Source organism: Melitaea cinxia, chromosome 29, assembly GCF_905220565.1.
Source record: "Melitaea cinxia chromosome 29, ilMelCinx1.1, whole genome shotgun sequence".
Classification (NCBI taxonomy): Eukaryota; Metazoa; Arthropoda; class Insecta; order Lepidoptera; family Nymphalidae; genus Melitaea; species Melitaea cinxia.
In genome coordinates this window covers 4,091,246-4,225,023 of record NC_059422.1, presented here as the reverse complement: position 1 = coordinate 4,225,023, position 133,778 = coordinate 4,091,246, and the positions used below count along the sequence as shown (strand labels likewise).

Sequence of the window (133,778 nt, the reverse complement as noted above, 5' to 3'; positions counted from 1 at the left end):
TTGAATCGCTATGCCGATTCTCTGGGCAAAAAATGCACCAGCCCTCTTGTTACCAGTGGAGGCAATAAGGCGAGAAGTTAACTCATTTAAAAAAATTTTAGCACTGCTACTCCAAAGTCCAAGTGTTTCATAAATTGTAGTTCAAGTGAAGCTACCGCCGATCCGGAATGTAGATTCTGAAGAGTGGAGTCAGACAGAAACTATTTTTTTTTTAATATTGACACGCTTCAGCTTACGTTATGGGTAACAACCAAATGCTATAGCTACATATTTATTCATATTTTCGATGAATAAACATGTAAATAAATATATGTAGGAAGAAAATAAATTAGCCGAATCGCTCGAGCCATTCTCGAGTTATGCGCTTAGCAACATTGATTTTTATTTATATATAAGAAATTTATTTATGTAGAGTCACTCGCTCAACTGGGCATAGGCCTCATTCCCCATCTAGCAGAATAATCAGAGCTTAATCCACCAAGCTGTTCCAATGTGAGTTGGCGGATGTATTTCCCACTATAAGTAACGATCGCTGTCAGGTGTACATGATAACAACCGGGACTGACGGCTTAACGCGCTCTCCAAGGCTAAGGAAAAATGACAAGGCTAGGAGAAATATTGACCAATTGAAATTATTTTTTAAGTAGTTGACAATATACCGACATAGCTTACTTAGTTTGTAAGAAAAATTAAATTCTTTCCTACACTTGATAGAAGTTTTAAAAAAAAAATTTTAAACGTTTAAATTTGGAAACAACTATGAATTAATAAATACATGATATACTCAAATAATGAACGAATTAATTAAATAAATTCATTAAAAAAATATGTTCAACTGAGGTAGGGCACGGCAGGAAATTTTCTGATCAAAATATGGTGGAGCCCAACTGGGGTAGTACCACGACCTTACAGAAGATCACAGCTAATAACACTGTTTTTAAGCAGTGCTGTGTTTCTGTTGGTGAGTAAGGTGACAAGAGCTCCTAGGGGGAACTGGGGATGGAGTCGGCAACGCGATTGCGATGCTTCTGATGTTGCAGACGTCTATAAGCTACAGTAATCGCTTACCATCAGGTGAGCCGTTCGCTTGTTTGCCGATCTAGTTATATTTAAAAAATGTTCATTTATACCAAGGATTGTAAATAAAAAAAAAAGTTACAAAAAATAAAAGGACAATGAATACAATCGGCGACCTGATCGCTAGTAGAAATTTTTCTATTTGCAATATAATTATAGAGAGTAGCGTAAAAAAATCTCACTTCCAGGCTACCTGCTTAGGCAAAGAGAAATATAACAATTACGAAAGCTGGTAAAGGTGTACGTATAATTATTATAACAAGTACGTCAGTGATCGAAATTTGACCATAATTAAAATTTAAATTATAAGTTTGAACATTATTAAGATTTGTTGTTAAAAATTATACTTCTATAATAATAAACAAAAGGGTATGCGCATAGGCGTGTGTGTCAAATATATGATAGTGTGTGTAATGTTTTTTTATATAACTAGCGGACCCGGCAGACGTTGTCCTGCCCGGAAAACAGCTACCAAAAATTGATAGCTTACATACCGATAGCAGTGCCACCTAACGGGTCCAATTGTAATAGAAACTACCATATCTTCCAAGTCAGACAAAATTACAGATGCTTACAAAATTTTATAAAAATTGGTTCAGTACTTTCGGAGTTACATACTGATAGCAGCGCCACCTACCAGGTCCGATTGAGACAAAAACTACCCTATCTCCTAAGTTGGACAAAATTATAGATGCGTACAAAATATGATAAAAATTGGTTCAGTAGTTTCGAAGAAACATACTAATAGCAGCGCCAACTATCGGGTCCAATTAAGATAAAAACTACCCTATCTCACAAGTTTTTGTATGGGAAAAAGAAAAGGGCTGTTTTTAGGGTTCTCACGGAACTTATTCGAATTTTTCTCGCCGTAAAAACCATCCTTATACTTCAACGAACATATTTAAAAAAAAAGAATTGGTAAAATTGGTCCAGGCGTTGTTGAGTTATACGCTTACAAACACGTTTTACGATTCATTTTTATATATAAGATTTAAAAAATATATATCATCCTGCATTCCTTATTATATTAAATACTAGCTGTGCCTGCGACTGCATCTGCGTGGAATTTAACAAAACAGTTATTGTTCAGTTCGCAGAGTCTTAAAATAAATTTCTAGCATAAAAGTAGCTTAAGTTATTCCTTATTACATCAGTTGCATACCAGTGAAAGTCCTATTAAAATTGGTTCGGCCATTTCAGAGTTTAACGGGATCAAACAGACAGACAGACTGATAAAAATTGCATTAAAAAAACTGCATACAATCCATATGCATTTAGTAAAACACTCCAATTTTATTTATTTGTCTAAATTAATTAATAAAATAGAACGGAATACAACAGAACAGAATAAAGAGTAGAGTAGAGTCTAGTAAAGTAGATTCAAGTAGATTCAAGCAGAATCGAAAAGAATAGAATAGAATTGAATAGAAGACGAATAGAAAATCGAATAGAAAATCGAATTGAATCGAATAGAATAGAACGGAATAGTGAAGTTATAAAATAAATAAATTTCTAATATAATAGTAGCTTAAGTTACTCCTTATTACATCAGATATTACATAATATTTTTGCCCCCATCCTACACTTCTTATTTAGTCCTCGGCCCAAAGGCTGCCTGGAAGAAATCGCTGTATTAACGATAAGGCTGCCTGTTGCAGCTGATGCAAATTCTATTTTTATTTATTATTTGTAATGCTGTTAAAACCTTGTATTGGTGTGCGAAAGTGTAAATAATAATATTTACTTGTGAAAGTCCTATCAAAATCGGTCCAGTCGTTTCAGAAATTAGCTGGAACAAACAAACATACAGATGAAAATTGTAAAAATGTTATTCTAGTATATACAATACCGTGTATAAATATGCATTTAGTAAAAGCGGTTATTTTAATATTACAAACAGATAATCAAATTGTATTCGTTTTTATAGATAAACAAAGATCTCTAGAATTATTTGAATTAATATGGTAATTACTATTGTATTCCATTGTCCGGTTTAAGTAATATTCTTTCAAATGTGATTATTTTTGGGTTAGCTTCAAAATAAAGTCCTTGAATCAGCCACATTTACGTTTGAGGCACGACGCATGTAAGTTACACTTAAGTTTATCTTCTTATACTAATAAATGTATAGTCGGTTTTTTTTCGGTTATACTGCAAAAACTACTAAACCGATCGGAATAAAACTTATACTTATATATTACAAAAGGGAAATTATTAATCCTTGAGCATAGTCTCAAGATGGCCATTCACCATAGAGATGCTGCCGTCATTGAGAATGTGCTCAAAATGTTGGAAAATGTAGAGGTGTGAAGACATCATTGTATTGTAAGTATAAATTGTGCGTAGATAAAGGTGTAAAGTAAGTAATATAAATAATAAAATTGAATGTAATAGTATAGGAATAGGATAATGTAATTGTAATGATAAGGCTTTATATATTTACTTAATAAGATAGGATTAGTCATATAATATATAAATAAACATTTAAAAAAAAAGAAATTTAAATGGATAAAACGATTCCTAACCACAAAAAAGAGTATCTAACTACTAACAATAACATAGGTTAAGTGTACATTGTAAGTAGCAAATAAGTGTACATATATTGTAGTTAGCAAATAAGTGTAAATATAATAAAAATAATTAGTATATAAGAATATAAAAAAGCAATATGTAGAATAGTCTTGGTCAGTGGACTCGCGTCGACTTTTAGAAATTTGAAATTTAAGACTAGTTATTAAGGCTTCTAGATTCTAAGTTGCGGTGAAGTACCGATGCATGTTAAAAAATAATAATAATAATATATGGAACAACAAAGGCACGAGCATAATAAGCCTGTGGATATATCACATAATTAAAAAAAAGGAAAATTAACACATTTATCTATATATTGTTGTGTAGAAATTTTAATATAATCATGTATACCGAAGACAGTCATTGATATAAAACAAAAAAGAGAAGTTTTACGCGGCGTCCTGACGTTGGCAGCACTGTCGCGTGATTCGGGTGATCGCACGGCTAAGAAGAAATTTTTTAAAAACGTTATAGCAAAGATTATGGCATTTATTATATAGTTTCTTTGCTCGATCATCCCGCTACTCGCCCAAATGATAACCGACGATAGTAAGAATAACACTGCCTTCGATATGTAAATAAAATTATTTAGACTTTTATTCATAACTAGCTGTGTCCGCGACTCCGTCCGAGTGAAATTTAACAAAAAGGTAATTGTTCAGTTCGTAGAGTAATAAAATAAATAAATTTCTAAAATAAATGTAGCCTAAGTTACTCCTTACTATATTAGCTATCTGCCAGCCGTTTCAGAGATTAGCTGGAACATACAGACAGACAGACAGACAAAAATTGTAAAAAATATTATTTTGAAAAAATATGCATTTAGTAAATCGTGGTCATTTTAATATTACAAAAAAAAACACTCCAAATTTATTTTTTTTGTATAGATTTAATTAAATAAAATGTTTAATTAATAGGAGACGGAAAAGTTATCTAAAAATCAATGTTTGTCTGTATGTAATTTATAGAATCATAAACTATGCATTTGATCAGCAAAGTGTTGTGCATGAGCCCACAAAGGTTTCTGAGTTGGTACGACCAAAACAAAAAGCAAAACAACGCGTGCAGGGTTCAGGTAGTGTAATTATAACGAAACAAAACAAAAAGTGAATCAAAATATTTTAATTTCAAAAATGCTTCATCAATATTTTATCTACAAATTGTTTTTGTGACTTTTATTGGTCCTTAAAATAACTTGGTATATTAATGTATTTTTTTATTATTTACAGCTCTTCAACTGTTAATTTGAAAACATCTAAAAGTATCATTACTTAACAATGGGGTACGTATAAAAATATTGCAACTATATCATATAAACACGCACACACACACACACACACACACACAAACATACACTATAAACAATCAATTACCAACAGGTGACTGGCTCTTGTTTGCCGACAGAATTCTATTAAAAAAAGATTAATTGTAAATTTTATATTAAAAACTGGCTGCGCCGGCGAAATTTGTACTGACACTTTTTTTTCTGTAAATATAGCTTATTTTACTATACAAACCTTATCTCATCTTATCTTAAAATAACAAAGATTATAAAAAACAGCAGTCCAATTGGTGTAGTCTTTCGAAGTATGCGAAATTCAAAACTTATAAAGGAAAATTATTTAAATTACCTATAATTTTGATTTCGTGAAATTGCGATCTAATTGCATCACAGAGTCAATTTTTTGTTCGATTCTATTACATATTTCTATGAAGTAAATTAAATTGATATAACATTAATATTTTAAAGATATTTAGCTGTTCTTAGAAGATGGAAAGCAAAAAATGACAATATATGAACAATAGTAAGGAAGTGAACTAAAACTTATCTTTTTGTATATAAATTAAATAAAAAGCAAAAACTTAACCCACTAATCAATTGTTTAGTTTTTATTAAATATAATTAATTCCGGTTGCTAATTCAACAATGGATGATAAAAAACTTAATTACTAATATCACTTCACAATCAATTCAGCCCATCGCAACCCACTGCCGGACATAGGCCTCCATAAGTTCGCGCCAAACATTACGGTTTTCCCCAATCCTCATCCAACCACCACCGGTAATCTTACGTAGATCGTCGGTCCAGCGGGCCAGAGGGCATCAAAGACTGCGTTTGCCAACACGCGGTCTCCACTCCAGGATACGTTTGCTCCAGCGGCCATTGGTCCTGCGACACAGGTGACCAGCCCACTGCAACTTCAACTTGCTAATTCTGTGGGCTATATTGGTTATTTTCGTTCTCTCGCGGATAGTCTCATGTCTTATCTTATCTTTGAGAGAGACCCCCAAGCATAGATCGTTCGTTCGTTGAGCGACCTTAAACTTGTGGACTAGTCCCCTCGTCTACGTCTACGTCTTGGCGACGTATGTAAACACAGCTAGGACGCATTGCTCGAAGAGATCAGGACATCAGTTTATTTCGAATTGGTCAGGCGTAAAAGCTTATGTCCCACAAGTGGCGCATGCCTCCTCTTCCTTTTTCATTAATTACTACAGATGATCTCCAAATTGACTCCTGTATAAATATGAAAGGGGCTGTTTTTAAAACCAACTGTTTTAATTGAGGTAGAGCTTTGCAAAATATATCTTACTCGAAATTTATAGCAATCCAACTGAGGTGGTTCCTCAACCTTACAGACGATCACAGCTAAATAATATTGTTCTAAAGTATTATTGTGTTCCTTCAGTAAGGTAGCCAGAGCTCCTTAGGAGAGTTAGGACTAAGATCGACAACCTTCCTGTAATACTCCAGGTATCTTTGGCGTCCATAAGCGACGGTATTCGCTTACCATCACGCGGGCTGTATACCGTATTGTTAATACACTGTTGTATTATAAATAAATAAAAAACAAAACGACATTCCTACAAAACATGAAATTTTATTTTCGTTTCAGTACTAACAGCAACCTGTATTTCCGAGTGATTGGCAATTCAATAGGTCTAGCGCTTCACACGGGTAATGCGTTAGTTCTGCACTTTACTATGCAGGGAGACATATTGAAAAACCCTGACATCAGAATACTGAAAGCTAATCAAATGAAGTACTTGACAATATGGAACATGGTATGGTAGTTAGAATTATACATTTTACTGTACACGTTGTATATGTGTATTTTTTTGTATATATGTGTGTCCTCCATAAACTTCGATAAAACTTTAACAAAATTAGCCGAACTGATCCAGCCGTTCTTGAGTTTTGCGCTAACTAACACGTATAATTATTCATTTACATTTATACAGATTATTTTCTTAAGTAGCAGTCGACTAGTGTAAATTGAAAACAAGTCGCCTATGTTGTTATAAATCAATAAAAAATATTAGTTTAAAAAAAACTGAAAAAAACACACTTTACAAATTAACCAAGCTAAAAAGTAGAAAATCTTATCAAATTTATACTGTCATCGGTCCTTGATAAGTCTACTAAGTTTAAATGAAATCTGAACGTTTGAAGTGGATCAAAATGAAGTCCAAACGAGTCGGTCACATGCATTCAAACATACAGGTGAAGCTAATAAAAAACGTGTAAAAAATAAGTATCTTTCTTTTCAGAGCTTTCAAATGATCTTCCTCTTTCTGAGTCTTCTCTGTGATGTGCAACTGATTATCTTTGAGAAAAATATACCAAAATACATTTCAGCAATCGTTTGGCCTCTTACTATGGTAAGTACGGATACCATATAGCTTTCATTATTTATGTGTTTTTAATTATTCATTTGAATAAACGTTACAATAAAAATTACCTAAAACTAGTTGATCCCGCAAACGTCGTTTTGCCATATATGTTATTAACCCCCTTAATCCCCCTCCCCCTTATAATTTAGTGGTAAGTGTTGGTATATGTGTACATTTATATTGTAGTCTATGTACTTAATTAATCTATGTTAAAATCTATGTTTTTGTTATCTATGGCAGATCCGTAGTTCTTTTCTTCTTGTCACCATGTAACATGTTATAAAATGTTCTTTCTTTATATTATAATAAAACGAATATAAAGTGTACAAATGATAGTCTAATTATTTTAACATGGTAGCAGAGGTCCGTGGTTATCAAAGTTGATTGCAGTTTACGAAAGTTTAAATTATAAAGAGAAACGGAAATTTAAATTATAAAGAAAGACAAAATGGCGGTGAAAAATGAGATAAGTATTCCTGTGTTTGACGGGGCGGATTATTCTAATTGGAAAATACGTATCCTAAAATTTCTACAATATCGAGGATGTTTAGAAGTCGTGAAAAGGGAAAAGGGTAAATCGGATGATAGTTCCTGGGATGAGAAAGATGTCCAGGCAACTAATTATATATACAGCGCAATATCTAATAAACAACTAGAGTACATTTGTGAAGAGGATACGTCATACAAAATAATGAAGAAATTTGATGAAATGTATTTAAAACAATCAACTGCATTACAAATAGTATACAGAAACAAAATTGAAGCCATAAAATTAAAAAATTATACATATGTCGATGAATTTTTTCTCGATTTTGAAAAATCTATCAATGAACTGAAACAGGCAGGTGCCACTTTAAATGAACAGGAAAAATTAAATTACATGTTGAGGGCATTACCATCAAGCTTCAGCCATATGGGAGATTTATTGGATATACTACCTGAGAAGGACAGAACTGTTGATTATTTGAAGAGTAAAATAAAATTAAAAAGTATAGAAAATGTGAGTGAAATGTCAAATGATACGTCAAACGCTTTTAAAGCAGTCGCCAAGCCATCATATAATTGTTTTAGTTGTGGAAAACCTGGCCACCTGAGAAAAGACTGTAAATCTGGAAATGTAAACCGTGGTCGAGGACACAGTTTTTCCTATAATAGAGGACGTGGTTTTTCAAATTACCGAGGACGTGGTCTGCCAAATTATCGAGGACGTGGTTCATATAACAACGGAGGACGAGGCTCAGGAAATTATCACCATAATAATCAAGAGAATCAAGGTAACAGTTTTCATACAATTATCTCAAATAACACTTACACAATGAGGGAGACTGATAAGCCTAAGAAAGGTCAAATAAATTGGTTACTAGATAGCGGCTGCACAGACCATATTATTAATACTGATGAGTACTTCAATTCCTGTGAGATATTAAATAAACCTGTTAAAGTTAAAATTGGTGATGGAACAATATTAGAAGCTACAAAAATTGGTAATATTAAAACTTACTTCTTAGTCTATGGGCAAAAATCTGAAGTGACTTTGACAAATGTTTTCTTTGTAAAAGAAATGAAGGCAAATTTATTGAGTTTTTCTAAAATTACTGACAAATATTCAATCACTTCAAGCGGGAAATTGTCAAAAATTTACAATAATTATGGAAAGGTTATAGCAATTGCAATTAAGGATGAAAGACTGTATAAGATGAAAAGTTACATGTATGAAGAAAGATTGGAAGCAAATATGAGTAAAAAGGATATGACGGTAAAGGAAAAACTACACCGTACTCTGGGCCATATAAATTTTAATAATTTGGAATTAATGTGTAAAAACGAGTCATTAGAAGGATTACCTAAAGAGATTGAATATGAATATTTAAAGTGTGCAATATGTATTGAAAATAAAATGCATAACTTACCATTTAATAATAATCGACGAAACGCAGAGGGGATATTAGAGATTGTTCATACGGATATAAATGGGCCACATCAGACTACAGGATATAATGGAGAAAAATATTTTTTGAGTTTTATCGATGATTACAGCAAATTAGTCAAAGTTTATTGTATCAGATCAAAGGATGAGGTATATGACTACTTGGTACAATATGTAAATGAAGTACAAAACTTGACAGGGAAGATGATAAAGGAACTGCGATGTGACAATGGAAAGGAATATATGAATGCAAGAGTTTTTCAGTTCGCAAAAGAGAAAGGAATAATAATAAAACCCTGTCCAGCATATGTTCATCAATTAAATGGAACAGCAGAGAGATACAATCGTACATTAATGAATATGGGTAGATGTCTTTTATCAGAAGCAAAGGTAGAAAGGAGATTTTGGCCAGAAATAATTAAAACAGCTGCTTATCTTAAAAACAGAACTTTAACTAATACTATTGAAAGGAAAACGCCGTATGAAATATTTTTCAAAAGGAAGCCATCCATCCAAAATTTAAAAATGTATGGGAGTAGGGTTTTTGTAAGAATTCCTGAAGAACGGAGAAGGTCTAAATGGGATAAGAAAGCAGAAGTTGGAATTTTACTTGGTTATACTGATACTGGATACAGAGTGTTAATAAACAACAGAGTTATTATTGCTAGAAATTGTGATATAATCGAGGAAGATGTTAAATTATGTGGTTTTGAAGGTGAGGAAGAAAAGAATACTGAATATAAAATAAAAAAGGGGAAAAAGGAAGATAAAAATACACAAGTGGAAAGAGATACAATAAAAGACTCAGAAAATGATGAAAAAAATGTAGCAGAAAGTGAAGATGAAGAGCAAGATAGAAGAACAAAAAGACAAGTCAAACGTCCACTTCGTTTTGATGAAGAATTCGGTTATTATTGCATATACTGTAACTACTGCGACGCTTTGGCTCCAACTGATTATCAGGAGGCGACTACATGTAATGAGGCAGCGAGATGGAAAGAAGCAATGAATAGTGAGATGGACAGCTTAATGAAAAATAACACATGGATTTTAGTTAACAAACCTCCCAAGGATAAAAGGGTAATTGACGTGAAGTGGGTATATAAAAGGAAGAGCGAAAATGAATACAAAGCAAGATTAGTAGTAAGAGGTTTTCAGCAAACAAATTGTATTGATGATACTTATTCTCCTGTTGCTAAAATGCCTACACTTAAACTATTGTTATCTTATTGTTGTCAAAATTCTTTAGTTATACATCAAATGGATGTTGAAACAGCATTTCTAAATGGTAGAGTATTATCTGAAGTTTATGTAAAGCAACCAATCGGTTATGAAAATGGAACTGATAAAGTTTATAAATTAAATAAATCATTGTATGGTTTAAAAGAAAGCCCCCGTGCATGGTATGAATGTTTTAATGATTTCTTGACTAATTTTGGTTTTCGCAGAAGTAAATATGACTATTGTTTGTATGTTAGAAGGGAAAATAACTTAACTGTTTATATTCTTTTATTTGTTGATGATTTATTAATATGTTGTGAAAATGTAGAAGTTATTGTTGATATAAAAACTAAATTGTCTAAAAGATTTAAAATGAAGGATATTGGTAAGGTAAAAAACTATATTGGTATTGAGATTGAATATATGTATAATCAAAATAATATCTTAACTTTGAGTCAGAAATCTTATATTGAGTCTTTAGCTAAACGTTATAATATTGAGAATGCTAAATTGTTTAAAACTCCTATGGAAATAAATTTAAAATTGGAACAATCAGATATTAATGAGAATGTAAAATATAGAAACTTGATTGGTGCTCTTTTGTATATTAGTTCAGGTACTAGACCTGATATATCTTATAGTGTAAATTACTTAAGCAGATTCCAAAACTGTTATAATGAGACGCATTTTAAGTATGCTTTGAGAGTTTTAAAGTATTTGTATTTGACAAAAGATCTTAAATTAACATATTGTAATAATAATAATGCTGATATTCTAGACTGTTTTGTGGATGCTGATTGGGCAGGAGATATTTTAGATAGGAAATCTACTACAGGATTTGTCATTAGATTGTTTGGAAATATTATTTACTGGAAATCAAAGAAACAAAGTAGTGTAACAAAGTCTTCAACATTTGCTGAATATGTAGCTTTATCAGAAGCAGTAACAGAATTAAATTTTCTTATTTGTCTAATAAATGATGTCTTTACTAAAGTTTGTAAACCAGTTAAAATTTATGAAGATAATTTAGGAGCTGTAGCTATTTCCAAATATGGAAACTTTACAAAGAATTCTAAGCACATCGAAGTTCACTATCATTTTGTACATGAAAATGTTAAGCTAGGAAGTATTGAAGTTATAAAAATAGAGTCAGAAAATAATATTGCAGATATATTTACAAAAGCTTTGGGAAATGTTAAATTCATTAAATTTAGAGAAATGTTAAATTTAAAAGAGTAATATAAAGGTTGTTAATTAAAATTAAAGTTTATAATGGCTGTACTAATAAAAAAACTTAATGTTTTACAATATAAATGTAAGGAGGCGTGTTGGTATATGTGTACATTTATATTGTAGTCTATGTACTTAATTAATCTATGTTAAAATCTATGTTTTTGTTATCTATGGCAGATCCGTAGTTTTTTTCTTCTTGTCACCATGTAACATGTTATAAAATGTTCTTTCTTTATATTATAATAAAACGAATATAAAGTGTACAAATGATAGTCTAATTATTTTAACAGTAAGAAAGATAAATGTTGACCGATTCTCAGACATACCCGATATGCACACAAAATTTCATAAAAATCGCTCCAGCCGTATCGGAGGAGTATGGTAACTAACATTGTGACACGAGAATTTTATATATAAGAATATACAATCATACTTTCGTTTCATTAGTAATTTTTGTTCCATTTATAAGCAACACTGCTTACGAAATTTCACTTAATTGCTTTAAATGACAAGCAATAGCTTTCGAATAAAAAAGTAATCATCAAAATTGGTACACCCACTAAAAAGTTATGAGATAACTCATACTCATAAGAAATATAGTTGAACGGACACTTCCCTTTTTAAAATTGGTGAATAAAAACCTAACCTTCGTAATAGATATATACCCAACCGTGGGAATCGCAACGGATGAACAAAACATGTGCATTTTAATCATTCATCATCGTCATTATCATCATTTCAGCCTAATACAGTCCACTACTGGACATAGGCCTCCATAAGTTCGCGCCAAAAATGGTGTGAACTCATGTGTTTTGCCCATAGTCAGTACGCTGGGCAGGCGGGTTGGTGACCGCTGGCTTTGTCACACCGAAGACGCTGCTGCCCGTCTTCAGCCTGTGTATTTCAAAGCCAGCTGTTGGATGGTTATCCCGCCATCGGTCAGCTTTTTAAGTTCCAAGGTGGTAGTAGAACTGTGGTATCCTTTAGTCGCCTGTTACGACGCCCACGGGAAGAGAGGGGGTGGCTATATTCTTTACTGCCGTAACCACACAGCGCTATGGTTATTATATTAAATATAAAAACAATAATAATTTAATATATAAACAATTTTATTTTTCAGATCGTTTTCACCGTATTCTGGCCGTTCTTCATTATAAACAGAGAATTAATATTCCCCACATTTATTGACAAAACTATAAGTTTGACGTCCAATCACATCATGCATACTTCTATATTACCAATAGTTCTTATAGAAATGTTCTGCCATCCTAGAAGTAGGCCAAAATCACACAAATTATACTTGTGTCATTCTGTCTTCATCTACATGTCATATTTTGTTGTGTAAGTATTTGTATGTAAGATTACGACACGTGTGTTGGAGTGTGTGTGTGTGTGACGTAGTGTAAAAAATATGTACTGATATTAAGTAATAATAATAATAATAATAATCTTTATTTCTTCAAACGTTAGTACATAATATTAACACATATTACATCAGTTATATTTAGTCACAAGAAGAACAGTACGTCTCTGGTCCCCACACTAGGATTCCCTGTGTCGTGGGGTCCAGTCCCTTCCATTAGCTTAATACGATTCCGTTAGTTTAAACAAAAACAATGCATTTAAAGTTTATAATAAAAAAAAAAAAAAATAAAAAAAATTAAAGTTTATTTGATTAGAACATACAAGAACTAAGGCAACAAATGGTGAGTGTGTGTGTGTGTGTGTGTGTGTGTGTGTGTGTGCGTGTGGGCGTGTGTGTGTGTGTGTGTGTGTGTGTGTGCGTGTGGGCGTGTGTGTGTGTGTAAGTACGTGTGTTACGAAACGCTCTATGTCGGGATTTGCTGACCGGAGTTTTCTTCGAAACATTCCCACGTCTCGCATCGGTAGCCGGAGGTTGTTACAAAACTTTCCCACCGTGGCATCGCACCTGAGCATCGCACCTGGGCACCGTGTGTGGCGACCCAACACGAAGAAACCAAAACAACCCGATGCTCCGACTGAGCGATCTTTAATTTTAAGTCACTCTTGTTTCTAACATTGAACAACTGTCACGTTTAATTAATTAATTATAATTTAGTAGTAATAAATTTAATTTTAAATAAATCTTTGCTTTTTTTTGCAACCTTCGGCTGTCGCTTTTATAATTGGCGCAGTCGGTAGGATCGCTGTAAAGTAGAGTCAGTGAATCGATCACGTTCTAACGGCGGTCCAGAATCTACGGAAGCTGCAGTCCGGAGGAGATCAAGAAATCGATCTACGCAAAGAAACCAAAGATGCATATGTGAGTACCTAGATCTTACTAGAGTTGCTCTCCTTTCTTATTCCTAGTGTTTCCACAATTACTTACCAAGATTTTCCATTCACGGCAATCTCGGTCACCTAGGTTAAAAAATACGAATAGGTTTTTAGTATTAGATTTGCATAGAGGTTTAGATACGATCATGGAGTCGCAAACACCCGAAAATATTCACAGTGCTAGAGTGTCCGACACCCACGTAGAACAAATCTATAAGGTTCTCAGACTCATTCCCGACTTCGATGGGAATTCCGCCGTGCTTACGCGATTTATTAATCTTTGCGATGCAATAGTAGCGCAGTATATGAAAGCTGAACCCGGATACGAGCTCGGTAATATAGCTATAATTAACGGTATTTTAAATAAAATAATAGGCCCCGCGGCCCGTACAATAAACTCCAATGGAGTTCCGGTAAACTGGTCAGGAATACGAAGTGCTCTTGTGAATAATTTTGCAGACCAGCGCGATGAGGCTTCGCTTTATAACGACCTGTCACTTCTTACACAAGGTTCAGCAACACCTCAAGAGTTTTACGAACAATGCCAAAATCTTTTTAGTGTTATAATGACTTACGTTAGCTTACACGAAACCATACCAACTACTATTGAAGCAAAACGAACCTTGTATAAAAAGTTAACCCTTAGATCGTACCTTCGCGGTCTCCGCGACCCTCTAGGAGCTCGCATAAGATGTATGCGACCTGAAACTATCGAAGATGCCCTTGAATACGTCAACGACGAGATGAATACGTTGTATTTACAGCAGCGCAACGATCACCTTCCTGAGAGAAAGTTGCAGTCTACGTCTTCATTTAATCATCAACCAAAATTTTCTAATAGCTTTCTACCGCAAATGCCTATAGCACCCCCGCGCACTTTCGGTTTTAATCCTTCAAAGCCTTTTAGTATGCCCGGTCCGTCAAGGCAATTTAATACCCCCGCTGGACCCTCTCGAACTTTTAACGTACAACAGCCACCGAGGCCAATGCCGAGTTGGAAGCCCCAACCGCCTCATTTCAGTGGTCCTACGCGCACTCAACAAATTTTCGCTGCACCCCCGCCTAACTATAGACCACAAAGTAACGTATTTAGATTACCACCTAAAAATCCAGGGTATAACTATAATAACGCGAACACCAAGGCTACTCCTATGAGTGGCGTTAGCCACTACGTATCTAAGCCGTTCCCCTCACAGACACCTTACAACTGGACTAGAAACGGAAATCCACCCCCATCTAACTATTTTAAGTCTCGCGAGGTAAATTTCAATGAATTTTACGATCCGGCTGAACAATACCAACCTTACTATGACTGCTACGACTATTATCAATACGAACCAGACTTTTATGATCAACCTGAATTTACCGACAGTTCTTACTATCCTTGCTACCCCGAAGAGCTACCCCCGCAAGACGAACCTAATGACGAAAACGCTACAAACAATAATGAGGATTTTCAGATTATTACAAAATCAGAAAAACCAAAATAGAAATTAATCTACACACGCAACGTCAATTACCCTACATTCAAATAGCTAATCCACCCCTTAAATTTCTTATCGATACCGGTGCCAACCAGTCTTTTATCAGTCCGCTAGCCGTAGAAAAGTATTTTTCTCATTTACCGTGCAACTACGATCCTTTCGAAGTAACTAATATTCATGCCACTACGCGAAATGATTATTCAATAACTGTACCTTGTTTTACGGAATTTAACGAAAGCAACGATATTACTTTATTCATTTATAAATTCCATGATTATTTTGACGGATTAATTGGTTATGATTTATTAGAGAAATTAGAATCTAGTATTGATTTAAAAAATAAAATGCTCGTTACAAGACAGTCTAAAATTCCGTTACTCATGTACGACTCACGTAATTGTAATCTATACGAGGAAATAATACCCGCAAACTCGTCTAAGCTAATTAGAATACCGGTAAATTTTCAAGATGGTGATGCGTATATTCCGGAGCAAATTATTTCTAATTGTCATATTAATTATTGTGTAACCACGGTTACTAATAATCGTTGCTTTGTAGAAGTTAGTAACCCGACTAAACATGACGTAATTTTTTCAATGGACAAGCCCGTCAGTGCGGAAATATTTAATATCAAGTGCATGCGCACCGAACAATCACGCGATCGCGTATCGGAAGTTTTATCTCGCCTTCGTACCGACCATTTAAATCCTGAAGAACGCGTAAATTTAGAGTCCCTTTGCGCTCGTTATGCAGATGTTTTCTATATCGAAGGTGAACCCTTGACTTTCACTAACAAAATTAAACATAGTATACGTACAACCGATGAGGTTCCGGTTTACACTAAATCTTATCGATATCCATTCATTCATAGACAAGAGGTACAAGATCAAATAACTAAGATGCTAGATCAAGGTATAATACGACCGTCACAATCAGCTTGGAGCTCACCTATCTGGGTGGTTCCTAAGAAGGCCGATGCGTCGGGAAAAACTAAATGGCGCATAGTCGTAGACTTTAGAAAAATCAACGAAAAAACCATTGACGATAAATACCCTATTCCTAATATATCCGATGTCCTTGATAAGCTTGGTAACTGTCATTACTTTACCACTTTAGATCTTGCTAGCGGCTTTTACCAAGTCGAGATGAACCCTGACGACATTCCGAAAACGGCATTTAACGTAGAACATGGGCATTTTGAATTTTTAAGAATGCCTATGGGACTTAAAAATTCTCCGTCCACATTCCAACGAGTTATGGATAATGTCCTTAGAGATCTCCAAAACGTAATATGTCTTGTTTATCTTGACGATATCATAGTATTTAGCGTCTCATTGCAAGAGCATATGGTGAATTTGGAAAAGGTTTTTAAAAGGTTACGAGAATCTAACTTCAAGATTCAATTAGATAAGTCGGAATTTTTAAAACTAGAAACTGCATATTTAGGCCATATAATCAGTAAAGATGGAATTAAACCAAACCCTGACAAGATCGCGGCTATCAAAAAGTTTCCCTTGCCAAAAACAGCCACTGAAATAAAACGATTTCTAGGATTATTAGGCTATTATAGAAAATTTATTCCTGATTTCGCCAAAATAACAAAGCCTATGACTCAATGCTTAAAGAAAGGCTCAAAGATAACACCTAATGATATAAATTATGTAGACTGTTTCGAGACTTGTAAAAAACTCTTGACAAATGACCCTATATTGCAATACCCCGACTTTGACAAAGACTTCATACTGACTACAGATGCCTCGAATTTTGCGATTGGTGCTGTACTTTCCCAGGGCACTATAGGCAGTGATAAGCCAATCGCCTACGCGTCACGTACCTTAAACTCTAGTGAAATTAACTACAGTACCATTGAGAAAGAACTTTTAGCAATAGTATGGGCTACGAAATATTTTCGGCCTTACTTATTCGGAAGAAAATTTAAGATAGTTACAGATCATAAGCCATTGCAATGGGTTATGAATTTAAAAGAACCAAATTCTAGATTAACGCGTTGGAGGCTAAAATTAAGCGAATATAATTTCACTACAGTTTATAAGCAAGGCAAGTATAACGTTAACGCCGATGCTTTATCCCGTATCGAAATTAACAACGAAGATACCAGTTCTATTATGGTTAATCCTTCCGAGAGACCACCATCATTAAGTGGATCTAGTACAGCAACAGCCCACACTAGTAATGAAAACCCAATACTCGAGATCCCCATCTCAGACGACCCACTAAATAAATTTAATAGACAGATATGTTTTATTTTAGTAGGAGACATTAAAAAGCGACCGACGGTGACAAAACCTTTTGAGACACACACAAAAACGACTATTCAACTATCAGAGTCAAACCTTGAGGAAGATGTTGTCAATGCCATTAAGGAATATGTAAACCCGAAAGTCCAGACTGGTTTGATCATTCATCCTCCTTTAGCTATGTATAAAATAATTCCTATCATTCAAAGTAAATTCAAAAGCTCCGCTATGAAATTAGTATTAACTAAAGTTGAATTAGAAAATATCAAAGATTATTTAAACCAACAAGAAATCATACAAAAATATCACGAAGGTAAAACTAACCATCGTGGCATTAATGAATGTTTCTTAGCTCTATCGTCCAAGTTCTACTGGCCTAAGATGAAAGAACATATTACAAAATATATTAATGAATGCAATGTCTGCGGATGTGCAAAATACGATCGTCACCCTATTAAGCAAAGATTTTCCATAGTACCCCCTCCTAGTAAACCATTCGAGATACTTCATCTCGATCTCTTTACTGTTCAAAATGAAAAATACCTTTCTCTAGTTGATGCTTTTTCGAAATATGCTCAAGCGTACTATCTTAGAGATAGCACAGCCTTAAGTGTAGTTCAGTCGTTACTTAAGTTTTGTACCCATCATGGCGTCCCCTTAACAATAGTTACGGATCAAGGTCCAGAATTCTCAAACCAGCTATTTTCCGAATTCACACGTCTCCATAAAATCCAGCATCACAAAATTCTTGCTCACACTCCGAATGATAATGGAATAGTAGAAAGATTCCACTCAACCATTCTGGAGCATCTTAGGATTCTGAAAATTGAGAAAACTAATGAACCGATTATAAATCTAATGCCCTACGCAATACTTGCATACAATAGCTCCATTCACAGCTTCACTAAATGTAGACCTATAGACTTAATAACAGGACATTTTGACCCACGTGACCCACTAGACATCGACTTGACAGAACACCTCCTACAACAATACTTGTTAGAACATAGAAAACGAATGACTAACGTATACGAAATAATTAATGAAACAGCCTTACATAATAGGACCGAATTAACTGAGAATAGAAACAAAGACCGCGAGCCTGAAAAAGAGTATCACCCCGACCAACAAGTTTTTATTCGAAACCCATTAGCTAACCGACAAAAACTGGCACCACGCTATACTCAGGACACTGTTCTTGCCGACCTTCCCATCCATATTTTTACTAAAAAGAAACGTGGCGCCGTCGCTAAATCTCGCCTGAAAAGAAGTCCTAAAGACTCGACATTGTTACAGGACACTATTTCTACCGATCCTGCTTCAACTGACCAGAGGACAAGACATAACGATTGACTCCTTGGACGACGGACCTGGAATCCTTCCTTTTAGATTAGGATCCACGAAAATCGTAGCTCATTATCACTCCTTCTTAAACAATATTGATCTGAATAATATCTCCATACAAATTAAGTTAGTTAAAATTCAATTACTTGAAATTAGGCCTCAATTAAATAATATAACGCAATCTTTATATGATCCACATATTGATCATTTACACACTAAATTAAATGAGATATACGAGCAATTATTAAGCTTTAAGCCAAATCGTAATAAAAGAGGTCTCATCGATGGACTCGGATCTGTAATTAAATCGATTTCCGGCAATCTCGATTATACTGACGCTATTAAATATAATAATGCAATTAAAGTACTACAAAATAACGAACAAAAATTAGAATCTGAAATCAATAACCATATAACACTTGATAAGGATTGGATCCTTCATAGTTCCAAGGCAATTGATAATTTAGCGAAAAATCAAGAGAAAATAAATTTGGTTCTTAAGGACATTATGACTAAATATACGAATAGGGACAACAACTCAATTAAATACGCTCATTTGGCGCAACATCTTATTATTTTAGGAGATAACGTCGATGATTTATCTCAAGAATTATATAGGTTAGAAAATATATTAGCTTTTATTCGTACATCGGGTACGCCACATTCCGTATTGAATGTTAGAGAAGTAAAAAGTATATTAAGTAAGTTGAAGGCCTTGTATCCTAAAGATGAGGTCATTAACGTAGATTTTAGAGATTTCTATGATATAATTAAATTAGGTTATTTTTACGCAGATAATCAGATAATTATAGTTATTAAGGTGCCGATTACCTACCCATCCAATTTTGATCTATACAAATTAGCTATTATCCCTAATAAAAATAATAAAGTCCTTGTACCACCCTTACCTTACATAGCAACTTCTGGAACAGATTATATGTACATGGAGGCTGAATGCCCGAAGGTAAACTCATGGTTTCTCTGTGAAGCACAATCAAAGTATAAAATCAAAAGTGATCCCGACTGTATCCAGCATCTGATCAACAAACAGCAACTGCACGAATTCTGCAATCCAACTTCAGTATCATTGAAGAAAGAAGCCCTTGAACAACTAGACGACAAACACTATACACTATGTTTCCCGAAGCCAACCAAAGTCAAAATAACCTGCGGCCAAGAATTGTACAGGACGCTACAAGGAAGTTACTTAGCTACCATCCCATTTAACTGTTATCTAAAAACACCAGAATTTACTATAGCTAACACTAACGAGCACATCGAAGGACATCCTGTGAAGATCATGGAAATGCCTCAGTATAAAGAGCCGAAGAATCAAGAATACCCACGTTTCATCTTAAACTCCGTTGATCTGAAAAATCTTCATGCAATCCACACGAAGATCTCCACACAGACTCCAATTCATCTGGAACAAGCCATTGACCCATCACTATATCATACTACGATTCCAGTCTACATAATACTACTATTGAGTATCGTAGCACTCTTCGCCGTCGTAGCAAGCCGACGACTACGAATACGAAATGTCAATACCAGAAGTAATTCCAAAAGAAGTAAGGGTAATGTTCCTGATGCAGCATATGCGATGTCGGACCTAAGATCCGTAGACCAAAGAGTAGTAAAAGTGGATCCTAGAACCATCTCAGCGACCATCTCAACCGAAGGTTTTCAATAGTCACTGAACTACGGGGGGAGGTGTTACGAAACGCTCTATGTCGGGATTTGCTGACCGGAGTTTTCTTCGAAACATTCCCACGTCTCGCATCGGTAGCCGGAGGTTGTTACAAAACTTTCCCACCGTGGCATCGCACCTGAGCATCGCACCTGGGCACCGTGTGTGGCGACCCAACACGAAGAAACCAAAACAACCCGATGCTCCGACTGAGCGATCTTTAATTTTAAGTCACTCTTGTTTCTAACATTGAACAACTGTCACGTGTAATTAATTAATTATAATTTAGTAGTAATAAATTTAATTTTAAATAAATCTTTGCTTTTTTTTGCAACCTTCGGCTGTCGCTTTTATAATTCGTGTGTACATCAATGTCATTGTATATAATAATAAATAATATATTTATACACTGTTTTTTATACCCCGACGTCTAAAGTAGTAGTGTTGATGATTGGTGATGTATGCCTGTCTGCAAGTGAGCGTGAGTGAGTGCGCGTGCGTGTGCTTGCGTGCGTGCGCGTGCGTACTGCATCAGTATGTCGCCTCTGCCAGCCCTACGACTAACGTCTTGGGATCGAGTTAACTCACTGAACAGAGGGGACAAGACAAGATTCATTAACATAGATTATATATATATATATATATATATATATATATATATATATATATATATATATATATATATATATATATATAGATAATAGGTTTGCGTGCACATGATATTAAATATCTCTGTTCAATAAGGTCTCGGTATGGTCATAGCTTTTTGGTAGTAGCCATTTTTGAATGGTGGTTTTGAGATTGGACGATGTCAGGTTTAATATAGTATTATTATGCTTAAAGAACTTATTGTATAGAAAGGGTCCCATAAAAGTAAAAGACGAGCAAAAGACGAACGAGCTCTCGGTAGGTCCCATTTAAGAGTTCTGCCTGAGGCTCGGGCTATAGTCTTCGCAACTTTATGAAAGCGGACAAGCACCGATGATATGTAAAACTGTCTCACGCGGAGAATGTTACATTCCAAGAACAAAGCGTTTGTGGAATAGCGCCATGGTTTGTTAAAGGCTGTTTTTAAAATGGCTCGCTGAGCGCGTTCTAGAGGGAGAAGATATGTCTTTTTGGATGCTCCCCAGGCAATGACACAATAATTTAAGATAGATTTACATAGACTGAAATACACGGCTCGAATTAAGCTTGGATCTGCTATGAACTTAATCCTTCTAAATATATGTACTAGCTTCCTTATGCGTTTCGTTACTGCATCAATATGTAATTTCCACGACAGATGTTCGTCTATCAGTATACCCAAGTATTTTATAGACGAAACTTGTTGGATAGAGGGGCATTGACACTGCAATGAATTTGGGTGTTTTACACATTCAGATGAGTGGAGCCTAAGGTTCAAAACTTTATTAGGGGCAGTTCTTTTAGATATACTTAAAGCTATGAGTTTTGTTTTGCTTGCATTGAGACTCAATAAGTTATAATTAATTAATTTTTCATTTCTTATTATTTTCTCAAAAGTTACCTTTAAACGCTTATAAATGGACTTTTCCTGCATGTAGAATAGGCCAGTAGCAGGATGTCAACGGACAGTCAATGCATTCATGAAAAAAAAAACTATGAGCTATTCCACATTTAAAAATTGGATTAAGTCATCTTAGAAAAAAAAAATCGACCGTGCATGTTGAATACTTGTATATTTATAAATTGTTTATTTATGATCCTCACAGATATTTTTTTAAGATAGGACACATCGAGATTTTATGTAGGTATATCCTGCTCAAAATCTGGAGCGATCTGAAAAAGTACCACGACCTTACAGAAGATGGCAACTACGAGTAAATAATAATGCTCTGAAATACTGTTGTTTTCCTGTGGTGAGTTCGGTGACCGGGCTCCTGGGGAAGGCAAGGGATTAGATTCGACAACGCGCTTGCGATGCTTCTGATTTTACAGGCGTACGCATGTTTGCCGACTTAGTCGTACAAAAATATAGAAGAAAATAAAAAAAAATCACGGCCTGGGGGTTCGCGTTTCTAAATATATGTATGACAGTATTTCCAAATACCGTAGGCACACACGTTTTGATCCTGACAGAGGAGTCGTCAAGTTTGATGAGTCTATATAATTATTTTAAAAGCTTTTTTTGTTATTCAGGACATTACATAATTACGCCGTGACTGGAACATGGCTGTACCCGTTCGTGGGGATGATGTATGGGACAATATATTTCCCATTGCTCCTCTTGGTGTTAGGTGCATCCTACCTAGGATTGTATTATGTTCAGTGGACAATTAATGATTTTATTCATGGAAATATTAAAACTAAAACTCGGTGATGTGTAGTTTTATTTTTAAATATGCGTTTGTAATCTTTACTCCAAAGATATATATGATATATATCTATTTTGAAAATAATACGCTCAACGCTTTGAAAATTAAAATGTAACTAAAAAAGGCATGGGCACTTGAGAGCCCGTGGATGTTAGACTTATATTTAAAAAAAAACCTTTGTAATAACTCATTCAGATTACATTAGAGACATGGTAGTAATAGGTATTACATTTGTGTTTTGTGGTAAGTACAGTGACCTCCGTGTCCTCTACAATAATGCATTCAGGATACTGTTGGGGCTGCCCCGATGCTGCAGCGCCTCAGGCATGTTTGCAGACGCAAGAACCGACTGCTTCCACACTGAAGATGATCGCGGAGCGTTTTGACTGCTTCTACCTCCAGCATTGCTGCGATAGACACCTTGCGATACAAATGCCGGAGCGAAAGCTTTAAATATTAATTATTATTATTATTCATATTGGACATTGTGTGATTGTAATTAGTTTCATTTTATTAATGTAATTGTATTTTTCAAATTGTCGTGACATTTTTTTTTTTTTTAGTTATATTTGATTATAAGAACTGAAGAAAGTCAAATTGTTTTATGGGTCAAATTGTTGCCTGAAATAAAGGATTATTATTATTAGTACAAGTCTTCTTTAGTAAACATAAAACACACTTACGACATTTTTAACTTAATCTTATCTATACATATAATAAAATGGTAGGAAAGTCAAAACTGTACATTGAATATTTTTTTTAAAGAATACTTGGGGTGTGATCTACAATCGATACCGAAGCCAAAAATAAGGTTTTTAGAATTCTCGTCTGTTTGTCTGTTTGTCTGTATGTATGTCCGGGATAAACTCAAAAAGTATTGCATGGATTTACTTCAAATTTCGCACGAATATTATTAAGAAGTCGGCTCAACATATAGGCTCACGCTTTCACCTACGGGGAACGAGCAGTGGACCTTTATTTCTTCAACGCATTCTGTAACAACGCGTAATCTAACGATGCATATTTGTATGTTGTTGTTATTATGTTAATAATAACCATGCTATATAAGCTAGCTTCACACTATAAATATCACGCAATATAAGTAACTTAGGCCGATAAACATAATTAAATGAATATAAGTAGTATCAAGACAATTTTAAAGTAGCGCCATTTATGAGATTACAAAAACATCATCATCAATCCCTTTTTGGATATAAATAATTTAAATTTGATCATGTAGGCGAGGTTAATAATTGTTTTTAAAAGTCATAGATGAAGATGTGCATTTTCTTCTTGAAATTGTATCGTTAATTCGTTTCAGAGATGAGCAACACAATTTAAAAAAATGTATTTATATAAAATTTAAGCTGCTTCATCTTTGTCTTATAAAATTCATCGAGTTTGTCTGTATCTAATAATAATAACAAACAGAACTCAAAAAGAACTGCATAAATTTATAACAAAATTTTAACTCGAAAACGGCACGCTATTGCTGTAAGCAATTTGAGCTAAATAACGAAGAAAGAGGAAATTAAGCATGCCATACATATATATCATAAAGATAAGACATGCTTATATTTTTTTACATTACATAATAAATAGTAATAGAGTTAGTACAAAATAAACATTGACTGTTAATATTTTTGTTCGGTATTTATCGGTTTTATTATTGCTTCTTAATTTATATATTTTCATGTCTCATATAAACTTAAGTGAGATGTGGAACTAGCTAGGTTTTTTTTACTCACACACAGCCATTATTTTATGTTAAAATCGTGTAAAGTCATAACTTAAATGTGTTATAATTTTTTACCATAGAACTGGAGTTTCTGTAGATATGAAATGTAAAGGAGAAAGGGTAAATGAATGTTATTTTAAAAGGTATAATCGTAGGTATTTTTGGTGCTTTATATTATTACCATCGTATCAGCAATATTAAAATATTTAAAATTTCCTTACATATCTTTATAATGACATTCTGTAGATAGTATAACGGAAGTAATTTATAATAAATTTTATATTCGACCTACAGAGGTGATCCATACCAGAGGATGTCGTAACCGTATCCAAATTTGCGTGATGCCGGAACGTTTGTTCCGTATAATTGCCGTTCCAAAAATTGTAAAACATAAAGGTTTACTTAAATTGTGTAATATTTATTATATACTAGCTGTATCCTGCGCGCGTTTTTTTTTTCATTTTTTTTGTCGGACTAACTCAGAAACCTTTGTGGCCTCATACACAACACTTTGCTGAAGATCATGACATGATCAAATGCATAGTTTACGATTCTATAAAAGATATACAAACAAACACTCGTTTTTATATATATACTAGCTGTGCCCACGTACAACACCCGTGGCGTTTTCACGTTAGTGGGACGGCAGTTTTAGCGGTTGTGGTCGATGGAATTGCGGGCGTTAAGTAAAATGTAGTCAATATATTTTAATAGCGCAAAAACCAGTGGAATCTTAAATTCACACAATAGGCAAATTCATACGACAGGAATTAGCATACTAATGTAAGTAATATTAAAGATTTTTTGTTTGATAAAATATAAAATATTGCCTACTTATTTAAAAAAAAATTACAGCTATAATATTTATCCATACAATTAAAATACAGAAGTACGATATGCTTATGTTTCAAAGAACTACTGTTATAAAATCTTCTATTTGTATGTCTTACATATAAATATTATTATATCAAACGTTATTCTATCGACAAAATCGAGAAGAGAAACTACGTCGTAAATGCCATAATTTTCGTTTTAATGTTTTCACAAATTGCTTTTTAATCGTGCGTCGCCTCGACGTCTTGTCATCTCGTTCGAAATGCCCGACATTGCTGCCAACCCCAGGACGCATGTTCCATATTTATTGACTGTCTTCGACATATTTTTCTATCTATACAAATAAATAAAATTGGAGTGTCTTTTTTAAATTTTAAAATAACCACTTTTTATTAAATGCATTATGGATGTATACACGGTACATATACCAAAATAACATTTTTTTACAATTTTTGCCGGACCGATTTTGACGGGACTTTAACTGACAGATAGCTGATTTAATAAGGAGTAACTTAGGCTACTTTTATTTTAGAAATTTATTTATATTATAACTCTGAAAACTGAACAACAACTTTTTTTTAACGAACGACACGCGGACGAAGTCGCGGGCATAGCTAGTACAATATACAATACATGTTTAGTCAACAATATGACAGAAAAAGTTAAATAATTTAAAACTAATATCAACAATCACATTTTCATCGTATTATCACGTGTAAGATTGTAATGTACTATTATGATTAGGATTTTTTGAAATTCATACGATAAGATGTCAGATAAGCCTAAAATTTATTTATTAATAGTAAAATACATTACGTAAAGAATAACAAAATACAAAATTATGTTTCAAAATTTTAAACCAAGAAATTCTTTTACCGAGTAAAAATAATATTCTAATAACGTATTTCTAAGTTAAGGGTCAAGGGAGGTGACAAAGTAAGAAACTAAGGCTTGCTCACAGACAACAACATATCTTGGATAGCTGATATCAGCAGAAAAATGCTACTTCGATTCTCTCAAACGTCAATTCTTTCTTCCATTTAAAACCAAAATTTTGCTTGCGATATCCCTTGTCTTAACCCTTCTCAGCTGTGTAGATGTGTGCTATTTGGCCACATGACAACTTAATAAATTAGACCGTCTACAAAATCTTGGTTTATTTTTGGTTAGAGCAAATATGATCGCATCTTCCATTTTTGATCATCAGCTCAAGTGGCTCCATATCCACCTTCGCCGTGATATGTACATCCTTTTTTTCTTTATAACATACTCCACGATCAAAAGTCTCCTCCTTACCTTCGGTGCTGTTTCAAATTGCTTCCTACCCCGACAGGCTGTAGATGGCCTTGCACAACAATAATGCTTGAAGTTCGTAGGCATAACACCAACTTGCGATTAAATTCCTTTTCTGTACGCTCTTAACCTTTGGAATGACCTCTTAAAATTCAAAATAATAAAATAAGGATCAGCTGTAAACACCCAATATTTCTACGGTCTTCAAAATCTTTTGAGATTGTTATCTCGAATTCTCTATTCTACTTGACATTGGCGGAATTGTGTGTCATCATCGTCATTGGCTTTAGTCCGTCTATTGCAGACAATTTAGACAGTTTCAGATAGATACTGTGTTGTCTAGGACACTCTTCAGGAGAAAGCAGAGTTGCCTAAAGTCTGCGCCACCCTCTCGACCTCATTGGCTAGACCCACAGGAACGACGAGTCGATACTACGAGTCTTTCCCCTTGGGAGATCCCATTTCGGGTTTCAAATGAAGCTTTCCTTCTCCAGGATCCTGATGATTTTGAGCCAGGCCAGGACCCCCACAGAAAAAACGGAAGTTGTGCTATTCTACTCGGCCGGACAAACACATCATTGTGTGCCATGTTGTGTCTGTACTATTTTAGAAATAACTTGATGTCTTCGCAGTTTTACCCGTGTTAATTTAAGAAAAAATGTACTAAAATATTATATAAACTATAGCTTTTCTCGGTAAAAGGATTATCCAACACAAAGGAATTTTTATGTTTTACCTAGCAGTTACGACGTTACGACTACTACGACGCCGCGTTGGCGATACGGTTACAGCCATGGATTGTACCTGTTTCGATCGGGTTCGATCCCCGCACATGACAAACATTTGTATTGGCCATACAGGTGTTTGCCGTGGTCTGGGTGTTTGTGCAGTCCTTGTGGGTCTCTCCACCGTGCTTCGGAGAGCACGTTAAGCCGTCGGTCCCGGTTGTCATCATGTACACCTGATAGCGATCGTTACTCATAGTAGGGAATATATCCACCAACCCGCATTGGAGCAGCGTGGTCGATTAAGCTCTGATCCTTCTCCTACATGGGGAAAGAGGCCTATGCCCAGTAGTGGGATATTACAGGCTGAAGCGTACCTAGCAGTTCCTAAGATTAGCACGTTTATACAAACTCTTTGGCTTTATAACGGCAGTGTAGATAAAAAATTATTAGTTCTAAATAGATCCACTATTGAATCATTTGAAAGAAAGAGATGCCGATCAACGACGACTTGCGAGAAAGAGATAAAAATATATTTTCAAATATCACAGCAATTTTTATTATAGAAACTAGTAGCATCGTATTGCGCTGCTTTTAGCGGAAGATAAGACTATAATATCCTTTCAAAACTGGTTATTGTCGTGTGTGATACAAGAAAAATAATATTCTTGAATCAGTGACAGTTAAGTTTGGGACACGGCGCATGTAAGTTTTATTTGAACGTTTTTGCTAAACGAAGATCAAAAAGTGCGGTTTTTACTTCGAATGTATAACTATGTGTGTGTGACGTATCTTGAGTAAGTGTGAGAGTGATAATTATAGTTTTTTCTAATAATATATTCATTATAATTGAAGGCAATGATAATCACGCATAGTCGAAGTTGTTACTATGGTTTTTTTTTTGTTTCATTAAAATTAAACTCGTTTAACCTAAATTATTTTTACTATAAAGTGATTTGAACATGTAAACATATATTGATTTCTTTGTAATGTGTTTGTGTGTGTCTAGTGACGAGTGTGTTAAATCTGCCCCTAATAATCCTATCCAGTATCCTAGTCCATCCTGAAGGTTACACGATCCGCTGTTAAACTATACACCATTTTTGTTCAACTGGTTATATTACATTACTTTTTTTTCTACAAATAAATCTTATATATAAAAATCTCGTGTTACAATGTTAGTTACAATACTTCTCCGAAACGGCTGGACCAATTTTTATGAAATTTTGTGTGCATATTGTGTAGGTCTGAGAATCGACAAACATCTATTTTTCATACCCCTAAGTCATAAGGGGATTAAGGAAGTTAATAACATGTATGTAAAAACCATTAACAAGCATACTTACTTGATATAAGTTTTAAGCTTTCACGGCCACTGACAACGCTTTTACTTACACGCCCGTGAGCACGGCGTCTGCAACGTTACTGTAATATTAGGGGTTACGTAACAATTGCGTTAGCTTGCTAACAAAAAAAACAGACTGCAGTTTATATCAACAAGTAATACAACAATTTAGGGTTTTTTTTTTGGAACTTAAAAAGTCGACCGATGGCGGGATAACCATTCAACTGCTGGCTTTGAAATACACAAGCCGAAGACGGGCAGCAGCGTCTTCGGTGCGACAAAGCCAGCTCTGCGGTCACCAACCCGCCTGCTCAGCGTGGTGACTATGGGCAAAACACATGAGTTTACGCCATTTTTGATGCGAACTTGTGGAGGCCAATAATACAATTTAGACGAAAGAATTGTCTTTTAAATATGCATTATTACAGGTATCTCAAAAGGTTCTCGTCATATATCAATCCACATCAGAGACCACATAAGTCCCTTCTCTATACAGTTTAACCATTTAATCTCAAATTTCGAACCTTCACAATCTAATTAGCCGACTTAAAAACGGAGAAAGTGTTACCTCGTACCTTTTAACTGAGTTTAACGATTTCGATGATTATTTTGTACCTAAAGCTGGTGTTGATCATGTGGTCGTATTTTTACTGGATCGATATCTGATGAGTACTTTTCGAGTTAGTCCTAATAATCTGTATTTGATATTTTTTTTTGACTATCCAAATTATATCACTTTTCGGTGTTAATTAGAGTCGGTTTTTTTCACAGTTATTATTTGTTGTGTATGTGATAACTATGAATCCCTCCACCTCAACCTATCACAGTCTGCTGCTGAACATAGGCTTTCTCAATTAATATTGTTATATTTATTAGTAATTAGCTAACCAGACAGATGAAGTCGTGGAGTTGAAAAACTTAATATTTATTTTGTAATTTTTCGATTTTCTTAATTATTCTTTCTATGCCTTCGACAAAGTATTAGTACAACCTTAGAAAACGCCGAATTGATTTGAAAGTCGTTCTAGAGTTCTGCTTATCGCTCCATTCAGCGATTCAGTTTTGTTTGTTTAAATTATAATTTATTTCTACTTATGATTGTGTAAAAAATCGAGTGATAACAAGTCACAATACGGATGTAATAGTTTTATCTGATAAATAATTAGTTTATAATGTCTTAGAGTTTTTTTTTTTTGTAGTTTATCTATCTATATGAACCGATTTTTTGAGGATGTTACATTGTCTTATTGTGTTTTACAATAACAATATTTTATTTTACTGTACATACGCAAAAAATTATAGAAATATGACAATATATATATATATATATATATGTATATAAAAAGTATCACATGACAAAGGGCGAGCCCTTTCAGGCAACCTTATGTAGTTGTCTTCACCTATAATTGGGGGGACACTTTTGACGTTTTTTGTTTTTTTTTTTTTGTTTTTAATGTATGTGTAGTGTACTTTCCGTTAGTGCCTAAAGAGAAATAAATAAAACAAACAATACATTAATAATATAAATATACAGTACAGAAAGACTACAGTACTTATTTTCTCTTTAAAAAGATTTTCTTATCGAAGCCGTGAACGATTGTGCAACAGCTAGGCTACAACTACTATGCCAGCACACACGAATGGCGGCGTTCACGAGCATAAAAACAAACTAATTATGAAACAGTTCCTTGAACATATCTTATTTGGCTATTTAATAAGGCGTCCTTTTGAAAAATACACCTATAAATGATACTAACCTTGTACCCATTTACTATATAAATACTATTGTAAATATGTAAAAAAATAAAAATAAAAGCCTTTTATTTCATGCAATTTTTTTTTTTGAACATTCGTTATTTACAATCTTATTACAGTCATGAAAAAAATATAGAATCGATTATTTTATACAATAGTTAGACATGACCATTTTGATTTTTTCTTATAATAGTAATGTTAATTAATTATAGTTGCGTAAAATTAAGTAAAATAAAATTAGAAGTTAAAATTATAAAACAAAATTTAAAAAAAAATCGAATATAATTAATAATAAAAAAAATTAACAAGCAAAAATAAAAAAAATTAAACATTAACATTCAAAAGTACAATTTAAAATCAAACTTCATTCGACTAATATAATTTGTAAAGTTTAAAAAATTAAAATCAAAATTAAAAGATAAAAATTAAAAAAACCAAATTAATAATTAAAATATACAAATTAAAATTAAATTTCATTTGATTGGAAAAAATTCAAAATTAAATTCAAAAATTAAAAATCAAAACTAAAAATTTAAATTAGAAAATTAAGTCATAGTAAAAATTAAACATTAACAGTCAAAAAAATACAAATTAAAGTCAAATTTCAATCGATCGAATAATTGTAACATTAGAAATTAAAGACAAAACATTAAAAATTTAGTTTCTTGATTGAACTATTGTAAAATTAAAAAAAAAATCAAAAATTAAAATTAAAATTAAAATTTCATTGATTGAATAATTCCAAAATAAGAAAAATAAAAATTTAAAATATTCATATTATAAAATTATATTATATTCTAAATAAATTCTAATAATAAATAAATTCTAATAATGATATGCATGAACCCCTCAAGTTGTGAGGGTGAAGGCCTCCTCCAGAGAACTCCAGTGGTCTCAGTCATTGGCTTTTGCTTGCCAGTCTTTACCTGCCACCTGTGTGATGTCGTCCGTCATCTGGTTATAGGTCTTTCTCTTTTTCGGGTACCCGCTGGGCCTGGCCATGAGGTCGTGCGGATTGTCTATCGATCGTCGATCATTCTCGCAACGTGTCCTTCCCATCTCCATTTTAGCTTTAGGACGTAAATAAATATGTATGATATTTTAAAATATAGATTTTAATACAATAATTAGACAGAAATAAATAAAATTGGAGTGTCTGTTTGGAATATTAATATGGATGTATACACGGTACATATAACAAATTAACATTTTTTACAAATTTTGTTTGTTCCGGCTAATCTCTGAAACGGCTGGACCGATTTTGACGGGACTTTCACTGGCAGATAGCTGATGTAATAAAGCGTAACTAAGGCTACTTTTATTTTAGAAATTTATTTATTTTGTAAAATCTTTATTTGTTTTGTAATCTATTCTAAGTCTTTTTTAATTCCACGTGGACGAAGTCTCTGGCACACCTAGTTTCGAAATAAATTTGTTAAAACATTATCTATTAATCAAATGCGATTATTTATTTTGAAATACGTTCAATTTTGTTTAAATGAAATTATTTGCAGAGGGTCCTACAACTTTTGATGTGAAAATATCTTTGTGATCATTACTCTACAATGAGGTAAGTATATTTTTTGTTTCAATAATAAATGACGGAACGATACATTTTTGTATTTAGTAGTGATTTTTACATTTGACGATTGAACTTTGATATTGATAATTAATTGATAATCTGATTGTTATATACATATAATATACTAGCGACATCTATCAGTCGATATTTTTTTTTACACGATAAGTAATCACCAACACATCATATTCTGTATCATATCTCATTGAATACCAATTTTGTGCAATTAAATGAAACATGCAATAATTGTGAATGCGTAAAAAAATATTTATATAACACGCAACAAGATTACATGTAAATAAATGTATTTATGTTTTTCGTTATGCTATAATATCAAAAAATTGTCTCGTCATCTTGATTATTTTTAAGAAAAAGCTATTTAAAATAAAAAAAAATATTTCGTATTATAAATATCAAATAAATTCATCACTCATCTCTTTAGCCTATCGTAGTCCACTACTGGACATAGGCCTCGAAAAATTTGCGCCAAAAATGGCGTGAACTCATGTGTGTTGCCCATAGTCACCACGCTGGGCAGGCGGGTTGGTGACCGCAGGGCTGGCTTTGTCGCACCGAAGACGCTGCTGCTCGTCTTCGGCCTGTGTATTTCAAAGCCAGCAGTTAGATCCGATTTTCGCTACGAATATTTGTTTACGGTTTAGATTTTTGTCCTTGTCTCTTTACCGTTCGTCAGAGAGTTTGTTAAGCTGTCGGTTCCGGTCGTTATCATATACATCTGATAGTGATCGTTACTCATAGTATACACTCTAATAGGAAATATTCTGCTCGAGAAAGAGGCCTGTTGCTAGCTGTGAGATCTTAGTCTGAAAAAAGTTTTTTTATTTTATTTTAAGAAAACCTTTTTTTTGTTTCAGTGCTAACAGCAACGTGTATTTCCGAGTGATTGGCAATTCAATAGGTCTAGCGCTTCACACGGGTAATGCGGTAGTTCTGCACTTTACTATGCAGGGAGACATATTGAAAGACCCAGACATCAGAACACTCAAAGCTACGCAACTGAAATTCGTTACAATATGGAATATGGTTAGTTATACATTTTAGTGACATCACCGTTTCTAACATCTCTGTGGTGTAGTGGTGCAAAAGCGGTGTGGGGTGCGGGTTCGACTCCTCAAGGAATTTGTATTTGTATTTGAACAAATATTTCTTTCTTACAGCACTAGTTTGTGGCTGTTGGTTGCGGGTTCGATTCCCGCACATGACAAGCTTTTGTATTGGCCATACAGATGTTTGCTGTGGTCTGGGTGTTTGTGCAGTCCTTATAGATCTCCCCGTCGTGCCTCGGAGAGCACCTTAAGATATTGGTCCCAATTGTTATCAGACACCTAATAGCGATTGTTACTCATAATATGGAATATATTCGCCAACCCGCAGGGGAGCAGCGTGGTGGATTTAACTTCGACCCTGCTCCAACACGAAGAAAAATATGCCTAGCTGTAATATCTTACAGGCTAAATTAATCAATCAATAATCAACCTTTTTTTATATAATTTAACGAATAATCGTTCAAAGACTCTGGAATCGTCCCGGGCCGAAATCGTAACCACGACTTGGGTTTGATTCGACTCGCTGAAAATACTTACACATTTAAATATTTTTTGTCTAGGCCTCATATATAATCTAATATCACGTAATATCTGTACGATAAGTGATTTGTGAGACACTTTTTTTGTGCAGTCATCTAATGGTGAATTAAATGAGGATCATAAACCTAGAATACAAACAAAAACTGACACGACTAAAATGAAAAGTAGTGTTAATTATAAGTGTAGTGTTTATGCAACTAGGTCGGCAAATAAGGTTACGGCTCCCATGATACTAAGCGATTACCGTAGGCAATATTCACCTGCAATATCAAAACCATCGCGGGCGTGTTTCTGACCCTACACCCTGTCACCCCCAGGAGCTCTGGTCACCTTACTCGCCACAGGAACACAACACTGCTTGAAAGCAGTATGTTTTAGCTGTGATTTTCCGTATGGTCGAGGTACTTCCCCAGTTGGGCTACTCCAGTTTTTGAGCAGGACATATCTTTAAAAAATCAATTTTCGAGTTCACACAGAACTTAGGTCAGCTTAAAATATAGAATTGAATAGTTAAAGAGATCTTTATCTGTCATAAAATCAAATAAACATACAAAAATGTGTTTTTTTTTTTGCTATTTATGAAACGTGGGTATATTTCGTTTCCTCCATTAGTAAATTCAACTATACTTACCAAATCAAAAGAATATCCTTTTTTCAGGGCTTTCAAATGATCTTCCTATTCCTGAGTCTTCTCTGTGACGTGCAATTGATTCTCAAAAAGAAAAATGTGCCAAAATACGTAAAGCACATCAGAGCGTATAATGATATTATATTTTCGGCAATCGTATGGCCTCTTACTGTGGTGAGTATGTATTACATAAGACTTTCAAAACTTATTGTTTCAGTTCTTGACAGGGATTAATAAGTTTTATAAAAATAACAAAATCGCGTTTTAAATTATTACAGTACCTGTTTATTCCAGGAAAATCATATTGTCAGTGATATCAATATTTATTTTTTAAATAATAATTAGTAAAATTTACAATTATATGTACAAATAGCTAATTTGATATATATTTCTTAAGTATTTATATACGTGAATTCACCCTAAACTCGTTAACCGATTTTTATGAAATTTTATTATATATATCATTATGTATAACTAAAATAGTCACCTACTAAACTAGTCACTACCTATATCACATACGTTATATTTGAATGGGAATAATCTGAACAGCCAAAACCGTGTACACAAAGCAGACGAAATGCTGTGTGGTTACGGCAGTAAGAATATAGCCACCCCCTTTCTTCCCGTGGGTGTCGTACGAGGCGACTAAGGGATAACACAGTTCCACTACCACCTTGGAACTCAAACAGCTGACCGATGGCGGGATAACCATTCAATCGCTGGCTTTGAAATACACAGGTCGAAGACAGGCAGCAGCGTCTACGGTGCGACAAAGCCAGCCCCGCGGACACTAACCCGCCTTCCCAGCGTGGTGACTATGGGCAACACACATAAGTTCGTACCATTAATGGCGCGAACTTGTGGAGGCCTATGTCCAGCAGTGGACTGCGATGGGCTGAAGCGAGCGAGCGAAGCAGACGAAGCCGCAGACAGAAAGCTAGTTTTATTTTTTTATACAACTAGGTTGGCGGATAAGCGTATCTCCTGATAGTAAGCGATTACCGTAGCCTATAGACACCTGCCACACCAAAATCATTCCTCCAAATCATTCATTTAATCTATCCCTAAAGCCCCAACAGGACGTCTTGTCACCTTACTCACCACAGGAATACAATAGTACTTGAAAGCAGCATTATTATAATAAAAACAATTTTATTTTTCAGATCGTTTTCACCGTATTCTGGCCGTTCTTCATTATAAACAGAGAATTAATATTCCCCGCATTTATTGACAAAGCTATAAGTTTGACGTCCAATCACATCATGCATACTTCTATATTACCTATAGTCCTTATAGAAATGTTCTGCCATCCTAGAAGTAGGCCAAAATCGCATAAATGGTACTTGGCTCATGCTGTCTTCATCTTCGTGTCATATTTTGCCGTGTAAGTAGAACATGTACGTGTGTGTGAGAGTTTGTGTGTGTGTGTGTGTATTGTGCAATTTATGAGTTTATAAAGGTGTTTGAACCTAGTGGACCCGCTTAAGATTATACAGCGGTGAAATAATGGAAAATTCTGGATCATTCACTAAAATCCATTAATGTTTTGTATGATTATGAGTTAGCACATTAACGAAATAGGAGAGATATATGTATCAGTGGAATATCAGCAAATAAGCGAGTGTACTTTAGACCACACGTCTGAAGTAAAACTTCTTTAGTTACTCTACAGTAATATACGAAACGTAACTCACTCTCTGTCTTTCTAATATATAAGTGAATATAAGTTAGTGTAATATAGCCACCTCCTCTCTTCCCGTGGGTGTTGTAAGAGGTGACTAAAGGATAACACAGTTCCACTACCACCTTGGAACTCAAAAAGCCCACCGATGGCGGGATAACCATCAAACTGCTGGCTTTGAAATACACAGGCCGAAGACAGACAAAGCCAGCCCTGTGGTCACCAACCCGCCTGCCCAGCGTGATGACTATGGGCAAAACACATGAGTTCACGACTTTTTTGGCGCGAACTTGTGGAGGCCTATGTCCAACAGTGGGCTGCGATAGGCTGAAGTGATGAGTGATGATAAGTTAGTGAATTTATATCTCCCTCTACACTTCCTTTCCCCTCGCCCGATCATACATTTCTCAACGCTCTGGTCACGCATTCACCAGCTTACTCCCCAAGTCAAGCATGCGTAAAGAAGTTTTACTTCAAAAAAGGTTATATATTTTATGAACAGACGACCGCGTGTGCATGTTGGCCATATTTATTTGTAAATATTTTAACTTAAAAGTGTTAACGTTTATGTAAATACTAACAAGAGCATTTCTGGACCCCATTACCTCCATCGGTGTGGTGTATTATCTATATTAATATTATAAAGCTGATGAGTTTGTTTGTTTAATCACAATAACACTCAGGAAATGCTGGTTCAAATTGAAAAATACTTTTTGTGTTGGATAGCCTATTTATCGAAAAAGGCTTTAGGCTATTTTTCATTTAATTTAACGCGTGTGAAACTGCGGGAGACATCTAGTAAATATATATTATGTAAATGCTTTTTTTTCAGAATTCTATACAATTATAGCAACACTGGAACGTTTCCATATCCCTTCGTGCTGATGCTGTATGGAACAGTATATTTCCCATTATTTGTCCTCGCAACGTCTATAATCTACCTAATATTGTATTTTACTCAGTGGACAATAAATGATTTAGTACATAAGCGTAATAAATCTAAAATTCGGTGAAATAAATTGTTTTATTTTTGAATATGTTTTTGTACTCTTTAGTCTATATATCCCGCTGCAGCCTATAATACCCCACTGCTAGGCCTCTTTCTTCATGTAGGAGAAGGATCCGAGCTTAATCCACAACGCTGCTCTACTGCGGGTTGGCGGATGTAGGTATTGCTTACTATGAGTAGCGATCGCTATCAAGTGTACATGATATAAACCGCGATCGACAGCTAAAACTTGCTCTCCGAAACACAGTGGGGAGACCTACAAGGACTAACAACCAGACGGGATATAAATATTTGAAACACAAATATCTACTACAAGTGAGAATCGAACCCGCGACCGTCGGTGTTTAGGCACCATATTATTGAAATTGCTTTATCATTGTTCAGGAAGTTATTATAAAGCTACCTGTAAACATTCAAGCTTAATATGTTTAGCATTAACGGCCGTTTCCAATAATCTATTTATCTCCGATTTTGCCTACGGACTAGAGGTAGGTTTATGACACGATTTGTTGACGATTGATGAGCTTACGTCAAAATTCTATTTCTATATAGTAAGTCGTTGACAGATTTAATATTCTAAATCTGTCTGCAAATAAATTCATACTTAAGTGAAACACGTAAATATATTAATTGACAGGACTTTTCTTTATGAATTCTTGCATGTCACTTTAGACTATTCGAAACTAAGAAAGCAATCTTATAAAGCAAAAAGTTGTCGCGTCACATGTACCACAATGGAGAGCCGGTTTTATACTGCGAAAACTACTGAATCGATCGGAATAATATATACCATAAGATGCAGCGTGTTTCGGAGAAGGTTTTAGTATGTGATATGTTGGTGATTACTTATTTTATACTTATTGTACACCACAACTACATTTTAAACAATAAACACATTTAAAAAACATTTACAGACTGTTAAGTACTATGGGCGGACTTATGGCTATTTAGGCATTTCATCGAGACAATCCAAACTTATCGTGTAAAAGAATATGGACGGACAGAGGTCGCTAGTATTATATAAATATATTGAGGTCGAGCACAGTAGGAAGTATTTTGCGTAACCTTACAGAAGATCACAGCTAAATAACAGTGCTCCCAAGTAATGTTGTGTTCCTGTCATTTGTAAGGTTATCAGATCTCTTGAGGGTCGGGGATATAGTCTCCAAAGCGCTTGTAAGATGTACCTGATATTTTAGGTGTACATTAACCATGGTAACCGCTTACCATCAGGGAGACCGTTGCTTGTTTTGAGAATGCTCTATACTGTTAATGGGTTTAAAAAAACCCGAAGAATTAAATCTCACGACCTTATACTACGAGTAAATTATAGGTGATAAACAGAATCAAATTATGACGAAGACTCAAAAATCGTCGCAATATAAATAGCTACAGTGCGAATTTTTCATTAAAAAAAAAGACCCTATGCTTAAGATTTTTATACCTCAAAGGATCTGTAGGAACAATAATATAAAAAAAAATATTATGTTTAAAAATGAAAATGTAACTTTATGCGATAAAAACCAGACCAATTATTTTATATACAAACTTACGATTCAGCAGAACACATACACTCGTATATACAAAGAATTTTATATCACATCAAAATTAATTTAGGGCTAAACTTAACTCTTAGTCTAGTAGTTATGTAAATTTATCATTAGTTATTTTGTCATAAAATATTATGTATAATTAGTAGACCAAATCATGTATCTTTATTAATACACTAAGGTAAAGCCTCCCTTTTTAAAAAAAACCTCACAATTACTTCACATAAATTATATATCATTTTATACATATTTGCTTGCTCTACCGGTATCCACAACTAAAAATTTTATCATTGCTTTTGTTTTCGTAAATTAATTAATTATTAAAATTACAATATGACGGCTTGAATTTGGAAACAACGTCAATATGATTGGCAGGCGGTAAATTTTTTACTTATGTAGAGCGAATTATTCGCACGGGTCATCGATTAATCTAGTACGTAAGAATTTGTATTGACTTGTTAAAAATGTGTAGATAGAAATATTTATGAAAATCGATAAAGAAATTAACAAATTATTAAAAAAACCGAAACAGAAAGGTTAATACTACACAATTTGTCTAAGGGTTAAAGGTTCACTTAAATAAAACACGATCCCTTGCAAGTGATTCGAGAGTTATAATAAAAAACAATAACTTTTATTTCTATTGGTTCTCGACTCCCAGCTCCATCTACTAAGGTACAATGTTTGTTTGTTCACAAATTAACAAAGCTAAAGTAAGCACACGTTGACCGAAAAATAACTGTTGTTTTACAGTAAAACTTTTTTTACAACAAAACTTTTTTACGACAAAACTTTATTTACCAACAAAAACAGTCGGGGCCAGCGATAAGTATCTCCGGTCAACATGCACGTACAAAATATTATATAATCTGTATTTTTTTTACATAGATATATGTTTTTTTTTTAATATTTTGTTACTCTTTTAATATGTTCATGTTATGTGTAAAAATACTCAATATTTAACAAATGAATATTTTTTTCATAATATAAAATAATTATCTCATAGAAAACAAGGTGTAAAAACTTTTTTTCTATTTATAATCGAGACACCTATTATGTATTGCAGGTTCTCTATGTATATAATAGAAGCTCTTTTTAAATAATTATTGTTTTCGAAATAAATAATTGAACAAATGTAAATTCCATTACTCATAAAACCATTCGAACTTTACACAATATTCCCTTTAACATCGTACTTGCCTTTTTTCCAAAACATTTATACACGCTATTTTGTGTCCAAATCTATAATGTTTTAGTGAAAATTTAGCAAAACATAGTACAAAAGTTTTAGAAATACCTACTAAACTACCCAGCAATTAAAACGTTATTCTAAATCGCGTTTACGCTTGGAACTTTTTTACAGTTTTTTTTTAATGAATATATTTTATTTCGTTTCGAAATGGTACTAATGTTAAAAAAAGTCCCAAGTGTACGATAGCGCTAATACTAAAACTATTCAGAAAACCGCTCCGTGCGAAAGAGACGATATCCCTTACCCATCTGCACCAATTACAAGTCTACAATTTAAGAAGTATAGAATGGACACGATTTCTTGTAGTAATTGTTCTTTTTATACTTTTTTTTCTAGAGGCATTTTTTTGGTAGATTATTGAAATTTCAAAATAAATTCGAGGTTTAGCCTGCCTACAAATGTGAATTTTTCATTATATATTAATTCGTCAGTCTATAATCTTATTACGAGACAAAATAATCGATTCTAAATATCGAAAGAACAGTGTTTTATAAAAAAAGTTTTTAATCTGTGACAAAACGAAAGGAAAAATCAACCAATTTCTTCACAACTTTGTAGCAGGCCTAAAATTAGACGGTTATAATTTTACGTTTAGGCAAAAGCGGTTTTTACCGATTTTTCAGTCTTAGTGCTTTTTTTTAAACTTTTTTCGTGCTTTGTACAAAGAGAAATATCGCCGTAATCATAAATTACTCTTCCTGATATGCAAAAATGATTATTTATTTTTCGAAATACGAAAAAAAAATCGATCAATCGGAAAAAATAATTTTTCGTCATACAAACATATTATTTCGCAATAAATTTCGCAAAATTATTTTTAAATTTACACTAACTCATCTAGTTACGTGCTGTTAACATTACATTATTAAACTAAAATACGTTTTCATAACATTTTGTCCTATTTTTATTTTTTTCATTATAAATGTGTGGATAAACATTCGTCAACAGTTTTCGAAAGGAACCACAAAAATACTGAAGACAATTTTATATATATAATAATAATAATATATATTTTTTCAACGAAAAATAAGAACCACCCGTATATTTTTATTATTCTATATATTCTCACTATTTATGCATGATTAATACTATTTTATCATTATCATTAAACGGAAACTGTGTGTGAAATCTTTATACTATAAAAGTACATAGATAATATATAAAATAAAATGGCTACCGAAAAAAAAAACCGCATAAAATAAAAAATGAAACAAAAACAATAGACAATAACAGATTGCTTTATTTAACAAAAAATATATAATATATAGAAATATAAAAACAATATTTTTCACATGAATCCTTCAGAAAGACGTTCTCTTGTGGAAAAATTTGTTTTTTAATATTTTTTTTAATTATTTTCATAGAATGTAAAATTAAAAATAACCCATCGAACCTTATGATATTTAATATAAAATACATATGATTAATAGCTATTTACAAAATACGAGTTAAGATTTATAAGATTTTAACATTAATATATAGTCCAGTCTATAATAAAGGCTATCTGATGAAACTTAGCATATTGTTAGAAAAATTGATGTTTATTCATAATTCTAAATAACGTAGCAGGCAATTTAGATTAAATAAAAAATATATGAAAAAAAAATAAGTTACGTATGAAAAAAATGTACTTTGAATCTTATAAAATATTATGCATTTTATTATGCAACAAAAACAATTGCAAAAATATACCAAATGGCACCCAAGCGTAGTGCAAAAAAAAAATGAGATCAATTTTTAACTACAGAAAAAATTAAATTGCCTGCTATTGTAAATAGTTCAAAACGTACTTCGAATATTTTATTTTACTTTAATACAATCAAATCCTATTATTACGTTCGATTTGTATTATTAAAAAAAAAATACGCAGTTTACTAAAAAATACGTTAGTACAAAATAACAGCTATAAAGAGAACGTAAAAAGTTTGTAAAAATATAAAAAAAGTTCGGAGAAGCAATATAATATGTATGTGTAAAATTACATAATTATTATAACATAACATTACATAGTAATAATAAGATTTGATCATTACGATTACATAATGTAAAACATTTCATTCGTGATTTTGTTCAACAAATATTTTACGTTACAATGCAACTTATTATTATTTATATTACGTTATTAAACCTCTGATGTTCGACTAATTTGTTTTATTAAAAAAGCTAACGAAAATATTACAAAAAAAATGGGCAGTATCATGTATCCTATATTACAACATAATTGATATTCTACATCGAAAAAAAAACATCAATATTAATAATCATTTGAAATAAATAACAAGTTACAATTCTCTTTAAAAAAAACTGTTAAAATAATTATAAAAAAGACCTATTTTAATTAAATGTTTCGCTTAAAACAAACTGTTGTGTGGTCACGCTACACCATTATAACTTCTTTATTTATTTCTTAATAAAAACTCTAGATCTATTATTATATATTTATATAATAATAATTATTATGATTTCATCGTCAATATTAGAATACAATTTACGTTAATTATCTTAAATGTCGTTTATGTAATACATAATAATATTTAAAAAACATATTATTATGTAATTACATAAACGAGTCGGTTTCACATACTTCCTTGTCTACATTTAAATGTAAACCAAATGTATCGTCACGCGTTCTGACAATAAATGTAGAACTGAAGACGCCCATCCGTTCTTAGTATCGATTTAAATAAACATTTTTAAATATTATTATTGTACGTACGTACTAATACATAAATATCATTATAACAGTCTCAAAGTACATACATACAATTACAAATAGGTTAACAAACGACAAACAGACGCCCTCAGTGGTGGGGAAGGGGGGGGGGGATAAATGAAACGTAGCTGTCAAGTCTTTAGAAGTAACACGGCCTCACTGCTGCCAACGTCTCTGTTTCAGGCAAAAATGAGATCTGGTCGCAACTCAAAGGAGATATCCACGATAAATATATACAATATTATCGTCCTATCCGTGTGTATATTCTAATACGTTGTCTAAAGAAAACAATTCTTTGTATAGAGCTGGGAATACGTGATGTGGATGAGCCACCTTGAAACGGCAGAGAGCCTCCAAATGCAGCAGCGATAATTCTCTGTAATAAAAATTATCACGTTATGGTCTTTTTATCAAAAATAATAATCTCAGTAAGAGAAGTGATACTTATTAAGGTTCAATAAAGATTTTAAACTGTAAATACAGAGAATTTTAACTGAAAAGTGTTAATTTTGTCAATTTATATAACTAGTAATAATTCTACAACTGTACATGTAATATTTTGTATGTATGTAACATTGGTCACGTTTCTAAATAATAATAAACGATAAAATGATATTTCATATATAATAAATAGATATTTGAAAAATTATTCTGAAGTATAGTTAAGCGTAGCATCAATTCTTCAGACTTCATTTATTTCTTTGGCGTTAAAGAATTCAATCATCCAAATCAGTACTGGACTGAAATTAACTTATTATACAGGAACTTACCTAAAAATTTACTTCGTTCAAATATCCTTCAAAGGCAGTTATCAATCGTAATTTTACAAATTGAAATTACATTTAAAAAAAATACACTTGTCTTTTGTTTGATTATTGTGAAACTACCGTCGATTCGGAACGTAGATTCTACTGAAAATGACTGGCGAGAAACTGTGCAGTTGCTCTTTTAACAATAAATTATCAGCTTTACTAGCAGTCACAGGACTGTCGATTTATATTTCGAATAATAAATCGTCTGTTGTAATATAATGCATGTCTAACATAAGGCATGGGCATTTAGAGCCCGCGGATGCTAATTTTAAATGAGAAAAACAAATAATATTCGAAATGATCGTGAGGCCGCCTCACCTGAAGGTGGGTATCTTGGTGAGCAGCGTGTCGAGCACGGTGACGTCGCCCTTGAGCGGCGCGTGGTTGGTCTCGATCTCGTGGCGCATGGCGGCCATCGACATGTTGAACAGGCACTGGATCTCCGGGTTGCCGCGGACGCCGTGTCGCTCTGGGGGCAACCATAATAATAAATATTATGATGTATTCCTCGTTGTAAAAATATTATTGTGTTTGCTCGCAAACTAAAAAAAACCGACTTCGACATCGACAAGTGAAACAACGTATGGACATGAACAAATTGTCAAGTAAATACATCATCATCATCATTGGCCTTAGTCCGTCTATTGTAGACGATTTAGATAGTGTCAGACAGACACAGTGTCGCCTAGGACACGCTTTAGGAAAACGCAGAGTTGCCTAAGCTCTGCGCCACCCTCTCGACCTAACTGGCTAGGCCCACAGGAACGACGAGTCGATACGTGTGGACCCAGTTCGGCTGCAGGAGCCTTTCGCATTTTAGAGCTATGCCACGAATGCTTGACGGAGACCCCATTCCGGGTTTCAAATGAAGTTTTCCTACTCTAGGACCCTGATGATTTTGAGCCAGGTTTATCCCTCGGTCGCCTTTTAAGACCTCCACGGGAAGAAAAGGGGTGGTGTTGTCTACTCGGACACCACACGGTAAAGTACACGCTATCAATAATTACTCAAAAAGTAGTCATCGAAACTAGATTAAATTTAAATAAGACCACATGACAAGCATTAACTTTCAATTGAAGTAACAATCATCAAAATCGGAAAACCCAGTGAAAAGTTATGCGGTATAAAAAGGTTTTATATATAAAAGGGATATTATATATAAAAGGGATATATAATATAAAAATATGTACATACCAGGCCACAGCAACACGAGACTCTGGTAGAGCGCCAGTTCAGTCTCAGTGAGTTTAAGTCTTGCGATAGCCTTAGCGGCGTCGAAGATACCAGTCACCAGGTTCATATCGCGAGGGTCACTGAAAAGAAGAAAACAATAAATTATTATTTAACTAACATTAAATGAAACATCCAACACAGCCACATTCACCAACCCAAAGTGGAGCAGCGTTGTGGATTAAGCACCGATTCTTCTCCTACATGGAGAAATGGGCCTATGTCCAGCAGTGAGTTTTATAGGCTGTATCAATCGAACAATCAATCAACTGAAATAGCCTATTAAATGCCAATTTGCTTTCAAATAGAGATCAGTCTGGTACATAACTTTACACCACGTTTGCGGATTCGGATATATGACAATTAGCTGCTTTCTTGAATTCCACGTAATACCGTGAAACTAAAAGTTTTTATTTCCAGACCGTAGCAAATCGCTTTAGTCTAAATAAACAGTTATTGAGCGAGAATCGAACTTGGCACCGCTACTGCAAAAGCAATTTACATACATAGACCTTCATATCTCTGTGTGGAGTGACGAGAAAAGATCGGATTAGAAATGAGTATATGAGGGGAAGTTTGAAAGTAGCACCCGTGACAGAGAAAATGAGGAGCAATAGGTTAGCGTGGTATGGGCATGTAATGAGGAGGGATGAACGCTTTGTTGGTAAAAGAATGTTAAGGATGAATGTCTAAGGACGAAGAGCGATCGGCAGACCAAAAAAAGTGATGGATGGATTGTGTGAGTGAGGATATGAAAAAGAAAGGAGTAAGCGCTGAAGTGACGAATAATAGAGAGGAATCGAAGAGGAAAACATCTTATGCCGACCTTACATAAGTGGGATAAGGGCAGGGAGACGATGATGATGAACTTTCATATCTCTTCAAGTTTGATGCCTACAAGTTTCAAATCTACATCTCAGACCATCAAGTTTCAGAACACCTCACAGCCAATTTATACATTTAATCAGTCACTTACCGTGCGTGAACACACTCTCTGATTGGCAATACGACGTCTCCGTACAGCACCTGGTCGCGGTTCACGTCAATTAGCCGTGAGAGGCGAACAATGGCCAGCTCAAACGACCCTGAACATAAAACTAACTTTAGCACAGCAATACCTTTAAAGAGATTTGTTTAGATAGAGTTATCTGTAAATAAATAATACTAATATTTATATTTAAAGTTTTAAATTTGAATTAATATTTGAACATTTAAAACATAATATAAGAATACACATTATTGAACCAAATACATAACAGATTGATTTTAACAGAGTATCATAAGGTACAAAGGGCGGCCTTATCGCTTGAAAAGCGATCTCTTCCAGGCAACTTAGAGGCAGAAGAGATGGTATTGTGTCGGTGTAGACATAACATAACCGTGAACCTTTAAAACTAAATGATTTTATACAAACCATGAGTTTGTTTGAACTAAAGTGATCTGGAACCTACCATTTAATATCCCATTAATGTCCCACAGTTGGGCAGTGGTTTGGTTATCTCCTATATTGGAGGATTTACATTAGGGATAGGGTTTAGGGTGAATTTAGACTGATGTCTCTATGCGTTCTATTGTGGTAGAAACTTTTAAGGATAAAAACCCATAACAGAAACTGCATTATCCTACATTCACTTTAAAAAATATTTTTAATGGCGTTTAAAGCGTATAGTAAGCGGTTACCGTAGCCTATAGACGCTTGCATCATTACAGGAAAATTACAAGCGCGTTGCCGACCCTACCCACTAGTAACATAGTCAACCCAGGAATATATCTATTATACTAATTCCATATCTAGATTTAATAGTATTAGAATTAATATTCATTATTACATTTACAGAATTTAATAAAGTGCATACAATACTTACCAGACTTCAAGAGCAGGATCTGATCGTCTTGGCTCAGTTTCATGAATCCGGGGATGAGTTTGGCGAACTCGATGATGTTCTGAATCATCGCTGTCAGTTTGTCCGCGCAGTCGAGCCACATCTCCTCGTATGTCATTGAATTGTAGAACAGTAGCCTGTTGAGAAATTATTTTAATTACTTCTCATTATAAAACTAATAACATGATATAAATTAACAAACGTTTCAAGGTAGAATATTCTCATTTTCTTATTAGACTTGCCAATTCAGTCAAGATAAATGTCCAAATAAATCGTTAGTTAAACGTAGTATCGTTTGATATAAACAAAAAATTGTTTTATAATAAAAAATATTAAAAATATTCTGTCTCTAATTAATGGAAAGAAATGTTACAAGAAAAAGGGTATAACTGAATACATTTCTTAAAAAATCTTCTAAATCAAAGAAAAAAATATTTTACTAAGTAATTTATTTACACTTAAGCCACTTTTTAATTCAAAAAATTAAAAGAACCACTCACTTGGGCACATCTGGTGGTTTCCGGAACATCTCGTGTATGTACTCTAGTTTAGGGTTAGTGTTTGTATGAGCTTCGGCAAGACTCTTGACCAAAACTTTGCTGATATCTCCCTCCGCTAGAAAGAAAGAAACAAAACGTTAAAAATTAATTTACAAAACTAAACTTCATTTAAAAAATTTACATTTAAATTCTGGACATAAATAAAACTTGTATAACTGTAAATGTAACACGATTAAATAAACAAGCAACAAAAGAAAAAAAATAAAAGCTAATAACATAACACAAATAAAAACTTATTTTTTAAAACTTGGCTGAATATACTACTACTGAATACATGTGAAAAAAGTAAAAAAAAAAACTGTCAAGCAATAATCGTTTTTTATGTACGTCAAATAACAATGTAAAAAAATATTATAAAAGGTTTTAAAAATACATAATGGTCGTCGATCCTGTATCGGTTTTGTTATTGAGTACATGTATTATTGCGTGTTGGCGTATGTATTTTATATAACATTTTATTTAAAAACACATTTTTGTATACAACACGTCCCTCGTGGTTTTACTCGCAATGACATTTATGGTTATAGCTTAACTGCTGTGAATGATAGCGTATTTTATAGCCTTGTCACTTCTTGACAAAGTAGATGTCTTGAGACAAAATATATTAATAAAAATGACTTCATTTATTCCTGTTTTTTATAATTACAAGAGTTTTTACTTATACTAGTAATCGCCCAGTGGTCGAAATTCGACTATAATCAATTTAAATTATAATTTTTAACATTATTAAGGTTCTGTTGTCAAAGACTACACTTCTATAATAATAAACAAAAGAGTATATATGCGTGTGTGTGTCAAATACATGGTAGTGTGTGTAATGTTTTTTTTTTACATTTAATTTATTTTTGTGCATAATTTAAAAAAAATACTAGCATTCTACACTCCTTTTCTATATAAACTAGAAGTGTACGAAATTACATACTCCTTCATCCGCGCAATTTTCGTAAAAAGGGCTAGAAAGTTTTTGCTTATTAGAGTATAAATAATATTACTATATTTTAAATATTTTTCAGCATGTCTTCTGCCATTTTGCCTCGCCTTGCCTCTCATGCCCTATCCAATAGTGATCGTCGAATCAAAAAATCGAAGCAAATGCAACAATGAAGTAGGTATTGCACTTACACAATAAATGTCGTAAGTCTTATCATGCTTTCTGACTATAATGACAATATTTTCTCAAGACTATTCGCTTTGATAGAATAATCAATTTTTTTTCGCAAAATTACACCCTAACTGTTAAGGTTATAATGAACTTAAAAAAATATTTTTTTTTATTATTATTGTTTTTACGTTTGTTGTATTTACTGTTACAATTGGGGTATTTTTTTTTTTTTAATTTCAGGCTGATACAAAAGTTTACTATGTGTGCGTAACAAAAAGTGGTGTTCTGTTAAAGAATAACAAACCGTACAAAATGTGAGTTATTGTAAAGATCTTGATGATTTTTAATATAATATTTTCGTAGAACTGCCGTTTCATTAAACCCTTATAAAATAATAATGATAACAAAATAATAAGAAAATAAATAACATAAAAAAAAAATAATTTCTAGCGACAACGTTATCTAATAGACTACATTTTGTAATTTATCGAAAGCGATGCGAAGCTATTGTTTTATTACAAAAATAGTTTTATTTAGTTTTAATATTATTATTATTTTACTCGCTAATAAATAAAGTATTTTACATATTTAAAAATTATTAAAACGACTAATATTTTTCAATACTACAAAAAATATTTAATAAATTAAAGTATTTTTCTTCTAAAACTATAAGAAAAGTTTAAATATGAATAGCTTAAATTGAATAGTCAGTTCAACTAGCCAAACTAAATAGCTACGCACCGCTTACAGTCGATATAACACTTACACGGCAAATCGTCATTCGAACTGCTTGAACCCTGATGTCGTCTATTCGTAACAGCGTTGGGGTTCACCATTCCCATCCCCGACATATTCATATTCAACGGATCCATCAGCCTTCCATGGCCGCTACTAGATGTCAAGTCATCCGGGCTCAATTCCTCGCTAGTCAACGAGACTGAACTTTGACCGCTAACGAGTACAGTATTCTGTATGTCCATCGGGCTATTCATGTTGGTCGGGCTATTCAAGAATGTGGTCGAGTCAACGTAACTAGCGACTAGATTGTCGACGCCCATCGATGTTTCTGGTTTTATTTCTTGCTTTATACTGATAACGCCGCTGGATATAGACGCCGGCGACTGAATCCTTTCGTCGTATCTGTCGAACTCTATTCTAGTCCGGTTTATGTCGTTTATTGTTGACTGTCGCATTGTTGTTGTTGACGTTGTGGCTGTCGCTGTTGATGTTGTCGCTCGGATGTTCTTTTGTTGATCGTCTATTGAGAATGGGATATTAGCACCCTATATTATACTATAACTGACTATATTGAATAGTCCGTTTGCTTATAGCCGTGTTGTCTATACTATATAGATATATACATATATACAATAATACCTATATTAAAAAGACTTGACCAGTATATCTTGAACCGTTATAGAATGTATTGTCGGTACAAGGGTAGGTCAGGGTGAATTGATACACACAATATGAACTCACCGTGTCCAATAAAGTCAGTATCAAGGAACCCACCACTCTGCTTCGGCTCGTAAGCTGTGGTCGAATCGACGTAGTCGGCTGACACGTCGTACTGGGGCGGTTGTGGTTGTATGTTCATATTTGAGTTCAACGGCGGGTTGTTGTACCCGTATGAGGAGAGTGGGGAACCGTAGCTCGGGTAGCTGGAAAAGAAAAATATATTTTAAACACATGTTCCAAATTTTTGAGACGTTTTCCTATTTTATTTTAATTACTAGCTAAATTAACTTTTTGTACATGATTTTTAAATACGTTACGACATTTGTAATGCAATCGTCGTCACTAAAATTCGAAAGCAATATTTTTAAGTAATTCCATTTGTAAATTCCATTTTAAACATCCTGAAAAACCGTATCTAAAAACGGTTAAGCTTTTAAAATAAACAGTAACAGTATTCATTTTCGCGGAATTTAATCAAATTAAAGTAAACTCAACCTACATCACGCCCATGTTTCATTCATTTACGCGGAAACCGAATCGATGAAGCCGCAACCACAAATTAACGCAGTGAAGCCACTTATTTACAAGTTATCGCCATCTATCGACCGCGACAAGAACTACGAAGTACCGCTATCCGATACTAGGTGGCGCTATTTGCTATTACCGTTACGCGTCATTCAAGTTTGTCACGAAAGCCCGTTAGGTAATGACTGCCTGACACGAATGGAATGAATTACGGGAAAGGTCGGTAACGGATTATGGTGAAAGCGTATGTTACCGATTCGCACTGTATGATGTAAAGATCCATGGGAGTTGTTTCTTTATGTCTCTTCGGTTAATTATCGCTTTACCGTTGAAGACGACGCTATTTCGTAATTATGCAATTAAAATCATACCGTGTAAAGATAACAGTGTGTGCGTTGCACAATTAATATTATGTTACGGATAAAAAACTGTTAGAACGCTCTGGCGATAAGAAAGAGGTGGAAAATTTGATTTTAAGCCCATTAATAAATGTAACTAAGTATTAGTTTTTAAAGTATTACAATTAATAATGTACCCATAACATTTAAAAAAAAAAACAAGTTTCTGTAATATGTCAATCTTTTACCAAACACATAAATATACAGTATGTATGCAAAAAAACATAATTTATAGGATTTCTGCTGTTATTTTACAATTAATATAAAAGTAGTTTCGTTTATTTGGCACTAGATGGCGTCACTCACCTACTGTAATGTCCGTGGTACTGATCACTTGAGCTCGGCGTCTGTTGTTGAGTGTCGTACACTGAATCTGGCGCAGCATCCGCCTGTGAACGCATCTTTTCCTGGAAATATCTCACTTCATCTTCGACCTTCTCGCGTTGTTTCTTTGACATGCGACCGAATTTTACAGCTGAAAAAGAAAGATATACTTATTAACTACATATTATTAAAGATAAAGTTTATTCTGATTATTTTAATAAGTAGAGCTACCATTCAACCTTTTTCTTTTACGAAAATAAAAATTAAATTATTGTATTTTTAGCCGGCACAATTGGCCTAAGCGATAAAAATAGCAAACATAGTGTTTTCGTTATGCACTGTTTTCTAAAAACGATATTTAATTTTAAAAAAAAAACATTCGAAAATGTCATACAACATCTAATAATGTCAGAAATTAGTTCAACTATTCACCACGTGAGCGCTAAAATCACTATTACATAACAGGGAACAACAACAATTCCCATCGCTAAGCAAAAACTCTAGTATCGATAAATTTAATTAACTCAATGACATGTAACGTTATTTAACACCAACGTATGCGTGTATTATCGCTGTGTGCGTGAGTCAAGCGGCCATTGGCATACTGCCTACTAGCACAACGAACTCTGACGTCCATGTGTGACGTTTTACATCTACGTAGTGCGGTCCCGTACGATAACCCGAACGAATTAAAACGCGATACAATACACACGAACACTCATAAACACCGGTATATTCAATTAGTTAGCGTTATCGCTTTTCGGTGGATATTCTTTTGTTAAAACGTTCGATGACACACCAGTTTGTTTGAGCTTCGTTTTGATATAAATTGTTTGCGTGAACGGGTCTCGGTGATTATTTTCTTGTTAGGAACAAGCTCCAGTGTAATAAGAACTCTGCGTGCGTTGATGTATTTTGGTGTGATGGATCTGGTTGTTTGGAATAGGTTTTTGGGACGGTGGCCTATAGTTTAATGTTCTAGTTAGGAATTTTTTTTCGACAAGGAGCCTTTTGTACGAACTATTTGTGTCTAGACTGGGTACAAAGGCTTTTTGTTACGGCCGAATAATCAAAGAATTCTTCTAATTTTTTATTAATATTTTAAGCGTTTGGGCTAGAAAACGTATATTTGGAACGTGGGGTTATTGACCCCCTATAACATTTCATATAAAATATTACTTTGATTTCTTTATGCTAAGAAAACCATTACACCATAAGTTAGTAAAAAAATGAAAGACTTACAAATTATTCAAAATTGGGACAGATATGTTTATGACCCACAAAGACAAATTTACGTTTTGTAAGTTTCTCATATTCAAAAAAAAAATTGTTTTTATTTAAAATACAAATATTATTTCACGATACTTATTACATTTTTTCAATCCGTAAGTCTGGCTGTTTAACCGAATATACCTCAGATGTGACTGAATCGCGTTTAACGTAACCACGCAGGAGGATAACTACATTTCTCATCTCTGGAAGAGATCGCTACTCTAGCGATAAGACCGCCTTTGTACACTGTTTTTTTATTTATTTGTAATATGTTATTGTGTTGATCGTTGTTGTGTACAATAAAGAGTATCTATCTATCCACATTTCATTGAAGTTACGAAAAGGGCTCGATAAAAAGCGATAGGTATGCGATCGATTGCCTCTATATCAACAATAAGTAAGCAATAATATCAATATTTTTTCACTCAAAATATCACATAAAAGTGATGACAATTAGCGATCAGCAATTGATGTCTAACGTACTTAGATATCAACCGCTCTGGTGTAATGGTGCGTGTGGCGTGTCGGTGGCGCCTAAACAACGATGGTCGCGGGTTCGATTTCCGCTCGTAGTGGATATTTGTGTTTATACAAATATTTATATATATTTGTGGATCTAACCGCATTAGAGAAGCGTGGTGGATTAAGCTCTGACCCTTCTATATAGGGATAGAGGCCTATGCCCAGCAGATATTACAGGCTAAAGCGTAGATATCAATCGCGCGATAACGGACTAGTTGTTTTACCACAGGTAAAGGTTCAAAAAGTTATTGTTAAGATTGAAAAAAATATATTTTGATAGTTAATTAATTTAGTTTTATACATTGAGGGATGTTTATATATTTTTAACCAGTGAATGCTATATATGAAATGTTATCATTTGTGTTTAATGATAATAGGCTATATTATATACACTAAAGAAACATTGTATTATGGACTTCTACAATCAATATAAGTTTCAGACTGATTCTTCTCTGCAGAATCTCTTAATAAATAAAAACAAATATAATTTATATTTGTAAATTACAATGTGCAATTGAAACCTATTTTTGTATAATGTAATATTCAATTTGATAAGTACCTACCCTACTTACGTGTTACTAGTTTGACAATTATATAATTTTAATATTAGGTTCTTCGCTTGGGAATTATAGTGATGTATTTTTTTATTTTGGTTTTTTACCGATTTTTTACCGAGGAGAAGGTTCTCAGGTCGACTGTATTTTATTACTTGTGTAGCCTCATAACTTTTACTGGGTGGATCGATTTCAATGATTATTTTTTTTAATCGAAAAGTGGTCCCATTTAAATTTAATCGAGAGCTAGATAGAGAGAGATAGAGAGAGAGCACTTTTTGTGTTGTCTCTAATAATCCTTATCTACTTGACTATTTTTTCGACTACGAAATTGAAGTCAGTTTTTTCGTTTACCGACAAATTCGATAAAACAGGTCGTATATTAATCTCTTTTATTTAGTTAATTATTCCGCAATTATAATCTACTATGAGATATTACGTGTACAAAAACATTCACGTTACGGTAGCGCCTGCATCGTTGCACAATACGTAATGATGGGACGATGAATATATTTATTATATCGATACGATAGTTTTTCGTTTACTGATTTTATTACCAACTAGCTAACCCAACATTATTTTTCTTATGAGCTGTCAAACGTGTGAGGTATGAGGTAAATTATGTTTTCTTACAACTAAATATTCTATGTAAAAAAATATTATATGTAAATTAATTTTAAGTTCTGATTTTACTCTTCTTTTTCACTTCATACTTAATTAATTAAAAAGAAAATGTGTATTTCAAGTGACTAAATTACAATTTTACAGGGTAATGGAACCAAATTATAGATTTAAAAATAAAAATAAACTATAATATTATAAATGAAAACTTTTTCTTGCTATATCGATACTTTATCGATACTTGAAAAGTCATGCCACTAAAAGTTACGCAATGCGTCACACCCTCAGAACACTGTAGTACTAGAAATGGCATGTATCTTTTATATAACAGTCGAGGAGTGCCATATTTTAGAATTAATTATATGTGAAAGCTTTTTATATCTATTTGCGTCAATTAATTTTTATTTTTAGCTATTGTTTAAATTTTTTAATTACGTAATCTAAATAAAATTTTATATTATTCAGTATATTTTTTCCCTCATTTATTTAACTTAATATAATCGTTTTTAACAGTTTAAAAGTACTTGAAAATTTACAATTTATAAACTTAACAGACAGCTACGGCTATCACTAGTAGTGATTTCATGTGGGGAACCCCCTACATATAAAAGGTTATATATTAATATTTTACTAACTCTAGTATTTTTGCTAAATTATATAATCTTATTATTTTTCTTATTCTTTTATTCGCCTGCCCAGCGTGGTGACTTTGGGCAAAACACATGAGCTCACGCCATTTTTGGCGTGAACTTGTGGAGGCATATGTCCAGTAGTGGACTATGATAGGCTGAAATGATGATGAAAGATGATTCTTTTTTATAATATAAAAATATGATAAAAGCATTTCTTTTTAATTTATTCACTTTAAAATACATCCTATACATATTAACCGTACTTATTTACTAACAACCACTCTGGTTTACAGGTGCCAATAGTCGCCTAAAACACCGACGGTTTGCGGGTTCTATTCCCGCTCGGGATGGATATTCGTATTTTTACACATATTCCTTTCCGATTTGGATTTCTGCTTTGTGTGTCTCCCCACCGTGCCTCGGATAGCACGTTAAGCCACCGATCCTGGTTGTTATCTTATGATAATACCTGATAGCGATCGTTATTCATAGTAGAGAACATATCCGCCAACCCGCATTGGAACAGCGTGGTGGATTAAGCTCCGATCCTTCTCCTACATGGAGAAAGAGGCCTATACCCAGCAATGGAATGTACAGGCTGAATTCATTACATGTATTGACTTCTATAAGTATTAAGGAGCTACAAATCCTTACTAGACCATTTACATTTATAAAAAAAAAAAAATTAAAAAATGTTTTTTTTTAGAACAAATAAAAATACAAATATGTATAAAATCAAATACATTACCAGATAATGATTTACCACTTCTAATGTATTAATTACGATTTTTATGTTACCATAAGTGGTAGTCCAGTCCAGTATTAAAACCTTCCGTGGGCCTTAAGGAACATACCGAATTGGTCGAGCCATTCTGGAATTATGCGCTTAGCAAATATTCATTTTTATTAATACACCAAATCAAATTCTATTTAGACTTAAATTACAATTGTTATTTTTTTATTCTATTACTAGCTGACCCGGCGAACTTCGTATCGCCTAACACAAATCTTTTGTATGGGAGTATAGAAAAGTATTGTTTTTAGACTTTTTCAGGAAATTTTAATTTTTTTTTTTAGAATTTTTCTCTGCGGAAAAACCATCCTCGTACTTCAAGGAATATTTAAAAAAAAGAATTAGCGAAATCGGTCCAACCGTTCTCGAGTTTTGCGCTTAGCAACACATTCAGCGACTCATTTTTATATTATAGATTTCTTATAAAATTCAAAATTAAATTTAAAAAAAAAATTGAAAAAAACCGTTTATAAACATATCACATCACTATAAACATCGTATTGTGCAACACTACACGGTTCGTCGACGTCTCGCTATGCGCACTATTCACTACATCACAAATAGACAATGGTTCTATTTCTATACACCGCTGTATTATTTATAGAACCTTGTCATATTCAATTTTAAATGTATTGTTTTAATGCAAATAGTATTAGATTTAACCGGATTTATCCACATTTTTTATTTTATTTTTTGTATTTATAAGTTTTTACCAAAGTACCGTCAAAATTTCTCAATTCATTCTTTCTGTTCTATTTTAAATAATCAGATAAATAAGTAATAAATAAATGAACACATAACCCTCATCGACCCATATAAGAATGACTGTGCCATGGGTCCAGAAACATACAGAATACACGAGCAGCTTACACACATATTTGTCACACATGTTTCAAAGTTCATTTGAAGCCTACTTGACTAAATTAAGATTTGATTTTGATTTTTAACTTCGTGACTTATGCACATATAAAATAAATCAAACAGATATAATTTAAAACGTCACCTTTATAGCTTTAGGGGCTTAAAAAAAGTTAACTACCGATTCTCAAACCTATGAACGAAATATGTACAAAAATTTTCATAAGAATCGGTCGAGCCGTTTCGGAGGAGATTGGCCCCTAACACCGTGTCACGAGAATTTTATACATTAGATAAATTACAAAGCACAATCAATACACAAATTAAATATATTTCCACATCGCAACAGTACCGTTATCACGATTGTATGAATAACTTTCTTATCAGCGCTGATAACCGGTCATTGACCCCGCTCTCACTTCCTCATACCCACGTGTCTTGAATTATTACATCTTAACTATACCTACTATATGTTAATATAAATATCTCAATATATGTGTTATTTACTCATAGTAGAGAACATATCCGCCTACCAGGAACAGCGTGGTGGATTAAGCTCCAATCCTTCTCCTATATGGAGAGAAAGGCCTATGCCCAGCAGTGGGATGGACAGGCCGAATCAATCGATGTATATTTATCAAAAATATTTATCTAATTTAGTCGGCTGTTACCTTTAACACAAGCATTAAGTTGCTTACCTTAGGAACAGACGACCGTGTATGTATGTTATAGATATTTATTTATTTCATGCAAGATGTTACCAATTTTTATAATATAATAGTGTTTGTTCGCAAGCGAAAAAAACCGACTTCAATTACATCGACAAGTAATACAAAAGTAAGTAGATGAAAAAAATTAACACACGCACTAGTCGTCACTACCATTTTCGAGAGTTTCCCTCGACTTCTCTGGGATTCCATCATCAGATCCTGGTTTCATTATCATGGTACTTGAGATCTCTCCTCTCGACAAAAAAGAATTATCAAAATCGGTTCATAAACGACGACAGTTGACTTACAGTTTACTTTTGTAAAACTAGAAAGTAACTGCGGAGTTTCTTGCCGATTCTTCTCTTCAGAATCTACATTCTGAATTGGTGGTAGCTTCACTTATAACGATAATTAAGATTTTATTTTGTAAGACGTACCAAAGATTTTTTGGTCGCTCGGCCCATTGGGGATTTTGCCATTTCAACCAATTTTTTTTTTACCTTACTAATTTAATACGCTTCAAAAAAGTCTCGTTCTCAATTCTACTATATTTTTATGTGTGTTACGTTACGGACGCGATGTGGAGTTATTATTTTTTTGTCTTAAAAAAAAATCGCTTAAATTTTGCCGCCTTCTTTCGTGTTACGCCCTTGACCATGGCTCGACGCCCACACTACGGCACTGCTTTGAAACATAATCGAATAAAGTTATTTTTAGATTTATTTTTTGATTTACTTTGCTATATTTTTATTTATATAACTACAAAGATATTACTTACTATACTTTGCTATGTGTTACTATGAGTGTAACAACCACAGTGTATTTTATGATAAGCTTCCGTACTGTCAAAAATAAATGATATATAAACCTATATATTTAAAACCTATTAGTAATCGCTATATTGTATTTTTTAACAGTTTATTTATTTAGAATGAAACTTAAATTTATTTATTACTAGCTGTACCCTGAGCGTGATGCTACGCTTTTTTTATTTTATTTTTATTTTTTTGGTCATACAACACTTTGCTGAAGATCATGACATGCAGGCCTAGCATGCACGCCACGACAAAATTTTGTCGACCCCTTTTCTCGTATTATCTCTCTATGTCTACAGTAGCTAACATGCGTGCACGCGATACTCTTCTCGTTACGTCAAGAAGAGATAATCATTAAATTTTAGTGATCTGTGATATTTATCTCTACGGAAGCTAACATGACATCGTAATTTTGTCGAATTTTGTCGTTTTAGGAAGAGAAACTTCTCGTCTTCAATATTATCGACGAGAAAGACGATAAATAAAAAATAAATAAAACCGGGTGCCTATTTTTTGTATACCATGGCGTTTCCCTATTATAATTATATAATTTCGGTATACGAAGAGCGGGAAATGCGAAAAGTCGAGTGAAGTGTGCCATATAATGACACAAAAAACGTATTTGCGCCCTGTTGCTTCTTATTCTAAATAATAATAATAATAATAATACTTTATTTTAGACCAAAGTATAAGTCCATATTGGGTTAGTACAACAAGACAAGACAACATTCAGAATAAAAAACAAAACAAAATTATATTAAAAAAATCAATAACTAAAAATAAAATTAAATAGAATAAAAGTAAAATCAATAATCAAAAAAAAAAATTCAAAAATTCAAAAAATTTTAAAAATTAAAAAAAAAAAAAAAAAACAAACAAACAATGCGTGATAGAATTACAATTATCTAATGTGCGACAAGATATAAAGCACAACACGAGCATATTGTTTTACATATATAATTAAATTCATTTACTTACGCCGTTTTATTTTCCATATTAGAGTTTTTTAAATTAGATATACACTTTTTATCTTAGCCAAAAGGCCGAGAACATTTTTAAATAAAACATGTGTCACTCGTTTGAAATTGGTCAATAACCTTGTAAATTCAACTTTACGACATAAAAAATAAGAATGATATTCAGTTGTGATTATGGTTGATAATGTTTCTCTACTCGACAAGGCGAAGTCTTCGGAAGAGAATTTTGTCTCTCGTAGTGCGCATGTTAGGGTAATCGAGAAAATACTCGATGTAGACATTATCTTTCTCTCTCGTCAAGAGATATCTCGTTGTATGCATGCTAGGCCGGATGATCAAATGCATAGTTTACGATTCTATAAAGGACATACAGACAAACATTTTTATATATATACATCGTCGGATATCGAACTTGGGACCGTAGCACATCGTTACGACGATTGCACCTATTTATCTTAAATATTCTAATCTTTTAATCCAGAATACAAAAAATTCTATGAGCCAAAATACAAGTAAATTAGTAATGAGCCAGAATAGTAAGTTAGTAATGAACCAGAGTACATACCATCGCGGCTCATCCCCAGCTTGAGACACTTCTGAAGTCGGCAGTACTGACACCTGTTGCGGTTGACGCGGTCCACCACACATGCCTTGTTCCTCGGGCACTGGTAGTTCACCACTGAAATTATTTACTGTGTTAATAACTACCATTTATGTGGTATCCCCATGGTTCAAAAATATATACAAGTATCTTTTTATATATATTTACGTATATTTGATACAAAGACTCTATTTTGGGTAAAATATTAATTAAATATTAAACTAATTAATTAATAATAAGGGTCATTTCAAGTGCTTCATATATTCCGGGCCTTCGGGGGATAATTACAACATACAAAAATATTCTATCAAATGTTTGAAAATATTACGGTTCGTTTGAAAATTATTCTTGGGTTTAATTGGTTAAAATGTAAGATATAAGTGGTTATACATACAAACAAAAATAATTTGATTCATGAATACTAAATTAAAACAAAATAGAAATGTTTCTTAAGATATATTAAGCACATATGACAAATTCCATAAATATTTCAAACTTGTAAATATTCATTGAATATTCTATTATCAACTATTATAAAAAAAAATATTGTATCTGTACGTAAAATTCAATGCGAGTGAAGCCGCGGATAAAAGCTAGTCTATGTATATTATGTGAATAGACAAGTAGGCTATTACTCTATTTTATGCCAAAACAGTGTATAAATACATTGATACCTTATTTAAATGAATATAATTTATAAAAAAAAATACGACCACATATTATTCAAAGTCAAATAGAGATGTCCATCGATTCCATAGTCTGTGAGCTATATACTTATATTTTTAGTATTATAATGTCGGGGATAGAATTAAAAGGCGTATCAATAAGTTAAATATATCTGGGAGTTAATATTACACTCAACGACATAAGCCATAGTCTAAAATGTAATGCTATAATTATCATAGTCCGAAAACACAGACAGCACAAATGACCAGACTATAGCAAACTTTAAAATGTTCAATAAAATCAACTATGAAAATCTTGATCTTATTATAGTATAAGGTTTTTACACTATCCCATTTATATAAATTAATCATTAAATCATATGAATTAGTGAAGCCGACCTGTACTCTGGGAGCGTCTGAAGAATCCCTTACAGCCCTCGCACGTGATGACGCCATAGTGGACGCCCGATGACTTGTCACCGCACACCTTGCACGGTATTATTTCGATTTGAGCTGCAATAATTAAATGGGTACATTTAAATAACGGGGCAATAAAATTATACAATTGGGGATTTTTTTATATATATATTTTTTTTTATAAATTGAATAAAAAAGGCATAGGCACATATAACTGTTTATATATTTTTTAAAAGAAATATAGAAACGCTTATTCACTATTTTGGTATGTAGGTATGTTATGTTAAAGTTCATTTTACATATGTATGTATGTGTTTGTATGTAAACTATATCTATGAGGATATTTAGATCTTAAGTGGATTAAAACAACATAAGAAAAATTTATTCTCGACTTAAGATAGCTTTGTTTTTGCCCAGCAGTGGGATGTATAGCTTAGTAATAGTTATTCGTCTCTATGTATATACTATATAATACTAACTGACAGAAAAGACATTTCTCTTGCAAACTATCAAATTCGTAAAGTTTAAATAAAAAAAATTCATTATAAGTACACCCTAATTATTATACTACTGTAATCTATACAATGACTTATTATCTTACCCACCGAATATACACAAAGTTTTATTAAAATCGGTAGAGCCGTTTTGGAGTATCACCTCACCACAGGAACACAACTCTACTTGAAAGCAGTATTATTTAGCTGTGATCTTCTGTAAGGTCGAGGTACTTCCTCTGTCTTGCGCAAGGTTTTGAGAGGGATATTTAATCGGATAGGGTTCGATGGTTAACCGGCCTGCTTAGCGTTAAGCTAATTTCTAGTATATAAAACAAAGCACTATTGTTCAAAACACAATTAGAATCGATTACAAAACTAGCATTGAATTACAAATTTAAACGAAATGAAAATAAATTCGTTATATGATACATTGTTATTGGTCTAAATCCATAGGTCCCGGGTTCGTTTACAGCCGCTTTTTTACTATGTGTAAACTAACTTAGTACTACGGTTCGAAATTGTTTTTATTATTTGAAACTTAAGAATTGAACTTTACTTAGATTTTCTTTAATGGTTTAATGGTTTGTGGACAATCAAACTTGGCGAAAAATATCAGTTCTCTATTGGAGTCGTCGGAGTTTTTTCTCAAAAATTGCCGTTTCAATTTGAATGAGATTTTCGGTAGTCCATTGTAGATTTAACTAAAAACTAATTATATTAGATTATCAGAAAATAAAGCTAAGTCAGTATAGTTTTTATTAACAGTTTTATGCTTAAGCATATAACATAAACTTTTTATACATTACGATTTTTTTAAATCATATATTCGGAAAATGCATTTAGCTGTTTTGTCTTAAAAAATGTAACAGAAAAACAGATTTACGTTTTCATTTATGGTATTATAATTGTATTTGTTCGCAAACAAAAAAAAAACAGACATATAAATAACATCCACAAGTAATACAACGTAGTACGTAGACGAAAAAACAGTCAAGTAAAGACGCGTAATCAAAGATGACTCAAAAAGCAGTCATCAGATCTCAATCGAATTAACATGGGATTACAAGACAAGCACAAACAAGAATCATCAAAATCAGTACACCCAGGAAAAAAATATGAGGTATAATCAACATAGGTAGACGACAAAGTAGTCGAGAAAATAAGCACTATTAGATATAAAAAGTACTTGTCAAATCTCGATTAAATTTAAATGGGACCACATGACAATAACCACTTTGCAATTTAAAAAAAGAATCTTCGAAACCGCTCCATAAAAAATACAGTCGAATTGAGAACCTCCTCCTTTTTGGAAGTCGGTTAAAAATGTAAATATTACCTAATGTCCTCTGATTCCGATTATTGCTCAATTTTAACTTTAAAATGAACGCCACTAATAAAGCCGTATAAGTTACGTCCCGAATCAGTAGCCTATTTAAAAAAAAAATAGCCTCATAAAAACGAATCAAAGTTCCAAATTCAGGCATTATCCCACACAAAACTCCACAAATCAGATGCACACCATAAACGAAAATCGTATAATATTAAAAAAGTCACAATAAAAAAAAAAGTATCGAAATAAATCGAATTCGTACTGTTCGGAATTCAAAATTTCATACGAGCGCCATTTTTGGTCGAGTTCATCGACCCTACGGCAAGGTCGGAGCGCGGGCGATGACTCCCTTTACATGTGTGCGTGGTACTTACACATTTGTACAATTCAATTTGGACCTTATAACCTAAGGACAAAGGTTGATAATTGTATAGAAGTGGTGACAGATGTATTGTAATCCTTTAGCAGTATCTGTTCTCGTGTGTGCATAGAGACCATCTTTGGTAGTATACGGTATTCCAGATCGATTCCTTTTTATAATTAGTAAATAGTATTACGTTAACAGGTGGGTATGTGTGAGTGATTTATACACAGATATGAACTTATAAATAATAAAATAATAGTCTGAGACAGATGACTAACGTATTGATTGTTTTAATTACTTTCACACTTATATTGTTCATAAAGTGATGTTTTACAGCCTATTAAACAGTTCTTTTAGTAACTGTTGCGTATTACATTTAAAATTGTACTGGATGGAAGTATGATGTCATTATGAGACAAATGTAATATCAGAGTCACATCTCTCACGTTTAGAGTTGTTTGAAACATCAAACAAGCTTATTACAGATATATAATTACGTATACGTACGATAACATAATGTAAAATACAAGTATTAAAAAATTTAATTATCTTTTGTAAGTAGAGCGAATAATTATATTGAAATTTAAAAGAATAAGTATATTTTTAATGTAAAGAGGTTTTACATCATTTTGCTCGCTGTTACTCTTCCATAATATGACATTGTATTGCCTATATTATTGTTACGTGCCAAAAAACAAAAAAAATTAAAGTTAAATTGAATCCATGAAATTCCATGAAATGCTCAGTGTCACCAAATTTGAACCCGCGACCTGATGTGTTACACCTGTTTCAACTAACGAACCATCTCGTTTCATTTTTGACTTATACATATAAACGTTCAATATGGAGTCTTACGCATGATAGCGATTAATTAACTAATAATAGGATTTTAATTGTTTTTCATATTAATTATAATTATATTCATATTGAAAATATATTTTTATAATCTAGTTTATTCCATAAATCCTTTATCTGTGTTATATATATATATATATATATATATATATATATATATATATATATATATATATATATATATATATTTATTTATTTATTTATTATATACATACGATCTTCTGTAGTATACGAAATAACTTTTTACAATATTAAGCCTGTTTGTAACAGAAAGTATAGGCTATAAAATCATTATATTTCATAACCAAAGCTACAAATATCAACTGAAATAGTAATCTAACGCCGAGTTGCACGAAACAAAATTAAAATTTAAGTAGAGATTAAACTAATTTAATCACAAGAATTTCATACAATTCTTGCGATTAAATTAGTTTAATCACTACTTAAATTTTAATTTCTTTTCGTGTAACTCGGCGTAAGAGATCTATAAACTTGTATTAAGTATAGTCGATTACTCGAGTTTGATTCAGTCGTAACATCCCACTACTGGGCATAGCCTTCTTTCTCTATCTAGGAGTAGAATTAGAATTAAATGCAACACGCTGCTCCACTGAATTTGGCGGATATATTACCTACTATGAGTAACGATCGCTATCAGATTTTTATGATAACAAGCGGAACCGACAACCTTACGTGTTCTAGGCACGAACTACTCGAGATTTACACAAATTTGAAGCCAAGTGACCCTAATTACATCAATGGTGTACAATACCATGGTGTCATGACAAAAGCCGACCTTTCAAAACAATGACAATTAAAATGCGTCAAATGTCAGACAATGCCGCGTTGCATCATTATAGCGACGGCATGATGAAATTTGCTGAACAATAAATCTGTATAAATAATAATTGTGTTTGCTGGCAAACGAAAAAAAAACCGACTTCAGTTACATCGTCAAGTAATACAACGTAACTAGACAAATGAATAGTCAAGTAAATACGCATTATCAAAGATTACTCCAAAAGTTGTAATTAGATCTCGATGAAATTTAAACGTGACCACATGATAAACATCAGCTTTCGATTAAATTGAAATTTATCAAAATCGGTACACCCAGTAAAAAGTTACGCGGATTTTCGAGAGAAAATTGTAGTGTAGGTTATAAAAAACAGGTCCTAACGGCCTATTCTACCTCTCGCTTCTAAAGTCTATTCGTAACTTAGTTCAGGATAAAATTTAATCAGAACCGGTGAAACAGGCCCATAATGTGTTGCTAAGCGCAGGACACGAGAACGTTATTGATTCGAGCCTAAATATTTTTTTAAAGTTCTTTGATACTGTTTATTATTGATGAAACGAAATATTAGGAAAATTGTGCAGAATATTGGACGATTTTATAAAATGTAACGATAATCTCGACTTCATGCGTTAAACACAGTGGCTCTCAACCTTTTAGTGATGAAGACCCAAATGACAAAATTTATGTTTTGCCACGGACAACCAACTGTTTTGGTGGAAAATATATTCTTTATTGCACTTAAAAGACACGTACAAAAATATAAGTACAATGGCAGTTGGTAAGGGCGAACTTATCTCTAAAAGAGATCTTTACCAGTTTACCCGTTGGAGTAAATGATGGTGTTATCGCGGGATACAGAAGTGCGAGAGAACAAAAAAAACCAAAATATGTATTATATAGCTTGTTATTCCTAATTGGTTGCACTTGTAATACTTAGTTACAGCCTAGTGAGACTCACTCTGCACCCCATTTCGGGTGCTTTCGAGGACCACCAGTCGTCCCCAAACCGCTGGTTAATCACCACTTAACAGTTCTCAAGACAGGACAAAGTCTATTGAGTCAGCTAGTCTATCTATATACATAAAAATGAAACGCCGATATTTCCCCAGTGGGGCTGTTCCAGATTTTGCACAGGATATTCCCTGCTGTGCCCTAACTCAGTTAAATACACATATTATATCGAAATAATAACCGAATACAATTTATTTTACTTTTACTTTAAGATTAATTAATGTCCGTGTGTTCTCGATAGCGTTACTTTACTTTCTGTAAACAATTACTTTTAGCCCTGTGGGGCAAATGGGAATGGCCTTGCTTTCCGCTCTAAAAATTATCGGGTCAATTTCCGTATCAAATCTATGTGTGTATATCACGTGAGTGCTACTTAAGCACGTTATCTTCGTGTGTGTATTAAAATAATTGTTTGATCGATTCAACCTGTAATATCCCACGACTGGACATTGGCCTATTTCTATTTTTCTTTCTCTTAGGCCTATTATTAATATTATTATAGTAAAATACATACGATATCACCACGTACCTAAGTTTAGTATCCATAAAACAAACATATGATTAATGTAGCTGACAGCATTTAAATTAAGAAATTAAAAATTATTTATGTACCAATATGGCTGACAAACGCGTACAAAAAAAGTTCTACATACTTGTGACGTCACAGGTCACGTGACTTAACATTTCAAGTTCGCGTTATCATAATCGATTAAGCTTATTTGTGCAATTGTCAGAGCGGGATGCACGGTGCACCCGGTCAGCTGATCGTGACGTCACGGGTCAGCGACCCCGCTCGGATTGTATCACGTTCCGTGACGTCACAGCAGGGTTGGTTAGGAATTCGGGCGGGGCTTACGGACCGTAAGTTACGGTCGATTATTTTTTGAATGCAAGTGTTACAGATTATAAAAGGTTCTTGTTTTTTTATTAAATTGGACGGTACTAAGATGTTCGGGATGATTTTTTTTTTCGTGTAAGCGAAAGTTGTTTTAGTAAGTCTTTTAAAATGAATGATAAATATGTAATGTGTAATGTCATATTAAACATGTTTTTATCTAATTATATATAATATAAGTTCTGTGGTGTTTCTACGTCCTTTTTTTTGGATCGCAGGGGAACCCATTTACGGGTGATATCCAGGATGCCCAGGTAGGCATTCCTAGACCGTATGTCGGCTTCAGCACTTGGGGGTGCAATACCGACCAAAACCCCTGCGGGAGGGTGTGCTGGGCCGAGTCCACCGCCGCGCCACAATCGTAACATCCAGTCGTCGGCTCCCTGTGGGCCGTCCGACACAAGTAGTCACCAAAGCAGCCGTGATCGGTGAGAACCTGCGTGGTTTCTACGTCCTGCTGCGGATATTTCACCGTTATATTAAAAGCGACAATGTCGACGTATAAATTCCAATCAATATTATAGTAAAACCGTAACTTTTTTTTACAAAAACAAAGCTTGTGGTCAAAACACAAACACTATCTTATCACGCACACCCACATAACGTCACAGGTCATCGACCCCAGACCAAATCCGAGTCTCGAATTTGAATTTTAATCTAACGGCCTGTACGGTACTCGCACAAATATAAAATTTTCATTCGAAAATCGACTCAATTTTTGGTGTAATAAGAGCCACGCTTTTAACCAGAACCAGGCATAGGTGAATGCCCGCAGATGTCCGAACTAACGTATACCGTACAAACTTAACTTTACCATTGAGAAATTTTATTAACGTATCTATTACAATCTCATAAAGCTTAATTTCATTTGAACTTTAATTTTCGAAAATCTAAATAAATTTGTCGGTGTTTTGTCTTCGAAATTCGAATGAATAGTTCTCAGAATAGTTTTGTTACCGAAATTTACAGCCTCCATAGACTGGCCAGTTTATAAATTTTATATATTTTCAATTATCGAACAAAGAGTTTCGTTGTGTTTATGTTCTCCTGGTACTCAAAGCTTACTATGGCAATAAAGTTTAGAATAATTTTAAAATTCAAAGATGCTTATTATCCGACTTATTCCTTAAGGCTGTATGGCTGTAATAAAGAAAAAAAATGCTTATTTAAATTTTTTAATGGTAGGCTGCTTAAAATACCAAAAAGGATAAAAATTTGAGCCTGTCTTTGTACTAAATGTATATTTAAATAACCAAAAGCATAAAACTTATGTTATAAGTGAATACATTATAGTTTATTTATATATATACCATATACCTTTCGATTTTACTCGAGTAAATCCCACTCCCCTAGAAATATTAGGTTAAAAATTAGCCTATGTGTTATTCTGGATCTCCAGCTATCTATGTACCGAGTTTCATTAAAATCAATTTAGAACTTTATGCATAAAAGGGTAACAAACATACATGTAAACTTTTGGAAATATTATAAAAGTAGGATTAATGTATCATGAACGACGCGTTGCCGCAACGGTCACAGCTATGGATTCTGCCTGTTGCGCTAGCGGTTGCGGGTTCGATCCCCGCACATGACAAACATTTGTATTGGCCATATAGATGTTTTTCCGTGGTCTGGGTGTTTGTGCAGTCTTTGTGGGTTTCCCCACCGTGCCTCGGAGAGCACGTTAAGCCGTTGATCCCGGTTATTATCATGTATACCTGATAACGATCGTTACTCATAGTAGGGAATATATCCGACAACTCGCATTTGATCAGCGTAGTTGATTAAGCTCTGATCCTTCTCCTACATGGGGAAAGAGGCCTATACCCAGCAGTGGGATATTACAGGCTGAAGCGTAGCGCGCGTTGCGCGTAAGCGTAATGTATCATTCACGTTACATTTAGTACACAAACAAAAGTAAACCTAAATTTAAAAATATTAATTTTATGAAGAGTAAGGATTCTTTTGAACGCAGGAAGTTCTTTGAAAGCGAAAGAAGGTAAGAAAAGCCTGTTTTTTATGCCAAATAATAGGCCATATAACATCACTCTTCTACGGTATAAGCACATTAAAACCTGGGGTGTCACTACAAATAAAATTTATTTTTAAGAGTATAATTTTGTAGTTCTTATAGCGATGTTTACTTCAATCGGTATTTTATATATTTCTTGGCCAAGAATCAGCTGACGTCGCCAGTTCGATGAACCTTCGCACAGCGAAAATATAAAAAACATAATTATAAAGAAATAATGTTTAGACCTTTCTAATTATTTTCTTAATATCAAACAAATTTCAAAAATAGAATCAAATACACACAGTACACAATGTCTAAGTAGACACGTGCCAAAGATAAAAAAATAAAATTCTTACTCAGATAAACAAATTCTTAATATCCATTTAAAAGTTTGAACTATCAAACGATATAAAATCTCCTTCGTTTATTTTTATATTTTTAAGTTTAGAACGCACCAGACACAATCGGGCTGGGTCTTTTTTGGTGTCGCAACATAACGCTAGTAAATGATGCGTCAAGGTAAGGACGGACGTCCGTTGTGTTGTAAGTGTTAGTTACTACATGTTAAGGTAAATAATTTCGTAGAAATTACGTTTAATGAAATAAATATATTTTGTTTAGTAAAAGTAAAACACCATATAAATGTTAAGTCTTTTAAGCAATCAAAAAAGGTTTTTTTTTACATGTTAATTTAATTTGTTGTCAATATCACATAAAGTAGCCTATTTCAAAATAAGCGCAATATACATTTACACTGATATAACAGTAACAAAGAAACAAAGTATTCAACCTAGGTCCCTCACATGTCCTAGTATTGTTGCAAGACGACAATGACCCAATATCATAGCGTTATCGAAACTGAACGTAATATTTGCAGTGACGTCACTGCACGTGACGTCACGAGGTCACTGAACTGGACCGCCTGCTTTTTTATTCATTGCACTTCATGTGCCTAAGAGCATAACACTTTACGCCCTTTTCATCACAACTAATAAAAAACAAATACATAATAAAAAACCTATTTCAAACGTCGCATACCTTTACCAGTTTTATTATCAAAATTGAACATCTTCATCCGTTAATTCGAATTTTAAATTCACAAAAAGTATTTCCCGATCCACCTGTTCTCTATAAAGAACCTTAAACAAAATGGCCGACAGATCCGTCACTTAATTCGGAACGCCCTAAAATAAAAGTGACAGCGAGCTGTCACGTCACAGGTCACCGACCGACAAGGTAATGTCGATGACTTTATTATTTTATGCAATTGTTTTTTTTTTACACTACAAACGCAAAAAGTATTCTATAAATATAAATTTTACTTTTTAAATGAAATAAAATATTTTATTGTTATTTAAAAATGGAATAGAAGTATAAAGAGAATTATAAAAGTTTCCTTTTGGTGTTTAAGAATGTTTGAACGAGGTCAGTGACCTAGCAATTAGGAATAGCCTTGAGGCGTCGAATCTAGTGTTAGAGCACATTATAGTTTCAAATGTATGTTCAAACAAGAAGCCCACTGTTTGATTTAAATAGGTCTAAGTCTAAGATTACTTATTAATATATTTGCATTTTTGAAATATTGCAATACTAAATCCCTTACATATTTTATAGATTATTGTATTGAATATAATTATAATGAGATTTCAACAATAATTGATGTTTCAGTTATTATTAGAACAGCTGTAAAAGTTAATTCATAATAAAAGGTTCAACAAAAATAGTTTGAATGATACAGTTAGAATAAAATTGATACAGTGAAATGAGATCATTTTTAATTTCCAAATAAAATTTAATACATATGTGTGTGTGATGAAGAAAATGAGTATCTTCTTGAGTTTTCAGTAAATAATAATATTTCACTTCGTCTGCTTTTATAAATTTCTACCCTTATCTGTTAAAATCATTAAATTCATTATATATATATTTGTACAGAGCATCAAAAATACTTTAAAAAATTGTAATGACACTGCACTTTAGTACAGGCGGTATTAAACAATTGGGTAGCAAGTCAAAGTGCAAACTATGTCAAGTGCATTCACCCCACGAAACTGACACGTGCACTTTGGTCTCGAAACTAGAACGTCATAACTACGTGATTCATATGAATGTTAGCTTTAATACTAACTTATTATCGTTGTTCTATATTAAAAATTTAGACTAGTATTAGCTTTAATAACTAATAGTTGTTCTATATTTCAATTTTGGAGTTCTAATTTGTTCTTTCTTTTTGGTAACTGAAATTATCAGAATAATATTCTATTCAAAGGTAAAAAACTAAAACTATATTTTAGTATTGCTTTTTTATCGAACCCTACTATGAGATTTTTTTTATTTAATTTAGTCAACAAATACCGCTCTGGTGTAATGGAGCGCGTGCCGTGTAGGCGGTGCCTAAACACCGACGGTCGCGGGTTCGATTCCCGCTCGGAGTGAATATTTGTGTTTATACAAATATTTATTCCGGTCTGGTTGTTAGTCCTTGTGGGTCTCCCCACCGTGAATCGGAGAGCACGTTAAGCTTTCGATCCCAGTTGTTATCATGCACACCCCAGCCCGCATTGGAGCAGTGTGGTGGATCCTTCTCCTACATGGGGAAAGAGGCCTAAATCCAGCAGTGGGATATTACAGGCTGAAGTGTAGTCAACAAATACACATCACAAAGTATTTTCAGATAATACCAAAGTGCAACATCATCTTTGTCATTTTAACCTAAATTTTAAAACAATTAACACAGATCGAACAAAGGAAAAACTAATCGCAGAAAAATTTAGTTCATTAGCGATTTAGGACGAGATAATTTACTAATTGCAAGCAATTTTGTTTATTTAATTAAATCTAGGACAAGCGTCACACGTAAGTAAACTTAAAGACGTTCAGATTATCTCTACACACGAAAACTTTTGCTATATTCGTGTATAAAAATTAAAAAATGTCAATTTGACAGCTGTCATCATTATCGAAAAACGAATTTTAAAAAAAAGGGAATAAATTGAATTAGAAATCCGCGCTCTATATGTAATTAAGATCTGTGATAATCTGACATAACTAAAAGTGCAAATTTAAATTTCAAACGATAGGCTGAATAAGCTTAAACCTAAGACAGAAAATAAAAATGATCCAAAAACAAGCACTTAATTTTTTTTTATAGATTTCCGTTATTAGAGAAATGATTGTATAAGAAGTTTTTTTTTTTGATATCGCAGGGTAACCCATTTACGGGTGATATCCAGGAAGCACGGGTAGGCATTCCTAGACCGTATGTCGGCTTCAGCACTTGGGGGTACAAACCACCAAAACCCCTGCGGGGCTTACGGACCGTAAGTTACGGTCGATTATTTTTTGAATGCAAGTGTTACAGATTATAAAAGGTTCTTGTTTTTTTTTTTATTAAATTGGACGGTACTAAGATGTTCGGGATGATTTTTTTTTCGTGTAAGCGAAAGTTGTTTTAGTAAGTCTTTTAAAATGAATGATAAATATGTAATGTGTAATGTCATATTAAACATGTTTTTATCTAATTATATATAATATAAGTTTGTGGTGGTTTCTACATCCTTTTTTTGGATCGCAGGGGAACCCATTTACGGGTGATATCCAGGAAGCCCGGGTAGGCATTCCTAGACCGTATGTCGGCTTCAGCACTTGGGGGTACAAACCACCAAAACCCCTGCGGGAGTTTTCACCCGTTTTAAGAAGTTTACGCTAGATTATTATATTTGTTTGTCAGAGCTAATCTACTAGACTTATTGGAATTAATTTATTTAGAAAATTTATAATTTTACATTGAAGTATTGTTTTTTAATGTTTACGCGAATTTCACTCATTACCTACAATGAAACATTTTTTTCGGATTTTATCACCGCTTATTATGTTTTTTAGATGCCCGACGCTTCACATACTTTACAGCAATCATGGTCACGGGAGGACAGGAAAAAGTGCCAAGACTCATCTAGGGCTACGTATTTCATTGTCCGAAAAAGTTGTTTTATTTAGGTTTAAAGTTCACGCTATATCCTAACAATTTTTTTTTCTGTTTATCTAACAACCAATCAGAATATCTGCTACATAATATTTATCAGTAATTTGTGTAATAACTAAGTAGCTCTTTAGTTGCAAAATTAGTATTAAGTAGTCTCTACTAGTGTTGCCCACGGCTGGGCAAACAATGAAAGGATTACACCCAAAACTCGACAAGATATGTCTAATAAAATCTTAAGAAATAACTTCATATAGCTTGTCTGATCAATCTCTCTCAACATTTTGTCTAACTTAGCTCTCTGAAGTAGGGCGAAGCAGGAAATTTCCTGCTCAAATATAGAGCAGCCCAACTGGGGTAGTTAGTACCTCGACCTTACAGAAGATGACAGCTAAGTGAATAAGGTGACCAGAGCTCCTGAGAGAAATTGGGGGTAGAGTCGACAACGCGCTTGCAATGCTTCTGGTGTTGCAGGCATCAGGTGAGCCATACGCTTGATTGCCGACCTCGTTGTATAAAAAAAGCTCTTAAAACCTCAACTCTGATTTTAACCCACCTTTCAAGATACAAGTATCCAATCCCTGTCTATGTTTTTCAATTGCTCAATAATTATTCTTTGTAACAAGCAAATAATGACTATGCTGATAAATATGTTAAAGATGTTTGGATGCAATTTTATTTAATACCTCAGATAGGAAATCGGGAGATCCTAATACCAGAAGACCCCGGTACGAGTCCATATGTCTCCAGGTCGATTATTTTTTCCTCTTTTTTCAAGTTCCTTCTTTTGTGAGAAAAACTAGCCCTTTATCAACGCATCTTATTCGTATTTAAGTATATTAAAAAAAAACGCAAACATATAATTTCCAAAAAACACAATTTATCACAAAAAAACAAGTGCGCTTTAGACCATACGCCTAAAGTAAAACTTATACACAAAAGGTGTCCTAGATATACGAAACGTTTGACTATGAGAGAAATAGAGAAAAAAAATGTGTGCTCGCATTTTTCTCTCTTGCTCCGTTCGCCTCACCCGATCACACTTTTCGTAACGCTCTCGTCATGCATTCACAAGCTTACTCTCCAAGTCAAGAGTGCGTAAAAAAGTTTCTTTAAAAAAATACCCAGCAAAGCTCGGTCATCCAGGTACTGTATTTACTTAAGCCCTTTGCTACACGTAGAAAGAGCCCAATGCCCAGCAGTGGGATGTTAATATAAGCTGAATTGTATTTACTTAATATTGTTAACAAAAAAATGAGTCTCGCACTTTCACCTTTATTTAATTTTAATACTAATTGTAACGTCTTGTAGGCGCAGTGGTTATAATTGATCGTTGCTAGCGATCGCGTATTCAATTCGACGATATTTTGAATAGGCAATATTTTGTGGTGGACTGAAAGATAATGTTTTATAGCCTACATTAATACTTAATAAATAATTTCTTAGAGAGAATCGCTTATTAAACAAACATACACACTGTTAATTTTTTTATAAATTCTAAATTTCAAAAAACTACATATCTCTCTACATATGTAGAATAACTTTATTCTTTGTCATAATCGAAACCCACACGTGGGATAAGATTCACTGCTGGGCAAATTTATTGACCAAAATTAAAAATCTTACATTTGAAAAGTAAAATAATATTAAAATTAATATCATTAAGAAATATTTCAATAGATTTAACGATTACTTAACGGAATAGCTTCAAAAGTCAGACCGCATACTGAAGCTTAAAGCTTAAAAATATTTTCTAAGTTGAATATCTTTTAACCTTGACTTCGTTAAATAAAAATGAATTGACTATATAAACTAATATGAAATTAATAAAAAAAGGAAAAAAGTTAAAAATAGATATTTTTTGTCATTTTTGTTATTAAAAATAAATTTAACTTCATTTCATTTTAATTTACAGGCACTTTGTATTTATGCTTTGCCTAGTATAAAGTATAGAAAAAAAATAAGTACAAAAAAACACTGACATTTACCTCTGATCGAGTTTGCAGCCTTCTTGTCCATAAACATTCCAGACATCGATGACCCGAACATCCCCTCACTGTTTCCTGGAGGAGGAGATGTACTATCAGCCACGGATCCAGAGTTGATATCCATCCCCATCTGGTTGTGCATTACCCCCTGGACTTCATGGGGTTCACGTTTTAATTGCATTCCCTGGGGGAGATTCTGTCCCTGGTGGAGCATGGTCGAAGCGGAGGAGTGTCCCCCATGCTGGTCCGGGGGCCACTGAGACCCGAACAACTCGTGAAACTGGCTGTTATTCATCATAATTCCTTTTTCGAAAAAAGAAAAAACTTTTTTTTTCTAAGTAACCGTCGACCAAAGAACGAATTGTATTCGCATCGCGGCTTAACTAGTATCACTGATTTGGTGTTCTTTTTTTATTTTTATTTTTTTTTTTATTATTGTTTTTATTAATTTAATTTTCCAACTTTGTCGGCTAAGGCAACTTGCACACCATAAGATTTTTTTCTTCGAGAAAAATGTTATGGCACTGTTCTGTTCAACTTGGTTGATGGTCGAGCACCGTTATTTAACTGATGTATATATTCCGGCCGAGCGGCGATGTAAGATTTCTTTTCGCGAAGTTTATTTCTGGTATTAACTTTTTGAAAAGTAATAAGTTTCTTGGCATTTTGTCGCCGTCGTCTCTGTTTTTATTCTTCTCTCCGTTTTAAATAAATATTTTACTAAGGCACTGTTTTATTTTTAATTTTTAATTATTTAATTTTTAAATCACTTGCTCCCGTTTATAACGATTACAGATACTTAAAAAAAAATCTGTAAAAAAGAAAACAAAATCCGAAGCAGTTTGATATGAATTTAAAAATATAGCAATATCCAGTTTTAACAATCGATTTTAGAATAACCGAATCGCGTTCAATTATCTAAAATCGTAATTACGTCAAAATTTTCAAACAAGGACGACGACACGTTCCATTTTTGAAAATAAAGAATCACACAAAGGCACTGTTCACTGCGGTTCACTTCACTAGAAGAAAAAAAATTTGTACGTTTTTAATTTGTACTATAGGTTGTTCACAACTCGGCTGCACGGTCGCGACTGTGTCGACGCCTTGACGGCTCAGAGCTGACTGACGCAGTGACGAATCTCCGGGCTTACGAAAAACATTTTTTTTTAATTTCGGCCAGACCAACTATCGCTAGTTCAGTCGCCTCGAAAAAAAATAAAAATCGACTATTTAAGGGGTTGAGTAATTAATGTCTTATAGGTGTTAAACAGTGTAAGGAAATATTTGTAGGTTTGCCAATTAAGATGTAATGGCTAGAGTCGCGTAATACAGTGTATCGATGTGTGTGTGTGTGAGTGACGCGCACACAGACGCGTCGGCGTCACACCGTGTCGTTGACCCCGAGACCCAAACAAAGTAGATTTCGGTGAAATGCTATTGAACTCTAGTGCGAATGTGGAATTTCTTAGGCTGCATTCGCAAATCCATATGTTGAGATTGTTTTAATTATTTTTTTTCATGTTACGTCATCATTGTTTTGACGAGGTCGTTGACCCCGGAAAATAATCGTTCTGACGGATTTTCATTACGGGATCTTCCATGCGCTTGTCATTAATGATTTATTTTTGTATTAATTTTTTATTAATGATATTTTTTCTCATAATATCCCAATAATTATTATTCGTCACGTCTAAGGATTCTTGTTATTGCTTTATTGTGTTTGTGTTAGATTTTATGTATTGTTCTTGATACATAACTTTGTTTTGTTAATTTCAAGTATTCGATTTTTTTTTTACTACATACATTTTTATTTGAATAAAAATATCCATAAGTACAGACCATATGAATATGCTAAGGGCTGGACTGGAAAAAATGAAAGCCACGTGTACATAAGACCTAGACTTACATTTAACACCTATGAAAGTGCTAAAATCGCGCCTCATACTAACTAGTGTTACTAAATTATAAATAAATTCTTCAAGCACTACCTCATGACACAGTGGATATCATCACACAGTCGCAGGTTCTTTTAAAAATCTATCTATCTAAATAAATCTAATATATATAATATTATACTAATTCTTGTGAAAATGATAAAAATATTTAGTTTGTTGTCTTGATACTTATCTTATATCAATGTATATAGTTTAATCGAAATCGGTTGAGAAATTGTAACAATAACAATCCTACATTAAATACATTTTTCCAAAATATCAAAGTTTTACACAGTAATACATAGGTAGTAAATTTCAATCAATAGTTTGTCAAAGCACAATTTTCTCTAGAACTACTAAACCAAACCATTTTTCCTACCTTTTATAATGTAATCATTGAAGACTAGATGATATATTTGTGAAAATTATGGACAAGACTTTCTGAACGCACCTATAAATATTTGACGAACAAATGACATTTTTTTTTAAAAAAGACATCAAATGTTTCACAGCTAGGAACATTTTGTATTTGATAATTAAATTGTCGTTTTTAGTATTTTATATATTTATGTTTCTCACCGTTTAAACTTTCCTGAACGTCCACAAATATTTCAAGATTAAAATTAGCCAAATCGCTACAGCCATTCTCGAGTAATATATATATTTATAATAATAATAATAATAATTCTTTATTTATTTGACCAAAAAATACTGTACAATTTTATAATCCGCCAAACTGCTTGACAGTTTATCGGCGGAATTAGTGCTTGTCAAGATATAATTATTGTATAATTTTCAATTTTTTATTTTTTTTTTACTATATATTATAAAATAATCTATATGTATTATTGATTAATCTAACATCTTTAACATAACTATACAATTTTAAAAAATAAACTTAACTAAACAACACAATCACAACAATCTTAAACTAAAAAATCCATCCTTTTTGCGAACTCGGCTAGTAATTCGTTTTTTAATTTATTTATAGATAGATTATTATAGGCTATAAAACATCAAGCTATAATTCATTTAATCTGACTGCTTAATGCAAGGCAATTATAAAAACGGATTTATAAATGTATTCATTGGTATAGAATTATAATCTAATCCTAGTACTTAGTATTTATTATATTTATAACTCACTACACCTCATTTCTCAGTCGGTCAACGAGCTCGGACACGTGATTCCCGAATCAATAAACTCGGAGGGGAGGGGCGCTACGTCACAAGGTCGCTTGTCGCGACATGTCCGCTGGGTGGTAACAAGGTAAATTTAGGAATTATAATTGATTTAGCCTGTAACATTCCACAATTATCTAGAAAAACACTGTAATCTAGAAGAACTACTAGATTTATACTAGGTAGTCGATTACTTGAGTTTGCTTGAGCGTGTAACATCCCACAGGTGAGTGTATACCTCTTTCTCGATATAGAAAAAGTATCGAAGCTTAACCCCCCTCACTGCTCCACTTCGGGTTGGCAAATATATTCCCTACTATGAGTAACGATCGCTATCAGATGCCTATGACGATAAGCGGGACCGACAGCTTTACGTGCTCTCAGAGACACGGTAGAAAGGCAAATATGTTATTGTACTAAAATATCAAACTCTTTATACCTAGTTGTTTCACTGGTTACTGAAAAAACTATCTAACGTATAACGGTATCCAAGAGACAAAAACCTATGATCTTTTCTTTTTAACCATTAATTACTTTATCTGCCAGATGTGTATATCTATTCATAAAGTATCAATCCAAAAGATGTTTATTACTTGAGGTGAAACAAGCCCTAAGACTTGAGACTTTCTATTGATAAATAATTATCAGTATTATATTTGACAGGTAAACTTGTATAATATATAATAAATACCCATTTTTATAGTGATTTAAATATATAAAACGAGTTAATTATACTCTATTCCAATAACTAAGTACCTACTTGTAAGGCGAATATTTGTATCATTACATGTATTATGTTGTTCTCATGTAAGTGAATTTTCTTTTTGAGAATAAAATTCGTTAAACCTTAAACTTTTACAAATTGTCAATATATAATTTAATTAATATAAATTAAGATACTTATATCGTTAAAATGTTCTATAAATGTAGGAATGTATTTTTTAAATAGAAAGTCGCCGTGTCAGTAAAAACATTCAATGTAATAAAATTGATAATTTTATAATTTTACTAAAGTTAATGACTGATAACGGTTCGAAAACGTTATTTGTAAATAAAAATGTACATATATTATATATATTTAAGAATTTCATTTCATTTATCTTTCTTATTTTTTTTTTTTTTTAAATATATTCTGTACATTAGAATGAATAAATATAATTGTATTTGCTCGTAAACGAAAAAAAAAAATAACTAATTTATATCGATAAGCAATACAAGAATAATCAAATAAATACGCATTGTTACAGATAACTCCAAAAACTACTCGTAAAATCACTATCAAATTTAAATGAGCCCAACAAGCACCAGTTCCAATAAAAAGTCATCAAAATCACACACATAAAAAAATTTCAATCGAATTAAGACCTCTTCTTGTTTAAGTTGGTTAAAAATAAAATATATAAAATATTATACATATTTACAATTCACAACTTAAGAACTAAATATTTCTCATGTCAGGGAAACAGCCTTAAGAGCGGGAGCCGCAGCGGAAAAAGCTGAAACGACTAAACGGCACAAATATTCGTCACTAATTCCAAGTTACATCTTTGTGCCGTTTGCAGTCGAAACACTTACTTTGGACCTTGGAGTAGCAGTGCTAAAATTTTTTTAAATGAGATAACACCTCGCCTTATTGCCTCCACTGGTGACAAGAGGGCTGGTGCATTTTTTGCCCAGAGAATCGGCATAGCGATTCAACGGGGAAATGCTGCCAGCATTCTTGGCACAATCCCACGCGGACATGATTTATACCAAAACTATCTGTAAATATTTAGTTCTTAAGTTGTGAATTGTAAATATGTAAAATAAAATAAACTGACAGGCGCGTTGCCACAGATGGCAGTGATACTGTTTTCTGCTCTAGGGTTGTGGGTTCAAATTTTGGTATATTATTTTCACTAAAATACATATATATCAGTCAACTGTTACTTAAAACACAGGTATTATATATGTGCATTTTTATTTTCGTTTTGTTGACATTAAGTTGTTTAGAAACAGACGACTGTGTGTATGATAAATAATAAAAAAGTATTTACTTTCGATACCACTTAAGAAAAGTTTATTAACATAATTCTAAATTTTAAAATTCTATTTCCGAGGGGATAAAAAGGTTCAACTACTCATAACAACTAAAAAATACCAATAATTATCAACATAGACGTCGCGTTGGCGCAACGGTCACAGCCACGGATTGTGCCTGTTGCGGGTTCGATCCCCGCACATGACAAACATTTGTATTGGCCATACAGGTGTTTGCCGTGGTCTGGGTGTTTGTGCAGTCCTTGTGGGTCTCCCCACCGTGCCTCGGAGAGCACGTTAAGCCGTCGTTCCCGGTTGTTATCATGTACACCTGATAGCAATCGTTACTCATAGTAAGGAATATATCCGCCAACCCGCATTGGAGCAGCGTGGTGGATTAAGCTCTGATCCTTCTCCTACATGGGGAAAGAGGCCTATTCCCAGTAGTAGGATATTACAGGCTGAAGCGTAATAGACAAAACCATGAGGAATGAGTAGTTATGTGTAATTTTGATAAACAATCACACCCTTTTTATGCAAAAGGCTCTCTGGACAAGGGCCCAATTAGCCCCTCAAGTTCTTAAGATAATTGCATAATCACAGGCAATTTGTCAAAATTTTCATTCTAGAACCTCGTTGTGTGTTTGTGAAGTCGTTTAAAGAATATTATTTAAAAAAACTGCTCTTTTGTAAATGTTTACAGTATATTTACTATTTATAACAATGTGACAAACAAATAAACATATATTTAGTATAACAAAACACTTTTTTCAAGCTTTTATTAGGCGCAATTAAAAAAATCATTACAAATACCAAACTTTTACGTAATTAAAATATTTTTTTTTATTTCATCAGCATATAAAAAAGCTTTCTTTTTACCTTTGCCCTAAATTACAGAATAGACGAAAAAAAGTCTCAAAAGAGATTATAACTTCATATTTCCGAACGCAAAAAGGAAAAAACAAGATGGCGCCGGTATTTCGCGAGCAAAAATGGTGGAACGACAATGGATTGAATTCGGAAGTTCAAATTGAGAACATTCGAAATTCAAATCCGATCCGTCGCGGGGCGCGTCCAACGAACTATGAACCTACGTTTGAACTTGGAATGACCTATGACTGATAGATGTTAGATAACTTTTTTTCATTAATTGATAACGACCCTATGCTATAAGGCTTTATTGGGTGTTTTTTTTGTGATTTTTAAAAAAGGAAATAGCTTTCCTAAAGACGTTAAAGCTCCGAGATGGAAGATATCAATTAACTTACATTGATAAATCAATGACACAATGACAAATATCAAACCTTTTTCCAGACCATTTTAATGATCTATTATCTCGCTTAATTTAATTAGTTTGGTCTCAAAATTGACAATAATGATTTCAACGTTTTTATAAATGTTTAAAATATTTTTGAGCGAGCACGGTAAAGATTTTCGGAACATTCATAAAGTATAGAGATAGTATCATTGTATAATATATTTTATAGATGTAGTATCATTGTATAATATATTTAAACCAAAACCAGGATATTTTTTTCGCCTAGATAGTCTCATAGACTGTCGTTCCAGAACTAAATATCAAATTTAAATATCCAGTTTAAACTAGTTATAATAAACTTATAAAACCTACGCCAACTTTAGGCTGTATACACTAACACCATAGCAACTTTTAAACAACTGTTTCCCTAGTCTATGGTCTAAGTGCTAAAGAAATCCTCAACAAATGTCCAGCTAGAAGTGCCATTGACCCCGGTTTCGGGGTTCGCCGACCGGCCGCCGAACCGAGATAGCGATATTGATCGCCGATTTATAAAGTGACAGTTACGCGATACGTCACGCTGAAATGCAACTATTCCACTAAAAAAAATCGAAGATAACGTTTAAAAAAAAGAGATTAAAAAGAAATTATACTGTATTCGATTTTTAAAAATGTTTGCAAATTAAGCTACATGATGATTAATGAAAGTATTAGATTTTCGAACATACATATAGATTTTAAATATTACGGAGTATTGTAAGTGAATGTACATGTATTCGATTTTTGAAATAATTTAACGTGCAACTGGTGTTCGAAAAAAAAATTAAAAATATCTCTTCAAAACGTTTTTAACCTTAAAAATAACTTTTAACATACCTACTTTAAAATAGTTTTAAAAGTAAAGTAAAGGTTCACAATTTTGCAGACTCTAAACATTAAAAAAATCTTATAATTTCAATATAGAACCATATAATATATTACAGTACATTAGTATTAATCATATCGAGTAACTAATTTAAACCGTTCGACCTAAAAACCAAGTTCCCTCTCGTTTTTTCAATTAAGGCTAGTATTACGGCCTTTGCCTTAAATGTTCCGAACGTAAATCATAACTAAAACATAGACACATAATAGTTACAATAAATAGTTGGATATTTTACTATTTATATATTTTTTATTTTATTTTATAATTTCAAAAAGTAATTAATTTATGTGAAAAAGTACAATGACTACTCTATTTTTGTTGTTAATTAATATGAAAAAAAACAAGTGACAAAAGTCTCAGCTAAGGTAATTTGAAAATCGAATTTTAAATAAATCAATTACAAAAATTAGGAAGTATTGCAATAAAACAAACCCAGTAAGGAATATTAAAATTAAATTGCAAAAGCACGAGAGATAAGATACAAAAATCTCAGCGAGAAACAACAAACAAACGCAGTAAGTACAGTTAGTATCCATCTTGTAAAAACAAAATTATTATTGTTGTGTTCTTTTTATAAATTGCAAAGCTAAGAAATTGAAGTTAAAAAAGAACCTAAGAACTGACTATAAATTAATCTGAAGAGCCTCATACATATTTTGAATTACTACAATTCGTAAAAAAAAGAAACATTTTTAAAAGAAGAACTATCGAAAATAAAACGAACACAGTGAGAAGAACACTTAAGATTGCCGTTATTTACCAAAACAACCTCATATGTCATATATTTCAAAAATCGAATCCCCACATAACGCATAAACAAAAAACTTTAAAAATATATTGCAAAATAAGAATAGAAATAAAACGAGACCAATACGAAAAATTCGAAAATCGAACGTGCAAAAGCGCGGGAGTTATGAAACAAAAATGGCACCGGGAAGCGACGATAAGACGCTACCCACGTGGTGGGTCAACGGCTGCTCCACTGCGCAATAGAGTTCGCTGAACGCACGCACACGCACACACACACATTACACGCATACACACATTCAAGCGCAGGTGACTAATTGTTTTTTTTTTTAAAGATCTTTTACATAGTCTAGTGGTGTTACAAGGATGTTTTATAGGCTACGATCTATGATACCGTTTGTATTGTTAATTTATAGTAATTGAAAGTATGTACTTACATAATTATATTGATTAGCAGATGTTTTTATGACAAAGGAATTTGCTAAGATTTTTTTTTATTTTACCTTTTATGTAAATTATTGAAATAATTTCTAACAATGAAACATAATTTGTAACTTATATTTTCGTACTAACAAAAAAAAAAAAACTAAAAGTAAACGAAATTATAGCTAAAAAGAAACGCGACCTAATAAAAAACCTATTGAAATGTCAGTAAAAACCATCAAATTTTAAGCTAGCTATTTTACAAGTGTGTCTAATAAAGCACCTCGTTAGGGGCCATTCATGCCCTTAGGGGCAAACGGCCGCACGTATAATGACCCCCTAATATTAGGGTTCAAAAGTCTACGTGCTCGTGACTCAGGGTGAGTAGGAACTGATTCACGTAATTACAAATTGTGAAATATTTACACATTAATTTATAAAAATTTGCGTAAATTAAATATGTAATAAGCTATAAAAAAATCATATCCATAAATCAGGAAACCCGAAAACTACCACAGATAAGCCAACAACAGACAAATTATGTTTCAATCCATTTTAGATTTTTGTTACTCTTTGATGCAAAAACTACTGAACTGATTGTAATGAAACTTGCTACGCAGATATCAGGAGATCCAGAATAACATATAGGCTACTTTTTAACCTGATATTCCCACGGGATCTGAAATCACGCGGGTGAAACCGCGAGGTACCGCTAGTTAACTAATAAAACTAACTAAGGAAATGTTGATGCTAAAAAGAGGACATTCGTTGCCGTCAGGTTAAATTTAAAATAGGCAAGTTGTTTGTTTATATGTTCTACATATTCAGCTAAAACGTTGAACTGATTTTCACACAGTACACATATTTCCGGTAAAAATACGTATTTAGGTATGATAAACTATAGCTTGTTTCTCTATATTCTTTATAATAATTTAGAGATTTAATATTAATTATCACACTCAAATTTTTTTTTTTTTTTGTAAGTAGACAAAAGTTTTTATCTAAAAGCCTTTTTCTTGTAACTATCAAAATGTCGTCTTTAAATTATCATTAAATAAAAATTAAAAAAATATTAAATTAATTTTCCGTATAAATTATTTCTTAAGAATTTCGATGTACCAAGAGTCCATAACTCGCATAGAGCATCATCAATATTTCAAATAAAATACAGAGTATTAGTGTTACCCGCAGGTTAACGTTTCATAGTGTCAAGGAACTGTCACACAAATTGTTTATTTTTAGGCACGCGTCACACTATGTCGACCTTGACGCGGGTTCGACTCCCGGCTGACGTCATTTACGGTGGCATTTTAATCGGATCGCTGCTGACACATACCTTTGATGTCCCGCCAATTCTTTCGAGGTTTTTAAAGCTTTCTCGTGTATCTGTCAACTTTTTGACATAAAACATGTTATCAGCAACCTCGAAAGACATGAAATTCTACTGTTAACAGTATGATTCTCTATTTAAGCCATCATTGTCTAAATTAACAATAAGTGGGTACCACTTAAAAAGTGTTCAGTGATCACCCTAACACCACTTTACCAACCAAATTGATAATTTATGGGATATAATTGTAGTAAGTATAAGACAAATTTAGAAAAATGTTACTAGGGTCTTATGAGTATAGGAGTATAGGAGTGATGAGCCTTAAGACAGAAAAGAATTGCAGTAAAAAGTAAAGGTGGTCATCTCAACACTACTATACCACCAAATTGATGGTATACTAGCTGCAACACGAGGTTTCATTCGCGTAATTTCCAATCCCGTGAGAATGTCGCGATAAAAACTACCTTATGTGTTAATCTAGACTTCGAGCTATCTAGATAACATGTTTCATTAAAATCGGTCCAGTAGTTTTTGCGTGTAAGAGTGATAAACATACATATAACTCAAACTTTCGCATTTATAATATTAGTAGAACTATTGTGGTTAGTGAAAGACAATTTTAGGGATACCTTACCAGGATCTAATGAGTCTAGAAACAGTAAAGAATTGCTTAACCCCTACCCTATCAACTTTAATCCAATGATAGTGATATATAACCTCCTATACTTGTCTGGTCTCCTGGTACTTTAAATATAAATCTAACTTTATACATCTAACTTTTATAGTGTAAGGTGTAACGTAATTTGCCTAAAGCAACCCACTGCTGGGTAAAGAGAGTTCTTCTCTTACAAAAAGGATTGGAGCTTAGTCCGCCATACTATGCCACCTCAGATCGGTGGAGATACATATATCTAAGAATTCTTTTGCACATCTCAAAGGAGGCACACAAAATGAAAAGTACCGGAAGCTCTTACTCTTAAACCTCTATTTTTATAACAATGCTGTTATATTAATATGTTATAAATACATACTTTTTCATGATTATTTTTAGTACTTTTTGAGAAAACAAAGTTTTTATGAATATTGATTGGGGTTGGTGTTATTTCGGATTTGAATAGACAACTGCTTATTATTTATTTTGATGTTCTATCCAACAAGTTTGAACATGCTTACGGCCATAGATCGACTAGAAATATCCATAATAGCAATACTATTTGATAAACATGTTTGTATTAATATAGCCTATAATCCAGATCAATCATTAACTATAAAACATCACTCTATATCGTATAAAAATAGAGAATTAATCTTAAATACTGAAATACTTAAACGCTTTATAGACTTATTTATTGTCGGATAAAATTCGGCAAGTCTCAACGCGCCTCAGGTCATTGGTCTCTAGTGGAACTATAACTGACCTATAAGCATTAAACTTGCCGAGGAATTTATAACTATAAAAAAATACTGGCCGGCTTGCAAAATTAAAAAAGAACTAGTTTTTTATTTTTATTTTACCATTTCATTTTTAAGAAAAAAAAGTATGGATGGTTACAAGCTTGTTTTTTAATAATTAAATAAGTGTATTTTTAATCCATACACATTTATTAGTAAATAAACTTTTATTTATTTATTTATTTAAATTTTAAATGTTATTTAAATTTTAATTTTAATGTTTAATACTTAAATAATCGCTTTGCCTACATGTCAAAGAAAAGTATTACAAAACAACAAAATTATAAATCACTATCTATGTAGAACAGTACAACATAATTTAAGAAAACAACAATTGTCGTAGGACCTACGACAACCCATCACTGAAGTATGGAACCTAGGTGTCAAGTTATACTGGTAATTTTTTCGACTCCTGCCAGAGTCAACGACCTCTCGTTACACAATCTTGTGATATATTTGACTTGCAAATATGACATTTTTAAAGTAATTCAAACAATTATTTTTGGGCGAAACTATGTCATGAAAAATATATTGCTATTTATTTTTATGTAATTATGATATACAAATAGATGTACAATAATACTTTTTTTGATAACTTTATATATGTAAGCTTTACATGATTTTGAATCAGAATTTTTAAAATTTAAATTGTGTTTGTTTTAATTAATCAATGAATTAATTATAGTTTAAGTGTGAAAAGAATCGGCGAAAAATCCGCAGTTAAAAAAGCTAAATTGCTTATGTATATGTAAAAAAATACGAGGTTTAGACAATTCAATACAGGAAGTTTCTAGATTTAACTAGTGTCTGTCATCTGGGATAATTTTCTTCATTTCGATCTCAAAACTTTGTCACCCAATACGTCCATTTATACGTTATTAGATTCTATTAGAACAATTTTTTTTTCTATCCTTTTTTTATGAACATATCATTATTATCATATCGAAATATATTTTAAAAAAAATGTATAAACGCATAACTTCCAAACGACTGCACCTAATTTGTTAATTCTTTTTGTTTCGTGTTCCTTATTACCAGGACAAGATTTCTAGAAGAGAAAATAAATAAAATATGCATCTGTATCCATCCATCAGCCCTTACAAGTCCACTGCTGGCCGTAGGCCTCCCCTAATGCTCACCACTCCATTCGGTCCTGAGCTCTGCGAAACCAGCGGCTTCCCGCTGTTAAATAAACTGTTAAATAGCAATAGGCAGGCCATATTCTTAGAAGAACCGACAACAGATGGGAAGAAAGGTTCTCGAATGGCGACTACGTCTCGACAAAAGAAGCACAGATCGCCAACCAGGTGGACTGACCTAAGGAATCTGTATAATCATAAAAAAAAAATAGCAGTACGGAATCAGTCGTTGCCTAGTAACATTATAAAAGCTTAAAAATATGTACAAAGCAATGCACAACATGTCTGATAAATTCCTACAGTAAGGTTATTTGATACACAATATTTGCATTAAAATTTAATCTTTTTTTTGCATATACTCGTAGATAGACTATCATAGTCCGTTGACATATAATATAGCCTAAACGGATTATTGTACTTTTTTTTTAGTATGAGTAAGATTATTTATATTATAAATATATTAAGTTTAGTTTAAATATAATAGTTATTAAATTGAATATATATTAAAGTCAGTGAATACGTATTTAGTGCTGTACCTGTCGATACTTCTCAGCGGAATTTACAATCTAAGCCATAATTAGCTTGTCAATATCTATGAAATATTATTAATTGTAATATTAAATGCTGATTTCAATGTCTGTTTCAATTATATATTTAATATTTTGTTGAAAATAACAAACTTTAATAAACATTAAATTGCATTTTAAAGAAACTGCATACATGTCCATATGTAACATTATATCATGAAATTAATTTATCAATAAGTTATTTATACATCGGAAATCGAACCCGGTACACCACTTATCGACGCTCTAAGTATAAAACACCAAGTCACTTTCGTTCACTAAAGGTAATTGAACTTACGAATTTTACAACGACCTCGAGCAACGGTGCTTAGATTTTTATATTTTTACACCACTCCATGAAATATTAGGTAAATAAATTATATAATGTTTTATAGAAAATTTTATGACCTTTAAAATTGTATAAATTTCATTAAAATCGGTTAAGGGATTTTTGTTTTATGAGTATGAAAGTAATATCTCTAAGTTGCTTACTTACTGTTAGTTATTTTAAGTAATTAATTTTTAATAAAGTATTTAAAATTACTTTTATTTCATTTAAATAAATAGATATTTTCACTATCAATATTTTTAAATTCACTAAAAATAACTATGTTTTGATAACAGAAACATATTTTGGTTATATATTTCCGTTTTCGACCTTTGAAATATCGCTTATTGTATTTAGTAACAACGTTGTATTTTGGTAAAGGAATTGTAAAAATCAATACAATAGTTTTTGATTTGATTCATTATAAATATGTATTCAAAAATACAAATAATTCCTATAAATAGTATTACGAGTATATAAATGCTTTCCATATTAAATTTGCACTTGTCAATATTATTTTTACGCAAAAATAGTAGAAATCTTTTAAAAGAAACGCGTACAATCAACTTATGTTCGGTCGTACGATGAACCCTGAGAAAATTTTCGGCGGTCAACGCCCCGGTCGTCAGCCGCTTAAACTGTTAGAGGGAGATAGGTATATTTATATATATGTGTATAAGAGTGAGACCTATATAACACGTGATGTCTGTATTTAAGATAAGGCTAGGTACGTAATCAATTAAATTTTTTGGTGTTTAATGTACGTCCTTGCTTACATTAAGCACTAAAAAGTGGTGGATTAAGCTCTGGGAAGGCAAGCAGAAGGAAAAGGCATACGCCTAGCAGTGGGACATCCCAATGCTGGGCGTAGGCCTCTTACAGGCTGAATCGTGTATGCGCTTTCGTTCTTCTATTTTTACTTATATTAACTTAAGGAAACCATTTATAGCCAATAACTTTTATATAAACCTCAAATATCTACTGATATAATAGCTGCGAAATTTTAAATGCGCGTTTATGACTAAATCAAGCAACAACTACTGAATACATTGTAATGAAACTCGGTATGTAGATAGCTGGAGTTCCAGAATTGCATATAGGCTAAGTTTCCTCCCGAAATTCCCATGGGGTCAGAAGTTATGCGAATAAAACCACCAAACGATGCTAATAAGCTATAAAAACTGTATTTTTAGTAACAAAAGATATTCAGATGAGTATATGTCTTAGAGATATTTGTAATTTTTTAAAAAAAGTATAATTTGTATATTATTTGTACTAATATTATAAAGCGGGAAAGGTTGTTTGATTATTTGTTTGTTTAAACGCGCTAATCTCTGGAACTATTCACTACATCGAACTGAAAAATCCACCTTACCGAGTAAGACTATTGACTATTTTTCCTTGAATGCGTTTGGAATCGCGTGGCACAGTTAGTATTATTGTAAATAAATAACATTTTAATGATTTTTCAATATCCATATTATGTACATTGCGAAGGTAAACTTCCCTGGTTCATTGACCTCCGTCAGCTGATAGCAGGCGGTGCTTAATACATTTGTAATATTATGTTGCAATATTTCTTAAGGCAAAATTTATTGAATAATATTTTTTTTTTGAAAATTCTTGAAAAATTATTAATGAAAAAATTTATAAACCGACTTCAAAAAAAGGGTCGCTCTAAATTCAATATTTTTTATGTATGTTTATATCATAACTTATATATTTTGGTGATTATTTTATTAATTTTGACGAGTCCGTTGGCGCAGATTGTAGTGACCCTGCTTTCTGCTCCAGGGGTTGAGGGTTCGATTCCCACCCCGAGTCTGGGTGTGATATATGTATTTATTTATATATGTATTATTTATATGTATATTTATCAAAAAAATGTAGCTATACCAGTCGGCTGTTGCTTACAACACAAGCATTAAGTTGCTTACTTTAGGAACAGATGACCGCGTGTGTATATTGAAGATATTTAATTATTTATTATATTAAGGTTTAATAGCTCTCAGTTGTTCCTAATAATACATATTTAATTGAACCTTTTTCCGACTACCTCGAAAAAAGGTTGTCGATGTAAGCGATATACTAAAACAGATGTTTCATTAAGTATATAAACACTACGGTATAATATATATATTGAAAAATAATACGCAGTGTTCTCTGTACGTTATCAAAGGTAAATTATGTCCGGTCTAATAAATTGTTTGTTCATTGATAACAATAATTATGTTCATGATTTGAACTCGCTATGATATAATTACAATAATCTTAGGTAATTTTATTTGATAATAAGGGAATAAAAAAAGTTTCTAGTCTCGATTAAAAAACTTTTAAATATATATATAAAGCAGGCAAAATAAATAAATAATAATTTATTGTACATAGTTGAAAATACGACGCGTTGGCGCAAATGTCACAGCACTGGTTTGTGACTGTCGCGCTGGCAGTTGCGGCTTCGATCCCCGCACATGACAAACATTTGTAGTTGCTATACAGATGTTTGCCGTGGTCTGCGTGTTTGTGCAGTCCTTGTGGGTCTCCCCACCGCGCCGGTTGTTATCATGTACACCTAATAGCGTTCGTAATCATAGTAGGGAATATATCCACCAACCCGCATTGGAGCAGCGTGGTGGATTAAACTGATCCTTCTCTTACATGGGGAATGTGGCCTATGCCCAGCAGTGGGGTATTAAAGGCTGGAGTGATAGTAAAAGTTACCTCGTTAAGCTTATTATGCTAAAATTCAAAGGGAATAGAAAGTTGTAGATACTGTTAAAATCGCGAAGTCAATTTTTTTTTTAAATTCCTTAAAGTCATTATAAGTATATAGGTTTTTGTTTTAACATTATAATGTACTAGTAGGTAAATTAACTATTTAGAATATATCAGTAATAAACAAGACGAATCAATCATATTTATAATATCAAGGTAAATAAATTAATTTCGTATAAAAAATATATATATATATATATATATATATAATATATATATATATATATATATATATATATATATATATATATATATATATACATCAAAAATGGGTAGTTTGTTAATATAAATATTGTTTTACATAAATATAACTTTGCTACTTATTTCTTTTCTTTCCCTAAGCCTGGAAGAAATCGCTACCGAGCGATAAGGCCGCCTGATTGCATTATACTTTTTACTTTACAATTCTGTACTAAATTACTCTATTTGGCGTACAATAAAATAATAAATAAATAAATAAAAGTATAGTATAATATTTCCATTATTATAAGAAAAACTTTAAACAATCAACAAATACGCAAAGGAATACAAATACGATGCCGATAGCTCATTCCCTCCGTTATTGACAAAATCCGTCGCCCTTTGATAAGGGCCAAGGTCGGTGACCTGCCAAATGTGTTTTGTTTGTATGAGTATTTGTTTGTACGTAACTACACACAAATAAGTCCGTTGACCCAGATAAATATTGTGAAATAATTACATGTAATTGTCGTACTGGGCACAACGTTACAAGGAAATAATATAAGACAGTCAGGTCTAGGTGCTAAATCGAAATATATTAAAATGGATCGCCGAATTTCCGCGCATAACTTCCGTGTGACTGCAACAAATAGATTAAATCGGAGACCTCAGGTCAAAGGTATAATCGTATGAAGATTTAATACTTTTTTTTGCACAATGAACTTTAACCCATATCTATACTAATATATTATAAAGCTAAAAAGTTTGTTTATTTGTTTGTTTAAACGAATTAAAATATCCCTTTTGTGTCAGATAGTCGGATAGCCCATTAACGAGGACGGGTATAGGCTATTTTGTCCTCTAATTAATGCGTATGAAACCGCGTATTACATACAAGCTTGTGTTATTCAAGGTGAGCTTAATGCTTAAATCTCTACTAGGCTTAAGATATACTAGATTTGGAAATATATGAAAAACCACTCTAAAAAATATGATCTTTACAATCCAATGTTATCTAACAGATGACTGATATAACAATCATTTTTGATAAACTTATAAATAATACATATATCACACCCAGATTCGGGATCTCAAATTTAGGACTCTCGGAGCAAAAAGCAGGGTCAGTCGGTTGTGTGGAAGAGACTGCTCGCGTAGCGATAAAACCATATTTTTGTATATTTTTTTTAAATACTATTTTATGGTCTAATAAAGAACATTTTTATTACGATGTTATTGTTTGACTAGATTTAGTTATTAAAAAGAAAACGAGAACGGAATAGATATTTAGTGGTCATTTTAGTTAGGACTTTATTGATATCATCACAGTTCTTATTTTTTATATATTTTTAAACAGTCAGAGTAATTTATTTTAACGCTCAATAATTGTGTTTGCTGGCAAATTAAACAAAGCGACTTCAATTACATAGACAAGTAATACAACGTAAGTAGACGAAAAAAATTAACAAAGGCACTAGTCGTCACTACTATTTTCGAGGGTTCCCTCGATTTATCTGGGATTCCATCATCAGAACCTGGTTTCCTTATCATGGCACCACCCTCGGGATATTTCCTTTCCAACAAAAAAAGAATTATGAAAAACGGTTCATAAACGACGAAATATCCCTGAACATACATAAAAAAAAATGAAAAATGTATATATACCGTCGAATTGAGTAACCTTCTCCTTTATTAAAGTCGTTTTAAAACAGTTTTTTCAAATTATCTTCAAAAGCACCCGCAAATTGTCATTTTATAAATTAAAATTTTAATTATATTTAAAATTAAAATTTTAATTATATTTAACTGAGGTAGGGCACAGCAGGAATGTCCTGCTCAAAATATGGAGCAGCCCGACTGGGGTAGTACCTCGACCTTACAGAAGATCACAGCAAAATAATACTGTTTTCAAGCAGTATTGTGTTCCTGTTGGTGAGTAAGGTGACCAGAGCTCCTGGGGGGGATTGGGGATTGGGTCGGCAACGCGCTTGCGATGCTTCTGGTGTTGCAGGTGTCTTTTGAAAATAAATAAATAAATAAATAAATAAATAAATAAAAAAAAAGTAAGGTTATCACTGATTCGTAATGTAGACTGCAGAGAAGGACTGGCAAAAAACTCCACAGTAACTCGTTTAAAAAAAAAAGTAAACTGTGTTTTCATACAAAATTCGTAATATCTTGCATAATTTTGTGTCAGCAACCGTATTTGAAGATAATTTATGTTATTCTTTCAGATTAACACATTCAAATAGAATGCTAATGTGGTAGCCGGAACTATATTAGTCTTTCACCGATGTATGATCAATGATCGCCTAACACTGATATCGGGTTGAAGGAACCGTTGAATCGCAGAATCGCATCAAATCAAAATTAAATACCATTATACGTCATAAAGCGAATAAATCCTAACAATGATGTATCACCCTTTCACGCCCGAAATCGAACCGGAAAAGAATTAAACATGACTTTTCCTTATTGTATTTTTTTACAAACACAAGAGACCAATAACCCATCGTTTAGGATCAACGCACCTATCTAGATACGAACCCTAATTGGACGTAGTCGGGGCGCCATCTATCGCCGGGTAGCGGAACCAAAGGTCATGCTCGAGGTTAACGAACTTGCTGCTGATTGTGCACCTTGTCGACTATTTTTAAACGGATGTATATAATTCGATTGGACGAACGATTTGTTTAATTATAACAATAGTGTAATTATTTTTCCAATTAAATGACGATAAATAGTTACAATATCTCGTTAGTGGGTCAATGAACTCTTAAGTTTTAGTAATTCGATAATAATAGGCCTATAAAAACGTGTGCTAATGTTTAAATATAATTTTATTACACTTTTTAGTGTCAAAAAGACTAAATTGAAAACACTTAAATTTATTTCATATATTTTTAATGGACGTGTTATTATTGCTTTAAAATAGTAAATTAAGCTTTTAGTGATAACGTGTAATTTAAAAATGATTAGTAAATGTTACCTTGAGATAGGGATTTCTTATTATTTCTCTTAGCTTAGATTAAAAAATAAGAATTAAAGAGAATATGGTTTACCAGAATGTTGTTACACTACTCAATGTTATATACGCTATAATACTCTATCATATTAAATAAATATTATTTTAAATGATATAATAAAAACGTATATATGTTTCACTTGAATATGAAAAGGATAAAGAAAAAAAAGTTTGTAATATAAGTAACAACAAATAAAATTTTACTTAAGTTTCTTAGTTTTCATTTGAATGAATATCTTAAATTTCGGTATTCTATCGTGCAAATGCATTCTCATTACAAAATTACTCATAAATTTTCAAGCAAACGTGACGAGTTGCACGTGTCATATATACATATATATGTATAATTCTCACATGTACACCATTAAAATACATGATAAATATACAAATAAACACGACTGCTAATTAATATACACAGTATTTAAAAGTATTTACTTAATTCTATCGATAAAGAATTTACGTAGGTAATAAAGTATTTTCGTAAGAAATGTATTACAATTTAAATAGCGCCATCTATTATCGATTAGCATGTACCAAAGGTCAAACATTGCCAAAAGAGCCCAACGAACCGAGTTGAACGACCGTCTCGTTTATCTCAACTGAGTTGTTATGACGCATTGATGACTTACATATTTTTTTACAACACACTCATCGGTAATGTTTTATTGTAATCAATCTTACGATAACATGCAACACACACATTGACAGACAACTTGATTCACCTGTAATTGTTTGCAAATTTAGCTTAAAAACTATTTTAATTTGACATTTTAAGATATGAAAAATATAAATAATTTGATGCGGATAAAATCATGAGCATTCAGATGAGGCTGTTTTTAGCATGTGTAATGATGTGGTCACGTGTCGAATAAACGTGTTTGAAGACATGAACATTTTTATTTTTTACACTAGAGTTTTACTGAATTTATATTTTCTTCTTAAGAGCCATTTCACAAAAATCGGTAACAATCCGCGAAATTGTAATATTTTGACGTCGTTAATCTCAGTGTTGGATGCAATAATGTCATTTATATTCTTGAAATATAATAGAGCAACCTTTGTTGTAGTCCATAGTCAGATCAGAATTTTGATTTATATTATGTGTATAAAATTATTAACCTTTTCATCAGCCTCCTCCCTGGGTAAACGGTCGCAATGTATACTTTGAAGTCCTACTTTTCAATAACCTCTACGTTGAAACCATTTTAAAAAAATATCATAATATGTGGAATATAATTTTGTTGTCCACTATCATAGATTTTTATTCCATTTGTATCTCTATTAAACGATAAAAAAAATTTAAAGTTACGAATATTTTCCAAATAAGTACAATTTTAAAAGCGATATTTCTCTTAGAAAACTAAGAAATTTTAACGAACTATCTTCATCAAAGTAAACTTACATCATTAAGGAATACAAAAAAAATAATTAAAAGATGTAATTATTTTTAATACATTTTATATTAAATAATAAAAAGATAGTATATATTGCCACGCATCAAGCCCGGTAAATCAGTCGAGCGCTAGCGCTCTTAGAGGTAAGGTCCACGCCAAATTCTGCGCAGCCGTCTCTTTCGCTCACACGCGCCAAGCGCCTGTTGTTATAGCGGATAAAACGCATTTGATACTTTCATAATAAAATAAACATATTACGAAAATGACTGTAAAATAATATAATGATAATTTCTGTAAACAAATGTATAATTTAATTTTCTTTTCTCACACTATCAATACAAATAGGCATTTCAATCTGTTTGTCTTGTTATTTGTTAATTAATATGTTTGTCGGTGTCGATGTCATTAAATGCTTTTTTATTCATATCGTAAATATTAGATTCATTCGTAAACTGAAAAAACTAAATCAATTAAAAAAAATTGTTTCATAAAATTGATTTTTTTAATTTTATTTTAAATTTATTGACTGTTGTTATATAACATACTTGAAATTTTTAACAAATTAATTATGTAAAAAACATTTTATACCATAGTTATAATTTTTATTATATATCAGAAAATGATCACGATGGTCTTTTGGTTGTCACACTATACGTACTAGCACAAAGATCGCGCGGCTCATACGACTCGCGCGATGCGACCAAATTTACCTAAACTTGCAGAGCGTAAAATTGTGAAATGGCTCTTAAATTTAATTAAATCTATTGTTTCGTTAATTGTCAATAAAAGGTATAGGTAGGAGGTTTCTGTCACAATTTTTTTTGTTAACATCACTCTATTTGTAATAGTCATAAATGTAGATTTTACACCGGTCTGGATTATATTACTTTCAGATACGCGATTACTTATACTCGATGACACGTTAGCGCAGCAGTCACAGCACTGCCACCTGTTGCGTTGCAGTCACGGGTTCGATCTCCGCACATGAAAACATTCAAACTAACGGAATAGTTGTTTGTCGTGGTCTGAGCGTTTGTGCTTGTGTATTGTGTGTGTTTCTGTGTGTGAGCGTTTACTGTTGTTATTATTAAGGCGCTCCTATCGGATTAAAAAAAAAAACAAATAAAAACAATTTCAAATAACGATTAGTGTTGAGTTAAAAAAAAATTGATATTCGTCTTGTATTCATCTCTTTTAAAATACTTTATATTTTGGTAATATCTTTATCTATAAAAATTTCGTGTCACGATGTATGTTAGCGATAAACTCCGAAACTACTGAACCTATTTTTATCAAATTTTGTAAGCATCTGTGATTTGGTCCAAATTGGGAGATAGGGTATTTTTTATCTCAATTGGACCCGGTAGGTGGCGCTGCTATCGGTATGTAAGCAATCAAATTCGGTAGCTGTTTTCTGGGCTGGACAACGTCTGTCGGGTGCGCTAGTAGTATATAATTAATTACACAAAATTTTCTTGTATGTATATTTTGTTTAAAATGATATTTGCTTGCAAACGAAAAAAAACCGACTTCAATCACATCGACAAGTAATGTAGCGTAAGTAAACAAAAAAATAGTCAATTAAATGTGCGTTATCAAACATTACTCAAAAAGTCGTCATCAGATTTCAATTAAATTTTAATGGACTTATAAAACTAGCATCAGCTTCTGATCAAAATAAGAATCATCAAAATCGGTATATCCAGTGAAAAGTTATGCTGTATAATACAAAGTATGTCGACGAAAAAATAGTCATGGCTAATACGCATTATCAGATATAACTCATAAAGTACTTGTTATATCTCAGTTAAATTTAAATAGAACCACATGACATGCACCAACTTTCGAATAAAACAAAAATCATCGAAATCGGTCTATCCAGTCAAAAGTTCTGAGGTAACATACATAAAAAAATACAATCGAATTGAGAACCGCTTCCTTTTTTGGAAGTCGGTTAAAAATATATAATAGAGAAGTGTGTGAAACAGATTTTACAGATTGATCTAGTTCGGCGCGAGATATCGTCTCGTCTAGACTCGTTGGCCTTCGGCTCACTACTGTTAATATCGGTCAAGGATTTATTTACGAAAGTTTTATATCAAAGAAATAAAAGAAAAACAGTATTTTCGTCTAAATTACTGTAAACAGCTTTTTTTATATATGGTTACTCTTTTTTTACTATTTTTCTATTTTCTTAAAATTATATTTCGTCAAGAACGAGATCCTTTTTTAATTTTTATTAAAAAAAAAAACTATTATTAACTAATGATGGTCCTCGAAAAGTATTCAGAATTAATTTTTCAAATATAATTTACATAATTTTTGAAAGAGTTATTTTTTATTACATAAAAGTGAAGTTGGATTTGAAAAAACTATTTTTGATATAATTTGATATGATACCGCAATACGATATATATTTAAAAGTATTGTTTAAAATGGGCGATAAAAATAAATTTGACTTTGTTTATAATGTTTTATCTCTTGTCTGGTGGATATTGGGATATTTTTAGCAGATTGATAATTTACTTAGCAAACAAAACGCTTTATATTTTCTTTTCCGTTTGTGATAATGCTTTTAAAGATTTTCATTAGTACAAACAGAATAAGAAGTATGATATTATATTTAAGTATCATGTAAATTTGATATTTTGTATACATAAAGAACTAACTGATTTGATTATGTTGCTCTATTCCAAAGTTATGTATTTAACAGTTACATTTAGTTAAGTAATAATAAAGAGTAAACGCTTCACACTCAACGGCCTTCAGTAGGATTTTCTCATGTATCCGGTAACACACAATACACAAGCCCAAACGCCCAGACCACGACAAACATCGTTATGGCCAATACAAATGTCTGTCATGAGCGAGGATCAAACCCACAACCGCCAGCGCAACAGCCAGTGCTGTGACCGCTGCGTAAACACGTCGCCAATTACCAGTTCTTGTATTTAAAGAACTATAACCAATTGAAATCAAGCTAAGATGTACAGACAGACGTCTAATAAAAATTAAAATTCGAGTGATCTCGAAAGAGTATTTATAACATAACATTAAAAAGTCTAACTAAACAGGTCATGAATAAGGAACCTGTTTCGCTATATACTAAGTTACAATTTATTGGTTTACATAATTTTCAAATTACTCGATTCATCCTGTAACAACTACCAACCCACAGCTGGGCATAGGCCTTTCTCAATGTAGAAGGATCAGAGCTTAATCCACCACGCTGATCCACGACGAGATGGCGGATTTTGTTACTTTATTACTATTTATAGTTAATAGTTAAAATCTTAGCTGCATAAAATTGAAAAATGAATTTCATTTAGTATTTCACATAAGTATACATTACTAGATTCTTATATCAACTATTTATACATGTACGTACATGTCGATCAAGACAATACGGAAAAAAATATCCGATAATGCAAGGAAAACAATAAGTCCGGTCAACGCACGATTAGAGTAGCTATATACTGTATTATGGAGGTGTTGATAAAAAAATGACATAATGCGTCACTCTGCAAAAAGGACAACAGTCAGCGCCACCTTTTTTTGTATTACGAAAGCGCCTTAGACACGAACCACATTACTTATTTAAAGTTTTAAATAAGAAAAACTATTACGGTAACTTTTATATCACAACAATATTGAAATATTAATGAATAGTATTCATGCATTAATTATTCTAATTATAACAATTTATTAAACATAGTTATAGTTTAACTAATAATTGTTAGCATGTAATTACGCTACCAACCGCTAGGTGGCGCGGAACACTAATAACAAATGACGCTATTACTTAACAAATTAAGGAATTCACAATCATTCAATACAGTAACCTATTTAAACAGTGTAATACGTATAAATATGTATTACATTAATTACGAATATAGAAGATAATCTTTTGTATGTATGTTTATAAAACTGAATATTTTGCATAAATTTCGTTCGTTGGTTTGGTTTATTCATTCTTAAGCACCCTCGAGACTCAAGGTCAGTCGAGCTCTCAAATAAAAAGACCCTCCGTTGCTTTTATGAAATCGTGAGTTTACCCAGTAGAACACTTTTATCATACATATTTTATATTCATAGAGTACCTATATAAAAAGTTATGCACGTGTGTATTAATTTTGCCTGTATGCTTAAATAAATCGAGGGGTCATTTTCAAGGGTTATCACCTCAGTTTTTTTTTTTTTTTTTTTTATAAAATATTCCAATGCTTCTTTACAATATTAGAACCTATTTAAAATACGATATCACATATCACTATTTATTAAATTAAAGTTTCTAATTTATAACACAACGTTTATAAGAAGAACATTGATTTAGTATTTGGGTGCGGGCGATTCCTCCTTCGAGTAGTCTCTGATGGGGATATTTAATTTGTTTCAAAAAAGTCTAATAATATAATATAATATCTAAAATTCCTCAAACGTAATATTAATTTTTCCCTATTTTAAAAAGTTGCATATTACGAAATGAATAGATTATCTTTTAAATGTTTCACCGTTGGGGAAATTGTTAAAAAGTCCTTAGTTTTGAAAATTACATCTTCAATTTTTCTCATAGTTTAACGGCTAGTATCAATACTCTATCTCTGAATTTGCTTACTAGAGATAGAATTTTAATGTAAACTCCATACTAATTGTGTCATAAACTTTTTGCCAGTAGGCAAAAACAGACAGATTACTAAAAACGGCCGTAAAATTAAGCTAATATTATTTATTGTATTTTAGTTGCATGTGTATGTATGTATGTTTGTATGTATGTTTGTAGAAATTTATATATGTATTTTGATTAAACTTTATTACTATTGCGCAAGCACGTTACACTGCTAGCTTTTTTTCTGTTGGGTAATCTGGAAGAGATCGCTATTTAGTGATAATATCGCCCACTGCACTATATATATCAAATATTAAGGTTTGCTATGTATACTATTTTTAGTTGCAATAAAGTGGTTTATTATTATTATTATTATTATTTTTATAGATTGGATTATAGAGAATAACCTTTTGTAACTGACATGTTGAATCTCACCTAATATACACTAAGACTAGCATCGTATCGCGGTTTTACGCGCGTTAACTTGAAAAAAAATTGCCTTTCTTCGGTAAAACAAACAAATTAAACTTTTTCAGTTAAATTAGAAAAAAAGAAAAAGATCTGTTTTATTAAGATAGGTCAGGTTGTAGGATTCGAGGGTGCCTTTGAATCCTATTTAAAAAGTTATTTTTGATTTTGATTTTGATTTTAAATAAAGTTATTTTAGATTTTGATTTTAAATAAAGTTATTTTAGATTTTGATTTTGATTTTAAATAAAGTTATTTTAGATTTTGATTTTAACATAAAATAACACAGTAGCAGTAAACTTAGAAACCGGCTGAGTCCAACTTCATTTAATAAAAGACTGACTCACGTCTGAACAACGCACAGACTATTCCGGCAGGTCAGAATCTAGACGCAACGCTCTGCACAGGAATTTCTTACAATTGTGAAAATCATAATCACCGATGCTTGGTTTTTGAGATTTTATCTTCTAGGCTCTATACATGTTTCCCTTGTCTTTATATTAAATTATTAATAATTTACATGATGAATGATGATTACATTAATGAATTACAGCGTCACGTTACTTAGCCTGTATTATTTCGCAACATAACACATTTCTCACAATATTTTGGAAATATTAATAACAATAATAAATTTGTGGAAGATTCTTTTCGTACCAAGTGATCAATAGATATAATAAAAAATAGTTTGTATCAATCAAAAGTTTTAAAAGCGGCCATAGAACGTGAGTTTCTGAGATTTTGCAGATGGGAAATGCCCGCAAATTAATTTATAATACATGACAACCCACGCGGTTTTGTTTGCTTTAACAACATTAAACAATTTTTTTGTTACAATTATTGTTGTTTTAGTGGTTATACAATAAAGAATATTATTATTGTTCATATGTATAATTCTTGTGTTTTTCTTTGTTTTGCATTAAAAAATATTTTCAAAATAATCATTTGTTAAGAATTAGCAAACTTCTATCTAGTAGGAATAGTTCGCTGTGGAGATTATCGTCACGTTGTTTTATTATTACGAAATCGAGAAAAACCGATGACGACTAGAATTATTAAATTCTTTTTTTTATTATAATTAGAGATAGTAAAGGCTACGACCCTTGTCCTAACACTAAACACATGAGTTCACGCCATTTTTGGCGCGAACTTGTGGAGGCCTATGTCCAGCAGTGGACTGCGATAAGGTGATGTGTGTGTTCTCCTAAAGATACCTGTGCCCAGCTGTAGGATGTTCATTAGTTGATTCAGCTCATTGAGTTAATAAGATTCTTGGTCGACATTTGATAAATTAAGTAAAGATATTTGATTAAAACTAGCCGTGCCCGCGACTTTGCTCGCGTGAAATTTAACAAAACTGTTATTGTTCAGTTTGCAGAGTTATAAAATATATAAATTTCTAAAATAAAAGTAGCCTAAGTTACCTTTTATCACATCAGATATCTGCCAGTGAAAGCCCCATCAAAATCGGTCTAGCCATTCCAAAGATTAGGTGTATACAACAGACACTTCAATTTTATTTATTTGTATAGTTTATTTATCATCATACAATATTTTAAGAATTCTTCGCCTAGCTGTGAAACTTTAGAGACACATTAATTCCTTATTTTATTATAAATTCTTATGCGAAATTATTTTAAAAAAAAAAACAATAATATTTTCTTTATTTAGTGTATGCTTGTGCATGTGTTTTTTTTTGTGTATTGTGGATTAACATAAAAATATAAGTTGATTTGCATCAAGCAGCGTTTCAGATGAAAACAGTATTTGAGACGATCTGGCTTGAGGCCAAGTCACACTCGCTTGTTTCGGTGATATTGTGCAACGGACGGACAGACGAATATTTGTATTTATATACTTTCTAACTTTCTTTATTATTCATTTATTTAAAGCATTTCTACGTGATCAGTTGGCAAAAACTGTTTCGAAATATGCACAGATGCTGTATGTTTATGCGCAATATTTTTTTTTCTTCAATAAACTGTCCAGTTTCATTGACATTTTGAACTGGTTTTATGTATTTTTGGGTTTAATATTATATTTTTGAAGTATTTCGCAAGATCACTACAAAGTTTTACATATATAACCTTTATATTGCATGATAAGATAATGTATTTTACTTTTTTTATGACATTGCCCAAGCTTAACTTTTTTAAATCTCAAAATAATATGTTGACAGAAGCTAACTAAAAACAAGACCCATTACGCTAATACCAAGCAATCAGTTACAGCACATTATTACGTACACCTTATGTACTCAAACAAACATTATCTAAGCTTATTATATTATGTAATTGTGTTTAAAAAACAAATATTCGATTAATTTTAATTGTATTAATAATATTCATATTTTTGATGTTTTCACTTATGATTTACATTTTATATATTTACGTATCATATAAAATATGCTAATTAAATTTAATTATAATAATAAAAAAATTCAAATTTTGATAAATTGTTTTTCATAGAATCTTATACAATACTGAATTAGGATTTTTTTAAGTACTATTAAATCTAATATTTCAATTGTTTAAATAATTTAATATTATTAAACATTATTTTTTTTTAGACACGAGTTTATCATTTAATTTTACTTCTGTTTAATGTTGGTTTTCTAACAAAATCTATTAAATCGTTTGTTTGGATATTATAAACCTACAAAATAAAAATTACTATCTTAAAAGGATAGACAGTATTATTTAGGATACTCTTAAAAATAAGCGTATTGTAGTTCTAAATTGTCTACAAGTTAGATGCACCTTTAGCGACCTTATTAAATCAAGGTACAAAAACAAATTAGGTCGGAGAACGCGAAAATCGTGTGACCCCGAAATGCGTTGAACTTGTTCAAGGTCGCTAAGGTCAGATTAGGGCCGATAGAGTTAGCCCAAAACGTGACCTGACCTGCGACCTATTTCCGATTCAAGTTTGAGGTCAACGTTTCGAATTTATTAAGCAGCTGGTGAACTCAAGAGTTTGTATCGTATGATTTGTTTAATAATAGAAGTTATATATGTATTTATTTTTTAGTTTTTATATTTACATTATTAATGTTACTAGATTTAAGCTATTTCTTCCTTCAAATTAACGGGGACAAACCGCGGGGCAAAGCTAGTTTTTAATAAATTTCATTTAATTTATTCATATTTTAATATTTAATGATTTATATTACTTATTACTGTATGTAACTTTATGAAAATTTACATTGTGGCTCGAAACTCGAAAGGAGTGTTACATTTTTATTATCAACTAGCTAACCCTGCTCGCGTTACTACACTTTTTTAGGTCGTACTAACTCAGAAACCTTTGTGGGCTCATGTACAATACTTTGCTGAAAATCATGACATGGTCAAATGCATAGTTTACGATTCTGTAAAGGTCATACAGGCAAACTTTTCAGCTAATGAGATTGAACATATACTCACTATATGTATATTTATCCATTAGAGTGTTAAGTACATACTATTTGCATATAAATACGCCATTAAAGCTACAATTTTAGACTAATATAAGCATGAAGACTATAATTTATTAGTACAGTATTACTTTGTTTGTTTCATTTTTAAGTTCATAAAATAGTATTTATTATCTGTGTTACGTCATAACTTTTGACTGAGTGATTCTTTTTTTTTTATCGAATGCTAGTACTTGACGTGTGGTCTCATATAAATTTGATTTTTTTTTTTTTGAATTATCTCTAACATTGAGTATTTAATTATTATTATTTTTTTCCGAAAACCTATGTTGTATTACTTGTCGATGAAAGTCGATGTTTTCTAGTTTGTAAGCAAACACAGTTGTAATTTATAAATGTGTGTTAAAATAGTTTTATTAAAATAAAAAGGCGTAAATAGTTCTCGCATTAATAACGAAGTCCAAAGGAAATTACTAGACAGCATTTCAACGGCCACGTGGCTCGGGAAAATAGGCCATCTTTTATGGTATTAACAATAAACTATTCCCGTCTCGCTTGTACCATTGTTTTTTTTATACTCACAAGCGAGACAGATATATTTTCCCCTTGTAAAACACGATATCGTCCATTTTCGTGGGGACAAGAATTTTTTAATCGTAGGTTTAGAATGATTCTTTGATACTTGAATTTGAATGTCAGGTTTCTGTAAAGAGTTTGTCGCTCTGAAAAGTTTTCATATTTTTTTTTTAACAATAAGCTGGGCGTGGCTGTGAGCACGCAGTTGATGAGTTATGCCTGGTAGTGCTGAAAAAGTTTTAAATATAAGAATAGAATTTTTTTTTATAAAAACATAACAGTACAATTGTATTGTTAGTCGTTTTATAGAACATTTCCTCCTTTTATATTATAAAAAGCCTACATTTCCTCAGTCACGCTTACTTGAGAAACCTATTCGAGTTTCATATGTAATTACATTAATTTAAAATGCTTATAAATCATAATTTTTACTTTGTCTATGTAAATTTATATGTTTAGCAGTTATAGACAAACTATCGGACAAACAAACATTATAGTACTAGACTTACAACATACTACAATTTCGAAATAGTTTTAAACATGGCACTTGATATGAAAATATTACCGTCATTAAATAATAAGCTTTATTTTCTTTTTTATAAGTTATAAAATCCCTTGTGATGCAACACTTATCTATTATAGGAAAACCAAGATATCGTTCCCTTATTCATTTTTTTTTTGTTTACTCTTGTGGTATTTTTTATAGGTATATATAATGTGGCTTTTCATAGAAAATTACATACAATAATGTCAGTGTAATTTAACTTCTATTTGATAATATTTTATATTATTACAATTTAGTAATACAGTTTTTTCGTGTTTTTTTTTTTATTTTCTTTTTGAATGTACTTTAATTTAGTCGCTATGTGTTCTATTCGTAGAATTTATTAACAATTTGGCACTTAATTGCAGCAGTAATAAAGAGTCAGAGTGAGTAATTGAACTCTTAAAACAACAGTTACACAGAACACAACATCAATTATGAACGTTAAAAATTCGCACGGAAACTCATCACCGCTAATTACGATAATTAAACTAATTAAATTTTAATATTACCGCGAAACTTTCTCATTTTTACTCCTTTCAAAACTTAACTGTAACATGACATAACGCCGAGTGTGAAACCTATTTAAACCGAACCTCCTTTCATTCCAGATATAAAAACTCCTTCACAACACTGTTCAACACGGCACAGATTAAAAAAATAAAATTATTTAAATTACGAAAACGCGCGCCGAATCTAAGGACCCGCTTACATAGATGTTGCAAGCGGGCCATCGGGGGAACAACTAGGAAATGTTAGCGGACACACCGCTGAAGACACGCAGACATGCGCGCACGTCCCGACGCACGCACACAGCGACTCTGTTTGACAGGTACATGCGTTTATTTATAGGCCGGTTAAAAAAAATTGACAGCTGTCATTTGTAAAAAAAAATCATTACTAATAAGATGAGAAATGCAACATAGCGGTTCATAGAGAAAAATGTTACGGCTAAATCACAACAACCGTTATTACATAACAGTACGCAGGAGCGAGAGGGGATGATTCCGAGTGGGTATTAGAGCGAGAGGTCCGAGGTTGTGTAATTCAACACAGCGAAAGCTCGTACGTACTTTCTTTGTACATAATCACTAAGGTACTTTGATTCTTTGGAGCGCCTGTGTGCGTGTTGCGTACGAAACGGCGTAAGTGTGCGCTGTTTTTCAAAATGGCTTCTCTTTTGAAACGTCAGGTGTACGATTTAGGACTTTCTAGCGAGTTGTGTAGGTTCGTTTTTGCATACTCGCGACGAGAACCTGGCATCTTTTTGAGAGAGTTCAATGACACGCGGTTTGGCATGTATCTGGGCCTACTTATTTTTTTCACAGGCCGTAGGCACAAGTCCACAAAAGACGACATTTTCACGGAACGGAAACTAGGGCATGCGTAGTGCGCTACATAGATATTTTTTAAATCGATTTTTCCTCAAATTAAAAGGATAAATGCTTAAAATTTAATGAGAATTCTCTTGTTGTAATATAATGAGTTGTTCTAAAAGGAATTGACCAAAATGAGGCCATATAGATAGTAACTTAAAAAAATATTCAGCTATCCGCCGATAGATGGCGCTGTCGATAGAAATACTTTAATAAACGTAAGTATTGGTTAATAATATACAATATGAACAGAATATATCTTTAAAAATCACAAAAATCTGTTAGTGTCTTGTTAAAATCAAATATCATGAATAATAAGCAAGTTTTACACTCATCTGTCGCTGAGCCTTGTTTCCCGCCAAAAGTAATCGATATAAAATTCGTCTTTCATTTCTTAGAAGGAAATGTAGGTCAAATTTTTTAATTTTTTTTTTTACATACAAGTGTGACATATTTAGATACGTATATACTTTAAATAATGATTATGAAAGCCTTAAATTTTAATTGAGCTTTGTCTCAAAATAGATGCTTATACTGTAAATTACTATTGCATCACAGCGGAGGAAGTGAAATAACAGACATAATATTTATATAGCTATCTCTTCCTACCGGTATAGCACTGTCGCTGTCGCACACGTTCAATTCTACGTAAGCGATAGAAGCGAGTGACGTATGATTTACTCTCTTCTCGCAGGTATTTATCCTATATATGTTTGTCTCTTTCTAGCGCAAGGCAACGGAGTGCGTTGACCTGTCCTTGTTGCATATGTGTGCAGCCTTGCGTTACAGTTATACGCAGTTCTTTGTATGTAGTAAACGTGCATCGTAAGGGTCGATTCACACGACGTTGTAATTATGTAAAGACATTTTTTAGAGATGTAATGTAGTTATATAGTAAATAAATGTTTGTGTGTGTATTTTATTCTATGTATATAAAATATCCAAACCTGATGATTTAAGAAATGTAGTTTTCATTTTAACCGCCTTTTGTAAGTCCTTACCTGTAACAAAAACGCCAAATTAGCACAGTAACTCAAAAAAAAAATATTAGACGTCAAAATTATTAGCATACACACATACGAATAATAAAGACACATTATATAAACAAATCTAAAATTGTAAAAAAAAACTTGCAAATAACCCGATCCTTACACTACGGTTATAAAAAAGTTGCGTCAGAGCCCATAAAAAATGTCTGCTAGGCGTCAACGGTTACATCACCACGCACACAAGCGCACGCGGACACGTGCTACATACACGTGTCACTTACACATACATACACACACCCACACTAGTGCCATCTTTTGTGGAATGCTGGCATACCTTAATGAGTACTTTTTAAAACGTTTTCTGAAAAGGAAAACCTCTTTACTACGGCCGCTTTGGTCTGATTGAAATATTTGAAAAGAGAATTTATTTTTGACCTGAAATATATAATTATACATAAGTTCACTATTAACGTATGTTTCGTAATTTTTTTTAGCTTTTAGTTTTAATTTTTTATTTATTTGAATTTCAAACAAAGGAATGTCTAATGATTTGGTGAATGCACAGAAAATAAACAGGATTAAAGTTTTTTTTTAATGAAAAAAGGTATAAAATTATGAAGCTTAAAATTATTTATTAAATTAATATGTATTGTAGTTGCGTATTTGGCGCTACAAATTGGCGTTAACTTTGCAAAGTCAACGCCAATTTGTAGTTCAAAAAGTTTGCAAATAAGCAATTCGAACAATTCAAATTGGAATTTTTAACAGCGTTTTAATTTTTTTTTTTTTCATTTTATAATCGCGCAATGTTTAAACCTCAACCTTTTTAGATATATTTTTTTTCATTTAATTTCTTTATTAATAATTATTTAGTCTAATACATCAAAAACACCATATAAAAAATCAAAATTAGTTTTTCTCACGACGTTTTTAACCTAAAATATATATATTTAAAAAGTAGGTATCAAAATTATTTATTGAAAACAAAATACTGCATTGCGGTACTTGAGACGAGATCTCGTCTTAGCGTTACAACTATTGTATAAGAAGTATTGTAAAAAAACTATTGTTGAAAATGTTATAATGTATTTCTTAGATGTATTTTTTTTTTTGGTACTTTAAGTTAACTGAATAATATGGTTATAAAATATAATTTTACTGGCGAAGTCACAGTGATACAATATCCGTTGCGACGTTAGCAGGTTCGATACCCGCCGATAGACTTAGGAGCTTAGTGTCAACCATAATTCTCTTCAAGGAATTTAAATTATTTATATAATACATATTAAATATGACAATGAAAGCAAGACAAACAGTGTTCCACAGCGAGTCGCAGCATGATGTTATTCACAACAAAAATATATTTAAAAACTTTTTTTATTTAAATTTAGTTTTCGAGATTATCGCTGACAATCACACATACAGTCAACTTATATAAATATTAGTATGTAAATAAATATTGGTTATTTAATACAATCTATTTTATAAACATAGTAATGATACTGACCTACACCAATACATAACACATACAAACGCAAATTACGCATACACAGATACATAATTATACGCTACATGTTATATGTATGACTCAGTACATTTTATTTATATATGTACTAGCTTTTCACTCCGGCTTTGCTCGTGGATTACAGCTTTCAATACTGAGGTAGAGCACAACAGTAAATTTCCTGCTCAAAATATGGAGCAGCCCGACTGGGCTAATACCTCGTCCTTACAGAATATCACAGCTAAATAATACTGCTTTCAAGCAGTGTTGTCTTCTTGTGGGTGAGTAAGGTGACCAGTGCTCCTGGGTGAATTGGGGATAGGGTCGACATCGCGCTTGCGATGCTTCTGGTGTTGCAGACGTCTATAAGCTACGGTAATCGCTTACCATCAGGTGAGCCGTACGCTTGTTTGTAGACCTAGTTATATAAATAAATAAAAAAGTATTTCTGGTTTTGCCTACCTGATTTTTGACACAATTTGTGTGGCGCTTACTTCAAAATATTATCTCTAGTGAACAAATTTAGAGATAGACAGATTATTTAAAAGCCGTTAAACTATTACGTTTGAACTGTTTTAGTAAAAATACCGTGGATTTGACAACCTCCGTCTTTTTTGAAGTGCAGTAAAAACAAATAAGAAATTCTTATATAAGCGTATTTTTTTTTGCGTTTTATAAGTGTTTTTTCCCACAAAGTAGTCTTTTTTTAATTTTTCAGTTACTACGGTAGTCAGTAGTCCGTTAGTAGTTAGGGTATCTTTGTAATCAAAGTAGAAAATGAGTTTGATAAAAATTGGATTATTTGTGTTGGTCCAAGGAAAAATAATGAAAAAATAGACTAAATTATTTTTTAAGTTAATAACTAAATAAAAAATCTAATAATGTAAGTTGATTTTTTAATGGAAAAAAACATATATTTTGTAATAAGTATATTTAATAATTGTGTTTGCAGGCAAACGAAGAAAAACCGACTTCAATTATATCGACAAGTAATACAACGTAGGTAGACAAATAATTGTGTTTGCACGCAAACGAAAAAAAAACGACTTCAATTACATCGACAAGTAATACAACGTAGATCGACGAGAAAATAGTCAAGCAACTACGCGTTATCAAAGATTACTCAAAAAATAGTTATCAGATCTCAATAAAATTTATATGTGACCACATGATAAACATCAGCTTTCGATTAAATTAAAAATTATCAAAATCGGTACACCCAGTAAAAAGTTATTACGGATTTTCGAGAGTTTCCCTCGATTTCTCTGGGATTCCATCATCAGATCCTGGTTTCCTTATCACGATACCAAACTAGGGATATCTCCTTTCCAACAAAAAAAGAATTATCAAAATCGGTACATCCAGTAGAAAGTTATGCGGTATAATACAACGTAAGTCGACGAAAAAAGCGTCAAGTAAAAACGCATTATTATAACTCGAAAAGTAGTTGTTAGATCTCAAATCAATTTAAATGGGGCCAATTGGCACACACCACCTTTCGATTAAAACAAAATTTGTCGAAATCGGTCTACCCGGTCAAAAGTTCTGATGTAACATACATTAAAAAAAAAATACAGTCGAATTGAGAACCTCCTCCTTTTTTGGAAGTCGGTTAAAAAATTGTCAAGTAAATACGCATTATCAAAGATTACTCAAAAGGTTGTAATCAGATCTCGATGAAATTTAAATATGACCACATGATAAACATCAGCTTTCGATTAAATTAAAAATCATCAAAATCGGTACACCCAGTAAAAAGTTATTTAGATTTTCGAGAGTTTCCCTCGATTTCTCTGGGATCCTATCATTTCCTATGGTTTCCTTATCATGGTACCAAACTAGGGATATCTCTTTTCCAACAAAAAAAGAATTATCACAATCGAGAGTTATCCCCGAACATACATAAATAATACATAATATATATATATATATATATACGGTCGAATTGAGTAACCTCCTCCTTTTGAGTCGGTTAAAATTATATTTATACATTATAATACATACAAGAAATAAAATGAATCATTCCCAGCTGTTTTTATTGCACCCACACAAAAAAAAATATCAATTATATTTTTGCTTGATTTAATAATAACTAATAATTTAACCGTTTAATAATTATACATTTTAAAAAAAAGAGTATAACTGCGGAGTTTTTTGCCGATTCTTCTCTTCAGAATTGTAAAGTAATTTTTGATATTAATTTTGATAATGATATAATTGTATCAACTACATGTTAATTGCAAAATTATATTTATACATTATAATACATACAAGAAATAAAATGAATCATTCCCAGCTGTTTTTATTGCACCCACACAAAAAAAAATATCAATTATATTTTTGCTTGATTTAATAATAACTAATAATTAAACCGTTTAATAATTATACATTTTTAAAAAAAGAGTATAACTGCGGAGTTTTTTGCCGATTCTTCTCTTCAGAATTGTAAAGTAATTTTTGATATTAATTTTGATAATGATATAATTGTATCAACTACATGTTAATTGCAAAAACCCAAATCCCCAAAGAGATCCGAACAGTTCCACAGTTACAACTTACATCGTATCAAAGACACAAACAAACACATCCACTTCGCTACAGAGCAAAACACGCGTATTTTAAAAGCGGGAAGCAGTAGGTCACCTAAAAATAGGCCAATGAACCCTTTCTCTATTTCAGGACTCGCTGCCGTAATTATTCAACTTTAACCGACTTTTGCATTTGTGGGTAATGTGTTTAACTCGTTTTATGTATATATAACTATTAATTAGAACTTTTTTATCATTAACTATCTATCTATCAGTAGCTGTGCTTTGCGGTTTTGTGCGCGGAACTTCTCACTTACAAATACAGCCTAAGTTATTTTCTGGATATCCAGCTATCCATGTATTTTTATTACAATTAATTCAATAGTTTTTACATGTATAATAATAGTTATATACACAAATATCCTACAATATATTTATAATATTAGTTACTAGTAAAACCTTATAATTTTGTTTATATTATACTTATATTCCTCCTGGGGGGATTGGGGATTGGGTCGGCAACGCGCTTGCGATGCTTCTGGTGTTGCAGGTGTCTATAAGCTACGATAATCGCTTACCATCAGTGAGCCGTACGCTTGTTTGCCGACCTAGTGACATAAAAAAAAAATATTTTTTAACAATTAATAAAACCTTAAACTATACAGAATAAACCTATGAAAAATATAATTATTTATTTAATGAACTAAATAAATTTTATTTTTAACATCTTTAATGATATTATTGTCACCCAAAACCGACAAACAATTCGTAAATGCAATAAGTGAACAAGTACGTGTAGGTACAACGCCATCTGCTCGCCGCGTCGCAATTGCTCCACATCTAATGGCATTGTGTCAATGTGCTACGAACGAACTTTAAACTATATATACATAATATATATTAATTGGCTTGTCTTTGTGTACGTAAATTAAATACTATTACACTTTGTAATATTGTAATACTATTTATTTATTATAATAACTATGCTTTACGAAGGAAAACGATTGATGAATGAAGTTTCTGCACAGACGAAAAGCGCATGAGAAAATAACAATAGTATTTAATTTCATTAGTAATTATTTATGTATGAAGGATTTTAAGGGAAAAAAATAATAATTAAAAATAAAGGTAATAAGTTATGGCGAAACATAAACACACACATACAAACACAACACAACATTGTTGTATTAAAAGCACGATAAAAGTTATAAATTATAGAAGCGTTGTAGTATTTTTAGGTTTGTCTAAGTCTATAGTTACAAGTTTTAATACTTTCAACTAGATGGCGCTGCTTGCCGTGTAATGATTAACCTTTTGTAAATTAAATTTATTTATATGTTTATAAAGACAGTATACTATTGATTTGTGGTATAAACTATCCTTAAATATGTAATACTCACTATAACTTTATAAATTAATAAAATAAATGGTTTTAATCGTCTTAAAAAAAGTTGAAAGTCAAAAAGTTTCAGTAAGAAGTTTGAGGTTTATAATTCTATGTATTTATTTAATAACCAATAGTTTATGACTAATATTAAAATAATTTGATATAATTTTTTTTTTTTACTAAGTTTTAATTTATATTACAATGTTTAGTTATTTCACTATTCATGCAAAGGGTTTCGTATTGTTATGTACAAAGGCGGTTTTATTACTATATAGCGATATCTAAAATATGTAAAATTAATAAATAAATATCTAATAAATATCTGTAACTTAATGTCTGTGATTTTAGACAACATTCGACTACTATAAATGTATATTTTGTTTATATAAATATACATATAATATATGTATAGACTCGACAACCCGGACCACGGGTTGGCAATCGAACCCAGAACCAGAAATCAGAGTCACTGTAATCTGAGCCATCGGGCTAGAAATGAAAGATAGAGAAAAATTAGTTGGTTATATGTTTATATTTTTTATACAACTAAGCCGGCAAACAAGCGTACGGTTTTCCTGATGGTGAGCAATCGCCGTGACTTATAGCCTGCAACACCAAAAGCATCGCAAGCGCATTGCCGACTCTACCTCAATCCTTTCCAGGAGCTCTGGTCACCTTACTCACCACAGGAACACAACACTGCTTGAAGGACGAGGTATTAGAGGTATCGAGCTGCTCCAGTATTTTGAGCAGGAATTTACTGTTATGCCCTCAGTATTGAGAACAGCATTATTTATCTTTTATTTATTAATTATCTTTCTTTACAGAGAATATTTTGAAGGATATTTAGATAAAGTACGAAGCATGAATAAGTAATTATAATGAGGCAATAATACGGCTATTATCTTATTGACGATAATCAATAATAACTTTAGAAAGTTATATTTTTTTAACTTAAGTGAAAGTTTGAACTGATCGCCGATTTCGTACGTGATGTTCCGTGATGAAGATTATATTAATTATATATTATATAGAAATTACGTTGATATGTACGTATGTTTATTTTATATCAGTCTAAGGTGACACAGTAGCGCAAAGTTCGTCTGATGCTAAGCGAATAGCTTAGCCTATGGGTGCAACTACCAGTTGTAGCAGTACCAGTAGCATAGCAAGCATGTCGACCACTATGACTATTTTTTTTATATAACTAGGTCGGCAAAGAAGCGTACGGCTCACCTGATGGTAAATGATTACCGTAGCTTATAGACGTCTGGAACACCAGAAGCATCACAAACGCGTTGCCGACCCTATTCCCCTCAGGAGTTTTCTAGTGTCTACACAGCGTATACACAGGAGCTCTGGCTACCATACTCACCAGAGCAGTGTTATTTAGCTGTGATTTTCTACAAGGTTAAGTTACTTCCCAGTCAGCCAGTTCCAGATTTCGGGCAAGATCTTCCAATGCTCTGCCTCATAAAAATGGTTCAAGAAACAATTATCTAATCAACAGACAAAAATTGCGAGACACAAATGTGCCCTAAAATTATAACTAAATAAAATATAAAATATTAATTTTGTCTTTCCTAGTAGAAAGAGATTTACTCAGCTGTGACACATATGGAGACTGCGTATAATTAGTTTTACTTTAATTGTACCAAATATTAAAAAAAACAACAGGTAACCAAAATTTTTCCTTATAATTTTTATAATGTAACTAGCTGACCCCGCAAACGTTGTTTTGCCATATATGTTATTAACCCTCGTAATCCCTAATAACTTACGGGTATGAAAAGTAGATGTTGGCTGATTCTCAGACCTACCCGATATGCACACAAAATTTCATAAAAATCTGTCCAGCCGTTTCGGAGGAGTAATTTAACTAACATTGTGATAAGATAATTTTATATATAAGATTTTAATGTAGAGAAACCAAATCAGACTTAACGACAATAGAACACATCATGAAACATACCACAATTCAGCCTGTAACACCCCACTGTTGGGCATACAGCTCTGATAACAACTAGGACCTAGCTTAACGTGCTCTACGAGGCACATATCTATAAATATCAGAACCACAAGGACAGACATTTTTTTTTATGTCACTAGGTCGGCAAACAAGCGTACGGCTCACCTGATGGTAAGCGATTACCGTAGCTTATAGACGCCTGCAACGCCAGAAGCATCGCAAGCGCGTTGCCGACCCAATCCCCCCAGGACCTTACTCACCAACAGGAACACAATACTGCTTGAAAACAGTATTATTTTGCTGTGATCTTCCATCAGCTATCCAAACTGGAAAGAAATATATGTAAAAATACAAATATCCGTCCCGACCGGTAATCGAACCTACTAACCGTTGATGTTTCGGGGCGTACATGACGCATGCACAACTACGCCAGAGACATTGTTGATCTGAACATATTATAGTGCTTATAAAATCGATTTATATAACTTTTGCTGCTTTAATAACTTTTTATTACAATAAATAAATCGAAATACTTTTTCAGATAAGATCCACATGAGACTAAGAAATAAAACTAAGAGGACAAGCCTATTTCACTGGTTGCTGATAAATTATTATCTAGCAAATAAGTACTCAGAGCCTGTATCATCTCAATCAAGCTAAAACTTCATATATCATAAGCTTTTATCCGATACCCACCAGCCCGTAGTGGAGCAGCGGTGTTGATTAAGCTCCAATCCTTCTCCAACATGGAGATGGCTGGATGCGATTTTATCTCCTAACTTTATACACCAGATGTTGCAATAGGCTGTTAATTAAAATCTATCTAGTAGTAAAAGTAATGACAGTACTAAGCCGGTGAACTTAGTACCGTCATTTTTTTTTTCAAGATTTTTTTAATGTTCTCTTATAAAAACCTTGTCCTGTAAATGACAAATAAAAAAAAAACAGCCAATTGCTTCTTAACTGAGTTAATACTGCTTTCAAGCAGTGTTGTCTTCCTGTTGGTTAGTAAGGTGACCAGAGCTCCTGGGGGAATTGGGAATAGGGTCGGCAACGCGCTTGCGATGCTTCTGGTGTTGCAAGCGTCTAGTAAGCTACGGTAATCGCTTACCATCAAGTGAGCCGTACACTTGTTTGCCGACCTAGTTATATATTTAAAAAAAAATGTGCACTGAAAAACCTTTCTCTATTTGTTTTAGTATTATTTTTATCTCTATTTGTATAGATACGTATATTCTTTACATTGTCATTAAATATTTATTTCTCAGTGTGTCGCGAATTTTAGGCGAAGGTCGTCGTTAATACGGTCAATCACCTTTGATAGTTTTTCATATATTTTTAATTTTTATCATTATTTTTTTTATCACATTTCAAGGTGATATGACCAAGTTTAAAAAGTTGACAGTTAATACTTATAACAAATGGATTCATTAATATTCTAATATGAAAGTTTTATCAATTTAATTATTGCCAAAAAATATAAGCCATATTTCATATATTATATAATAAATTTTCTTCCATAGTCGTGTAGTAAATTAATTAACTAGAATATATTGACATACTATAATTATGAGAAAAGCTAACTATATATTTTATAAGTTCTGTTAAAAAGAAACATTATTACGTTGTTATTTAAATATTTATATAATAAATTAACAATTCAACACGTACTGTCGGTCTGTCTGTTGAATGCAAATTGTTACCGCTTGTAACCTAGGCTGGAACCTATCTGCATAATTAGGTATAAACTTTAGGCCTAACATTACAAATAAAAGTGGTCAATGTCGTATTACTAATCGCTCACTGCTATGGTATTTTTAACGCCAGAAAAATTGTTTTTGCAAAGCATGATTACGTAAAAAAATCCACACCAAATCAAAACTAATTAGACAAAACAAAAAAAAAACATAATATGATTTCGCAAATTTTTTTAAATAAAAAAGGAACGCATCCAATAAAATATAACGATACTCGGAATCACTGTTAAACACCAATATTGACTCATGCGAAAATTCACATAGTGTGAAAGCAAATAATACTTTTTTTCCTTACAATGCGATGCGCGTGTCGTCGTGAGTCTGTCTCTGTGTGCGTGTGACCCACTTACGACTGCGCTCGGGTTCCTTCGGCTGTTTTCGTCGCCATATGCCCGCGCCATCTTAGCTTTATAACCCGACTACTGTTAGATGAAACCCGGTGTCATAGACTTTATTAACAATATGGGTTCTATAACCCGATGAATTTTACGCGACATCTACTTTGATATGCACTACAAATCGGTATTTTGTACTATAAACCCGACTGGTATTGGAGATACCTATTTTAATTTGTTTGATGAGGGAATTGGGATCTACGTATTTCGGCCGTATGTCACACGCGTTTTGAAACTGTTATCATTTTGACAATTGTAATTTATCTCGATTTACTTCCTAATATGTCTCCGCTCTCACTAAAAATATCCGCTTTCATAATAAATGACTTTCGCAATCCTGACTCACACTTTCGCTCTTTCCCATCGATCCTGCCCGCGGTAAAAATGTTACTTTTACTTTTCATTTTTTTTTTTTTGCAATTTTGTCTTATAGGTAATTATTTTTCGGAGTATATTTTAATCGGTTTGGTCGGTTCTGACCACTTGTTCTGAAGTATTATTATGTTGTAAACAATTGACCAGTGACTAACCGACCTTGAAATTATCGCACTTGTGTTAAAAACTCAATATTATGAAAAAGTGCAAAGTTCATCGCACTCTGCCATTATACCAAGGAGTCTTAATACAAATTGGAATATAAAATTTTTACTGTATCAATTATAATAATTGCTGAGAATGTACACGCCTATAATCGCAGACAGATACTATTACACAACTAGTGAAGTTAAAATATTATAATAGCGTATAACATAACGTAACTATTTCATCGAGTATCTGGCCGAAAATAAAACGCACACATGCATATAATTCAACTTTCGAACTGGTGAAAGTTGTTCGAATGGCGCGTTGAAAAAATACATTTTGACAGCGGAAGTATCGTACAGAATCTTAGGAAACGCGATTCGAAATTCGAAATTCGATTATCGTTGGTATTTTGTCATTGTGAACCGTTCAAATAAATGACGCCAATTATTAGGCCGTATACATATATACTTTTTTATTTATATTTTTTAAATTATAATTTACGATTTACTGTAAATATTGTAGATAATTTTTTTGATGTTTTACTACTTTCGAAAATTCTGTTGTTTTCGTCTGTTTTAATAATTATGAATGATGTGAATTTTTACACAGACTTAGTTATTTTTAACAATATAGTCTAAAAACTTTCTCCATTACGTAAGTCATTAATAACGATGAAATGATAAAATTTAATTTTTAAATTTAAAATCTAACTAAAAAATGAAACACGTCTGTACTGTGTAATAAAATAATTATAACTACTTAACTATATTATCTTAACCGGAAATCAAAATGACGGCAGGTGATACTAAAACTATGCCTAGTTAATAAATAAACAAATTTATAAACAAAAACGTCAGCTGCTTGATAAGCATGTGTTCAGAATACTAAATTGAGCGGTAAATTTTTCATATACATAGCAAATCTGGTTCACAACCGGTTTAATGCATATACATTTATATATATATATACACACACAAATATACAGTTATATATAATAAATGATTTGCATAATAAGTGTTCGTAAAAGTGCCAGATGGTAGGTACTGTATCTGGTCGTGGCAATTTGAATCTAAATCGAATCTAAATATAGCTAACACTGCCAATGTTTAGTCAAATAATATTTATACAAAACCTTCATGGTAACGCCCTTCTCGAAGTTCAAAATGAGTCACATTATCCCGCGGTTTCGCGTGCGTTTATTTAACAAATATAGCCTTCCTCGTTAAATGGGCTTCCAACGCAAAAAAAATCCTGAGATTGACGCGTTAAAATAAACAAAACAAACAAACTTTTCAGCTTTATAATATTAGTATAGATTATTATATATAAATGAAGTACACATACACGAGTCCCAGTTAACGCTATCACCACGCCTTCGCTTATCAACTAGTTCATTATCTAACGGTGAAAGTATTTGAATCATAGCTCGCAACGAAAACACAATGACGAAATATATGCGTAAAAACTTACCTGTCCACATACGCGCGCCTTGTCGAGAGTTTTACCATCGAACTTAGTCACGACATAGAAAATATGTTATGAAATGACTTATAAGCTTATTAGGTTTAAATATATATGTTTGTAATGTTTTTGTTCGAATTAGCTTAATATCTGTGGAATTTGGAACTACAATTACATTATAATTGTTTATCCGCCAACCCGATGTGGTGCAGTGTGGTGGATTAAGCTCCAATCCTTCTCCTACATGGAGAAAGAGGACTATACCCAGCAGTTAGATGTTACAGACTATGACTATGTGTCAAGATGAAAGTAGCACTTGATTTTAAGTTAGACCTCCAAGATCATAACAGCATACGGACTCACAAACAAAGTTTTAAAAAAATATTTTGATTCTATCAAGAATTTGGATTACACACTCCCAGAGCCCGTACATATATATATGTATACTTTTTCTCAAATATCTCCCACGTATAGAGACTGACCAATGTCAATTTTGGTGTACAAATAAAAAAAATATATTTTTTTTGTATAAGTAACCATTGATTTATTCTAGAAGCGGTCTTCTCTAGCCCACTTCAGCCTAGCTAACCTGAAAAACAGAGGTAGGGCACAGCAGGAATTTCCTGCTCAAAATATGGAGCAGCCCGACTGGGGTAGTACCTCGACCTTACAGAAGATCACAGCAAAATAATACTGCTTTCAAGCAGTGTTGTCTTCTTGTGGGTGAGTAAGGTGACCAGTGCTCCTGGGTGAATTGGGGATAGGGTCGAAATCGCGCTTGCGATGCTTCTGGTGTTGCAGGTGTCTATAGGCTACGGTAATCGCTTACCATCAGATGAGCCGTACGCTTGTTTGCCGACCTAGTTACATTCTAGTAGTAATGGACTAACGAGCTCAAATCATGCAGTTATATATTATATTATATTATATGAATAATATTGATGTAAAAACGTTAACAAATTACAAACAATAACTTTAACGGAACATCTCAGACAAGCGGATAAGATAATTATGTATATAATTGCTTACATATAGTAAATAATTCGTAGATGCATCTCACTCTGATACATGCATATTGAAAACACACGGATTTGTATTCGAAATCAAACGCAGCGGTTATGGTTTTATTTTAATTAATTATTCTTTATTCTACACCAGAAACAAAAAATTAGACATACTTTTAAGATAGTTGCAAATTGTGTAGTAGGTTAGTTGTGGCTAGTCAGTCATTTATTCCAAAAAAGCTAATTATTATTACGTAAATTGTGTGATGATCAAAGGTTGTATGGAAGAAATCACTCTTTTAGTGATAAGATTGCCCGTTTACGACCTTAATTGCATAATTATAGTCTATTTATATTTTGGTGTACAATACTATTGTTTTATATTTAAAATGTAATTTTGTTACGATGTTATAAATATGTTGCATACTTAAATGGTTGAAATGAAAAATTTTCCACAATACTATTCATTTAAATTTTATTCATATTGATTTTCACTTCTCAAGCGTCACGATGGGTGTGTGTTGACATGTCACAGCTTATGTAATATTGTATATTAGTATCTAATAGCTACGTGATGCAGTTTTTCTCGTTATTTCCGATGTTACGTGAGTTTTGTTATGAAAAAAGCGTTTGTGTTAGTCTAATTATTAATCTATCTATAAAGCAAGTGGTATTACAAACAAAGTAGTACTTTTTAGGTTACGAGAAATTTAAATATATACGAGTACCTACCATTGTTTCTCAAACCTTTCGGTGGTGTAATATTTATAGGAATTATTATTCATTACGAGCTCCATATAATAATAAATAAGAAGAAAAGGTTTTTGTTTAACAATTTGTATAATATATACAGTTTAAGCTCAGTTGTAAATCTATCTTGTAACTAAATTACTGCTTCTGTTTGACAACATAAAGCTAATTAATCGTACATAGTATACGTTGCTTTATTACTCTATATCAACTAATGAATTTTTTAAATAGGCGGCTTAACAAGTCTAGTTTATTATTACATATCGAAAGATGAAAAATCTGCCTATATTATTGTATCTAAAAACTATAAATTATCAGCTTGTATGTGTGAAATAATTACCTGTATGTCTAAATGTTTTGCTTATTGCACTCGCGTGACTCCTCCGAAATACGGTGAAGGTCCGCTTATTAACTGCATCTCGTGTAATAACATACATAAACATTTAAAACAATATTTAAAAAAATATATTTTAGTAATTAACGTCTTACCAATAAAGCGAATAAGAATAGTGCCGTGTCAAAAGGACCGTACCTGCCTGGCTTGTTACCAATATTTCCTTTGTAAAGAGCCCGTCAGAAATCACTACGAGTGATTTAAAAAAAAAACACTTTTTTACGTTTGTAAACAGTAATTTGCTTTAAGCGTGTAAAATTTATAATTTAATGTTGATGGTCACTTCTAAGTGTGTCTCTGTGTTACCTATGTGTGTGTGTGAAGCTAGAGCGAATTATTAGCATTGTTATTATAACTGATGCCACATTATGGTTTTACTCGCGTAGCCTAAAAATCCGAAACCATCTCTGAATAAAACATAGCCTGTGTGTTACTATTGTCAGCTATTATATAGCAGCTCAGATAATCTATTATCAGCTGTATATTTATCTAATTTCATCGTTCTCAATCGATACTTAATTACGTAATTTTTGTTTAAATAAATAACAAACATACATTCTTACATAATTTATAAGTTAACATCTTCCATAACCTTAGATAATCTACCATTCTTAGTGGTATCATCCCACGGCGTGCTCCCGTGTTTCTCATCACAATATATTTATATATTCCGCAAGGCCTCGACGACACGCTAATGAAAAATAAATTACATACAATATAATTAAAACGTAAATTATTATTTATCCTATTAATACAAGTTAAAGTTGATAATAACGCAAAAAAAAACATTGAAATTATTTAATCATTCTTTTAAATTAAGCACTTAATGGTTTTTAACCGTTCCAAAATAACACAAATATCTACTGTCATAATCAAATATCGAATATCTAGTACATTTTTTTAATCATCTTACATAATTCGAATCGCCAGTTCGAAATATATACAAATCTTTCTAAAAAGACGGAATATAATTTAAAAATATAATATAATTGAGTAATAATAACATTCAAAACAAGTCGAGCCTTTACATTTCTTTAATAATTAAATATCATTACAATATTCTTCAATTAATTGATATATAACCAGTATGTTTTATTTAGATCTCAGAACGCGTCGATGTGTCCAAGTCTTTAGGCGTAATCGAGTGACATCATCCGAATAACGGATTCGAATTTAGAATTGATTTTTTTTAAGTGAAATCTTTTTGTCAAAGATTGTAAATTATAAGTACTAGTTATTATAATAATTGTCTCTTTATGTTTTTTGTTTTCTTTGAAAATGAAATATGATTTATTGATCATTTTTATGATTTTGTATCAAAATGGTTAGCTGTAAAAAAAAGAAACTGCTTTCAACCGCTCTGGTGTAGTGGTGAGAATAGTCACCTAAAATTCCTACGGTTTGCGGTCGATTCCCGCTAGGGATGTATATTTGTATTTGTACAAATATTTCTTTCCAATTTGGATGTCTGTCCTTGTGGCTCTCCCCGGCGTCCCTCGGAGAGCACGTTAAGCTGTCGGTCCCGTTTGCTATCATAAATACCTAATAGTGATCGTTACTCGTAGTAGGGAATATATCCGCCAACCCACAGTGACGCAGCGTGGTAGATTAAGCTCCAATCCTTCTCCTACATGGCGAAAGAGGCCTGTTCCCAACAGTATTGTGTTACAGGCTGAATGCGCAAGTATAGGATATATACAGTAACTAACAGGAAAGTAGTAATTAAAATAAAATGTCCGTCTCCATTCTCAATACGCTGAGTGTAATTACAGTTTAATCCGATATTACAAAGTCTTAATCGTGTAATCAAAAGATAGTAAACTCGTATAATATTGGCTTGGCTCCTTCACTTAGACTGACTTATTTTGTATGATTTTTTTTCTTTCATACTTTCCTTAATTAATAAACTATCTTGTAACAATACCGCCTGCTGTACATTTCTTTTTGTGAATTGTTTTATAAATTGTAAACTTCTTTTTATGTGTACAATAAAGAGTAAATTAAATTATCATTATTTTCTATAATCAAGGCTAAATGAAAGCTTGTAATTTTTTTCCTTATATGTATGATCTAATTTGATTTATTTATTTATTTATATTTTAACTCATCTAAATAAAAATTTATACATTTTTATCATATTTTCATTGATATCTAACATTTCAACTTTAACTAATACAAATAAAACATGTCTGAAACAGCATTAATAAGCTAGTTTAAATAGTTTTTCTTACAGTTGCAACGCGAGGCCTAATCCTAACCTTCTAAGGTATACACTATAGGCCTTAAGTGTCGAAGGCCGATAAGGCACGCGATACGATGACTCGAACGTCGAATAAAGAACGTTCGATTTTTGAATATCGAAAACGTTTGATAATGTGTTCAAATTTTAAAGTTAATAACGATTATATTTTTAAATATGTTTTCTATATTCAAAATAACGTTCATTACTCGAAGTTCGAACGAACCATCGTATTACGTTTGATAATTATTAACCGACTCCAATAAGGAGGTTCTCAATTCGACTGTATTTTTTTATGTATGTTACCTCAGGACTTTTGCCTTCAATATATTATTTACTTAACTATTCTTTCGTCTAACTACGTTAAACTACTTATCGATGTAATTGAAGTCGGTTTTAGCACAATTATTAAATTTCATCACATCATCATCACTTCATCCTATCGCAGTCCATTGCTGGACATAGGCCTCCCCAAGTTCGCGTTTAACATCCCGGTTATACGAAATCCTCATCCAGCCACCACCGGCAATGTTACGTAGATTGTCGGTTACGTAAGTCCAGTGGGTGGAGGACGTCCCTCGCTGTGTTTGCCAATAAGCGGTCTCCACTCCAGGACACGTCTGCTCCAGCGGCCATCGGTCCTGTGACACAGATGACCACTGACCAGCCCACTGCCACTTCAACTGGCTAGTTCTGTGGGCTGTCTATGTATCTATGTTAATTATTAAATTTAATAACGATTATTTTTTTTTTAATTTAATCGAATTCAATATTCAAAATTATTAATCTAAGATCTGCGTTTTTATTATTTGTTTATTGCTTAACAATTATTTTTCCTTACGTTCGGAATTTAAATTATAAATATCGTTTCGTTAAAATCTAATCGAACTCGTGTTCATTTAAAACATACAAATTACTACAGTTTAATAAATAGATATTATACATATTACGATGTAATAGAAAATAGAATTTATAAGTTACTAGCTGACCTGGCGAACTTCGTACCGCCTTATTTTTTTTTTCTTTTAATAATAATTACATATATCAAAATAAAATATAGCCTATCTTTCAAGTTGGATCAAACTGCACACGGTGTGCAAATTTGATTAAAATCGGTTAAGTTGTAGAAGTCCATCGCGGACAAACAACGTGACGCGTAATTTATATACATTAAGATAAAAGGGAACTTAAAAAGTTGACCGATGGCCGGATAACCATCTAACTGCTGGCTTTGAAATACACAGGCCGAAGACGGGCAGCGGCATCTTCGGTACGACAAAGCCAGCGCTACGGTCACCAACCCGCCTGCCCAGCATGGTGACCATGGGCAACACGCCAGAGTTCACGCCATTTTAGGCGTAAACTTGCGGAGAACTATGTCCAGCAGTGGACTGACTGGACCAGGCTGAACAGATGAAAGGTTATTTTTAAATCAATATAAATCGATTTTGTATAAATTTTAAAATACAAAATACATATTTAGCTTATAAATGACTCAGTGTGTAGAAAATGTATTCTTTGTATGAATAATCATTGATTCGAATTACGAAATGATTAAAATTTAATTTAACAACACTGAAGTAAAATACAGTATGACTTGTCTAGAATAGAACTACAATGTAACAAAAAACTTGTCACGTACAAAAGCTTTGCGCTACTTACAAGTTTCACTTTATTTCAAACAATCTATTTAACTTTCGAATATTATTATATTGATTAGGAAAATATTTTTGAATAAAAAATTAGGTACTACTTATAAAAAATTCAAGGTCAAACAATTTTGACTCTAAAAATTCATACTTATAGAACTTGGAATAAGAAAAGGAAAAAAACAATTGTGTCAAAATCTTTACAGTTGCTTGACAACTATAATTAACAATTAAGAAACCATATACCTACTCTTTCTCATACGAACAATAAATTTAATATATTTATTATAACATTAAAATGATCAATCGTACAATAAAAAAAAGAATATTCATACATAGATAAATATTTTTTTATTAAAGGAGGCTGTAAAAACACTTTAAAAAGCCAATAAGAATAAAAAATTAGATGAATAAAAAAAATGAACACGCTTTAATTAAACTAGTTACAGATTTGAAAAAAAAACGGTCCAAATTCAAAAATACCGAAACCAAATATTCAAACGTGGAACAGAACGATTTAAATAAACGACAGAGAAGCAAGGGTCGCACATCCGTACTTCGCATAGATAGACCGGCCTTGCGGTGCTGTTCAACTTGTGACATACTTTTGAGTTGGCTTCAAGCCGTCGCTGCGTGCAATCTAAAAACAACTCTATCTATTTCATTTTAAGGCTATTTTTAGAATAACGCGAAAAAAGTGTTTTAATTGAGACGGGCGATCCTGTCGCGAATTTCGAAATTCGAATTTCGCGGTTTATACGATTCGAAATATAACTCAGTCTGTGGAATACGTGTCGATTTTAAAAATAGAACGAGATTGATTTCATAATAAATAAAATGTATCTTTATAAACCCTTACTAATGTATAAATAAGTATGATGATACTCTGGAATAAGCTCTATTACTTTCTTCGTAAGGTCATTTTAGAATGGCTCAATAAAGGAATTAATTGAGTAGGATGTAGTTCTGTCACGATTTTCAAAATTTAAATTTCATGACGTACCCGAGATATAGAGTGGTCTGTGGATGTATGAATTTAAAAAAAAGATAAGCTATCTTTTCTATAAAATAAATATTTCTATCTCTTTCTATCTCCTTATGAACTCATTTTACACATCGTTTGATATTACTTTTTTTGTTTTTTCATATACGATATCATTTGTTTGTGTTACAACTTACGAGTCTAATCTCGATATCACCTTTTATTTTGGCGCGACGTACGGTGACGACACATATTTATATGAATAGTTTAAAATGTAGAATGCGATAATATGCCACACACACTATCACTCACTCACTTCAGCCTAATACAGTCCACTGCTGGACAAAGGCCTCCACAAGTTCGCGTCAAAAATGGCGTGAACTCATGTGTTTTGCCCATAGCCACCACGCTGGGCAGGGGGTGGGTGACCGCAGGGCTGGTTTTGTCGCACCGAAGATTTTGCTGCCCGCCTTCGGCCTGTGTATTTCAAAGCCAGCAGTTGGATGGTTATCCCGCCATCGGTCGGCTTTTTAAGTCCCAAGGTGGTAGTGGAACTGTGTTAGCCCTCAGTCGCATCTTACGATACCCACGGAAAGAGAGGGGAAGGCTATATTCTAGCTACCGTAACCACACAGCATACACACACAGCATCCACAGAGTATAAATGACGTTAATTATTAGTCGTATAGTTGTTATAATAATAAAAGTATTTAAATTAGCATGCTTCTAAAACCTTAAAGTATGTTACTATGTCGTAACTGTTTATGCATTCGAAGAATAAGTGTGAATCAAACTTCTTTATACTTATGTTCTACTAGTACTTACTTTAAAAAAATATGACGAAATTAAATTTAAAAAGCTAACATAATAATAGACTAAAGTTTTAAAAGTCCACATTAATCTCGGAAGCTACCAATTGAGTTATTAATTGAGAATCGTTCTAGGCTATAAAACATTACTCACAGGAACTTAACTACTTACGCCAAAAACTAAAAGATATCTCATAAAACATACAATAATATAATTTCAGGGACTTGTAAACCTAATACATTATACAGAGAAAATACTCGATTAGAACATCATTACTTCTGTTCTAATGTGAGAATGTACCCAACATTACGCAAGTAAGACCACGTTACACAGCTGGTAGGTAATAAAAATATAATCAAACAACAAAGAAAACGCACTTCCCGTAAACAATACAATTAGTTGACAAAGTGAAATCCGACCTTTAAATGCGAGTTACGACAGTTTTAGTAATTTTGCAACAGCCGAGGTAACTTTTTTATATCAACTGATAACCGAATCCGGGTCAATGAGCTTGTCCTTAAGCGTTTGTACTTGAAATTTGTTAAGTTTCTAATCAACCCTTGAAATTGGAAAATTGAAAAAAAATAATTTGAACACCCTAATTAGCGGTATCAACAACTACTTAAATTTTTATTTCTATAACTTGTAAAATTTATGGGAACGTAGTGATAAAATATAGTCTATGTGTTATTTTGAAACTTCAGCTTTCTATACGCCTAGTTTTATTAAAATCGATTCAATAATTTTTGTGAGAAGGAGTGACAAAGTAACGGCCAAAACTTTTCTTTTATAATTATTGTGATTAGCATTTTAATACTGTTTATTGTATGTATATACATACGGTTATATACGTATTATATACAAATGTTACATACTTAATAAGCTGTCAGTTTTTTTGCCACTGTACGGTAGGTAAAACTGCTAGCAACGTGTTGACTACTGCGCCATCTATCGTATTTCTTGTTTACCTTTTTATACACTTGCTGTTTCGCCCTCGGCTTGCGTTACGTCGCTTAGTTACTTTTAATAGTTTGTTATACTATTCAATAAAAAATGAAAATAACCTTGCTCCAATGTTTCAGCAGCAGCTTCGGTGCGACAAAGCCTGCCTTACGATCACCAATCCGCCTACCCAACGTGGTGACTATGGACAACACACATGAATTCACGCCATTTTTTGCGCGAACTTGAACTTGCGTGGAGGCCTATGTCCAGCAGTGGACTGCGATAGGCTGAAGTGATGCTGATGATGAAATGTTTCATATAGTTCACAAGATAAATACCAAATCAAATGTCAAAAATATTATCCCCCATCCCCCAATCACTTTACTGATGAAAGAATAAACAGTGAAAGAATTTATTTGCGCTTGAATCTCAAACTCAAAATGAATAGTTTTAAGATAAAAATCTTTGATACGAATTATTTATTTATTTTTCTCAATATATCTTACATTTTATATCTGAAATGCAATATAATATCAAAAAGAAAGGTTTGTTCTCTATTAACGGTAAACGAAATTAAAAATATAATTTTTTTCACTAGGACGCGACTTCAGTGTTGCAACGCCGGCTAACTCGGTACAAGGATTCTATTGTCAGCAAATTTTTTTTTAGTTAGTTTAGTTCGTAGGTACTTACTAGGTACCTAGCAGTCTGTTACGAAATATTTTTTGGTGCATTAAATTTCCTTTTGAACATCTTTCTTTATTTACCCTAACTTATAAAATACCAATAAATTAAAAAAAATAGCAATAATTACTATTCTCAAGTCGTCTTCAAAATTTTGTATTTACAACATAAAATTCCAATCTAAAGGCAAGTAGGGACACTATCAAAATAACATACAGCCATAGAAATGCCTAGAATCTAACAGACCTTACCCATAGTACTATTTGACTGTAAAATGACCGATGACGTCACAACGCAAAACGCACTGCGCATGCGTATACGCGTGCGCCCAACGTATGTTCGATAGTTATATGTGCTGCGTTTGTTTTATCTTAACTACTTGAGCAAGTTACTTGAATGGAATGATCCAATATGCTTGTCCTACTTTACGTAAGACTGGTATACACATTTTTTTCGTATTAGTTATTTTTAAGCTCACTTTAATTTTACTTATCCTTTATCAAGATTACTTTCTTTGAAGTTATCAAAAACGATTCATCGACTGTCATTTATAGTTGTTAATTTATCTAAATCTATAAAATTAAACAACATAATTTTAACATTCACTGATAAATTACGTAAAAACATTACGTCGATGTACACATAAAATTCAATTACTAAATCCTTTTGGCTAGCACAACCCCAACTCCCCATCCCCCTTCCATTTCGTCCCCGTGCATACTTAACATGCAACTATAGTAACATCGCATTACATACACCTCGCACTCGCCCTTACGGGTCAACGTTAAAACGGATTGAACTAATTTACTTTACTCATTATTAGGTCACTTTAGTATATTCTTGTGATTCTTTAGAATCTCAAGCATTTGTAAAGATTTGTTTTGTATACATGAGTCCTATATTTGCAATCAGTAATCATCCTTTAATTATTTGAATATTTTTATTAGTAAAAATTCAAAATGAGTATCAAATTGCGCTAATTTTGTTTATTAATTGCTTTGCTGTTGCTAATAAGAAATGGTTCATTTGGCTACCTTGATAAATTCGTTGGTGTATTTATAAAAAATACTACCGCAAAAACTCACCTGTAAATTTCTTATGAATTTGTAAACATAATTTAATCAATTCCAAATTTTGAATAAGGTTTATATTTTAATTTTTTTTTTTTGAGTCAATTGCTTTTAAGAAAATTGTAGAAAAACTATTCATAATTAAAACTAAGCAAATTAAATTTATTTTAGTACAAAAATCTGTGTATCAAGTAATATTCTAGATTCAAACGTAGCCTCACTCACACAGACTAGGCAAGTATTATCATATCACTAGTACCTGAGCGCATGTTACACGCATGCGCATACATGAATATGTGTACTGCGATCGGTTTGATGTGATACTTGATCGACTGCAAGAGTAGTTTCTGAATTGAGTTGCTTTTACGTCTAATATTTTGTTTTTTGAAGTAAAACTTCTTTACGCACGTTTGACTTGGAAGTAAGCTGGTGAATGCGTGATGAGAGCGTTACAAAAAGTGTGATCGAGCGAGGCGAACAGAAGTTGAGAGGGAGTTATAAGTTAGTGAAGACTGAAAGATAAAGTGTTACGTTTCGTAAGTTTTACTTCAGTCGTGTGGTCTAAAGCACACTCGTTTTTCAATTTAAACTTGTAGCCATTATTTATGTATGATTAAATTTTTAATAAAATCTATCAAATATACAAAAAAAAATGCTTTCAAATTAGTTAATTTAATCCCAGATAAAGATTACTTATTGACATTTTAATATTTTAAATCTATACAAATCAAAAGTAAAACATATTCTACAAAGAATAGAAGATATGATATGCCCGCCATGCGCCACAGAACAGATGTCAATAAACTACGAACGCAAGTACCAAGACGAGTCGCACGCATACGCCGTCTATATGGGTCTTGGCCAGGCAACTTTTTCTCGCTAGTACTAAACTAACGCTGGCCTGTCACATGTTTATGCGATCCTAGTGCTTTTAGTGCACGTATGTTTCGATTTGATTTGTCAAATTAGATACTGCTTAGCTTAAGTCGAATTTTATTTGATTTATATTCAATTTACTTAGTAAACTTCAAATTGAAATAGTATAAAGTAAAACGAATTCATAAATAATTCTTTTACAATTTTCAATATTACGTAAATTGAGCAAAACTGTCAAAAATTTGCAATATGGCGACGTATTATTCCAATTGAAAATTATGGTTAAAATGTAATTAGTAAAGCAATATTAAGTAAGTTCGTAGTAAAAGTAGAGTTATGGCAAATTATAGCCAAAATCAGAAATAATTTAGAAATAGTTTTCCAAGAGATCTTAAGAACTTAGGAATAATTTTCTGAGATGCTATCTTTAATTAAAACTAGCTCCACCACTTGATTTTACACGCATAAACTACCTAAAACTGTCGAAATGTCGTCAGTAGTCATCTCCAGCTACCTACTGAGTTTCTTTGCAATCAATTCACTAATTTTTAAATGAAAAAATAGCAAATATCTACACAAAACTTCGCATTTACGTTCACTAGAATAATAAAAATTTAATAGTTTCGATTAACAGCGAATGTAATAAAAATTAATTTATATTTCTAATAGACAAAATCAGGGCACGGCGTTTTGGAGCAAATCATGTCGTAATATCGTCATTTTTATACAACAAGCTTAGTCAGAACAGGTAAAACAAACATTTCTTGCTTACAAAATGTTAGAATCAATTTTCCTTGTGGAGTAGTTCGCTTAGTCTCTATTATGTAAATGTTAGTAATTATATTATTGATAAAGAAAGTGATCATAGACGATGCATGTTAAAAAATCTATATTTGTATACAATATGGCCTATTATGCAAAACAAAGAAAACTTTAAAATACTTCTAATTAATTCATTCGAATGTTTTGCTGTTGCAAATGATCGCTATGAAAATTAAAACAACATTAATACACCTAAGGTTGACCTGTCATACATTTATGTGACCCTGGTAACTTTGTATGATTGACATTAAAATTAGCATCCATTAACTTAAATTGAAGGAAAAACTTTTAAGTTTAGTATCACTGTTATTTTCTTCTCTCTCTCTCTCTCTCTCTCTCTCTCTTTCTGAAGAAAGATAGTAAAGTAGAAACACCGAAAGAAAAAGTCGTAGGTCACACAGAGGACATTAGTTCACAAAACAAAATATTTTACTCATCGAAAAAAATATTAGTAGTAATCAAAATTGAATATTTGCGTTAATTTGCTTAAAAACAGTATCAAATTTCATTTAAAATCGTTATTTTTAAACATCATCAAATATATTTTTGCCTATTAAGTTATTACGTTTTTATCGTGTGTAGTATATTGTATAATTGTTTATGCATTTCATAAATTTAACTGGTGATAGGTAGGCAAACTGGAATTAAATTCTAGTTATTCTTGTGCCCTATATGACTGTATAGTGTGCAATTTTTTGCACACCAATGTAAGTTGAAGAAAATCCAGTTAAGTAAATAGGTTACATTTAGTTTTACCTAACAACCAAACCCAACCTTTTTAACCGACATAAAAAAGGAGGAAGTTTCTCAATTCGCCTTATTTTTATACATTGCTACCTCATAACTTTTATTTATTAAATTATTTATTTATTTTTGATGAATTTAAATTTGATCGAATACATTTTGAGTTGTCTGTAATAATGCGTGTTTAATTGAATATTTGTTCAATGTTGGATTTTTTGTCGAAGAATTGAAGTCAGTGTTTTTCACTTGTGAGCAAAGACAATTTTTATGATTGTATATTGAAATATTGTCATAAAAGAGTAACTAATGTGCACCAATTTTTTAATTACATTTTTCTTTTAAAATATTGAGTATAAAAGAAAATCAATATGGCTGCGTTATGTCAATTTTTTTTATGATTTTAAAATCAGAACAGGCAAAGACCACAATGACTAGTCCAATTCCGAGTCGCACGAACAAAACGCTAAATATCGAACTGGTTGCGTTCAGTTATTCCACCTTATTACGTTACGCAAGAGAACATGTTTTAAAAAAGAAACCAGACTTGACAGTGCTTTCATGATCCAAAATGGCCGCCGAAATTGTCCTTTATTTAAATTTCGAATCGCTTTTGAATATGTGTGAAAGTGCCTAAATGTCAATTGAAATAATAATAAAAGGAACAAGTAGTCCAATTATACCTGGTTATTATCATGTTCTTTTTTTCAAATTGAGTTTTTTATTTTAATATTTCAGCTCAAGTAAAATATGTCAAGTGCGAGTTGGAGTCAAACACGAAATGATACTATCGTAAAATATTAATCATTAATTCTAATGAATCAAACCCATTTGATTTATAAGATAATTTTTATGGAATAGATGGTGTAGTAAGAAATGCGTTCCATAATTAAAAACTTATGACGGATGTATTTTATGAATTGAATAAATATTGTGATTTTGTAAGATCTTAAAACTTTAAAAGCCTGTCTTAGTTCAAATGCTTTTAAACAGATAATACTTCAAATTCTAACACATTAGTTTGTTTTTTCGAACGTTAAGATAGAATAATACTTTTAAACACACATTTAAGAAATTTGTACGTGGGTTGGGCCACTTAGCCTCAACAAAGTTGAGCGTGTAATAGTTTCGTATGAACCTTTTTAATTAAATGTAGCGAAATCAAAAGATCTTGACTCTTTTAATTATTTAAGATTATTTATTTTTAAAGTAATAAAAAAGCCTACACTAATTTGAATGTTACATCTAAATACATCTGTGTTTGATATTTAAACGAGTTTATTACATAATAAGATAGCTAACATCGACGGTAACAGTTACCGAATTTTAATTGGCAACTTTCTTTAGGCATGCAGCTTTCATTGCGTAACTGTGAAATGAAAAACAATTATGTACGTATTAATATAGCGGAAAGGAAGTGTTTTGGTACTTTCTAGAAACGATATTTTTTATTTTACGTGAAGATCGCTCACGCAATTATTATAGGATCAAATCTTTACGATCTCACGTCGAAAAGAAAGGCGTCGTCGAAAATTGTAATCGACGATAAAATTTTTTACGATACTCTCGAATTAATGTAATTTTAATATTTTTTAATGTGATATTTCTGGCTTTATCGTTTTTGCGGGTGCCATTTTTATGAATAAAACAAACTAAAGTCCCTTCGGTAGGGACTCATCGTGAGTAAGAGGAAATTACCTTTAATGCTCCCACCTGAGGTGTGTGGCTGTTGACTCTGTTGCGCATTGCTCGCCTCCAGCTTCGTGCTCACTGAGTTCCACATATCGAACATGTTCAACATCATGGGCCCTCCGCGGACCGACACGATCACAACAACATATACATAGCACTCATATAATCACACAGTTCATAACTCTTATCCATTTTCTTTTTAAACACTGAAAATACTCAAGTCTCAAAATCGTTCGTCCGACGTAAAAAAACTTAAGGCTACAGCACTGATCCCCGGTTTTTGTATCATCATATAATATTGCGCTTTTTTATCACTATTTATTTTTATTATTTTAATTTTATATTATAAATACTTTCTATATATAAACTTCTCAAATGGTCAACTAATGTAAATACGCTATAATTTCTCATTAAACTACTACTTTATTCGGATTTAAATATCAGTCTAAAATTTTCGTTCGTAAAGGTCGGGTTACGCTCGGGAAGTATCGGGCTAGCTAAGTATTTGTGATTATTGTTACAGATAAAAACTATTCCGTGATTATATATTGCGTATAAATTTCAAATAACTGTGATTATTTCGAAACGTGGCTTTCAAATATTGTCGAGGTGCGGTTTCTTATAAAAATGATTGCTTGTGTCTCCCGGTACGATG

At 32.4% G+C, this 133,778-nt stretch overlaps 2 protein-coding genes across 2 annotated transcripts; one reads left to right on the top strand and one right to left on the bottom strand.

Annotated features, from left to right (window-relative positions):
• Positions 1-32,370: 32,370 nt before the first annotated feature.
• Positions 32,371-37,315, top strand: LOC123667745 (androgen-dependent TFPI-regulating protein-like). The gene is made up of 5 exons (XM_045601585.1): positions 32,371-32,375; positions 33,260-33,428; positions 34,650-34,793; positions 35,783-36,003; positions 37,133-37,315. Exons 1-5 carry the CDS (start codon positions 32,371-32,373, stop codon positions 37,311-37,313), a joined length of 720 nt encoding a protein of 239 aa, XP_045457541.1. The 3' UTR covers positions 37,314-37,315.
• A 5,758-nt stretch (positions 37,316-43,073) lies between these two features.
• On the bottom strand, positions 43,074-133,232 carry LOC123667820 (probable nuclear hormone receptor HR3). Its single transcript, XM_045601655.1, has 11 exons — positions 133,130-133,232; positions 60,536-60,649; positions 59,436-59,549; positions 51,099-51,267; positions 49,891-50,072; positions 47,250-47,364; positions 46,732-46,886; positions 45,843-45,951; positions 44,831-44,949; positions 43,955-44,105; positions 43,074-43,200 (listed from the first exon to the last, which is right to left on the bottom strand). The coding sequence occupies exons 1-11, from the start codon at positions 133,230-133,232 to the stop codon at positions 43,074-43,076; spliced, it is 1,458 nt and encodes a 485-aa protein (XP_045457611.1).
• Between the last annotated feature and the right edge of the window lie 546 nt (positions 133,233-133,778).

What these genes read in the sequence shown, in the direction of transcription:
- LOC123667745 (XM_045601585.1), top strand. An exon ending in TCGTTACAATATGGAATATG is followed by an intron (nt 33,429 to 34,649) that starts GTTAGTTATACA and finishes TCCTTTTTTCAG; the next exon opens with GGCTTTCAAATGATCTTCCT. An exon ending in TTCGTGTCATATTTTGCCGT is followed by an intron (nt 36,004 to 37,132) that starts GTAAGTAGAACA and finishes CTTTTTTTTCAG; the next exon opens with AATTCTATACAATTATAGCA.
- LOC123667820 (XM_045601655.1), bottom strand. Translation starts at nt 133,232, where the DNA reads ATGTTGAACATGTTCGATATGTGGAACTCAGTGAGCACGAAGCTGGAG. An exon ending in TACTGACTTTATTGGACACG is followed by an intron (nt 47,365 to 49,890) that starts GTGAGTTCATAT and finishes CTTTCTTTCTAG; the next exon opens with CGGAGGGAGATATCAGCAAA. An exon ending in AGAGAGTGTGTTCACGCACG is followed by an intron (nt 44,950 to 45,842) that starts GTAAGTGACTGA and finishes TCTTCTTTTCAG; the next exon opens with TGACCCTCGCGATATGAACC.